This window comes from Bos javanicus, chromosome 20 (assembly GCF_032452875.1).
Source record: "Bos javanicus breed banteng chromosome 20, ARS-OSU_banteng_1.0, whole genome shotgun sequence".
NCBI lineage: Eukaryota > Metazoa > Chordata > Mammalia > Artiodactyla > Bovidae > Bos > Bos javanicus.
The window spans coordinates 29,759,317-29,903,495 of record NC_083887.1 but is presented as its reverse complement, the minus strand read 5'-3'; positions in this window follow the sequence as shown (position 1 = coordinate 29,903,495).

The window sequence follows — 144,179 nt, the reverse complement described above, 5'->3', positions numbered from 1 at the left end:
CATTGACAAGTGCTGGCCTTGAGAAACTGAAACTGTAGCTCCTTTCAAATGGGCCTAATGTCTCCAGCTGTATCCCAACCATCCAGCCATTCCTTCTCATGTAGGGCCCCGCATGCAGGAGGTACCCTTTCCATGCTATACCTGACAGAAATTCTTTAGAATAAATCGTTAATATGTCTGAAAGGCCAGTTTCACCTGGCAGAATTGGAGAAGAAACAGCAATTTTGAAATTGCTGCAAGTTACCTGCAACCTTTGATAAGCAAAGACCTCTATGATGTAAGTCATTATAGCATTTCTCTTTTTTAAGAATTCGTAAATTTAATGTTCATAGCAGTTGCATGTTAGTTTGAAAATGATCTCGAGCTAAATTCATACTGAATAAGATTCAGAAACTTTTCTTGATAACTAGAATAGATACACAGGAAGCTAGAAAGAAAAGGAAAGCATATGGTGAATAAACTTAATGCCAGGTACTACATTAACATTAAAGCAATCAATCTTCATCATTCATATTCATTTGAAACTCAATGACATTGTTTAGCTACTTATCATGCACTACCCAAGGGACATATAGATAAATATTTATAGCAACCTTTTATAGAAGCAGCCAGTAAGGTTTATGACTTTTTTTTTTTTATCAAATCATATCCTATTTTTATCCACTTAGGTAGAGAAAAGATGAGCTTTTGATTTAGTTTAGAAAATCAGATTTTCATATTGTTTTTCTTAGCTTCATTTTAATTTATACAATATAAGATTATTTTTGTTGTCAATGTGAAATATTTAATGATTATATGAAATTTGAAAACCACAAAGAAGTATGAGAAATAATCTTATATCTATCCATTTTTGTTGATAAAATATTTTTATTTCATGATTATCTTATCAAATTACTATAAATTTTTATATTATACAAATACAGTCTTTTGGTGTTATTTTGAAAGGCAATTGAATAGTAACAGTATTTTTACACTAAAGGAGAATTACTTAAGCATGAAATTTCCATAATATTAAGTTCACATTCATTTACAAGGAGAAAAAGAATCACAATTTTTTCAATTAGAAAAAACTTAAACATGATTATTTAAGATTAGCTTAAAGTGGGCGAAAATTGATTTAATGTTGGAATCGTTCACAAGTACGCAGATGATTACATCCTGACTTTCAATATATCTGCAAGATTTCCATATCTCACCACCTGGCTGTGATTCATAATTGTAAAAATAAAGGATCTGTGTATTTGGAAAATGCTAAAGAAAGTAAAAATATCTGTATAATTACCCTTTGGTAAAGTGTAATTGTTTCAACCTTTGGAACTAGGGTTTTAAATGTCATTTAAAGGAACAATATCAGAAAATTCTAGTAAGTCTCATGTTACCTGAGAATGTAAACAACATTTAAAATCAGTTTGACAATTGGATCTGAAAGTCTAGATTGAAATCTTACTTCTATCATTAACTAACTAAGTGACTAAGGACCAATCACTTTTTTTAAATAAAATATTTATTTTGACTTGTTTGAGTAGGGAGGGGTTGTCATTGCTAAATTAGGTTTAGTTCTTATTTTTAATAATCTACTTTTTAAACCATTCTCTCCTACTCCAGTCAGGTCTTGCTTTTTTCCTTCCTTTCTCTCTCTCTCTCTCTCTCTTTCATTTTGGCCCTGTCAGTTCTTGGTTGTGGCTCACAGAATCTTTGTTGCATCAGGCAGGCTCTTTCACTGCAGTGCACAAACTGTCTAGTTGTGGTGTGCAGGCTCAGGAGCTGCAGTGCACAGGTGCCAGAGCACGCAGGTTTCAGTAGCTGCAGCACTCAGGCTCTCTAGTTGTGGCACATGGCTCCAGAGCACAGGAGCTCAGTGGTTGCTTTGTGGGCATGTGGGATCTTAGTCCCTGACCAAAAATCAAACCTGTGTCCCATCCATTGCAAGGTAGATTCTTGGCTGCTGGACTGCCAGGGAAGTTCCCAATCAGTTTTTTCCTTGAATTTGGTGAATTCATCTAATAAATTGAAGGTACTGGACAAGAAGATCTTCAAAATTCCTCCTAACTCTAAAGTGTGATGAATCATTCCTTCTAAGCCTGTCACAGCAGATGTGACTTCCATTAACATTACTTTTTTGAATTTCTTTTTTAAAACTCCTGTTTCCAAATGACAAAATAGTAATATTCTTGAGAGCTTAGAGAATTTTGTAGGGTTTAGATTGTCCTTTCGGTAAGTTTCTTCAGTTTGGATATTTCTCTTTCATACATTTTTCCCCACAGCACTCTCTCCTGAGGGATAGTTCAGTCAGTTCAGTTGTTCAGTTGTGTTTGACTCTTTGCAACCCCATCAACTGCAGCACACCAGGCTTCCTTGTCCATCACCAACTCCCAGAGCTTGGTCAAACTCATGTCCATCAAGCCGGTGATGCCTGAGGGGTAGACTCATTAACTTTTAGACTAAAATAAAATGTAATGGTTACCAAGTTCAACCCACTATTCAGTGCTCGAATATCCTCTGAAACATGTGCACTAAATACTCATGCCCCTCTATGCCTGAAGGTTGAAGGGTTATTACCTCCCAAAGCTGCCATTTTCCCAGTTTGCACTGTACTGATTACTGTTGTTGCTCAGTTGCTAAGTTGTGTCCAACTCTTTGCAACCCCATGGACTGCAGAAACCATGTTTTCCTGTCCTTCACTATCTCCTGCAGTTTGCTCAAATTCTTTCCATTGAATCGATTATGCTATCTAGCCATCTCATCCTCTGCTGCCCTCTTCTTTGCCTTCAACCTTTCCCAGAATCAGGGTCTTTTCCAACAGGTCAGCTCTTCGCATTAGGTGGCCAAAGTGTTGAAGTTTCAGCTTCAGGGTCTTTTCCAACAGGTCAGCTCTTCGAATTAGGTGGCCAAAGTGTTGGAGTTTCAGCTTCAGCATCAGTCTTTCCAGTAAATATTTATGGTCGATTTCCTTTAGGATTGACCGGTTTGATCTCCTTGCAGTCCAAGGGACTCTCAAGAGTCTTCTCCAACACCACAATTCAAAAGCATCAATTCTTCTGTGATCAGCCTTTTTTATAGTTCAACTCTCACATCTGTACATGACTACTGGAAAAAACATGGTACTGATTACTAGACAATGTTTATTTTGAATTGAAATCACTTTTCTGCTAGTTTCTTCCCATTTATAATAACCTATCTCTTAAGTTATTTGGATAGCTTCTTCATTGCTTTTCATCATGTTCCAGTACATTATTAGCATCTTACTATGTTCTTTTAATCATAAACCTAATTGTTCAACAATAAGGGATTGATGAAATAAATTTTTCTCAACTTATATAAAAAGAATATTGCCTTATTACAGCTGCCATAGCAAATTAAGCTACATACTCAGTGGCTTAAAAATGACAAAAGTGTATTCTTTCACATTTCTGGAGGCCAGAGGTCCAAAATAAAGGTTTGGCAGACTAATACATCTTCTGAAAGCTTTAGGGGAGAATCTTTCCTTATTTTTTCAAGCTTCTGGTGGCTCCTGGCATTCCTTGCTTTGTGATAGCATTACTCCAGTTTCTGCTTTGTCTTCACACAGTCTACTTCTCTACGTCTGTGAACTTATTTGGAAAGTCACTACAGACCTAATCTGCTAAAAGGAGGTCAGACTGAGGTAGTGTTAGTCGCTCAGTTGTGTCCGACTCTTTGCAACCCCATGGACTGTAGCTCACCAGGCTCCTCTGTCCATGGAATTCTCCAGGCAAGAATACTGGAGTGGATTGCCATTTCCTTCTCCAGGAGATCTTCCCGACCCAGGGATTGAACCCAGGTATCCTGCATTGCAGGCAGATTCTTTACTCTCTGAGCCACCAGGAAAGACTGAGTTCTTAATCTGATATGACTAGTGTCCTTACAAGAAGAGAATATGTGGCAACAAAGGCACAAACCTCTGAGGTTTTGGAACAGGATTTCTGACTTTTAAAAGCCTCAACCAATAACAAAATTTTTGAATTTGAATTTTTATGCTGCTTTCATCATATGTACTATCTGTTTTCTTGACCCTTGAGATAACTTTTGCCTACAAATACTGTGGCTTTAAGCTAAAGTTTGCCTAAAGATAGAGTAAAATGTCTTAGAATTCCATAATCAAGATAGCAATTTTGGGGAGGACTGAGATTTTCCTAGCTTGAGCCCAATATAAACTGGAATTTTCCCTGATCTGAAATTTTAGTAACTTGATCAAGAAAACTAAATGTTTTATTTAGATTTAGATTTATTTAAACTTAGAAAACTAAATTTCACTAAGAGAAATCAGTGGTTTGTGATCTAATAGAATCAGTCTAATAGAATCTGTATTTGGAAAAGGCCCCCAAATTTCAGTAGAGGTAAGATTTAAAGACTAATCTCCCTTTCCCTGTTTCTCACAATCTATCATCTTTTCATTTTGTTAAAATTACAGTCACCACTGATAGTATCAATAGATCAACTAGCACATAATTTTCTAAAATTTCCAGAAAACCAAGGTAGAGAAATTTCAAAATGTACTTTTCCAAAGCTATCTTAGAGACAAAAAGGGAACCAGACAGAACAGTAGGTGGAGATAATGACTTAAAATGAAATAAAACTAGTTCAAGCAACATGGTAGACTAAGGCATCTACTACTTTATCCCTCTTATTACAGTTTCTTTATAAAGAAATGTACCACAGGAAGATGCACAGAAGTGTGACTGAGCTGAAAGGAAAGAAGGGAGGAAGGGAAGGTGGGAGAGAAGGAGGGAAGGAAGGATGGATCGCTAAGGGGGAACCAGTTAGTACAGTCAAAGCCAGAACAGTGAGCTCTGAGTGATGCTTCCACAACCTGGGTAATATCACACCTAGATGCAGGCTGTGGAGGTTGAGCATCTTTATGTTTGCTTGGGGAAGGAGACATGGCCCTGGCTGAAGGCTCTTGAGCTTAGAGCCTGGAAAACAGTCCCAACCGCCTTATGAAAGGGACTAGATGAAAGGCAATTCACAGAAAATCAAGCTAAAATATCCTTAGCTTCAGTATCAATGTGGGGAATGCAAATGAAAATGAGTTACTTTATTATTCTCTTTGTGTTGGAACAATATTAGAATGTGTAAATACCACATTATCACTTTGGTGGGGGGAAAGGGGAGCTTCTGTACACTGCAGGCAGGCATTTAAATTGCTGGAACCACTTTGGATGCTGCTTTGTAGTATTTTGTGCAGTGGAAGATGAACATGCCCTGAGACACACCAATTGCACTTCTAGATCAATACCTTGAATGTACTCTCCCCCAGGTGCACAAGAAGATGTATAAGAGCTTATGCCTTGTGGCACTGTTAGTAATAGAAGCAAAATGGAAAACTTCTGAATGTCTAGCAATAAGGAATAGATACATAAGTTGTAATATTTTCATATGAACATACTAGTGTTTAAATGAATGAACTTTAAATGTTTATTAACATGAATGAATCTGGAAAGCATAAAGGTGGGGAAAAAAACAAGCTGTTGAAAGATGCAGTCAGTATCATCCTACCTGTATAAGTTTTAAAAATCCAGAGACTATTATATTGGTATTGATATATAGGTGTTCAGTTCAGTTCAGTCACTCAGTCATGTCCGACTCTTTTCGACCCCATGAATTGCAGCACGCCAGGCCTCCCTGTCCATCACCAACTCCCGGAGTTCACTCAGACTCACATCCATCGAGTCAGTGATGCCATACAGCCATCTCATCCTCTGTCGTCCCCTTCTCCTCCTGCCCCCAATCCCTCCCAGCATCAGAGTCTTTTCCAATGAGTCAACTCTTCGCATCAGGTGGCCAAAATACTGGAGTTTCAGCTTTAGCATCATTCCTTCCAAAGAAATCCCAGGGCTGATCTCCTTCAGAATGGACTGGTTGGATCTCCTTGCAGTCCAAGGGACTCTCAAGAGTCTTCTCCAACACCACAGTTCAAAAGCATCAATTCTTCAGCACTCAGCTTTCTTCACAGTCCAACTCTCACATCCATACATGACCACAGGAAAAACCATAGCTTTGACTAATACATAGATGTAGTAAAATATAAAAATATGAAGTGGAAAATGTACACACATCTGGATATTACAGTATGATGAGGCAGGAAGTGGAATAGCACTGGAATCAGGTTGCAGTGATGTTTGGTGGTTATGTTTGGTTACTTTAGTTATATTTGCAACATTTTTTATTTCAGAAAAAGATCAGGAATAAGTGTGATAAAATAATATTATTTGTTAAGATTAAGTGATGGATATATCAGTTTTCATTCAGTATTTTCTAAGTTTTCTGATGAATACTTGAAGTATGCCTATGTTATATAATTTATGTAAATGTAATTTTTTTGTGCTGGTCTCAGTCATTTGGTAACCAGTGTTGTGGCCAGACCAGACTTTGTGGTTCTTATTGTGATTGCAAGATGCCCTCAGCAATAAACATCACCAAATTTGGGAGGGAAAAGGTTTATTACTTGATTATCCTGGAAATTCCATGGCACACTGTGGCCACACAGCAAGATTGCCGATAGAGAGAGTGCAAGAGAGAGAGCGAGACAGAGCACAGGGCTGGGACTGTGTTTTTTATTGGGATTGAAGGCAGGCTTTAGAGCTTCATGGGCTCATTTTTTATTGATGAATTTAAACATAAGTGACAATCTCAAGCACAGAAAGAGAAAAAAAGAAAAACAAAAAACAGCCCAAATAGTGGTGGTGATGGTGGTGGTGGCTCTATCTGTGGATGGCAATGTGTTTACTTGAGATAGCTTTCTTTGTAGTGGATGCCTCAGCAATAAAAGCTTAAGTCAGGCATTTGAAAACATTGAGGGATTATACTACGTTTATAAAAATAAATGGACTTCCCTGGTGGCTCAGATGATAAAGCGTCTGTCTACAATGCAGGGGACCTGGGTTTGATCTCTGGGTTGGGAAGATTCCCCTGGAGAAGGAAATGGCAATCCACTCCAGTACTATTGCCTGGAAAGTCGCATGGACGGAGGAGCCTGGTAGGCTACAGTCCATAGGGTCGCAAAGAGTCGGACATGACTTTAAATATAAATATATAACATGCATACAGCAAAAGTTCTGTGTATGTGTGTAAAAAACATAGGCAAAGGAAAGACAAGACAAACTTCTGGATAGTACAAGCATGGAGGATCCTAGGGATAAGAAGGTGGGAAGATTTGGGAGAATGGCATTGAAACATGTAAAATATCATGTATGAAACGAGTTGCCAGTCCAGGTTCGATGCACGATACTGGATGCTTGGGGCTAGTGCACTGGGATGACCCAGAGGGATGGTATGGGGAGGGAGGAGGGAGGAGGGTTCAGGATGGGGAACACATGTATACCTGTGGCGGATTCATTTTGATATTTGGCAAAACTAATACAATTATGTAAAGTTTAAAAATAAAATTAAATTAAAAAAAAAAAAGAAACTGGCTTAAATGTACAGATTTACTTGAAAATCCATATCCCCCACATGACAACTGAGTACAACTTTCTAGTTTTAAAGTTTAGGTGTGCCTCAGAGATATTGCAGGTTTGGCTCCAGACCATCACAATAAAGTGAATATCACAATAATGTGAATCATGTTAATTTCTTGGTTTCCCAGTGCATATAAAAGTTATGTTTATTTCCAATATTCTGGGAGGTGGGTCATAGAGGATCCTGCTGTGATTTATGTTGGAGAGTGTTTTGCCTATGTTCTCCTCTAGGAGTTTTATAGTTTCTGGTCTTATGTTTAGATCTTTAATCCATTTTGAGTTTATTTTTGTGTATGGTGTTAGAAAGTGTTCTAGTTTCATTCTTTTACAAGTGGTTGGCCAGTTTTCCCAGCACCGCTTGTTAAAGAGATTGTCTTTTCTCCATTGTATATTCTTGCCTCCTTTGTCAAAGATAAGGTATCCATAAGTCCGTGGATTTATCTCTGGGCTTTCTATTTTGTTCCATTGATCTATATTTCTGTCTTTGTGCCAGTACCATACTGTCTTGACTGTGGCTTTGTAGTAGAGCCTGAAGTCAGGCAGGTTGATTCCTCCAGTTCCATTCTTCTTTCTCAAGATTGCTTTGGCTATTCGAGGTTTTTTTGTATTTCCATACAAATTGTGAAATTATTTGTTCTAGCTCTGTGAAAAATACCATTGGTAGCTTGATAGGGATTGCATTGAATCTATAAATTGCTTTGGGTAGTATACTCATTTTCACTCTATTGATTCTTCCGATCCAGAAACATGATATGTTTCTCCATCTATTAGTGTCCTTTTTGATTTCTTTCACCAGTGTTTTATAGTTTTCTATATATAGGTCTTTAGTTTTTTTAGGTAGGTATATTCCTAAGTATTTTATTCTTTCTGTTGCAATGGTGAATGGAATTGTTTCCTTAATTTCTCTTTCTATTTTCTCATTATTAGGACTGCAAGGGATTTCTGTGTGTTGATTTTATGTCCTGCAACTTTACTATATTCATTGATTAGCTCTAGTAATTTTCTGGTGGAGTCTTTAGGGTGTTCTATGTAGAAGATCATGTCATCTGCAAACAGTGAGAGTTTTACTTCTTATTTTCCAATCTGGATTCCTTTTATTTCTTTTTCTGCTGTTATTGTTGTGGCCAAAACTTCCAAAACTATGTTGAATAGTAGTGGTGAAAGTGGGCACCCTTGTGTTGTTCCTGACTTTAGGGGAAATGCTTTCAATTTTTCACCATTGAGGATAATGTTTGCTGTGGGTTTGTCATATATAGCTTTTATTATGTTGAGTTATGTTCCTTCTATTCCTGCTTTCTGGAGAGTTTTTATCATAAACGGATGTTGAATTTTGTCAAAGGCTTTCTCTGCATCTATTGAGATAATCATATGGCTTTTATTTTTCAATTTGTTAATGCAGTGTATTACATTGATTGATTTGTGGGTATTGAAGAATCCTTGCATCCCTGGGATAAAGCCCACTTGGTCATGGTGTATGATTTTTTAATGTGTTGTTGGATTCTGACTGCTAGTATTTTGTTAAGGATTTTTGCGTCTATGTTCATCAGTGATATTGGCCTGTAGTTTTCTTTTTTGGTGGCATCTTTGCCATGTTTTGGTATTAGGGTGATGGTATTAGGCCTCATAGAATGAGTTTGGAAGTTTACCTTCCTCTGCAATTTTCTGGAAGAGTTTGAATAGGATAGGTGTTAGCTCCTCTCTAAATTTTTGGTAGAATTTAGCTGTGAAGCCATCTGGACCTCGGCTTTTGTTTGCTGGAAGATTTCTGATTGCAGTTTCAATTTCTTTGCTTGTGATGTGTCTGTTAAGATTTTATATTATTTTCTGGTTCAGTTTTGGAAAGTTGTACTTTTCTAAGAATTTGTCCATTTCTTCCAAATTGTCCATTTTATTGGCATATAATTGCTGATAGTAGTCTCTTATGATCCTTTGTATTTCTGTGTTGTCTGTTGTGATCTCTCCATTTTCATTTCAAATTTTATTGATTTGATTTTTCTACCTTTGTTCTTGATGAGTCTGGCTAATGGTTTGTCAATTTTATTTATCCTTTCAAAGAACCAGCTTTTGGCTTTGTTGATTTTTGCTATGGTCTCTTTTGTTTCTTTTGCATTTATTTCTGCCCTAATTTTTAAGATTTCTTTCCAAATGGGACCTAATTAAAATTAAAAGCTTCTGCACAACAAAGGAAACTATAAGCAAGGTGAAAAGACAGCCTTCAGAATGGGAGAAAATAATAGCAAATGAAGCAACTGACAAAGAACTAATCTCCAAAATATACAAGCAGCTCCTACAGCTCAATTCCAGAAAAATAAATGACCCAATCAAAAAATGGGCCAAAGAACTAAACAGACATTTCTCTAAAGAAGACATACAGATGGCTAACAAACACATGAAAAGATGCTCAACATCACTCATTATCAGAGAAATGGAAATCAAAACCACCATGAGGTACCATTCCACGCCAGTCAGAATGGCTGCGATCCAAAAGTCTACAAGCAATAAATGCTGGAGAGGGTATGGAGAAAAGGGAACCCTCTTACACTGTCGGTGGGAATCCAAACTAGTACAGCTACTATGGAAAACAATGTGGAGATTCCTTAAAACACTGGAAATAGAACTGCCTTATGACCCAGCAATCCCACTGCTGGGCATACACACTGAGGAAACCGGAAGGGAAAGAGACACGTGTACCCCAATGTTCATCGCAGCACTATTTATAGTAGCCAGGACATGGAAGCAACCTAGATGTCCATCAGCAGATGAATGGATAAGAAAGCTGTGGTACATATACATAATGGAGTATTACTCAGCCATTAAAAAGAATACATTTGAATCAGTTCTAGTGAAGTGGATGAAACTGGAGCCTATTATACAGAGTGAAGTAAGCCAGAAAGAAAAACACCAATACAGTATACTAATGCATATATATGGAATTTAGAAAGATGGTAATGATAACCCTGTATACGAGACAGCAAAAGAGACACAGATGTATAGAGCAGTCTTTTGGACTTTGTGGGAGAGGGAGAGGGTGGGATGATTTGGGAGAATGGCATTAAAACATGTAAAATATCATATATGAAATGAATCGCCAGTCCAGGTTCGATGCCTGATACAGGATGCTTGGGGCTGGTGCACTGGGATGACCCAGAGGGATGGCATGGGGAGGGAGATGGAAGGGGGGTTCAGGATGGGGAACACGTGTACACCCATGGCTGATTCATGTTGATGTATGGCAAAACCAATACAGTACTGTAAAGTAATTAGCCTCCAATAAAATAAATAAAATTTTATTAAAAATATATTAAAAAAAATTCAAATGAAAAAGAAAAAAGAAAAGTTAGTGATAGGGTGGATATATCTCTCTGTACTATCATTGTAATAAATCCATATATCTAAAACTGTTATAAAATGAGCAGATTATTTAATAAATAAATTTCTAAAAAAAAGTTACATTTACAGTATACTGTAGTCCATTAAATGTTATGTTAGACATAACAGCATTGTGTCCAAAAAAATAATGTGCATCCTTGGATAAAAATTACTTTTTTGTTTAAAAATGCTAACCATTATCTGAGTCTTCAGAAAGCTGTAATCTTTTTGTGATGGAGGGTCTTGTCTTGATATTGGTGACAGCTAACTGATCGGGGTGATGGTTACTGAAGGCTGAGGTGAGTGTTTCTAATTTCTTAAAGTAAGATAGTGAAGTTTGCCACATTGATTTGCTGATCTTCCTTTCACAAATGATTTCTATTTAGAATGCAAGGCTGTTTGATAGCATTTTTACCTATAGCAGAACTTCTTTCAAAATTGGAGATAGTCCTCTCAAGCCCTATTGCTGCTTTATCAACTAAGCTCATTCTTAATCTTTTTTTTTTTTTTTAATCATTTCAACAGTCTTCACAGCATCTTCACCAGGGATAGATTCCATCTCAGAGATCATTTTCTGGGGCTTCCCTAGTGGCTCAGTGGTAAAGAAACCATTTACCAATATAGGAGACGGGGGTTTGATTCCTAGTCCAGGTTGGGGAAGATCCCATGTGCCGCAGAACAACTAAGCCATTGCACCACAATACTTAGCCTGTGCTCTAGAGCCTAGGAATCACAACTACTGAATCCCTCAGGCCCTAGAGCCTGTGCTCTGCAACAAGAACAAGAGAAGCCACCGCACTGAGAACCCCGGGCACTGCAACTTGAGAGTAGCTCCCGCTCACCGCAGCTAGAGAAAAGCCTGCTCAGCAACGAAGACCCAGCACAGCCCCAAACAAGTAAATACAATTACAAAAAAGAAAGAAACCACTGTCTTTATTAATTTATTCAGAGGAAACTACATCTGTTAATGCTTTATCATCAGATTGTAGCAATCAGCTACATTTTCAGGTGCCACTTCAAGTCCTCTTGTTATTTCTACCACATCTGCAATTCTTCCCTCCATTGAAGTGTTGAACGCCACAAAGTCTTCCATGGGGATTAGAATTAGTCTTCTAAACTCCTGTTAATGTGATATTTTGAACATTTCCCATGAAAGTTCATAACGGCATTTAGAATGCTGAATCCTTTACAAAAAAATTTCAATTACTTTGCCCAGATTATCAGATGAATCACTATCAACAGCAACTATAGCTTTGTGAAATGTATTTAAGTAATGAGACTTGAAAGTTGAAATTACTCATTGATCCATTGCTTTCAGAATGGATGCTATATTAGCAAGCATAAAACATTAATCTTGTACATCTCCATCAGAGCTCTTGGGTGACCAGGTGCAATAATATTTTCTATGAGCAGTAGTATTTTGTAAAGAATCTTTTTCTCTAAGCAGTAAGTCTCAAGAGTGGGCTTAAAATATCCAGTAAGCCATGTTGTGAAAGGTCCTTCTACTGAAAACTATGGTTTTTCCAGTAGTCATGTGTGGATGTGAGAGTTGGACTATAATGCAAGCTGGGCACTGAAGAATTGATGCTTTTGAACTGTGGTGTTGGAGAAGACTCTTGAGAGTCCCTTGGACTGCAAGGAGTCCAACCAGTCCATCCTAAAGGAAATCAGGCCTGAATATTCATTGGAAGGACTCATGCTGAAGCTGAAACTCCAATGCTTCGGCCACCTGATGCAAAGAACTGACTCATTGGAAAAGACCCTGATGCTTGGAAAGATTGAATGCAGGAGGAGAAGGGGACGACAGAGGATGAGATGGTTGGATGGCATCACGGACTTGATGGACATGAATTTAAGCAAGCTCTGGGAGTTGGTGATGGACAGGGAAGCCTGGTGAGCTTGTCCATGGGGTCACAAAGAGTCGGACATGACTTAGTGACTGAACTGAACTGAAGTCGTGTTGTAAAAATGATCATTCAGGCTTTGTTCTTCCATTTCTACAGCACAGACTAGATTGAGCATAATTTTTAAGGGCCCTAGGATTTTGGGAATAGTAAATGAACACTGGCTTCAATGTAAAGTCACCAGCTGCATTATCCCCTAACAGGAGAGTCAGCCTGTCCTTTGAGGCTTTGAAACCGGACACTGGCTTCTCGTCTCTAGCTATGAAAATCCTAGATGGTATCTTCTTCCAATATAAGGCTGTTTTGTCTACAGTGAAACCATCTTGTTTAGTGTTGTTGTTCAATTGCTAAGTCTTGTCCATGTCTGACTCTTTTGTGGCAAGAATACTGGAGTGGATTTCCATTTCCTTCTCCAGGGGATCTTTCTGACCCAGGAACTGAATCCATGTCCCCTGCATTGACAGGCAGGTTCTTTACCACTGAGTCACCAGGGAAGCCCCTTGTTAGTGTAGCCATCTTCATTAATGATCTTAGCTAGATCATCTGGATATCTAGCTGCAGCTTCTACTGACACTTGCTACTTCACGTTGCAGCTTTATGTTATAGAGATGGCTTTATGTTATAGAGATGGCTTTATGTTATAGATGGCTTTATGTTATAGATGGCTTTATGTTATAGAGATGGCTTTATGTTATAGAGATTCAACCTCATGAATCAACCTTTGCTAGCTTCAGACTTTTCTTCTGAAGCTCTCTCACCTCTCTCGGCTTTCAGAATTGAAGAGAGTTAGGGCCTATCTGTGAATTAGCTTAGGCTTTGGCTTAGAGAAATGTTGTAGCTGGTTTGGGCTTTCCTTCAGACCATTACAACTTCCGTCATGTCAGCAATAAGGCTATTTTGCTTTCCTATCATTTGTGTATTTATTGGGTAGCACTTTTCATTACCTTCAAGAACTTTTACTTTGCATTCACACTTGACTAACTGTTTTGTACAAGACCTGCCTTGGCTTTCATCACATCTTCCTCACTAAGCTTAATAGTTTCTAACTTTTGATTTAAAGTGAGAGCTATTTGACTTTTCCTTTCACTTGCACAAATATAATCATCTTGAAAATTTTGAAATATTGCAAAGATTACCAAAATGTGATACAGAGACAGGAAGTGAGAAAACACTGTTGGAAAAGTTGCACCAATAGACTTGCTCAACACAGAATTGTCACAAATGTTAGATTTGTAAAAACAAACGAACAAAAACACTATCTATGAAGTGTAAAAAAGTCAAAACTTGATAAAATGATATATGCCTGTAATAGAAGACTGGGAAATTAAGAGATTTTACCCAACATCACATGTATATTGATGTAGAGCTGCATTTAGAATCCAACTATTCAAGTATTCTGAATCCTGTCCCATGTCTTCCTAAAATGCCATAATAGATAATTTGTGTGTCACTCATGATTTGTATTTTGGCTTCATAAGATAGATCATGTTGTGGGATGAATTTTATAGATTCTCCTTATGTTATATTCTTCTCATCCTGTCTCTAGTGAAAGGCATTTTGATGTACTAATAGTAAGAAGCCCACAATGACACTAAGATGATACCATTTATTTGATGTATGGCAGAAAGTGAAGAAGAACTAAAGAGCCTCTTGATGAAAGTGAAAGAGCAGAGTGAAAAAGTTGGCTTAAAGCTAAACATTCAGAAAATGAAGATCATGGCATCCAGTCCCATCACTTCATGGGAAATAGATGGGGAAACAGTGGAAACAGTGGCAGACTTTATTTTTGGGGGCTCAAAAATCACTGCAGATGGTGACTGCAGCCATGAAATTAAAAGACGCTTACTCCTTGGAAGGAAAGTTATGACCAACCTAGATAGCATATTCAAAAGCAGAGACATTACTTTGCCAACAAAGGTCCATCTAGTCAAGGCTATGGTTTTTCCTGTGGTCATGTATGGATGTGAGAGTTGGACAGTGAAGAAAGCTGAGCGCCAAAGAATTGATGCTTCTGAACTGTGATGTTGGAGAAGATTCCTGAGAGTCCCTTGGACTGCAAGGAGATCCAATCAGTCCATCCTAAAGGAGGTCAGTCCTAGGTATTCATTGGAAGGACTGATGTTGAAGCTGAAACTCCAATACTTTGGCCACCTGATGCAAAGAGCTGACTCATTTGAAAAGACCCTGATGCTGGGAAAGATTGAGGGCAGGAGGAGAAGTGGATGACAGAGGATTAGATGGTTGGATGGCATCACTGACTCAATGGACATGAGTGTGGGTAAACTCTGAGAGTTGGTGATCGACAGGAAGACCTGGTGTGCTGCGGTTCATGGAGTCACAAAGAGTCAGACATGACTGAATGAGATTGAACTGAACTGAGAATTATTCAGTTAACATCAAGCTTGAGACTCAAGTAATAAAGAGTCTTTAGGAATTTTTTTCAGTGTATAAGCCAATGACTTATTGAACTATTTCTGTTTGCCAAGCCAGGCTTAAAGTAGTGGTGCTGGTGTACTCCTGGCATACCAAAAAATCGGTTGTCTAAGAGTTCTGCTGGTGTGTGTATTAACTACCGGTCTTTTGGATTAAAAGATCAATGTATTGTTTCTTTTCAACTCTAACTAGCAGAAAAAAAGGAATTGTTCAATAATTATGTTAGATTCCAGATTGTCTTTATCTTTTCTTGACAATCAAAATAAAGACTTGTGACTACTGCTGCTAAGTCACTTCAGTTGTGTCCGACTCTGTGCGACCCCATAGATGGCAGCCCACCAGGCTCCCTGTCCCTGGGATTCTCCAGGCAAAACACTGGAGTGGGTTGCTATTTCCTTCTCCAATGCATGAAAGTGAAAAGTGAAAGTGAAGTTGCTCAGTCGTGTCCGACTCTTAGTGACCCCATGGACTGCAGCCTACTGGTCTCCTCCGTCCATGGGTTTTCCAGGCAAGAGTACTGGGGTGGGTTGCCATTGCCTTCTCCAAAAGACTTGTGACTAGATATCATTATTAGTGTTGTCAAATATTTGTTGAACTACATAGGTTTGGTGGAGAAGGGGTTATATTTTTAGCAAAGGAATTGTTTCCTTGGGGAAAAATACTGAACATGGAAGCATTAAAGCAAGTGACAAGGAATGGAGGTTATTTATTGTATTCATCTTCTTTGTCCTATATTTATAGTCACTAAACATTCCCTGGGGAGGGAGTATGGAGCTAGGTATCAGGAACCAGACTTTGCTGTTCTATTAAGTCCGCCTTCATCAGTTATTTGCCATATGTCATTTCTCCATCTGAAATGGGTTTTAATGCCAAATAATCTAAAGATACAGTGTGAGAAGGTATTTTTCTTATTATATAAAGTCATTTACAAGGCTTTAGTATTCATGTTTAACCATTTGAAAATGGCAAAACATTTGCAGCAGAGAGGCGTTGGACATGGGGCAAAGTAACAAAACATTTTATTTGGATCCAGCTTCAATGGGAGCTGGAATTAGCACTGTCCTTAAACAGTGAAGTCCTAGGGTTGCTTACATGGTGTCCTTTGGAGGTTATGAAGGCCCATTGCAGGAGTGGTTTGTTTCTGCTCCACAATGCCTGGGCTTCATCTGCTAACACTCAGCTACTGGGAGTGATTAAGCACCCAGGTGCTGGGGTCATCTGGACCATGATGTTCACTCACATGTCTGGCCACTGATGCCAGCTACTGGCTGGGACCTCAGCTGGGGCTAGTTGACCAGAGTACATACACTTGGCCTTTCTATGTGAGCTGGGTCTCCTCACAGCCTGGAGGTTTTAGCGTGGTTTCATGTTTTACATGATGGCTCAGGCTCCATAAAGGAATGTATAAAAATAACTAGTGGAGGCAACATGGCCCTTTCCGAACTGGTCTCAGAAGTCCCATAGCATCACTTCCTCTGTGACCAGGTATAAGATTCAAGAGAAGGAGACAGGGATCCCTCTTCCCATTGACAGAAATAAATAAATAAATATGATTCATATTTTATATATGACTTGAAGGCCACCAAAATCCAAAAAAGAGAGAACAAAAGGAAAGTGGTGAGAAACTCTGCCCTCTTTGCCCACATCAGGCTGCCTGTAGAAGCTACAGCTCTAATTAAGCTATGGCAATTTCTGGCTAGCCAAGTATTGCTTTAGAGATTCCTCTGAGTCTCCCACCCATCTTGTTTCAAGAAATCCTCCATACTAACATTAGATTAGTATAGACAATAAGGGCCCCTCACTTCAGCCACATTAAATGATCTCTGTTACCCACTAGGCCGGATTACCAAAAAAAAAAAAAAAAAAAGGCCACTTCCTTATGTCAGCCTACTTAAAGTATTCAGTGTAGATTACTTACTCATGAATGTATGAAAAGATTTTTCAGGTGTCAACACTATTTTCAGTACAATTTCAAGGAATCTCTTTCCTTAATAAGAAGCGCCTCAATATAAGATTGTCTTTCAGAAATACTACCTGTGTTTATACCTGCCCTGGAAGCTTGCTGGAACTTGGTTTCAAGATCCCAGACACAGATCCCATGTCCTCTGACTCATGAGGCAAGACATTTTGGGAAGGAGCTTTCAATCCCAGTCAAAAATTGTCTGTACAGGCTGTCTGTGCAGGTCTCACTGAGGCTTCCCAGGGGGCACTAACAGTAAAGAACCCACCTGCCAATGGAGAAGACTTAAGAGGCGCTGGATGCCATGATCTTAGTTTACTGAACGCTGAGTTTTAAGCCAACTTTTTCACTCTCCTCTTTCACTTTCATCAAGAGGCTTTTTAGTTCTTTGCTTTCTGTCATAAGAGTGATGTCATCTGCATATCTGAGGTTATTGATATTTTTCCCTGCAATCTTGATGCCAGCTTGTGTTTTATCCAGCCTGGCATTTGACATGATGTACTCTGCATATAAATTAAATAAGCAGGGTGACAATATATAGCCTTGACGTACTCCTTTCCCAATTTGGAACCAGTCTGTTGTTCTATGTCCAATTCTAACCGTTGCTTCTTGACCTGCATACAGATTTCTCAGGAGGCAGGTCAGGTGGTCTGATATTCCCATATCTTTCAGAATTTTCCACAGTTTTTAATGATCCACACAGTCAAAGGCTTTGGCATAGTGAATAAAGCAGATGTTTTTCTGGAACTCTCTTGCTTTTTTGATGATCCAACAGATGTTGGCAATTTGATCTCTGGTTCCTCTGCCTTTTCTGAATCTAGCTTGTACATTTAAATAGGAAGGGTCTATTTTTGACTGTGTCAGTTGGCTTATATATTCCTCCATCCCATCTCAACGTGGCTGTATAAAAGGAATCAACACTTGTATACTTAGAGCCCACAATTGACAGGCTGATTAGGAAACTGTATAGAGAAAATCTCTATGGACCAGGGTATGGAAATTTGAATTCCAAGCCCGTTTTGACTTTGCAACTAGTCTTGTGATCTTTATCAAATCAATGGCCCTTATTACTGAGCATTTCTTTTTGTATTTTTTCCTTTCTGCATTTACTTGGAGATTCCTTACCATTTACCTTCCTCTACCAATACATGAACCGTGAGCTTCCAGATGTTCAAGCTAGTTTTAGAAAAGGCAGAGGAACCAGAGATCAAATTGCCAACATCTGCTGGATCATCAAAAAAGTAAGAGCATTCAAGAAAAACATCTATTTCTACTTTATTGACTGTGCCAAAGCCTTTGACTGTGTGGATCACAATAAACTGTGGAAAATTCGGAAAGTGATGGGAATACCAGACCACCTGACCTGCCTCTTGAGAAACCTATATGCAGGTCAGGAAACAACAGTTAGAACTGGACATGGAACAACAGACTGGTTCCAAATAGGGAAAGGAGTACGTTAAGGCTGTATATTGTCACCCTACTTATTTAACTTCTATGCAGAGTACATCATGAGAAACGCTGGGCTGGAAGAAACACAAGCTGGAATCAAGACTGCAGGGAAAAATATCAATAACCTCAGATATGCAGATGACACCCCCTTATGGCAGAAAGTGAAGAGGAAATAAAAAGCCTCTTGATGAAAGTGAAAGATGAGAGTGAAAAAGTTGGCTTAAAGCTCAACATTCAGAAAACAAAGATCATGGCATCCAGTCCCATCACTTCATGGGAAATAGATGGGGAAACAGTGGAAACAGTGGCAGACTTTATTTTTGGGGGCTCAAAAATCACTGCAGATGGTGACTGCAGCCATGAAATTAAAAGATGCTTACTCCTTGGAAGGAAAGTTATGACCAACCTAGATAGCATATTCAAAAGCAGAGACATTACTTGGCCAACAAAGGTCCATCTAGTCAAGGCTATGGTTTTTCCAGTGGTCATGTATGGATGTGAGAGTTGGACTGTGAAGAAGGCTGAGCACCGAAGAATTGATGCTTTTGAACTGTGGTGTTGGAGAAGACTCTTGGGAGTCCCTTGGACTGCAAGGAGATCCAACCAGTCCATTCTGAAGGAGATCAGCCCTGGGATTTCTTTGGAAGGAATGATGCTAAAGCTGAAACTCCAGTACTTTGGCCACCTCATGCGACGAGTTGACTCATTGGAAAAGACTCTGATGCTGGGAGGGATTGAGGGCAGGAGGAGAAGGGGACGACAGAGGATGAGATGGCTGGATGGCATCACTGACTCGATGGACGTGAGTCTGAGTGAACTCCTGGAGTTGGTGATGGACAGGGAGGCCTGGCGTGCTGCAACTAATGGGGTTGCAAAGAGTCAGACATGACTGAGCCACTGAACTGAACTGAATTTTCTTTTCCTTATAAAACCGTGCTTCATTTGTTTTTAATTAATGATACTGACCTTACTGTCCTTTTTGTGTCAATGATGCAGATCCTCTTTGGGAGATGACCTCTTCTTGGTGAAAGATGCCCGTATATTCTAAGTGGCAATTTAGGTGATTTCTGTTTTGTCTGTCTGGCAGTGCTTACCAGAAAAAGCCTTTGGGGCCATTGTAGAAGGAAACATGTTAGCTATTTGGAATAGTTTCACTGATTGAAATCTGAATCTAAATAAAGAGATTGCAGCTGCCCAAGGGATATCCCAAATCCTATATAAATCTGACAGGAAAGAATCCTAAGAGAAACTTTTTTTTTTGAGCAAATGTGTGACCCAGATATGACATGATTCCCACTTTGGGTACATCTTTCCCCAAGGTTCCAGAGCTGAATCTAATTTTTTATTTTGGGTGGTAGATAAAGGAACCAAAAATCAAAGTCTGAAGTTGAAATCCTTAGAGTAAAGGAGTACAGAATAAGGTATAAAAAGGAACGGTGGGACTGAGCATGGAGGTGAATGTGGGGGTTGTGGTAAGCGGGTGAAATGTTGGCAAAAGTTAGAAGAAGTCTTTTAAAAAGCCTTTAAAGCAGAGTAAAAGCTTTCATTTCATGAGGTAGTGGGGAGATAAAGTGAAAGGCTTCCTTGACCAAATATACTCAGTATGACTTGCTGATTTATAGAAGAAAAGAGGAGTGTTTCCTAGTTTTAGGAAGGGATGTAGCAGAAGGAAACCATGACTCAGATAAAAGCTGGTCCTGGACTTTGACAGTGTCTTGGCTGGCAGGCTCCTTTCCTGTCCATCCTTGGAGGATTGTCACATGCTGGGTCTCTGCTCAAGAGCTTATTATATTGAGGTGACAGCACTGGGAAAAGAGCCAGCCACTGGCTGCTGTGGATGTGAGATTAAGAAAGAGACAGGATGAATAAAGGGCCAGAAAACACCATACAGGGGAAAAGAGCAAGACAGACCCTAAGGATGAGAGGGGCAAAGCCCTAGGACTAAAGAACTGCTCGGTTAACTTTGCTATAACCATGACTCCCATCATTGACTTTGTCAATGTAGAATGAAGCCCAATAGTATGACAGGATTCATGATAATAACGTATACATTTGATTGTTTATTTAACAAACACTTACTGGATATGAGTGTGGGAAGATGTGAGCTGATCATGGAGGAACTGAATATTAGTCAGACTCCACCTTCAGGGAGCTCTCAGGCTGGAGTCATAAGGAAAGGCCGTATTTCCTTGTATGGCCCATCTACCACAAATAATTTAATTAAAGACCGGTCTCATCATTTCAGGCTCAACTTTTTCTCCAGACTTTTTCATTTGGGTGGAAGATAGTTCTTTGTGTCCAAAAAACAGTTTCACAAACGTTTACAGCTGGTAGGAGCGGAGTGGTTGTAAACATGTATTAGTAAGAGGTAGTATGCCAGAAAATAGCCCTTCAAAAATACCCACTCCTAATCCTTTGAACCTATGAATGTTCCTTTACTTGGAAAAAAGACTTTTTGCCGAAATCTTGATTTGAGTCCAATGAAATGGATTTTGACCTCCTGGCCTCCAAAACTGTGACAGAATAGATTTCTGTTATTTTAAGCCAGGAAGTTTGTGATTATTTGTTACAGCAGTCACGGGAAATTAATACAGTGGGAAACTAATAGAACCTATAAAGCCGTGAATATAATCTTGCTGCTCTTTGCTTTATTCATTTATTTTGGCTGCACTGAGTCTTTGTTGTGGCATAGGAGCTCCTAGGTGAGATGCTTGGGCTTTCCCTAGTCGAGGTTCGGGCTCTCTAGTTGTGGCATGAAGGCTTAGTTACCCTGCTGCATGCGGGATCTTAGTTAACTGATTAGGGTCAAACCCACATCCCCTGAGTTGGACAGTGGATTCTTACCCATGGGACCACCAGGGAAGTCCCTGCTCTTCATTTATTTAATGACTGCCATATTCCTCCGAGTGATGTTTGAGAATATCTATTTATACTATACATCAGAACATTATTCTTCTCTCCTGTTTTCATCCCTCCTCCATCCCTTTCTTCTCCCCTCACCTTATCCCTCTTTCTCATACACATATATTCATGTGAAGAAATAAAAATGAGGCAGTATTAGTGCAGAGTACTAAAATGCCTCGATGATTCATCTAAATCAAGTATTTATTTATATTAGAAAGAGTTCCAAAATCCTGCTTCAAAGCATATGCTTATTCAAGAACTTGGGGTTGGAAACAAAGTGTTGAAAACTGTAGCAAAATGGTACTTGATTGTATTTACAATAACTTTGCCATGATTTCTGTTTTTGAATTTTAACATTAGTCAAACTTAGAGGCAGATCCTAACAAGTAACAAAGCATGATAAGTGATGAGAATCCATTAGCAACATTCCTGGCTTGGAGCATTGTTTGGACTGCAGGCACATATAACAATTGTGTTATATACCAATGGCTACTCTATTCAAAAATAAATATGTTCTTAAAAGACACCATTTAAATTGTTGTCCAAGAATCCAAAAGTAAAAACTACCATGTTTATTGCTGTAGCAATAACATTGTAAGTGGTCAGTTGCACAATCATTTAGCACTTCCAGAAATGTTCAGCAGGAATTCTACATAGATTATCAGAACAGATGTTAGCTTCTGCATTATTAATGCAAATTAACAATGCCATTTGAATCTCTTAAGATTCTGTATGGCCACTCAAATAATCTTTTATCAACTGATTTGTTTAATGCCAGAAACAATGTTAGTGACCAGTTCAATTTGTGACACGCCCAAGTTGAGTAGTGAATCCTTGATATTGGATAGCATATCCACTTAGAGTCAAGGAAAAGGGAAGAAAAATATCTTAATATCTAGTTACTTAAGATCAGATCAGTCACTCAGTCATGTCCGACTCTTTGCGACCCCATGAATCGCACCATGCCAGGCCTCCCTGTCCATCACCAACTCCCGGAGTTCACTCAGACTCATGTCCATCGAGTCAGTGATGCCATCCAGCCATCTTATCCTCTGTCGTCCCCTTCTCCTTTTGCCCCCAGTCCCTCCCACCATCAGAGTCTTTTCCAATGAGTCAACTCTTCTCATGAGGTGGCCAAAGTACTGGAGTTTCAGCTTTAGCCTCATTCCTTCCAAAGAAATCCCAGGGCTGATCTCCTTCAGAATGGACTGGTTGGATCTCCTTGCAATCCAAGGGACTCTCAAGAGTCTTCTCCAACACCACAGTTCAAAAGTATCAATTCTTCAGCACTCAGCCATCTTCACAGTCCAACTCTCACATCCATACATGACCACAGGAAAAACCATAGCCTTGACTAGACGGACCTTTGTTGGCAAAATAATGTCTCTGCTTTTGAATATGCTATCTAGGTTGGTCATAACTTTCCTTCCAAGGAGTAAGCGTCTTTTAATTTCATGGCTGCAGTCACCATCTGTAGTGATTTTGGAGCCCAGAAAAATAAAGTCTGCCACTGTTTCCACTGTTTCCCCATCTATTTCCCATGAAGTGATGGGACCGGATGCCATGATCTTCGTTTTCTAAATGTTGAGCTTTAAGCCAACTTTTTCACTCTCTCTTTCACTTTCATCAAGAGGCTTTTTAGTTCCTCTTCACTTTCTGTGATAAGGCTGGTATCATCTGCATATCTGAGGTTATTGATATTTCTCCCAGCAATCTTGATTCCAGCTTGTGTTTCTTCCAGTCCAGCGTTTCTCATGATATATTCTGCATATAAGTTAAATAAACAGGGTGACAATATACAGCCTTGATGAACTCCTTTTCCTATTTGGAACCAGTCTGTTGTTCCGTGTCCAGTTCTAACTGTTGCTTCCTGACCTGTATACAAATTTCTCAAGAGGCAGATCAGGTGGTCTGGTATTCCCATCTCTTTCAGAATTTCCCACAGTTTATTGTGATCCACACAGTCAAAGGCTTTGGCATAGTCAATAAAGCAGAAATAGATGTTTTTCTGGAACTCTCTTGCTTTTTCCATGATCCAGCAGATGTTGGCAATTTGATCTCTGGTTCCTCTGCCTTTTCTAAAACTAGCTTGAACATCAGGAAGTTCATGGTTCACATATTGCTGAAGCCTGGCTTGGAGAATTTTGAGCATTACTTTACTAGCGTGTGAGATGAGTGCAATTGTGCAGTAGTTTGAGCATTCTTTGGCATTGCCTTTCTTTGGGGTTGGAATGAAAATTGACCTTTTCCAGTCCTGTGGCCACTGCTGAGTTTTCCAAATTGGCTGGCATATTGAGTGGGCAGCACTTTCACAGCATCATCTTTCAGGATTTGGAATAGCTCAACTGGAATTCCATCACCTCCACTAGCTTTGTTCGTAGTGATGCTTTCTAAGGCCCACTTGACTTCACATTCCAGGATGTCTGGCTCTAGGTCAGTGATCACACCATCGTGATTATCTGGGTCATGATCTTTTTTGTACAGTTCTTCTGTGTATTCTTGCCATCTCTTCTTAATATCTTCTGCTTCTGTTAGGTCCATATCATTTCTGTCCTTTATCGAGCCCATCTTTGCATGAAATGTTCCTTTGGTATCTCTGATTTTCTTGAAGAGATCCCTAGTCTTTCCCATTCTGTTGTTTTCCTCTATTTCTTTGCATTGATCGCTGAAGAAGGCTTTCTTATCTCTTCTTGCTATTCTTTGGAACTCTGCATTCAGATGTTTATATCTCCTTTTCTCCTTTGCTCTTTGCTTCTCTTCTTTTCACAGCTATTTGTAAGGCCTCCCCAGACAGCCATTTTGCTTTTTTGCATTTCTTTTCCATGGGGATGCTCTTGATCCCTGTCTCCTGTACAATGTCATGAACCTCATTCCATAGTTCATCAGGCACTCTATCTATCAGATCTAGGCCCTTAAATCTATTTCTCACTTCCGCTATATAATCATAAGGGATTTGATTTAGTTCATACCTGAATGGTCTAGTGGTTTTCCCTACTTTCTTCTATTTAAGTCTGAATTTGGCAATAAGGAGTTCATGGTCTGAGCCACAGTCATCTCCTGGTCTTGTTTTTGCTGACTGTATAGAACTTCTCCATCTTTGGCTGCAAAGAATATAATCAATCTGATTTTGGTGTTGACCATCTGGTGATGTCCATGTATAGAGTCTTCTCTTGTGTTGTTGGAAGAGGGTGTTTGTTATGACCAGTGCATTTTCTTGGCAAAACTCTACTCGTCTTTGCCCTGTCTAGTTACTTGGACAACTAAAATAAAGCCAAGATTCAGGTTCTAAAAAGAGCACCCTATCATTGTCATTGTAACTACAGATTAAATGCTAGAGTTAAGATTTTGGAGTTATCTAGTTCCAGAGAAATGTGGGATGTGACTAAAATCAGTACAGTCAAATAATAGATGTAAAAATGTATTAATTTCCTTCATGTCTGTAGTTATTGTTCAGTCCCTAAGTTGTGTCCAACTGTTTGAGACCCCATGGACTGCAGCACATAAGGCTTCCCTATTCTTCACTATCTCCCAGAGTTTACTCAAACACATGTCCATTGAGTTGGTGATGTCATCTAACCATCTCATCCTCTGCCATCCTTTTCTCCTTTGCCTTCCGTCTTTCCCAGCATTGGGGTCTTTTCCAGTGAGTCAGCTCTTCACATCAGATGGCCAAAGTATTGGAGCTTCAGCTTCAGCCTCCGTCCTTCCAATGAATATTCAGAGTTTGATTGGTCTGATCTCCTTTCAGTCCAAGGGACTCTCAGCAATCTTCTCCAGCACCACAGTTCAAAAGCATCAGTTCTTTGGTACGCAGCCTTCTTTATGGTCCAACTCTTGCATCCATATGTGACTACTGGAACTATCTCCTGAATCACTGATGAAACTTTCCACAGGGAATTCTGCTGTTTTATTCTGAGGGTATTGCACAATCACATATGAGTTTTCATATAATCCCCATATTTTACAAAATAATTCCTGTATTAAACTACCATCAGTTGCCCAATTCAGCTGTGCGTCTTTTTCTTCCTAGACCCTGATTAATTCATGCTTAGGATGTGCAGCAGATGTGGAACAAAGGCTTTCTGTTATTTTCATGCATTTATGTGAGGCTTTTCTTTATGATGCAGTTTGTATTTTAATTCCAGGATGTATTGCCCCCAAACACAAACATTTTCTTATTATTGCCATTTAATTTTTCAAATTAGTGATTTAACATTAATATGACTGTATCTTCCCCAGTGGCTCAGATGGTTAAGAAATTGCCTGCAATACAGAAGATCCCTGGGTCAGTAAGATCCCCTGGAGAAGGAAATGGCAACCCACTCCAGTGTTCTAGCCTGGAGAATTCCATGGATAGAGGGTCCTCGTGGGCTACAGTCCATGGGGTTGCAAAGAGTTGGACACGACTGAGCGACCAACACTTTCACTTTCACATACCATCTATAAATTCCATCTGGATTTTATCTAATGCAAAGAAATGTCTTTTTTCTTCCTGGGTCAGGATTTGATCCTAAAATACATGTTGCATTTTGTATTAAGTGCTATCATTCTCCTTCAGTCTGAAATAATCCCACACTTTCCTTGTCTCCTTTTCCCTTGATAGTCATAAGAAGTATAGGCTTTTTGTCATGAAGATCACTGTCAACCAGAGTCTGATTGATATTTTCCTGTGAATCTCAATGCAAAAATATTTTCCTGCGTTCTTTGTAGGAATAAAAAAGAAACAAAGAAAAGAAAGAAAAAAAAGTGCTGCATTCTCATTCTGTGTACTACATCAGTTCAGTTCAGTTCAGTCGCTCAGTCGTGTCTGACTCTTTGCGACCCCATGAATCTCAGCACGCCAGGCCTCCCTGTCCATCACCAACTCCCGGAGTTCACTCAGACTCACGTCCATCGAGTCAGTGATGCCATCCAGTCATCTCATCCTCTGTCGTCCCCTTCTCCTCCTGCCCCCAATCCCTCCCAGCATCAGAGTCTTTTCCAATGAGTCAGCTCTTCGCATGAGGTGGCCAAAGTACTGGAGTTTCAGCTTTAGCATCATTCCTTCCAAAGAAATCCCAGGGCTGATCTCCTTCAGACACAAGGCAACCATAATTTCAGGTGATTTCCACCATTGGTCACTTGGGCAACTTGGTGTTCACAAAGTTTCTCCAACCTAGAGTCATCATTTTCCTTCTAAATTTGAACCATGTTTTGTGGTAAGGTACAGCTTCCCTGGTGGCTTAACAGTAAGGAGACAGTTTCAGTCCCTGGATTGGCAAGATCCCCTAGAGAAGGAAATGGCAACCCTCTCCAGTATTCTTGCCTGGGAAATCCCATGCACAGAGGAAACTTGTGGGCTGCAATCCATGGGGTACAAAGAGTTGGACATGACTGAGCATGCACTCATGCACATTCTGATATTACCTCTAAACACTTTCCATATCAAATCTTGTTGTGTTAGTCTCTCAGTCATGTCTGACTCTTTGCGACCCCATGGACTGTAGACCACCAGGCTCCTCTGTCCATGGAATTCTCCAGGCAGTACTGGAGGAGGCAGCCATTTCCTTCTCCAGTGGGTCTTCCCAACCCAGGGATCTAAGCCGGGTCTCCTGCATTGCAGGCAGATTCTTTATTATGTTAGCCACCAGGGAAGCCCTATATCAAATATTACCCATCTTAGAATATATTGATACCTTCCATTGTTGTCATCTACCACTATACTGGTTGTCAAATACTGATTACCCATTTGTACTATTCCTTCTTTACTTATTAAAAACATTTAAAAAGCCTTTACTTATTTATCAGCATGGAATAATAGAATCCTAGACATGTTTTTTTCTATTTATCTATCTATCATCTGTCTATCATCTATCTATATCAATGTGGAATCATAGGTTACTATTGTATCCAATAGGTTGTAATTCTATGCCCTCTTTTATATTAATGCTCAAATGACAGAAGTTTTGGTCTGTGATCATTTCCTTATTTTACAGCTTAATTTGTGTCCAGGCTTATTTTCTTCTTCCCCTGTTTCTCCCTTGAGCCAGCATGTCCCCAGGAAGCCTGAGTTCCTTTTAGTGTGTGTGTGTGAAAGTTGCTCAGTCGTGTCCAACTCTTTGCGACCCCATGGACTATATGGTCCATGGAATTCTCCAGGCTAGAATACTGAAGTAGGTAGCCTTTCCCTTCTCCAGGGGATCTTTCCCACCCAGGGATCAAACCCAGGTCTCCCACATTGCAGGCGGATTCTTTCCCAGCTGAACCACAAGGGAAGCCCTTTTAGTAGAGAGTGATATTTGGGAGCCAAGAAATGTAGTCTCAGAGTGCTTAGTCCTTCTGGAATTTTATTGCTTCTGAACTTCTCTCATGGACAATTAGGGAATGTGTGTGTATATACAGAGAGAGATAAGTAGATAACTTTATGACTATTTCTAAATCTATCTCTATATATATTCTTAAAAGTCTGTGTTCATATAGATGCTTTCAATTCTAATTCAACCTCTTAGGGTTTTTACCTTAAAAAGTCTTATAAAGATAAATTTTTAAAGGGTAAAAGTGTTGGCCAATATGGAGAGGCAGGAAGATCTTAAACTCACTTCCTCCCTCAGGCACACCAAAGTTGCAACTATTTACAGAGAAACTATCATGTGAGAATGACCTGGAGATTAGGGGAAAAAATGTTCCAAGACTGTAGATATAAAGAAGGAACCACAGTGAGGTGGGTAGGAGAGACAGAGATGCAGTAAAGACCTACATCCCTGGGAAGGCGACCTATAGAAGGCAGGATAGTCACCACTGCAGAGGTTCTCCCCAAGGAGCATGGGATCTGAGCTCCCCAGCCAGGGGGTCCTGCACTGAGAAGATGAGCCTGTAGAATATCTGGCTTTGAAGGCCAGCAGGGTTTGCAAACAGAGTGGGAGGGCTGTAGGAAACAAAGATCCCACTCTTAAAGGGTGCACACAAAATCTCACATACTCTGAGGCCCAGCGCAGAGGCAGTGATTTGAAAGGAGCCCAGGTCAGACTCACTTGCTGATATTAGAAAGCCGCCCAGGGAGTCAGGAAGCAACTGGAACTTCCCCTGAGGACACAGACATTGGCAACAGAAATCTGGGGGAGCTTGTTCTACAGCGAGGACACTGATGCTGACAAGCACCATTTGGGAGTCTTTCCTCTACCTGTTAGTATTTGGGACTTACCCTCCTGCAACTGGTCTACACCTGTCCTGGGACACCCCAAGCCAAGCAGCCAGCCACATTTGGACCCAGCCCCACCCATCAGTCACAAGCAACAGTCTTGGGGCTTCGTGGGCCATGCATCCAGCTGAACCAGATCACAGCCCCTTCCACCAGTGGGTGGCAGCCTCTACAGGAGACAGGGCCTGGTAGCCAACTGGGCTGTGGGCTAGCCCCACCATAATAGTGGTCTCACCGTAACAGAGTGGACCCAAGGAGTCAACATAAGGGACTCCTAGAGAATAGAGTTCTGATCCGAGTGGAGTGCACTGCTGGGCCCTTAGGGAATCTTCTATATCAGATCTCTTCTCCAAGATGAGGAAATGTAACCACGTATGAAATACACAGAAATTAAAACATGGAATTAGACAAAATGAAGCAATAGAGGAATATGTTCCAAAAGAAGGAACAAGATAAACCCCAGAAGGAGAACTAGGCAAAGTGGTCTATAGTTTTTGTTTCTACATTTGAATTAAAAAAAAAAAAAATGAAACAGTGCATCAGTATGGGATCATGGAGTTTTCTGTTACTGAGATATGCTTTTAGATAGTCATGCATGCAAGGATATACCTTACTTTTAATCAGTGATAATCTATGTTAAGAAGTCAGTTATTTGGAGAGCCATTCAAACTTTGTGTCTCCCCAGAGTTTTGAGACTACACCATCACTGAATTTGTCAACAAAGTTGAAAATCTTGCTGTACTAAGCTTCTGGTACCTGGTAAGTATGTTTCACATTTTCCAAATGTGAACAGGAAACTAAAGTTTGTGAACCACTGTTTCAGCAAATCTTCATATATATATAAAAATATATATAAAATCTAGATTTAAACAAGACAAATTGGAGGTAACAACTTTAAGATATTGCAAACACTTCTCATGTTCTTCACATGGTCAATGGCCATGTGTACCTAAAATATTCTCAGGTTTTTCTTCAGCAGGGATTTTGCTTCTGATTACCACCTGGATGTCTCAAATATGCCCAGACTCAAGAAACTGAACTTTTCAGTGGTCCCAAATCCTTGGATTGGCACTGTTTACACAGCCTCCCATGTAGAAAGCTGGAAGTCATTTTTTACATCCACACTTCCTTTCCCATATCCCATCAGTTACCAAGAGTTGAAAATTCCTTCTCACCATTCATTTCTTCCCCAGCTTTGCCACATTTCAGATCCTTATCACTCCTCATTTGGACAATTCCAAGGATCTTCAAAAATTCCTTGCCTCCAGTCTCGTTGTTCTCTACTCGGTCTTCACAATGCAATCAGAACTATACAAATATTTTCCCCCAGGATGAATGAAATCCATGCTTCATGGCAAGGCATGTAAGACCCCTTGTCACCTTTCTTGCCTAAGTCCTGTTACTTTTATTTTTTAATGTTTGACAATACTGAACAAGTTGCCTTTCACTAAATGCACTGAATTGGTCCTGAGCTCCTTGTCCTCATGTTCGTCTGTTTCTTTTCACCTGCATAGAAAATTGGTTCATGACATAGCTCCAGATTCACCTTTATACGTGAACCATTCCCTGGCACCTCCACACAGACTGAGGCTCACTTCCACAAACACTCCCATTATATTCCCATTAAATTGCATTTATTCCTGGGTTCCTTGGGTGTATGGATTGTGTCCTTTGTTCACTGTACACTTCGTGTCACTAGTACACTGCCCTGTGCCTGGTACATAATAATTCTCAGTAAATATCTGGCTAATAAATGAATGCATCTCCTTGATTAGAACCCTTGAAAACAGCAATTGAAATATAATTTGCTATGCAACAAAATTTGACTTACAAATTTTGGAGTTACAAATATGTTGAATCTTCTACTGAATTCACTCATAATCAATCAGAATATTTTAAGAATATAACTATGTGACTTGAATATGTTGACCTTTTGGGGAAAATATAGTTTGTGGCTATGGTGGATTATCACCTAAGTGCAGTAAATTATAGACACCAACACATTTATTATCTCTACCATCTACTCTGTGTCTTTTCCTCTCTACAATCAGCAGAATGCTTTGTATATCATATTTGTTCTCTTTTGCAAGACACTGGGTGTGGGAGCTCTGGTGTGCAGTTTGCCAAGGCAAAAAGGAAAATCACTACTGAAGTAAAATGTAGGTGGTGTTGGTTCTTACCTTTGGGGAAAAAGTATTGTTACATAATTGGTCCCAAACTTTGAAGACATTTTCTATCTGAAGATTTTTCTTCCATGTTATTGTGACTAAAGTTGGTACAAGGCTTCTAGTACCATACTTATTCATTAATTCATTCATTCAGTGAATGTTTACTGAGCACCTAGTACTTGCCAGATATTGTCCTAGAGGATGGTGTTACAAAAATGATTAAGACAGAATATCTATCTTCATAGAGATTTCAGTCTAGTAAGACAAGCCACTGAAGAAACAATTACAATAATAAATATTATAGTAGGTAACCTGAATAAGGGCTTCCCGAGTGGTGCTAGTGTTCCTGCCAATGCAGGAGATGTAAGAGCCTCAGGTTTGATCCCTGGGTCAGGAAGATCCCTTGGAGTAGAAAATGGCAACCTGCACTAGTGTTCTTGCCCAGAAAATTCCACTGACGGAAGATCCTGATGGACTACAGTCCACGGGACTACAAAGAGTCGGACACAACTGAGCACACACACACACACACACACACACACACACACAGCCCAAGCATCTGCCTACAATGTGGGAGACCCAGGTTTGATCCCTGGGTCAGGAAGATCCCCTGGAGAAGGAAATGGCAACCCACTCCAGTACTCTTGCCTGGGAAATCCCATGGACAGAGGAGCCTGGTAGGCTACAGTCCATGGGGTCACCAAGAGTCAGACACGACTTTGCTCTTCTTTTCACTATGTGGCCTATTTCAACAGAATGGTGTTCTCCAGGGTATGACATGCATGAGAAATTCAATCTAAAAATTGAAAATTAAATTATTTTGTATGCATTCTTGAAAAATGCTGAGTGGTTTTCCCATGAAGTACAGCAAAATAGCCCCAAAATCTGCATTCCCAGTCATTCCCCACAGCTGATAAACACCTAAGGCTGCTCCCCTCGATTTTCTCTTTACCCTTTCCTCAACTTTTGGTTTATTTGCTCTTTCCCTGCTTCCTCTTTTGTTGTCTGTCCCTCAATATATCACTGTAAAGATTCACAGCCCTCTTGGTCTTCTCTATTTCTTTCTCCGTTTCCTCCTTCATTTCAAATCTATTCTTTTCTTCTAAGAATAGACTTTGCCTACCTTAATGTAGGGGCTTCCCAGGTGGCTCAGCAGTAAAGAATCTGCCTGCCAATGCAGGAGCTGCAGGAGACATGGATTTGATCCCAGCATCAGAAAGATCCCTGGAGCAGGAAATGGAAACCCACTCCAGTATTCTTGCCTGGTAAATCCTATGGACAAAGGAGCCTGGTGGGCTGCAATTCAGAGAGTTACAGAAGAATTAAACATGACTTAGTGATTAAACAACCAAGTGCTTGATAAACAGTCATTGACCTTCCTCAGGGTCAATCTGGAGGCTGGGGTAAGGTGAGCAGTCTAGGAGAGGGTTTCCCATGAAGAAAGTATTTGAGAATTATGACTTAGAAGTGGGGTAAGATGGCAGCAGATGGAGAAAGGAAGGAAGGATGACCTTAGGTAGAAGAATTAAATGATAAAATGAGAAAAGGATTGAAATATATGTTGTGTTTGCAGAAAATCCAGTAGCTCGATATTGTTGGGGCATAAGAGTTTAGAAAAATGAAAAATAAAGACTAGAGATATATTTTAAGAATGTGATGAATTCTCTAAATGCCACTGCCAGGAGTTTGGAATGTATCCTGGAAGCAATGAAGAGTTAAATCTAGCTAATTGTGGGAAGCCTTCTACAACTTTTTAAGTTGAAATAAATTCTTCTTCCCACTGGAGAGATAAAAATAAATGAGTGAATAACTAAATGAATCACTTCCAGAACTATTTTTTTGATGTAAAAGGAGACATTATTGTTTTTGTGTTTCTATTCGGTCCACACCTGGGAGGGGCCTCTGGAATGAGGAAGGTTGTGGGCTTGGAAGGTTCCTTGTCATGCTTGGGGATGAGCAAGTCCATTCTGCAGCCCACAGGCCACAGCAATTTGATCAGGTGGTTGCCCAGAAGTAGTGTACACCTTCCAGGGCCACATCTTCATGGTGGAAAGAGAAACCCAGAGAGGTAGGCGTGAGATACCCACATTTGCAGGTGGACCAAAAAGTTGATGGTGGTCTTCACTTTGGAAGAATATTTCTGGCAGATATGGCAGTTCCTGGTTGGCAATGAAGAGCTAACCACAAAAAATAGTGTTAGCTGATCTTGGAAGCTAAGTTCCTGCAGGGAAGAGGTCCTGGAGGGTGTTGGAAGAACACCTGGAGAGAGGTTGTTGAAAGGTGGTCTGAGTTCCTGGGTCCATTTACCTAAACAATGGTGAAGTGAGCTGGTGCTAATGGGCCTTATATGCCTTTGCAAATAAGGTTAAGTATGACTTTAAACGGAGAAGGCGATGGCACCCCAGTCCAGTACTCTTGCCTGGAAAATCCCATGGACGGAGGGGCCTGGTGGGCTGCAGTCCATGGGGTCGCTAGGAGTTGGACACGACTGAGCGACTTCACTTTCACTTTTCACTTTCATGCATTGGAGAAGGAAATGGCAACCCACCCCAGTGTTCTTGCCTGGAGAATCCCAGGGACGGCGGAGCCTGGTGGGCTGCCGTCTATGGGGTCGCACAGAGTTGGACACGACTGAAGCGACTTAGCAGCAGCAGCAGCAGCAGCATGACTTTAAAATTATGGTTCAACTTAGTCAAGAGAAGAAGGAATAAATATATAAGAATATGATGGTACATATTCTACTGGAGAATTCTCTCCCAGTTGTCAGGGTCATTGGCTAAGCATATAGTGGGATAAGTGTTCAAACATCTGAGACTTTTATTGACAGTATGATCATCAACATGTTTTGTTTAATTACTTGGAAAGACCTTTTGTTTCCAGGACTGAATTCAGAGGCAAAATAAACTACCTTAGGACCAGAGATACTCTAGTAATACCAAAGGTTTTTTTTTTTTTTAATTCATATATTGTATCTAGGTTTTCCAGGCATTTTATGGATAATTATTGCAATTTTAGAAAAGAGGAAACTGAATCTAAGATGGTTAAATTATTTGTTTAATTTAAGGCCACATATTTAGGGAGGGAGACCCTAGGATGCAAACCTAGTTGTTTCCAGTTCTAAGGTTACTGATTTTTCTTAATCCTTAAAATGAATCCCAGATGTATTTTAATAAAACATATAAAAGCAGCTTTTTGAGAAGGACACAAAATTAGGTCCATTGAAAAGACAGAAAAATGATGTGTACACTATGTAAATATACAAATTCTTTTCTTCATCTATATCGATAAATGAATCAAGAGCATGTAGGAGATAAAGCAATCTACAATGTTTTAAGTTCAGCCAGTGTGAGCAGAGATTAATAAAGCTGGAGAAATTATTATTTTACCATGAAATATTCTTCACCTCTATTTGTCTTTGGAGATATAGCACAGGAAATTTGCCTGAGGAGCAATTTTGAGAAACAAAAATTCAGACAAATTTTAAGGAGGTCAGAGCAATGCTAGGGAAGAAAAACGCCCAAGGAAATGTTAATAGAATGAATGTACTTAATCTGTGAATGGTTATTTAAATGGAAACTTTCTTTTGCTTTGAAGGTTTAACTAAGTTTTAAAAACCTATCTTGAATATTCATATGATGAGGCATGTGTCTTTCATTTCCCCTACCAGATTTTGTTAGTTCAGTCTCTTCCAAATCCTTAGTAATATCATTCCCTGTTTCACTTCTCCCCTTCTCCCTAAACAGGGATGTTTAAAGTGCTATGCATGCAAGAAATACTAAGTATGTGTGATTAATCTAAATATCTGACTTAGCTTGGTGTTCCTGACAGCAACTGTATGTGCCATGAAATGTGTGAGAGAAGAAGAAATAAAATTCCAGGTAATAACTAGATTTTCTAATTAGGCACTGAGTAATCGATAAACGTCTGTAATTAAATGTATTTACTTATAAATATTCAGTTAATTGGTTATAAATTTATACATCCAGAATTGTTAAACACAGCTGAAACCAAGTTTTCTATTATCTAGTCTTTTTCATTTAGGAAGCTTAATCTTTCTTCCTTCCTTCCTCACCCCACCCTTCAATTTCCTTCTTAACAAAATCTTAGCTACGTGTAAGACGGAGATGACAATAGCACGTAACTTTTGGTGGTGGTGTAAGAATTAAAGGAAACAATCCCTACAAGGTGCCTGGAGAAGGGAACGGCAACCCACTCCAGTGTTCTTGCCTGGAGAACCCCTTGGACAGAAGAGCCTGGTGGGCTGGAGTCTGTGGGGTTGCAAAGAATCGGGCACGATTAAGAAACTGAACGCTCATACAAGGTGCTTAGCATGTTCCCAAGCGATGTCAGTTTATTTTGTGATAAGTTATTTGTTTATACTGAACTCTTATGTTTACCAGGCACTAACCTAAGTGCCTCACATGAGTTATATCGTTTTATCCTATTCTTACTTGGAAGATAGGGTCCAAGGTCACAGAGCTGGTAAATAGTAATGGCAATATTTGGCCCTGGTTAGTCTTTTTCCAGTTTCCCCATCTTTAACCATGGTGCTTCTCAGTCTGGATACCTTTGGCTTGCCTTTTTTTATTCAATGTATAGTAAATGCAGTGCTGTGTTTTTCAGTAGGATTTTCAGATATAGCAAAAGTTTAGATCCTTTGAGTTCCTTGAGTGAAGGCCTTCTGCAATAAATCAGCAATGAGAGATTTCAGATTGAGATCACTGAGGGCTTCAAATTTAAATAAAAATCATGTTTACACTTATGCTATCAATAATAAAACTCTGTCAGGTATCAATAAATGCAATTTGAATATTCTGAAAGTAAATGTTAAACATTTATTATTGAACAGTATGGAAGTCAAATACTCTTTCCCTTTCATGGCTGCAGCAAGGACTCTTGATCTGATGGAAAATTTAAAAAAATTAGAAGTGTTTTGAATAAAATAATCAGAATCCCTCCGATTTTATTAATATGTTCCTGTTGTTTAGTTGCTAAGTTGTGTCTGACTCTTTTGCAACCCCATGGACTACAGCCTGGCCAGGCTTCTCTGACCATGGGATTTTCCAGGCAAGAATACTGAGTGGACTGCCATTCTCTACTGCAGAGGATCCTCTCCTGCATTGGTGGGCGGATTCTTTACCACTGAGCTACCCAGGATTTGAGCTTCCCAGGTGGTGTTAGTGGTAAAGAATCTGCCTGCCAAACCCTAGGGAAGATCCCCTGGAGTAGGAAATGGCAACCCACTCAAGTATTCTTGCCTGGAAAATCTCATGGACAGAAGAGCCTAGCAGTTTACAGTCCATGGGACTGCAAAGAGTCAGATATGACTGTGACTTAACATACACAAAGCTCTTACATGAATGGTAGATAATTTAAAAATTGTTATACTGATAACAATTTAGGGGTTAATATTGGATTTGTATATTTTTCCCTTTAATGTTTGTAGATTTATGCTTTATTAATTTTGACAACATACCTGGCAATGTTATTGTTTTTATTGAAGTAGTGTTCAAAATGTTTAATTCTCATTGCTAACATTAAATCTGCATACCAACATTTACTGTTTTGGGATGTGTATTTAAGTCAATAATTATAAAGCACCCATAGGAAAACCAGAGAAACATGAAGTGGTTCATACTTTAAGTAGCGTAGCTGTGGCCCAGGAAAGTCTGTGCCTTAAGAAACAGTTGTCTCATTTAGAGGACTACCTTAAGGACTGCATATGTATCTATTGAAACATGTATGGATAACATACATCGTGACTCCCGAATCCAGCCCTGAACCTCTCAGTTGACCCAATGTCTAGCACATAGATGGATCTTGATATATGTTGAATGGGTAAGTTCTGACTGATTCATGCAAACACTAGAAACGTGATTTTGTGTGTGTACTGAAGAGAATGGGGTGGTTTTTAGATGGGGTATACTAAATCATTCCTGCATTAACAAGTAGAGGAAAGTTTATAAAACTAAGGTTTAAAAGGCAAAGGCTTTGAAAGTAAAAGGTTATTCAAACTTCAGAATCGAAACTTGGGTGTGAATAGTAAGTTTGTGCAATATTCAGTTCAGTTCTGTTCAGTTCGGTAGCTCAGTTGTGTCTGACTCTTGAGACTCCATAGACTGCAGCACACCAGGCTTCCCTGTCCATCACCAACTTCCAGAGCTCACTCAAACTCATGTCCATCAAGCTGGTGATGCCATCCTACCATCTCATCCTCTGTCATCCCCTTCTCCTCCCACCTTCAATCTTTCCCAGCATCAGGGTCTTTTCTAATGAGTCAGTTCTTCACATCAGGTGGCCAAAGTATTGGAGTTTCAGCTTCAGCATCAGTCCTTCCAATGAATATTCAGGACTGATTTCCTTTAGGATTGACCAATTGGATCTCCTTGCAGTCCAAGGGACTCTCAAGAGTCTTCTCCAATACCACAGTTCAAAAGCATCAATTCTTTGGCATTCAGCTTATAGTCCAATTCTCACATCCATACATGATTATTGGAAAAACCATAGCTTTGACTAGACAGACTTTTGTTGGCAAAGTAATGTCTCTGCTTTTTAATATGCTATCTAGGTTGGTCATAGCTTTTCTTCTAAGGAGTAAGTGTCTTTTAATTTCATGGCTGCAGTCACCATCTGTAGTGATCTTGGAGCCCAGAAAAATAAAAGTCTCTCACAGTTTCCATTGTTTCCCCATCTATTTGCCATGAAGTGATGGGACCAGATGCCATGATCTTAGTTTTCTGAATGTTGAGCTTTAAGCCAACTTTTTTACTCTCCTCTTTCACTTTCATCAAGAGGCTCTTTAGTTCTTCTTTGCTTTCTGCCATAAGGGTGGTGTCATCTGCATAGCTGAGGTTATTAATATTTCTCCCAGCAATCTTGCTTCTAGCTTGTGCTTCATCCTGCTCAGCATTAAATAAGCAAGGTGACAATATACAGCCTTGAAGTACTCCTTTCCCAGTTTGGAACCAATCTGTTTTTCCATGTCCAATCCTAACTGTTGCTTCTTGACCTGCATACAGATTTCTCAGGAGGCAGGTGAGGTGGTCTGGTATTCCCATCTCTTTAAGAATTTTCCACAGTTTGTTATGATCCACACAGTCAAAGGCTTTGGTGTAGTCAATAAAGCAGAAATAGATGTTTTTCTGGAACTCTCTTGCTTTTTCGTGCAATGTAGCTATCTTTTACTGTCCTCTTTTTGTATACTTTATTTTATAGACGTTGACTATTATCTCAGGCTATGTCTTGGATAAATATGAATTAGAGGGAAAGAAAAAAAATAAGTAAACAATGTTCAGGTATAGTTTCAAAACAGATTAGAATTAGAAAATATGTTATATAAAGACACATATTCTCTCTGAAGGCTTTTCATATCTAGCACTTTTGCTGTTTCTATAGAGATCATCTCGCATCAGGAGAGAGGGCATTTTAAACTATGTAGACAATTCCACCTAGTTATGAATAGATTGTGTTCTAGAAGTTCATTTGAAAGTTAATTTTTTAGAAGTTATAACCTATTTTCCTGTGGAAGCAATGTGCAAAATAGGGCTTAGATTCCCAAGATGCCAGAAGGTGTCATGTCTTGTCCAAGCAATTTAATGTAAAAGCAAGTGCTCTGGGGTAAGAGAGAGCTGGGTTCAAATTCCCCTCTCTAAGTGCTAATTTCCTTCTCTCTAAAATGGTGCTCATTTTACCGTTCACTTCGTTGAGTCTCAGTGGATTAAGTGATATAGTAGACTGTTAGGTGCAGTGCCTGCTTCCTAGCATAATTTTCTCAAGAAGGGAGCCATTGTTTATCCCATTATAATAGAGTCCATGAAAATCCATGCTCTCACTCTATTTATACTGTCTTTATTGTATCCCAATTATTTTGGAGCCCCAGACATTGTTAGTATTTAAAAATTATCCATGTAATTCTGCTCTGCGTCATCAGGACAAACTTTCATAATTTCTCCATACTCTTTTCTCAGCTGGAAATGAATTCATACTTCCTCAAGAGAGGCTTTTCCCTCACTGCAGCTAGAGTGAATGAAGGAAAACTCAAATGTCAAAAGAGCTAAATGCTAAGCAGAACTGGTTATGGAATCACAAGTGGCCAGTGAGGCTGACTGCTTCTGTGGAGCCTGTGGGGCAAGTGGCTTAGTGTTTTGGATTAGGATAGGACTCTTTTAGGACTCTTTCGTTAGATGGTTGTTGTTTAGTTTCTAAGTTGTGTCCTACTCTTTGTGACCCCATGGACTGTAGTATGCCAGGCTCCTCTATCCTCGACTATCTCCCATGCAAAGAGTACAAGCATGAGCTTTCTCAGACTCATGTCCACTGAGTCAGTGATGCTGATCTAACCATCTCATCCTGATGCAGGGATCTAACCTGTGTCTCCAGTGTTGGCATGTGGATCCTTCACCACTAAACCTAGATTGTGAGAGCACTAATTAGGGATCTCCCAAAGTAAATCAGAAGGGACTGAAGTAGTACAGAAATCCAGCTGGTGTGTATTAGTCGCTCAGTCATGTCCAACTCTTTGCAACCCCATGGACTGCAGCCTGCCAGGTTTCTCTGTCCATGAAATTCTCCAGGCAAGAATGCTAGAGTAGGTAGCCATTCCCTTCTCCAGGGGCTCTTCCTGAGCCAGAGATCAAAGCCAGGTCTCCTGCATTGCAGGCAGATTCTTTTCTGCTTGAGTCACATATAAACTTGACAATGAGTCATATAAAAGCAGGCACATTGTCTGGTTCATGGCTAGAATCTCACCATCTAACACAGGGTTAGTCAGTCGTAACTGACTTGGTTATTTGTTTAGAAAAGAGAGATAGAAGAAAGAAGGAGGGTATGCAAGCTTAGTTGTTAGAGGTTCAAAATCTGTGTTAAAATATACTCACTAAAATAAAACAGCATTAGATGTGTAGTTTCCTATGCAGTAAAACAGCCTGCTGCTTTTAAATTTTTAATTAAAAATTTGAATTTTTGTTCTCATTCACCAGCTGCCAATTAAGAAGTAATTCCAGATTTCATTTCAAAGCATCCATAGGAATCCATATCCCTCATGTGATGATTTAGAATAGAGGAGGGTGGTGGTGGTGAGACAAAAGCCTTTAGTAGATATTAAAAACTATGAAGATTTAATTATGGGACTTTTAAGTTGCACATACTTGGTAAAAATATTGCCCTTATACATTTAAGAGCTCAGATATATGTACTTACAGAATGAGACGACTCCTTTGGGACGAGAGGATCAGATACACATTAGCAGACTGAATTAAAACATTTTTTATTTTTTTATTTCACAAGATTATATCAAAAATTCTGACTTTTCTAAAGAAAGAATTTTACATTTTTGGTAAATTTCAGGGTTTTTTGTTGTCTGATTTTTTTTTTTTTTTTCCCCTTAAAAGGATAACAGTTACCAAAGGCTTTGAAACACTGGTATCCAGTATGTTCAGAAGATACTAGTTTCTGGCTTTATTCCCACTCTTCCATTCAGCACATGGCTTTCCCAAGGGGACTGTTCTACTTTATAATTATGCTGTTGTGGGCAACCACTTCAGCCAGGTGCAGTGGAAATTTTTATTCCTTTCATGAATGCTAACCCAGCCACCCTCTGATGCACGAGGTTGTGTGTGTTTCTATAAGTGCTGATTTGCATGTACACCTTCAGATTTTGTCCTTGATCTTCGTGTCTTTTATTTCTATTAATGCTCTTTGGCTTATTTCCTGTCTTCCTATGGTTTTTATTACTTTCTCCATTTGTACCAAGGATGCCCCATTTAAACTTCTAACCTATATCTCTGACCAGAATATTCAGATATATATATATATATATATATATATATATATATATATATATATATATAAAACTGGAAGGACTGATGTTGAAGCTGAAACTCCAATCCTTTGGCCACCTGATGCAAAGAGCTGACTCATTTGAAAAGACCCTGGTGCTAGGAAAGATTGAATACAGGAGGAGAAGGGGATGACAGAGGACTAGATGGTTGGATGGCATCACCGACTGGATGGACATGAGTTTGGGTAAACTCTGGGAGTTGGTGATGGACAGGCAGGCCTGGCGTGCTGTGGTCCATGGGGTCTCAAAGAGTCAGACACAACTGAGTGACTGAACTGAACTGAACTGAAATGCTTCCTAAATATCTCAACTTCTGGATCCAATAGACAGCTGTCATAGTGGGGTTTTATAAAAATATATATTTGGTCTTTGACACCATTCCATCACTTCATGGCAGATAGATGGGGAAACAGTGGAAACAGTGTCAGACTTTATTTTTTGGGGCTCCAAAATCACTGTAGATGGTGACTGCAGCCATGAAATTAAAAGACGCTTACTCCTTGGAAGGAAAGTTATGACCAACCTAGATAGCATATTGAAAAGCAGAGATATTGCTTTGCCAACAAAGGTCTGTCTAGTCAAGGCTATGGTATTTCCAGCGGTCATGTATGGATGTGAGAGTTGGACTGTGAAGAAAGCTGAATGCCGAAGAATTGATGCTTTTGAACTGTGGTGTTGGAGAAGACTCTTGAGAGTCCCTTGGACTGCAAGGAGATCCAACCAGTCCATCCTAAAGGAGATCAGTCCTGGGTGTTCATTGGAAGGACTGATGCTGAAGCTGAAACTCCAGTACTTTGGCCACCTCATGCGAAGAGTTGACTCATTGGAAAAGACTCTGATGCTGGGAGGGATTAGGGGCAGGAGGAGAAGGGGACGACAGAGGATGAGATTGCTGGATGGCATCACCGACTTGATGGACATGAGTTTGAGTGAACTCCGGGAGTTGGTGATGGACAAGGGAGGCCTGGCATGATGAGAGCAAAGTGTAGGGGAATGAGTACAGAGCTTCCACACCCTCCCCAGTTTTCCACAGGTTCACCAATCTGGAAACTCTCTGAAGCTGCTCCTTTTGGATTTTGGGTTGAGAGCAAAGAGGTGTATTTTGTTATGTTATGAGATGACTTTTGAAAAGCCCCTAGGTAAGTAACCTAAGACTGAGAGCTGGTTGCTGGTGGAGGGAACCACGAGATATGAGGGTTTCAACTTTCAGTACTCTCCCCAATCCCCACCCAGGCCCCACCTCTGGGGAAGGGAGAGGGGCTGGAGATTAAGCCCAATCACTAACAGCCAATGATTTAATTAGCATGCGTAAGAAATGAAGCCTCCAGAAAAATCCAAAAGGAGCAGCTTCAGAGGGTTTCCAAATTGGTGAACCTGTGGAAAACTGGGGAAAGTGTGGAAGCTCTGTATCCATTCCCCTACACTAAACTATGAACTCTTCCATCTGGCTGTTCATCTGTGTCCTTTAGAGTACCCTTTATAATGACACGACTGAGCGACTTCACTTTCACTTTTCACTTTCATGCATTGGAGAAGGAAATGGCAACCTACTCCAGTGTTCTTGCCTGGAGAATCCCAGGGACAGGGGAGCCTGGAGGGCTTTATAATGCACTAGTGGTCTATTAAGTCAATGCTTCTCTGAGTTCTGTAAGCTGCTGTAGTAAATTAGTAGAATTGCAGGAGGTAGGTGTTGGAACCTCTGACCTACAGCCTGAAGCACAAGTGACAACCTGGATTTGGGATTGGTTCTGAGTGGCGGGGGCGGGGGCGGGGGCGGGGGTGGGATTAAGCTCTTAACCTGCAGGATTTGATGGTTAACTCTGCACAGAAAGTATTAGAACTGAGTTAAATTTGTGAAACTTCCTCTCAGTGTCCATGGAGAACCAAGTTAATTGTTTGGTGGTGTGGAAAAAAAAAACAACTATTGAACAGTTCAAACTAAATATGTTACAATCTTAGCATATAATATTTTCTTTCCTTCTTATATATTTCCACAACAAATGGCCCTTTTACTATATCCTTATTTCAGAGAACGTCACTTTTATTTATGTAGCTACCTAAGACTGTAATCTAAGATCAGAACTCAAAATCTTCCTCATTTCTTGTAGACAATTAACTTACCCTCCTTAACATCTTTGGGATCAGTTACTTCAGAGCCTCATAATTTTTTCCTTGCGTTGATGTGAGAGCCTCCAAAGTATTTAGCCTGCCTTCAGTCCAGCTCTTTTCTAGTCCATTTTCATACTTCACCCATCCACAGTGATATTTTTAAAACTCAAAGCTTGAATTTTAGATTTTTCTAACATTCTTCTGGTTCTGTAAATTCCATGAATTTACTACATCTGATTCAGCTTTGCATCTCTACTGCTTAAGTGAATGCTATATATAGGATATTTACTAATTCATTCTCTAATTCATCCCTTCACTTTCCATCTAGCACCTTCTGTGATCCAGGGACTGGTACATGTACTAGGTATACAAATGTAAACAAGATAGCTAAAGTCTCTGTTCTGTGAAAAAACAATACTGTGATATGATAGAAAATAAACAGAAGTGGATATCTTACATAGAATTATCAGAGAAGGCTTCTCTATGGGGCCTTGGAATTTGTAAGGGTGAGAAGGATTCAGTCTTGAGAAACAAAAAGGGGACTGAGTATCTGGAGCAGGGTAGGCTAAAGGGAAATTGCAGTGAGGTAGAATTGCCCAGTTAGGAAAGCGCCAGAAGGCAGAAGTGGTCAGTACACTTTCCTTCACTAGTCTGAGTGAATATAAAGAAGTAGCGGAGAAACTTCTGTATTTTTTGACTTAGCCAGATAACAGACACTGGAAGAACTGCTTTCCAGCCTTTCCATGCTATTGCCTTTACATTTCCATTGGCTACTGAAACCTACAAGGAGAGTAACATTGACATAGATATACGACCATGTATAAAATAGCTAGTGGGAGTTGCTGTATAATACAGGGGGCTCAGCTCAGTGCTCTGTGACAACCAGGAGGGGTGGCATGAGGGTCGGTGGGAAGGAGGCTCAAGAGGGAGGGGATACATATACGTATATATATTTTATATATATATGAAAAATGAAATGAAAGTGTGAAAGTGAAAGTCGCTTAGTTGTGTCTGACTCTTTGCAACCCTATGGACTATAGAGTCCATGGAATTCTCCAGGCCAGAATACTGGAGTGGGTAGCCGTTCCCTTCTCCAGGAGATCTTCCCAGCCCAGGGATCAAGCCCAGGTCCCCTGAACTGCAGGCGGATTCTTTACCAGCTGAACCACAAGGGGACCCAATATATATATATATATATACACTTATAGCCAATTCACATTGTTCTACAGCACAGACCAACACACATTGTAAAGCAGTTATCTTCCAATTTTAAAAGTTATCTTTCAATTAAAAAAAATCCTATGGTAAGCCATAATGGAAAAGAATATTTAAAAAATGTGTGTGTATATATATATATATTATATTATATATATAATATATATATGTATAACTGAATCACTTTGCTGTGTGATAGGAACTAACAACCTTATAAATCAACTATACCTCAATAAAAATAAACAAGCAAGAAAAATAAAAGTTGTCAGTGGGGATTAGTGAGCTCTGTTGGCCTTTAAACTGTTGACTGAGAGCATTTGAGTGCCAGCAAGGAATAAGCCAGCAAGTCCCTGTGATATTTAAAATGGATCCATTTCATGACATATTTTCCCCAAGTCTTTTAAAATCCTTCAGCTAAGTCTGAGAAGCACGACTCCAGAGTGAATTAGCATCAAGAAAAAGAAATTATTCCTTTGTTTTGATTGATGCTAAAGGGCCTGCTTTCACATTAGAGCAAGATGTCCTCTGATTTTTTTAAAGCGTTGTCAAATTCAAATATGCTTTTTATTATATACATAAATGTCCAAAAGGGTCCTAAAATTCAAATAGTTTAGTTTACTAACTGCATCTTCAACTTTTTATATACAGAAGCAAGGCAGTTCTATATAGATGAAGAAAGTCAGGATAATGAGGATAGAATTGCAAATTGTTATGTCACAGAGAAAACTGTTGGTTTCATTTGGATCAGTATTCATTGGCTCAGTCGGTAAGTTGTGTCCAACTCTTTGTGACCCCCTGGACTATAGCCTGCCAGGCTCCTCTGTCCATGGAATTTTCCAGGCAAGAATACTGGAGTGGGTTGCAATTTCCTTCTTCAGAGAATCTTCCCAACCAAGGATCAAACCCATATCTCCTGCAGCTTCTGCATTGGAGGCAGATTCTTTGCCACTGAGCCACTTGGGAAGACAATAATTCAAAAAACCAGTACCATGCTGAATGTTACACTTAACTGAATTTGGTTAGCTGTTTATGGTGCTGGATGGAGTTTGGAGGTGGGTGGTAATGGGGTCCTATTTGTTGTCATAAAATATTAGGGGCTTTGGAGACAAACAAATCTCTCTTTTTGCCTCTGACCTAAAACATACACTCTTCTGAGCTTTAAATGTGGGAGCCAATTTCCTTTAATGCAGTATAAGCCAGACTTGCCAGGTGATAAATCAGGCAATCCTATCATTTTACATTCCTCAGTCCCTACTGAGACTGCTGACTTTCTAAGGGAGGGGCTGGGAAACATGTATTTAATGCCTCTAATGATCAGGAAAATTTGAGACTCACAGGCCTCATGTGACTAATTAGACTTTTTTTTATTAGTCCCTAAAATTTCCAAGTTTCACCAGTTTGAGAAACGCTGATTTGAAAAGTTAAAGGCTGATACTTTTAAAATTTCTCACATGGTAACTGTCACTGAAAAAGTGGTTTACCTTTGGCTCCAAGCGTTAGTTGCTCAGTCGTGTCCAACTCTTTGCAACCCCATGGCCTGTAGCCACTAGGCTCCTCTGTCCATGGGATTTCCCAGGCAAGAACACTGGAGTGGGTTGCCATTTCCTTCTCCAGGGGATCTTTCTGACCCAGGGATCAAACCTGTGTCCCCACATTGCAGGCAGATTCTTTACCGCCTGAGCCACCAGGAAAGTTTAACTTTAATTCTGTCCAAATTAGTTTTAAGGCTTACCTTTAAATTAAAAAGTAAAATTTGAAAATTCTTAGAGAACTCGTAAACCCCTGAGACATTGTGGGACAATCCTTAGTTGGAGAGACTCAATTTGACTATGCTAACCATGCCAGTGGGTTTATTGTAACCTCATTACTTCCTAAGTTTTCCTTATCCCACCCTAAAGGTGTCTCAATCTCCCACCCTAAAGGCATCCACGTTGTCATAATGGACAAAGATTTCACATTTGGGAATACCGAATATGTGCCAGTTAGTAAGATGTTTAGGTCCAGCTCTCTGTGTGTTACTTCATTATTTCAAAAAAGAAAAAAAACTTTTCCAATTTTATTGTCTGTATTTCTCTTTTAAGATAAGAGGCAAACCATCTGAAAATAAGGTATATCCAGAATGTGTGTGTTTGATAAGACAACTTCTGGAACCCATCTCACAGTTAGAAATCTATGAGGTCAATCTCCTTTAATAACTATACTCAAAAAGAAAAATGATTATTTACGTCTAAAATGAAGATTCCTAGACTGTGAGTTCTGAACCATCAAAGCAAGCCTAATGATACAGATTAGCTAATTACTCTGATCCAAAGCTTGTTAAAATATTTTCAAGGGTTTTTGAAATATTTCCTTGCAGTCTTCAATTTTACTATACATGCTTTTCATATCCTGCCTAGCAACCACAGCTTCAGAAGGAAGCACAACATTCAGTTCAGTTCAGTTCAGTTGCTCATTTGTGTCCGACTCTTTGTGATCCCAGGGACTGCAGCACGCCAGGCCTCCCTGTCCATCACCAACTCTCAGAGTTTACCCAAACTCATGTCCATTGAGTCAGTGATGCCATCCAACCATCTCATCCTTTGATCATCCCCTTCTCCTCCTGCCTTTAATCTTTCCCAGCATCAGGGTCTTTTCAAATGAGTCAGCCCTTAGCATCAGGTGGCCAAAGTATTGGAGTTTCAGCTACAACATCAGTCCTTCCAATGAATATTCATGAATAATTTCCTTAAGGATGGACTGGTTGGATCTCCTTGCAGTTCAAGGGACTCTCAAGAGTCTTCTCTAACATCAGAGTTCAAAAGCATCAATTCTTCTTCGGTGTTCAGTTTTCTTTGTAGTCCAACTCTCACAACCATACATGACTACTGGAAAAACCATAGCCTTGACTAGAAGGACCTTTGTTGGCAAAGTAATGTTGCTTTTTAATATGCTGTCTAGGTTGGTAATAACTTTCCTTCCAAGCAGTAAGCATCTTTTAATTTCATGGCTGCGGTCACCATCTGCAGTGATTTTGGAGCCCAAAATATATTTCTTCACAATCAGTATGGAAATCTTTTAGGAAGTTCTTAAGGAACCCCTGTTACTCAGAGCAGTCTTAGTTACTCAGATAAGGGAAGTATTAACAGTGTGAGTTACTCAGAGTGAATCAGGAAAGACTGAGTAACAGTCTGAGTTACTCAGACAAGGGAAGTTGAGGAATCCATCTGCTGTGCTGTGCTAAGCTGCTTCAGTCGTGTCTAACTCTTTGCGATCCTAAGGACTATACTGCCAGGTTCCTCGGCCAGGCAAGAACAGTGGAGTGGGTTGCCAGTCCTTGCTTCAGGAATCTTCTGACAACCCAGGGATTGAACCTGCGTCCCTTATGTCTCCTGCACTAGCACGCAGGTTCTTCACCGTTAGTGCTACCTGGGAAGCCCACATTTCTTATAGTTTAAATCTATCAGATACCTAGCTTTCTCTCCAATGTTCCTTTCTGCTCCCCCACCCTGACTCATATCCCAACACACACACACACATAAAACAGTGTTTTCCTTTGGAGTGAATTGGTGTTTTTCTGACTAAGTATGTATATATTTCTGAGACTGCATTTGACCAGAAAATTTAGGACATCGAGGAGAGGAAAGAAAATGAGACTTTAGGTCATTATAAGAAATGAAAGTACATACAAATTAGTATTATCCCCAGACATAGTTGTGATAAATAATATTTTGTTTTCAGATGTCATAAAGAATATCAATAGATAAATTGTAATAAGCCACATACTAAGTATTTTATAGCATACCTCTTATCCTAGGCCTATGTCTTTAAATAAATCAAACAAATATAGATTAATACTTAAATAACTCTAGGTTTTCAAATAAAAATAAGATATAATTCCTCCTTTTTTGGTAATCTTTATCACAGAATAGGGTGCTTCCCAGGTGGTGTTAGTGGTAAAGAACCCGCCTGCCAATGCAGGAGAGAGAAGAGATGTGGGTTCCATCCCTGGGTCATGAAAGTCACTAGAAGGAAAGCATGGCAACCCACTCCAGTATTCTTGCCTGGGGAACTCAAAGGACAGAGGAGCCTGAGGGGCTACAGTCCATAGAGTTGAAAAGATTCAGACATGACTGCCACGACACGAATGCACGCACACATCACAAAATTGGCCAAGATGTGCCACATTCAGTTCATGGGAAATATGCTTTATTCTGAAATGCTTCTCTAGCTTTGTCATATGAAATAACCCTGATTTGTACTGAATTTGTCTAGGACTTTGAAATAGGCCATTAACTGAGTCAACTATTTGGAAAATTCACTCTAATCTTTGTTATCCCAGAAAATCTTTGTATCCTGTTTAGAATTGGTATATGGTCTGTCAGTTGTTTTACTATTGATATTGCTTTTTTAAAACTTGTAAGTTATGGTCATGAATATCAGAAATGGCTAAAATAGATTAAAAATAGCAGGAAATTATACTATATTATTTCTGAGCTGTTTAAATTAAGAGCTCATGTGATATTAGGGATCAAATGATCTACCAGAAGAAGACTAAAAGACATAATTTAAAGGGTAATCTCTCAGTGATTATTAAAGAAAGGATAAATTTTAGAAAGCAATAACTATCTATTTAATGTTTTTATTTTTTAGTATAAGTGAAATTTAACAAATACAGCTAAGCACAGTTCTATAATACTTATTCCCTATGTGATCCATTAAATATATAAATGATCCCTTGTTTAGTCCTTGCTTAGCTAAACCTGTTATATTTCTATCTAGCAATATTGAAAATTACTTTTTTCACAAACATTTCTTCTTGAAATTCTTTCAAATTTGGTAGTTTGTCACTTTGGGAAAAAAATGACTTTCAAAGTAACAATTCATGCTGCTGCTAAGTCACTTCAGTCGTGTCCGACTCTGTGCAACCCCAGAGACGGCAGCCCACCAGGCTCCCCCATCCCTGGGATTCTCCAGGCAAGAACACTGGAGTGGGTTGCCATTTCCTTCTCCAATGCATGAAAGTGAAAAGTCAAAGTGAAGTCACTCAGTCGTGTCTGACTCTTAGCGACCTCATGGACTGCAGCCCACCAGGCTCCTCCATCCATGGGATTTTCCAGGCTGCACATTGCAATTCACTATGTTGCATTTAAATACAAAATGACAGGACTTCCAAGTTTTACTTTTTATTATGTTAGCTTAAATTACTGGTGAAAAATTCAAAATCATAGGTTACTTTCAAACAAATGAACTTTGATTTTTAAATTTGCTTCCCTATTTTGTGAGGTTCTTTCTCAGATCAGAAAATGTCACTATTATAAAGCAGTAAAGCTCTTCTGGGAGATCCAGCTGAAAGAAAGAAGAAAAAAAACTAGATTCTCATTTCAATGGGGATTTAATGGGGCTTCCCAGGTGGCACAGTGGTAAAGAGTCCCCCTGCTGGTGCAGGAGATCCAGGAGACAGGAGTTCAATGCCTGGGTCTGGAAGATCCCCTGGAGAAGGAAATGGCAACCCATTCCAGTATTCTTGCTTGGAAAAACCCATGAACAGAGGAGCCAGGCAGGTTAGAGTTTGTGGGATTGCAAAGAGTTGGACATGACTGAGTGACTGAGTACACATTTGAAAAATGTCCTTTCTTATTAGAGAAAATTTAGAAAATACAAAAAGGAGAAATAAGAGAAAAAATCCCACTTTAAATGTTATTATTCAAAGTAGTTCTTTTAACCTTTAGCATATTTTCTTCTAAAGTTTTATCTAGGTTCACCTTTAGGGATTTTCTTTTCTTTTTTTTTTTTAATTTTATTTTATTTTTAAACTTTACATAATTGTATTAGTTTTGCCAAATATCAAAATGAATCCACCACGGGTATACATGTGTTCCCCATCCTGAACCCTCCTCCCTCCCCATACCATCCCTCTGGGTCGTCCCAGTGCACTAGCCCCAAGCATCCAGTATTGTGCATCGAACCTGGACTGGCAACTCGTTTCATACATGATATTATACATGTTTCAATGCCATTCTCCCAAATCTTCCCACCCTCTCCCTCTGCAACAGAGTCCATAAGACTGTTCTATACATCAGCTGTCTCGTACACAGGGTTATTGTTAGCATCTTTCTAAATTCCATATATATGCGTTAGTATACTGTATTGGTGTTTTTCTTTCTGGCTTACTTCACTCTGTATAATAGGCTCCAGTTTCATCCACCTCATTAGGGATTTTCATAGTTGTATATAGGCAATATCAAATTTTATTTAGTTTTCTTTTTACCAGTACACATCATATTTCTCTATATTATTATAAATTTCTCAGAGATACAGTTTTGAACATCTGCAGAATATATCATTGGTTTTATATCCCATAATTCATTCCATGATTTCTCTATGGATACACAGTTAAAGAACCTCTAGTCTTTCATTGATTTTTATACAGCTTTGTATTTCTATCATTGACGTGTTGCATTTCTCCATGATTCAATGTATTCTTAGGAAAATAAACCCTATCAATAAATTTGTAAACAAATTTTTCTCAGATGAAGCTCAGTGGCATTTTCCAGAGATGGTAATGGAAATTGACAACAATTCTTATAGCTGAAGGTAGAGCTCTATGGTTTAGAGAAGTTAAATTAGATATTACTGATTTAGTACTTTTAAAAGTGAGTGAAGTTGCTCAGTCGTGTCCGACTCTTAGCGGCCCCATGGACTGCAGCCTACCAGGCTCCCCTGTCCATGGGATTTTCCAGGCAAGAGCACTGGAGTGGGGTGCCATTGCCTAAAGTGGACATTTATTGGGAATTCTCTTGAGGTCCATGATTAGGACTCCACACATTCACTGCCATGGGCCTGGGTTCTATCCCTGGTCAGGGTACTAAGATTACAATATTTATTAATTCCTGCATGCTCAGTTGCTCCAGTCATGTCCAACTCTTTGCAACCCCATTGACTGTATCTCACTCCTTTCTCCATGGGATTTTCCAGGCAAGAATACTGGAGTGGGTTGCCATGCCCTCCTCCAGGAGATCTTCCCAACTCATGGGTGGAAACTGTGTCCCTTACATTTCTAGCATTGGCAGGGGGTTCTTTAGCACTGGTGCTTCCTGGGAAGTCCATTCATCAATACCCAATTTAAAAAATCATTATCTGGAAAATTATGTATAAAGCAATGTAACTTTAACTAAATGGCAAAAATTACATAAAACAATAAATTTCCTAACTTAAAAGTGTATGTGATTATATTTTTGCTAAATGTATGAGACTGAATATTGTCATTTGAGGAGTAAACTCCAGCAAAAAGCATAGTGGAAACCAATTCATTCCCTCACTGGCTCTGTAATCTGTCCACAAAATGACCAGTCCTGGACAGGATGTCAATGACTGATGAACTGCATTTCCTTTTGTGTCTGGGGCACTGAATGCAAGCAAGGTTACACTGTTATTTGTTGAAATAATAGCTTGAAACAGAGAAAGTGCTATTGATCCTTTCATCAATAAATCACGAGTAAACAATGCAAGCTCCCTGAGCTGCTTGGGGAAAATTATGACATCTCATTTCCCGTTTGCTTCCTCAAGTAGAGCAGGATCATTCACTAAATATGCAAAAGGGAAGTTTCAATTCCAAGTTGACTTCTAACATCTTTTTCAGAGAAAATTCTCTGAGTTTACTTCTAATAACAGTCTTTAATGTAACTCTTCCTTTTCATTTCTTCTCTTGTTTCTCTTCTTTCTCTTCCATCCCCTATTCCTTCTCCTTTCCAGCCTCATTCTCTTCTTATTCTTTATTGAACACTGCTTCTGGGCAGAGGGGGAGAATACAGGAGACATTTCTGAAAATAAAAACCAGTTTTTTAAAAAGACACTAAGAATAAAAAGTATCTCCTTTGCTGTTTTCCCTGGTAATGCAGATTGAATAACTTCTGGACATTTGTCAGAACTGGGTCTCAGGGGTTATTGGGTTTGCTTAGGTCTGGCAAGTAGACAGCACTACCACAGCAGCTGAACAATGATCCAGGACAGATTTTAACAGAAGCCAGCGAGGGGTAGGTGACATGCAGGTTGTAGAGGAGGACAGGCCTCCTGAGTAAATACAGCAGGCAATTCAGGCAGCAGTACTGAGTGCTCGTCAAGGTCTAAAGATGCCACACATGACAGATTATTGGTTTTGACATGCTACAAGGCACAGAGGAAGGGAATTTAAGAGTAAGTAGAGGGAGACAGGAGAAGGCAATGGCACCCCACTCCAGTACTCTTGCCTGGAAAATCCCATGGGCAGAGGAGCCTGGTGGGCTGCAGTCCATGGGGTTGTGAAGAGTCAGACACGACTGAGCAACTTTACTTTCACTTTTCACTTTCATGCACTGGAGAAGGAAATGGCAACCCACTCCGGTGTTCTTGCCTGGAGAATCCCAGGGATGGGGGAGCCTGGTGGGCTGCCATCTATGGGGTCACACAGAGTGGGACACGACTGAAGTGACTTAGCAGCAGCAGCAGTAGCAGCAGCAGAGGGAGACAACTCACCGGAACTGCAGTGCAGCCAGAAGACTCCTGCACATGGGGAAATAGAGCAAGGCAAATCCAAGTCTAGAAGGAAAACCTTAGAGAAATATATACTTATCAATGTATTTATTGCCCAATATTGTTATGCAAATTGTGCTATAATTGCATAACGTTCTGATGCTTATTTAGAATTTTTAGCAGATTTTAAATTGATTGGGTCCTCAATTTGATTAAAATGAAAATCTAATTTGGTATAAAAGTGTGCACACTGACTTAGCAAAATATTTTAATATAAATGTCATAAGCAAGCCAGACTTCCCTGGTCGGGTCAGTGGTAAAGAACTCACTTGCCAAGCAGGAGATGTGGGTTTGATATGGTGGTTGGGAAGATCCACTAGAGAAAGGAATGGCAACCTGCTCCAGTATTCTTGCCTGGGAAAATCCAGGGACAGGAGAGTCTGGTGGGCTATTGTCCATGGGGGTTGCAAAAGAGTCAGACATGATTTCATGACCAGAACAACAAACAACAACAAACAAACCACAATACAGGTTATGTATGTATCCCTCTGTACACAAGTAATTAAAAAATAAATTAGAAAGTTAGCAAGCTTTAGATAGATTCTTCTGTATCAATACAGCATTGGCAAATTTCGACATGTGATTATATCTGCAAACAGAAATAAACATTATAGAGGGATTATTAATAAATTAAGTGCAGTTAATGCATCTTTTGCTTATATAAGAACGAATTGTGGAAGGGGAAAAACTTGCACTAAAATTTTATTTTTGTATCAGTCTTATGTATAACTGTAGACAAATTATGTTCCCAACATGGGTTGTTTTGGTGAAAAGATCTGCCAACCAACCAAGCACCAGCCTATCAGAATCAAGGCCATGGTAACTTTCATCGCAATGAGTTGTGTCTTAAAGAATACTGACATTGGCAATTGCTAACACAGGTTTGGATGATAATGAAAACTCTTGGTTATTTTGGCAACATATTCAAATACTGATTATGAGGAAGAATCTAAGCATGCTTGAGGGGAACTGGGGCTAGTTTTTAGATAGCTAAAAGGGGCTGGATGTTTCTCACCATTAGAATTTACCTTCATCCTTTATTTTCTAGAACAGAAACGACACTATCAATGAAATGTTATGGAGACTTTGGACTGTAGATTTTATTAGAACAGCACCTAGTTTGTAATAAGAATTTTACCCTGCAAGCTATTCTTTCTTCCCTTTATACATCTTCAAAATAGAAGTAGTTTCCTCTTAGTGTTCAAAAGTTAGTATTTCCTTTTGGAGAAAAAAAAAGAAGCCAGTATCTGCAGAGAAGAGCAGTATTATTTGTCTGAAGAGTTTTTGTTTTATTTATAGGTTGAGCAAAGAAAAGACCAAGCTAGAGTTTTTCTTTTGGTAATTTATAAGTAAATACAAGTCATTTTTTAATAATACAGCTAAATATTGAAAATGTTTCAGACAAGCTTGAAAAGATTATTATTTATTGGATATAGGATTCTCGATTAATATCTTTATTATTTAGTATATTGTGTTCCTTAAATCCTCTTTGTTATGAGTAATTGACTCAATCTAGCTACATATGAAAGAAATAGATTTAAATCTCCAATTATATCAATATTTGTGAATTTTTATCAATATCTTGTTTCCATAATTTACATATTTTAAGACAACATGATTATATGCTTATATGTAAGTGATTATTATTTTTTCCTATGTTCTTTTATTATTTCATTATATGAATTTCTTTTATTAATAATTTTTGCTTATAATTCCATTTTTATTCAGTTAGTTACTACTGTTGATTGATTATTATACTCTTGGAGATTGTTTGTCAGTCTTTACTGTGAGACTTCCCACATCATTTTTAAGGAATATATTAGAGCAAGCATCAAGCTAGACTTTGTGTTTACTGATTTTTTTTTAACTTACGCATTTTATGTTTTTACTTTGTTCTTTATTTTCTGGAATTACTATTATGTGTATGCTGGACTCTTCCAAGCAATAATCTTTAACCTGGCTTTAAAATTTTCTATTTTGTTATCTTTGTAGTCTACATTTTGAATGAATTTTTCTATATCATCTTTAAATTTACCAATTTTCTCTTTATAATACTTCAAACTGATGTTGACCTTATTTTAAGTTTCCAGTTTCAATGAATTTATTTTAGCATTTCTTAGAATTTTTGTTTTGTTCTTTAAACTTACCCATTCTTGCATAATTTCCTCATGTTGGTTTCATAATTTCTTGATTGTTTTAATGAGTACTATCTCTTCCTTGTGCTTGGTAAAGATGTTAAACATAAGTATTAGTATTTTAAAAAGTATTTTCAGATTGTCTTGTTTTCATTTTATCTAGAATAAATGCTATCAGCTATGTTTTTAAGGTTGTAGACTATCTGCCTATTCATTATTCACAGACTTATATCGAGTGAAAGATTTTATTCTACCTCACCTGCTTTTCAGTTCAATTCAGTTCAGTCCCTCAGTCATGTGCAACTCTTTGTGACCCCATGAATTGCAGCATGCCAGGCCTCCCTGTCCATCACCAACTCCCGGAGTTCACTCAAACACACATCCATCGAGTCAGTGATGCCATCTTTTGTCCCCTTCTCCTCCTGCCCCCAATCCCTCCCAGCATCAAAGTCTTTTCCAATGAGTCAACTCTTCGCATGAGGTGGCCAAAGTACTGGAGTTTCAGCTTTAGCATCAGTCCTTCCAGTGAACACCCAGGACTGATCTCCTTTAGGGTGGACTGGTTGGATCTCCTTGCAGTCCAAGGGACTCTCAAGAGTCTTCTCCAACACCACAGTTCACAAGCATCAATTCTTCGGCGCTCAGCTTTCTTCACAGTCCAACTCTTACATCCATACATTACCACAGGAAAAACCATAGCCTTGACTAGATGGACCTTTGTTGGCAAAGTAACGTCTCTGCTTTTGAATATGCTATCTAGGTTGGTCATAACTTTCCTTCCAAGGAGTAAGCGTCTTTTAATTTCATGGCTGCAATCACCATCTGCAGTGATTTTGGAACCCCCCAAAATAAAGTCTGACACTGTTTCCACTGTTTCCCCATCTATTTCCCATGAAGTGATGGGACCAGATGCCATGATCTTCATTTTCTGAATGTTGAGCTTTAAGCCAACTTTTTCACTCTCCACTTTCGCTTTCATCAAGAGGCTTTTTAGTTCCTCTTCACTTTCTGCCATAAGAGGGGTGTCATCTGAATATCTGAGGTTATTGATATTTCTCCTGGCAATCTTGATTCCAGCTTGTGCTCCTTCCAGCCCAGCGTTTCTCATGATGTACTCTGCATGGAAGTTAAATAAGCAGGGTGACAATATGCAGCCTTGACATACTCCTTTTCCTATTTGGAACCAGTCTGTTGTTCCGTGTCCAGTTCTAACTGTTGCTTCCTGACCTGCATACAGGTTTCTCAAGAGGCAGGTCAGGTGGTCTGGTATTCCCATCTCTTGAAGAATTTTCCACAGTTGATTGTGATCCACACAGTCAAAGGCTTTGGCATAGTCAATAAAATAGAAATAGATGTTTTTCTGGACCTGCTTTTACCCCTTCTTAATGACAGTGCTGCAATTTTTTTCCCATCCAAACTCACCAAACTCTCCAACCTGAACTAGTCTTGTATTTGTGACATAGGGCCTCTGTTCCTCAGAGATTCAAGAGAACTGGAATGTCTAGTCACTAAGCTAGATGATAATATAGCCCATAACCTGACCTCTAGGCTGCTTGCTTCGATTTTCCTTGTTTAAAATAAGCTTTGCTGCTACCGCTAAGTTGCTTCAGTTGTGTCCGACTCTGTGCGACCCCATAGACGGCAGCCCACCAGGCTCCCCCGTCCCTGGGATTCTCCAGGCAAGAACACTGGAGTGGGTTGCCATTTCCATCTCCAATGCATGAAAATGAAAAGTGAAAGTGAAGTTGCTCAGTCGTGTCCGACTCTTCGCAACCCCATGGACTGTAGCCTACCAGGCTCCTCTGTCCATGGGATTTTCCAGGCAAGAGTACTGAAGCGGGGTGGCATTGCCTTCTCCAAGCTAAGCTTTAACCTCGGGCAAAGCTTGGTCACAGATTGAGACAATTGGCTAAATCTTGAGTAGGATGAAGCTTACTTAATTGCCTAAGCCAAAGTGGATCACTTCAAGTTTTTCATACTTCCTGAGTTGGGAATTCCCAGCTGGCCCTGACTTCTCACAGACTCTCACTTCGCTGGCTTATGGTTGTGTTTTGACTCCATATCTATGCTGCAGAGATGGTTGTCTTGTTTCAGATCTCAACTGTTTCTTTTAATTTTCTTTAAAAAAAATTGGTATCTTTCATTGTTATACTTTAGAAGAAACAGATCTCAAAACATAGAGCTACAACACTATATTATCTATACCTGCATTTTACAATATGGTAGCCATCAACCACAAGTGGCATTTTAAATTAAAATCAGTTAAAATCAAATAAAACAAAAAATTCAGTATCTCAGTCATATTAGCCACATTTCAAGTTCTCAATAATCCCATGGTGAGTATTGGCTACTATTTGGATAATGCAGATGTACACTATCTCCATGACCATGGACATTATCTTGGGTGCTTTCTCTTCAGTATGAAGCTAAATATTGAAAAGAGGACAAAAAGGGCTTCAGATGTTTAACCTGTTATGAGGTTGTTGGAAGCCATGAAGCTTACTAAATTATTTCAACAAGACATATGGAGACTATGCAGTAACAAGGATTCTGAGACCTGTGCTTTGTTTTCAACATGTCTATCACTATAAACAAAGCTAGTGGGTGTGATGGAATTCCAGTTGAGCTATTTCAAATCCTGAAAGATGATGCTGTGAAAGTGCTGCACTCAATATGCCAGCAAATTTGGAAAACTCAGCAGTGGCCACAGGACTGGAAAACGTCAGTTTTCATTCCAATCCCAAAGAAAGGCAATGCCAAAGAATGCTCAAACTACCGCACAATTGCACTCATCTCACATGCTAGTAAAGTAATGCTCAAAATTCTCCAAGCCAGGCTTCAGCAATATGTGAACCGTGAACTTCCAGATGTTCAAGCTGGTTTTAGAAAAGGCAGAGGAACCAGAGATCAAATTGCCAACATCCACGGGATCATGGAAAAAGCGAGAGAGTTCCAGAAAAACATCTATTTCTGCTTTATTGACTATGCCAAAGCCTTTGACTGTGTGGATCACAATCAACTGTGGGAAATTCTTCAAGAGATGGGAATACCAGACCACCTGACCTGCCTCTTGAGAAATCTGTATGCAGGTCAGGAAACAACAGTTAGAACTGGACATGGAACAACAGACTGGTTCCAAATAGGAAAAGGAGTACGTCAAGGCTGTATATTGTCACCCTGCTTATTTAACTTCCATGCAGAGTACATCTTGAGAAACGCTGGACTGGAAGAAACACAAGCTGGAATCAAGATTGCCGGGAGAAATATCAATAACCTAAGATATGCAGATGACACCCCTCTTATGGCAGAAAGTGAAGAGGAACTAAAAAGCCTCTTGATGAAAGTGAAAGAGGAGAGTGAAAAAGTTGGCTTAAAGCTCAACATTCAGAAAATGAAGATCATGGCATCCAGTCCCATCACTTCATGGGAAATAGATGGGGAAACAGTGTCAGACTTTATTTTTGGGGGCTCCAAAATCACTGCAGATGGTGACTGCAGCCATGAAATTAAAAGATGCTTACTCCTTGGAAGGAAAGTTATGACCAACCTAGATAGCATATTCAAAAGCAGAGACATTATTTTGCCAACAAAGGTCCGTCTAGTCAAGGCTATGGTTTTTCCTGTGGTCATGTATGGATGTGAGAATTGGACTGTGAAGATGGCTTAGCGCCGAAGAATTGATGCTTTTGAACTGTGGTGTTGGAGAAGACTCTTGAGAGTCCCTTGGACTGCAAGGAGATCCAACCAGTCCATTCTGAAGGACATCAGCCCTTTGGATTTCTTTGGAAGGAATGATGCTAAAGCTGAAACTCCAATACTTTGGCCACCTCATGCGAAGAGTTGACTCTTTGGAAAAGACTCTGATGCTGGGAGGGATTGGGGGCAGGAGGAGAAGGGGACGACAGAGGATGAGATGGCTGGATGGCATCACTGACTTGATGGATGTGAGTCTGAGTGAACTCCGGGAGTTGGTGATGGACAGGGAGGCCTGGCGTGCTGCAATTCATGGGGTCACAAAGAGTCAGACATGAGTGAGCTACTGAACTGAACTGAATAGTAGCCTACTATGAATTTTTCTCTGAAGTATAATCTTATGATTTTGGAACCTGAAGACCTGGGTGCAAGTTCCAGCCCTGCCCCTTGTTAAGAATGTGATCTGTGATTATATACCCAACTTCTCTGAACTTCCATTTTCTCATTGAAAATTAAGATTATAGTTATTTTGCCAACTCTATGAGATTTTTCTAGTATGTTTTTTAAAAGGGTATTTCAGAATTAGTTAGGGTGATTTTTTTCTATATTTAAAATGTTACATTTCTTTAAATCTTGCTTTTTATTGTTTTTTTTTTCAAATAGCATCTTGTTTATTTTGGTTTTATTCATGTATTAGAAATATCCATGTCTAATTACTTTAATAGAGACAATTTTGAGTACTGAGAAAATTATAATAACTTCCTCCCCAAATAGGTACTCATATGGATAACATGATTATTTGGATTAAAGGGTGCTAATGATAGCATTCTACTGAAGAATCTTACCATTTTAGGCCTAGTGAATGACACATGTATATTTCTAAAACATAGTCTAATAAATTTCAATCTGTAGTGTTACAGCAAACAATTTTAGCACCTATTATACAATGTGAATTGTTTTTATTAGATATAATCAGGCAAATCATGATGCTGAGAGCTGAAACCATAAATAAAATTTGACTCTAATGCTCGTATTAGTCTGCAAAGTGTAATCTTTATATATATGTACAGCTATATGTACAGCTTAGTCAAATATTTTTTTTTGGTAGGAAGTGAAAATCACTCAATCGTGTCCAACTCTTTGCGACCCTAGGGACTGTAGCCTGCCAGGCTCCTCTGTCCATGGAATTCTCCAAGCCAGAATACTGGAGTGGGTAGCTGTTCCCTTCTCCAGAGGATCTTCCCAACCCAGGGATCAAACCAAGGTCTCCCACCTTGCAGGCGGATTCTTTACCATCTGAGCTATCAGAGAAGAACCCTCCTCTCTGCCCTTTTCTGGGGTAGGACATATTAACAGAAGCAGTTTTTATTAAGACCCTTAAATTTTGAAACAACATATTTTCAACATTGATATCTATATAATAATTGTTAAATTTCTGTATTCATTTCTGAATCATTTCACTTGTGGGAAAGGTAATCTCTGTACAATAAAATGGCAATCTTGAGGGGATATATGTAGTTAAATAATAACAATTTTTTAACTCTTCTATTTCTTCTACTTAAAAAAAATCTGTCTGGTCTTATAATTATTTGGTCTAAATTAAATAATATTTATTTCTCATATATGAAATTGAGCCATGCATATTCTAAGATTTATCATTTGTAGCCTATTTTAACCCTCACCGAAACTCCTCAAGGTAAGGTGTTTATGACAAATAAGGGGACTGAAATGCAGAAAGTTTACTGTTCTGAAACTGGGTTTTCAATACAAGCTGTTTTCTGTATCTCTTGTCTTCCCTGTAGTGAAGCAAAAGACAGAATCTTAATCATAATGTTGGTTATATTGTTCTTACCCCAGATGAAGGTTTTTAAAGTTTACATTTATTGAATTTTTTATTAGTCCTTTCAGAAGCCTATTTTTTATTCCTTATTAATGTGGCACCAAACAGTTATCTTTTGGAAACAGCATATGGACAGGAAATCTTTCCCAGAAGGCCTAAGTATTCTCTGTTGGAAGTAACCAGAGGCCTTTTCTGGACTATGACACCTTTTCTCTATGATCTCATTTTATAATCCTACTTTCACCTGTGTTCTATAATTTTTCATTCACTAATGATATCTGTATTATCAAATTATTATTATGAAGCTACCATGTAAGATTTAGCTTGACAGAGGATTTCTATGTAAATAATAGTGAAATAAAGAAAAAAAACACAAATTAAACATAGATATCTATAGTAAAATGTTGCAATATAAGGGAAACACTGTAGGCAGAGATAGCAAACATAATCTTTTTATTTCATTCACTGGAAACTAGTAAATCAGTAAAACCTTAAGAAATTTAGTTTTCTATAAAAGTGATTTTACAAGAAGTTTCCCATGCTACTGACAATGTGTGAGGCAAACCTGAAAATTCATTTTGAATGTATGACCCAAGTTGTTCCTTTGAAAATGGGGCCTCTACATGGGAGATTTATGCAGTTGTAATGTGAGACTGAAATGAATTTTGAAAGGTTATTTATTTCTATTCCTTTTTCTTCTCATTTTGGCTGGATCATTCCCAGTGGATGAAGTTTTGAATCTATCAGAAAAGAAAGCTCATGGCCTTTCACTAACTGTAGTAATCTTTTTTCTTGCTCTGTGCTCTATTTTAAATTTATATCAGCCTACTGGAGACAGCTTATAGAAAGTTTATAAGAACAGTAAGGAAACTCAAAATTATATCAAATGAGAACCCGAGGAATTTTTATTAATAGCTAACTAGGAGGAACAACTTCTTAAGCATTTAAAGAAGTGAAACAAAGAAGACACTTGTCTTCTAAAAGTTATCTATGTTAATGGATAAAAATTTCAGGAAGACAGATTTCAGTGATATATTGAAAATAATTTGATAGCAATCACTAATTTTCCATATTTGAAGGTGATATTGTAGAAGGAATTAAAGCACTCAGGAGGTTTTGGGATATGGGTCCCAAATCACAGACAACATATTTGAACCTCAGGGAGTTTAATTTGTATGACCAAATAATTATGTTAGAGATGTAACTGAAAACTAGGCCCATTTCAAGCCCAATGGGTATGGCATTGCACTCAATGTCTGATGCTCAGAATTTTAGTCAACCATTTTCATGGTTGCAAAGGAGACATCCCTTCATTTTTGCAAAGGAGACAGCTGAGTCCCAGACTGAGGTGAGAATTTGCCTAAATTTGCTGTTGTTTAGTCACTAGGTTGTGTATGATTCTTTTGCAACCCCACAGACTGTAGCCCACCAGGCTCCTCTGTCCATGGAATTTTCTAGGCAAGAATACAGCAGTGGGTTGCCATTTCCATCTCCAGGGGATCTTCCCAACCCATGGATCAAACTCACGTCCCCTGCATTGGCAGGCAGATTCTTTACCACTGAGAAGCCCTTTGCCTAAGTTTACATGCAAACAAAGTTTATAATCATGTATGATACATATCAATGACAAGCTATAAATTTGAATTTGTTTGTGAGGGTGGTTGAATTATAGATGGAAAATTCTCAAATATTGAAACAAGAAGACCTCCAGAAGTCATGTGTCCATGTAAAGCTCCCTTCAATAGCTTGCTTGACGCATGGTTATTCAGCTGGAGTTTAAAAACTCCACGTTGTAAATGGTCCTTTTCATGTTTGGCAGAGCATTGTTATATTGAACTGGAAAACTGCCTTCACTTTCAGTCCAGTTTCTGTACTCACCAAACACTGAAGAAGAAATTTGCCTTTCCTTTTTCTGCTAGATTTTCAAGCTTGAAGCTGTCTCAGTTGATAGGCTGTCTTCACTGTGATTAATTGTTTTGGTTTTTGCTGTTCTTAGTGTTTTTGTTTACTCATTATACAGTTGAAAAAGTTAAGATTCAAGTAATAGAACAAAGTACATTCCTTGGCAAACTTTGGTGGTTTTTGAATTATACCTGTGCAAAAGAGAATTTAAGTATCAGAAAGGGGCACCAAGGGAAATTTACGTTCATGAATCATGAAGCAAGAGGTGAACAATGCTTCCTTTTTACCACCAGAGGTCTTCAAAGGACCTGTAATAGCTGCCTCTCCACCAACTGAGAAGGAAAATTCTCTAATAATGAAGCTGACAGTTCCTTTGCAAGTAATTTATTGAAGAATTTAAGTAATTATTAGTTCTCTTTAGCTTTAAGTCTAAACATTTCCTCTAAAGGCTAAGAAAACAAAAACTAATCACCAAACTCTCAAATACAGAACAATTTTTATAATGTATTATTTTTATTTTAGTTTGATTTATTGCCTAATCATCTCAGTTCCTGTTTTTGGAAACTTCTGATGCTAATTGCAATAATAAAAGCAATATTAAATGATTGTCAGTATTACATAAAAGTGAAAACCCACTATTATTTATATATATTTATGAACATCTTATACATTATAAATATGTAAAATACCCTAATTTTGCTTTTCAATTTAAAGGTTCAGCAACAATGCGAGTTAATTTCTCTGACATACTAAACCATTGGAAAGCTAAGCTAGGCAAAGATTTTTGTATCAGCTAAAAAAAACAGCTTCCTGTTTGGATTTTAAAAGAAAATGACTTTAGATAAACTAATAAATCCTGTAATATGCATAGTAATTTGAGTAACAGTTGTGTAATTTCATTGGCACTTTGTAATTCTTATGGTGATTTTTATTTAATTCAATATTTATTGAGAGCCTGTTACATGCCTGCCATTTTACTAGTGATGGCATAGATAAAAATTACAACCATACATGATCCTGTTCTCAAGAAATTTACAGCTTAGTTCAGGAAAATAGTCAACGAATTACAATTTAACTTTAAAAATGCCCCTTTAAAAGATAATCAGAAGGGCATTGGGAACCAAAGGGTGGGCACCTAACTAGGTAAGAATCAAAAGATTTCAACAGAAAGCAGATACCACAACTAGGTGAAAAGCTAATGGCAGTCAAGTGGCCAAAGGCAGAGGGAAGAGGAGCAGTGCTTCGTGAGAGAGAAAACACAAGCAAAGCAATGAGAAGACAGAAAAGAATAACATGTTAGGGAGTGATGAAAGTGGAGGGAGAAATATGCCTGAATCTGTAATACAGGCTAACATTTTGCTTCCACACATTAAATCAATCAAGAAATATATACCTGATTATTTTGAGGGTAAAGAAAGGGCTAAGGTGAAAATATTCTTAATTCTTGCTTGTAATGTGAATTAACTATATACAAATAAATACAGGCCCTCTAATCAGTGTCCAAACAAAATTTAAAGCATAAACTCACAAAGTGAGTTTTGAAAGCACTTAAAAGATCTGAAAGCCCTTACAAGTTGTTTTTCTTTTTATGTTGTGGCCCCCAACCACCTGACTTTAATTATATTTATGATCATAACAGTACTGCCCCAAAGGGACTTACACAATTCAAGTTTATTATGTTCATAGACATTGGTTCAGTTCAGTTCAGTCACTCACTCATGTCCGACTATTTGCGACCCCATGTATTGCAGCACGCCAGGCCTCCCTGTCCATCACCAACTCCCTGAGTTCACTGAGACTCACGTCCATCAAGTCAGTGATGCCATCTAGCCATCTCATCCTCTGTCGTCCCCTCCTCCTCCTGCCCCCAATCCCTCCCAGCATCAGGGTCTTTTCCAATGAGTCAACTCTTCACATGAGGTGGCCAAAGTATTGGAGTTTCAGCTTTAGCATCATTTCTTCCAAAGAACACCCAGGTCTGATCTCCTTCAGATGGACTGGTTGGATCTCCTTGTAGTCCAAAGGACTCTCAAGAGTCTTCTCCAACACCACAGTTCAAAAGCATCAGTTCTTCAGTGTTCAGCTTTCTTCACAGTCCAACTCTCACATCCATACATGACTACTGGAAAAACCATAGCCTTGACTAGATGGACCTTTGTTGGCAAAGTAATGTCTCTGCTTTTGAATATGCTATCTAGGTTGGTCATAACTTTCCTTCCAAGGAGTAAGTGTCTTTTAATTTCATGGCTGCAATCACCATCTGCAGTGATTTTAGAGCCCCCAAAAATAAAGTCTAACACTGTTTTCACTGTTTTCCCATCTATTTGCCATGAAGTGATGAGACCAGAGGCCATGATCTTAGTTTTCTGAATGTTGAGCTTTAAGCCAACTTTTTCACTCTCATCTTTCACTTTCATCAAGAGGCTTTTTAGTTCCTCTTCACTTTCTGCCATAAGGGTGGTGTCATCTGCATATCTGAGGTTATTGATATTTCTCCCTGCAATCTTGATTCCAGCCTGTGCTTCTTCCAGCCCAGCGTTTCTCATGATGTACTCTGCATAGAAGTTAAATAAGCAGGGTGACAATATACAGCCTTGACGTACTCCTTTTCCTATTTGGAACCAGTCTGTTGTTCCATGTCCAGTTCTAACTGTTGCTTCCTGACCTGCATATAGGTTTCTCAAGAGGCAGGTCAGGTGGTCTGGTATTCCCATCTCTTGAAGAAATTTCCACAGTTTATTGTGATCCACACAGTCAAGGCTTTTTGGCATAGTCAATAGAGCAGGAATAGATGCTTTTCTGGAACTCTCTTGCTTTTTCCATGATCCAGCGGATATTGGCAATTTGATCTCTGGTTCCTCTGCCTTTTCTAAAACCAGCTTGAACATTGGAAATCCACAATTCACGTATTGCTGCAGCCTGGCATGACTTTACTAGAAGAAGCTATAGTGTAACAAAAAGACTCATTTCCTTTATAGTAGTTATCTCTTTGCATATCTATTAATGATTCTTCCAAAACTATGAAAGGCAAGGCTCTTACCTTTTCACCACGATGTAACCTTACTTGGTGAGTGTATTTGGGCTGAATAAGTCAATGAAGGAAGAGCTGTAGGGAGATAAATATGGGCTTCCCCAATGGCTCAGCAGCAAAGAATTTGCCTTCAATGCAGGAGGCACAGGAGACGTGGGTTCAGTCCTTGGGTTGGGAAGATCCTCTGGAGAAGGAAATGGCAACCCACTCCAGTATTCTTGCTGGAAGATTCCATGGACAGGGTAGCCTCTCAGGCTACAGTCCACAGGGTGGCAAAGAGTCAGACTCGACTAAGCACACATGTAACAACAGGGAGATAAGTGGACACTGAAATGATCACATAAATGATGGAACTCCTTGGATCAAATTTTAAAAACTTGAGAACAGGTTCATTTCAAATCAAGATGTTTCAATATAATCTAAGTATCATTAGTTTACTATTATGTTTTAATTTTTAAATACCAAAGAAATATGTTTCTCGTATTTTTCCAAGGTAGTCTGATATGGCATTTGAATACAAATCTTCACTAGAATTTATTTAAGCCCTATGGTTTCACCTTTGTGCTCTCACATTTTCAAAGTGTGATATGTTTTGTTCTTTGTTACTAGATTAAGCACCTGTTGAACAGAGAGTAACAGATATATCCGGTAGGCTCTTAAGTCTTATTTATGCATGACACAGGAAACAGAGGAAAAGATCCATTTTACCCCAATATGCTTCAGTTGATGAAAGTGCATAAGTATAGGTTTTACACATTTGAGCTCACCTGTCAGTGACTCTTTACAAGGAAGCCACTCTACTCTTTTGTTCCTTGAGGAATAGCAATGCCTGAGTGTGTGGAAAAAACATCCCACAGAGATGTGAAAGATGTCTGTGAAGCTAACTTTCACTTCTGGACTTCCTTGTAGTGACCTGTTTTCTTTTACAGTTCAGTTTAGTTCAGTTGCTCAGTCGTATCTGACTCTTTGTGATGCCATGGACTGCAGCATGCCAGGCTTCCCTGTCCATCACCAACTCCTGGAGCTTACTCATACATTTTTATAAGCTAAAGACAAAATTGATAAGATATTAAATTAAAAAATTATGAGCATAAAGAATATAAATATCATTATAAATATCAGTCTATCAAATAACTTGTTTTTAAGCTTTTTAACTCTGACACTGTTTACTACTCAGGAAATGAAGTTTCTAATTAGAACAGAGTACTACCTGTGAAAATTGATATACTTCATCTATTTTAGGACAGAGAAATTCTACCAAGGTCAATTAAGATAATTTTCCCTTCTTAAGCTCTAACATCGTTATTTGTATCATTTGTACTGCAGTTCCCAGTAATTAAAACAGCAGGTTACAGATGGGTTATTTCGGCATGGGCACACTCATTTTCTTGCCCTCAGGTTAGATGGACATTGTAGGCACCGCCTATTGTCCCTGGGTAAGACTCCCTCAGATTGTCCTTGGACAAGAAAATCAGCCTAAATAGATCTTTTTCATTTGCTTCATAAATCTTTCAAACAAACTGTATTTGTGACTGCCAGCTGAAGTGTTCTGAACAGGAGAAACAATTCAATAATTGTATGCTTTTGATGTCAACTTGACATAAAGTTAAAAAGAAAGAGATTCAGTTATTTAAGAGAAGATTTTTTAAAATTTTCTTTGAAGTGCATATTTATCTATAAACCTTTTTTTTTTTTTTATGTTGAGAAAGAAGTCATGTCCTTCCAAACATTCTCTAATTAATGTACTCCATAGCGATACCTGTCTAAAGAGTAGTAGTTAGGAAAAATTTAGGGAAGAAAGATGAAAGATGAGAAAGTTTCAAAGCAATATGCTCATATGGTTTTGGAATAGGAAGGCAGAGTATCAACTGCCTGTTTACTCTCTTATTTAAGATTGTGTGGAAAGAATTTAATATGTAATACTTATGTTTCTTAGATGAGTCAATGCTTCTGCTCCTTTCCATAATCAAAAAACATCCCCCCCCCACCGCCTCCTGCTAAGCCATTAAGTGGAAAAAAAATAGGATTTTCCAATGCATCATGGAAAATTCTATCTTAAATCTTATGGGTTCTATGTGTTAAATATATAGTTTAAATTATATGTCAGTCTGTTTGAGTCATCACAATACATGGCACTGGCCCACATTCCTTTAAACAGTTTTCTTTGTTGAAAAATTCCTAAAGTTAAATTAATCAACTGCTTTGATTTTAGATGTTAATTTCCTTCATAATTTATGGGCCTTCACATAGCTTCTGCTCTCCTATTTACCTGCATTGCTTGGCACTTCACCTCCTCACCATCTGTCAAAATCCTATTCATTGTTTCAGATCAAGTTCAAGCCGAGTCACATTTGTCAAGATTGCTTTGATCACACTGTCTGATCTCTCCTTCCTCTGGTATTTCATAGCATTTATTACCATTTCCACTCATAGTCTTTCTCTCAAACTGTCTTGAATCACCCTTATCATTAGTAAATGTCTTATTTGTCCTATTGCACAATAAGCTCTTAGGCCAGTGACTGGGACTTATGCTTTTGTGCTTCTTCTTAGGGTCCCTTGAATATACTAGTTACTCAAAAATGACTGAAAAGACATTCTTATACAGGATATGATATTTTAGATAGTCACCTTTTAAAATTAAGATTACACATACATATTTCTCTTTAACAATAATTCCAATAAAGAAGAGTTGGCTAAAATCATGCCCACATGTGGAACAAGAATAATCTCTTCCAAATTATGATTGATTGCTCATGAATTAAATACTCTGCTGAATACAATTTTATGCAACATCAAATCTAAGAGCAATTCTGTCTTTGTCTATGATTTTTATGGAAACATGCTAGGGCCTTTTTAGTCCAAAGCCCTGGTGTTTAGTTTGTTGCTATTGTTTAGTTGTGAAGTCATGTCTGAGGAGCCAGGATGGAAAGGCAGGAGCATCTGATTTCAAAGTCAATGCTTTTTCTGTCCTGGGTTGCCTTTTACAAGAATGTGTTACCAACATTTAGAAATCTTACTTATAAAAATCCCCCCACTGGCTATCTATTTTACATATGGTTATATATATGTTTCAATGTTACTTCTCAGTTGTCCCTCCCTCTCCTTCCCTCACTCAATTTTTGCAATCCCATGGACTATAGCCTGCCAAGCTCCTCTGACCATGGGATTTTCTAGTCAAAAATACTGGAGTGGGTTGCCGCTTCCTTCTCCAGGGGATCTTCCTGACCCTGGGATTGAACTTGTGTCTCCTGCATTGGTAGGCAGATTCTTTACGACTGAGCCACCCGGGAAGCCCAGTGTTTAGTTTGTATATATAGAAGAGATGTTTGCATCTAGAAAAGATTGATATATATATGGCTCAGCCTCAGAGAATTAAAATCAATGTAGTAATAAGTACCTGGATGTTGTATGATACTGTTTTGAGTCATAAAAGGGAGGACAGAAAAAAAATCATTTTAGTTTGGTTCTAAACTTATCAGTGTTTTGAAATTTCAATTTCGTGAATTATTTTTGAAGAACTCAAGTTAGGTCTCCTCTAAAAGTTACCATAATTTAGAGTGGAGTCTAATACAGCATGATGGAAAACAAGGTATGTAGATATCATTACAAAGTAAAAAGCATTAGCACGTGTTGAGTCCACCCTTCTTCCAGGTGTTCGGATAATTAACTTCACAAGGCGGTTCAACATTTTTATCCTTTTGCTGCCTATCTAGAAACTGAGGCATAAGAAGTAGATGTAGTGTTTGCCCAAGGCTATGCAACTGAGAAGTCACAGAGCCAGGATGGAAAGGCAGGAGCATCTGATTTCAAAGTCAATGCTTTTTCTGTCCTGGGTTGCCTTTTACAAGAATGTGTTACCAACATTTAGAAATCTTACTTATAAAAATCCCCCCACTGGCTATCTATTTTACATATGGTTATATGTATGTTTCAATGTTACTTCTCAGTTGTCCCTCCCTCTCCTTCCCTCGCTCAAACCCAGTGCTCTGTGACAAACTTGAGGGGTGGGATGGGGTGGGAGGTGGGAGGGAGGTTCAAGAGGAGGGGGCCATATGCATACGTATGGCTGATTCATGTCAGATGCATGGCAGAAAACAGCACGATATTATAAAGCAATTACCCTCCAATTAAAAATAAGTGAAAGTCACTTAGTCATGCCCAACTCTTTGCCACTTCATGGATTATACAAGTCCATGGAATTCTCCAGGCCAGAACACTGGAGTGGGTAGCCTTTCCCTTCTCTAGGGGATCTTCCCGACCCAGGGATCGAACCCAGGTCTCCTGCATTGCAGGCAGATTCTTTACCAGCTGAGTCACCAGGGAAGTCCCCAATTTAAAAAATAAATAAATTTTAGAAATCCCCCCAAAAAGAGAGCTTAGAGATACATAGAAATTCATAGCTGGAATAAATATATATTCTCTACATATTCATGATTAGATGAAAGGGAAATTAGCAAATATATGTCAATTATCTTCAATAAACTTTCTACATGAAGCCTTTGGAAAAAGCAGGATCTGTTATTTAACAGAAATTGTTGACTTTTAAAAGAATATGGCATTTCCTGCTCATATTCAATGTGTTCTCCATCTGACCTCTAAATCTTTGCCTGTTGTATTTTCGCTTAACTTGCCTTTCTCCTTTTTAGAAAAACAATTTCCCTCTAATGGATTTTCTTTTAGGGTTGAAACTCAGTTCAATAGGAATCAGACTCTCAGAGCTGCAAGAGACCTTAAGGCAAAACTGAACCTCAACCATCATTTTACTGATGAGTAAAAAGCTGACAGTGAAGTGAAATGATTTATCTAGTCTACTGGAGAGATCCAGGTTTCCTGATTCTCAGCTCAGTGGAATTCTGTGAAACACTACATCTTAATGAGATGCTCAGAGATCAAGCCATTTTGAAGTTGATCAACACTTTTTTTTTTCTTGTAATTTATTGACCAGATTGATCTAGAGCCATCATTACTAATTCATTCTTTGGAATGCTATTTTTAATATAAAGGCCATGGAAAATTGAAAGATGGCAAATAATGTAGGAGCATAGATACTATACTTTAACATAGGCTTTAGCTTGTCGTTCCAGCCTCACCTTCCCTTGGCTTATTCTAAAATTTGTCATGCACTTCATGCCTCCATGGTTTAGCCCCCTGTGCTCCTACATCTTAAATTCTCTTCCAAATCTTGACTGTCTGGAAAAATCCCACTTATTCTCCATTTCTCATTTCTTAGCTTTAGCCACACCTTCTCTTGACCTTGGAAGAATTAATTTTCTACTTCTCTGTGCTACTATTCCTATTTGTGCTTTTATTACAGTGTTTATCCTTATTTTGTTGCCATTTTTCCCTCACTTATCTTTCCATCCTCAGACTAGAAGTTCCTTGAGTGCAAGATTTTGTTCTAATCTTCTTACTATCCCCATGATAACTAAATGCTATACACAAAGTAGTGGCTTCAAATACATTGCTCTTGAACAAATTACTTGCAAATCATGGTCTTTCAAAGACAATGCCCTAAAAGAAAAAAATAAAGTTTAAAAATTAAGGCTATAAGTGGGATCACTTGATCTGATAATTATCACAAAATTTGCTGTCATTCTTACATGTTGAATTTTGTCTAGTCACAAGGTTTGAAACTAATGCTTTATCTTCAATGGTCTGGGTTTTAGATTCCTTTTTTAGTAAAAGAGATTTATATGTTCCCAATTTCTTGCCTGGTTATCATTATTGGTAATGACGTTAATTGAACCTTCTGTTGACTCAAGAATAAGCTTCTGATTGCTCCTTCTATCTTAATATACAAAATTAAGTCAATGACAAGTATAAGTTACTGGCCTTTGAATTCAGTTCAGTTCAGTTGCTCAGTCCTGTCTGACTCTTTCTGACCCCATGGACTGCAGAATGCCAGGCTTCCCTTGTCCATCACCAACTTCTGGAGCTTCCTGAAACTCATGTCCACTGAGTCGGTGATGCCCTCCAACCATCTCATCCTCTGTAATCCCCTTCCCCTCCTGTCTTCAATCTTTCCCAGCATCAGGGTCTTTTCCAGTGAGCCAGTTCTTTGCATCAGGTGGGCCAAGTATTGGAGTTTCAGCTTCAGCATCAGTCCTTCCAATGAATAGTCAGGACTTATTTCCTTTAGGATGGACTGGTTGGATCTCCTTGCAGTCCAAGGGACTCTCAAGACTCTTTTCCAACACCACAAGTCAAAAGCATCAACTCTTTGGCACTCAGCTTTCTTTATATTCCAACTCTCACAGTTATAGATGACTACTGGAAAACCATAGCTTTGATTGGATGGACCTTTATAAGTGATATACTGACCTTTATATCACTTCAGTTCTTGGTAGATTTGAGATTTATTATAGTACTACACACATACATAGAACAGATCTATTATAAACAAAATGTAACTGCTTATATTTACAGAATGAATTTATACACATGATTTACATAAAGCTTTACCAATAAGATTTACCATAAAGATTTACCAATAAGAATGAAAGAGAGCTAAGCTTCAGTTGTAGGATATTAATTCAATGGATTATATTTGTTTATTAGCACAAACTATATATTCTTACAACCTTAAGCAGGATTAATAGACATGGGGTTCCTGAAGATGGTATGTTCTAGTCCATGTAGAGTTACATAATGAACAGCTGTTGATGATTAATCACAATTTTTAATGGCTAGTGAGCTTATTCTGTACTCCTGAAAAAGCAAAAATGCATTTTTTTTCAGTCTGTGATCTGAGTAAACAAATTTTGAAAAAATGTGATGCTGACTTGTTGGTTTCCAATTCATTAACAGGGAGCTTTTGCTTTCCCAATGATTGAGATAAATGAAACATCTTGTAAGTATACTTATATTGGGTGTGGTAGGCTTCATTTATATAACAAATTATAGTTGCATAATCTATGACTGCAGCAATGTATAAATGAGCTGCTTCCTTAGAGATTCTCAAATTGTGGAAGAGGCAGATGCTAAAGTGTCCCAGAATTCAGGATTCTTTAAATGGAATTTCTAATGGATTTGCTACTTTTCTTTGCCATTTCTGCAAGCACAAACATGATTTAGCATTTCAATAGCCATAGTGAAAACTAGACTATCAAAGAATGAACTTAGATTTAACTTAACTCTCCTTATCTTCACCCAACTTCACTGCCAGAACCCAAGTTGTTATATATTTGTGCATGACATATAGCTAAGTTAGAGGTATCTTACTTAAATGTTCTGATTAATATGCTAATATTAATACTATATTTCTTTCCTGTTTTTTTTTTTTAAATAATGAAGCATTTCTCTGACAAATCATCTGTTTTATTCAGGGCAAATGCATACACTATGTTAATGAAATGCTACTACAAAATGCATCGTCTTCTTTTCCAGTTAACCCAGTTATAGTTACAGTCTTTTAGTAGAAATTTTATCCTCTGTTTTGAGAAAAATGTTTATAAGTGCCTGAAACAGTTTCCTGCTGAACCTGTTAACTAAAAATGTATTTCTGAATGTCCTCAGCTTGCTTGTTGTTTCCTAAGTTTCAAAGATTGTAGTACTTAAGTCATTCAGTTCTTTCTTTCTAGCTATTTCTAGTCACTGTGAAATTTTTTCATGCAGAACATGAGATGTTACTGACACATCACAAGAGTCAAGGGACACTAGTGCCATAGGATGGCACTAGGATTCCTTAGGAATAGACCCCGAGTTTCTGAAATTTGTGTGCAGAGGACTGCTTTAGGCAATAACTAGGAAAAATGATTGAAGATATGTCGAACAGGGTAAGAAGGTGAGGTATGATGCGATTGCAATAGTGGCCTTGGACCATCTTACAGGAAGTGCTCCTCTTGAGATGACTCTTCAGAGTTTTATGTTCAAGGCAAGGAACCAGGTTTTTATGTTCTGTATCCATCACCCATTTAATGCAGGCCACCCTTGGGGTGGGGGTAACTTTGGGCCAACCTATTTTCTTTGGCTTAAGCTGATTCCTGGAGAAAGACTAATCAGATAGCTCTTGACCACCAACATTCCTAACAATAGATAAAACGAGTGTTTCAGTCCCAAGGAGGAGCTCTGTGAAGCGCACTACAGTATCCATGATAATGAAATGCCTAACTGTTGGTACCACATTTGTACTGCTAGTTGTAAGTGATGATTAGCTTCAGTGTTGGATGGAACATTAAAGCCATTTAAGTAAACTCTGGGTTGTTAACATCCAAATTATTCTATAGCATAGCTATATTTAGATAACTTTAGAAATGCCAGCTTCTAATTTCCTACTGAGACCCTAGGGAAGTTATAGTCAAGATTATCTCTAGCTTTAAAGGGAATAATCTGTACAAAATCTCCTATGTTAGACAAAGAATAAAAACATCTCTACACGTGAAGCTTTGAACATCCCTTTGTTTATTTTATCCTTTGAATGAATACAGAGTTGTTTTGGTTTCAGGGTATTTTAACCAAAATGACATTGAAAATTTTCACACTTTTGCTTCATTCCTAATAAGCTTGCAACTATTAGATGTGAGTATTTAAAAATACTTTTATTAATTTGGGTTAAAAATTATAAGCAAAAAAATTACTCTGACTACTAAATAAAATAATATGGCTTAAAAAAAGATCCATTTTGAAGCTATGTTTAAAGTGAAGAGGATGATAGTTGCTGAATGATGTAAATTTTGGTCTTTATTGGCACAATTATTACAATTATTACCATGTGTGTGTGTGTTAGTCATTTAGTTCTGTCCGACTCTTTGTGACCCCATGGACTATAGCCTGCAAGATTCCTCTGTCCATGAGATTCTCCAGGCAAGAATACTGGAGTGGATTGCCATTTCCTTCTCCAGGGGATCTTCCTGACCCAGGGATCGAACCCAGGTCTCTTGCATTGCAGGCAGATTCTTTACCATCTGAGCTATAGGGAAGTCCTCTAATTATTACCATGGCAAAAATAAATCCAGATGTGTGGTGAGTATAAAAGAGTGGAAAAGTGGCATAATTGAATCAAGAACATAAAAATTTGACTGTTGAATGAACAGGTCAATTTGTATTTAACACTAATGGATCAACTAGTATTTGGAATGAGTGTTGGTGACAGATGGTAAAGTTACACAGTCCTATTGCAGTCAATTAACAAGTAATTGACAGATGTACTCATGGTGCTGAGCAATTATTTGAATAAAAATGTTTAGGATTGTTTCCTAATCTTCAAGGTTTACCAAGTGTAATTACAGTTAATTCTTTGTATCAATTGCACTACATAAATTAGCATATTCACTAATTCAGAATGCCAGTATTGTTTTAACTATGTAATTAACTCATTCTCATGGTTTGTTTGATTAATGGAATAATCCATCTTATCTTGGTCTTTATTAATATTGTTTCTTTGTCCATCAAAATGATGATCCCCAACAAAAAGCATACTTGTATAAAGTAAACATCAATATTATATACTAAAAGCTCTAGCTCAATAAAACATTGGATAAAGAGAAATAGTAAAATAATCATTCTCATCTTAAAGTTTTATCAATGGACACTTTCCTCATAGAATTTTGTATTATACTAACTTGTTTAGGTTAACTTATTCTTTAAGCTTAGGATATAAAATTTTACCTGCTCTATGTTGTCCTAGAGAAAAATGGTTCCTAGACCATATATTATAGCACTATTCTCAGGTTAGGAATCATGTAATGAGATATAGATACATTCTTGTGGGAAAAAATGGATGACTGATAAAGTATTTTAAACCTACATGAGAAAATTTTTTTTTAATTTAGTTGAAAAAACATTGGGATAAGTCCCCCTTCTTCCACCCACAAAATACATAGAAAGGTTGAATAAAATATCAGAGCATTAAAAATAAAAGTTAAACTCAAAGGTACCAAGTGGCAAAAATGTTGAGAGTGCTCAGAGCTGAAGAAGTGAGTTTTGTAGACAACTGTTCCAGCCCACGGGGATATATGAAGCATGTATTCTTAAGAGATAGTTGGTATTTAAATGTCAATGAGCATTGATCTTTCAGGGCCACAGGTCTGACAAGTTTGAATTCTAAAAAGGAGAAATGTACAGAAAAGTAAAAGACAAAAATTTTAGAGACTATGTGTACCTACACATAAGTAAATAAAAACCTTATGTGAGTTAAACAATACAACTGCAGAAAATACTAGTAAAATACAACAGATTCAATGAAATTACTCAAAAGAAAGGAATTATACTATATTATCCATCATTTGTCAAATTCAAACTCAGAAAAGAGAAAATTGAAAGGAGACACTATTCCAAGAAATGTTAGTAACATTCTAAGAAATGTTAATGTTTCAGATTCCAGAGAAATGCAGCTTTTCAGATTGAAAGAAAATATATCAAGTCCCTCCAACTAGACATAGTGCTCTGAAACTATAATGTATCAAAGATAAAAAAGATGTGAAGAACCTAGAGAGAAATGACAGATTATTTATAAAGAGACAGAATTAGATGGATTTCATATTTCTCATTAGGTAAAATAGATATATGAGAACAATAAAATATTTTCTAATTGCTGGGGAGACATAGACATTCATAAACAACAAAAAAAAAACAAAAATAAAATGGTGCCCATGGATCCTCTGTGAAAGACATACTAAGGAATATGCTTTAGCAAGAAGAAAATTGAATTCATAAGAAAAGTTTGAAAGGCAAGAAAACATTGTGACCAAAGCAACTGAACCAGTGAACTTAAAAATATTAAAATACTAATATCACTAACAGTAACTGCTTTTGGAGGGTTTAAAAGGTAAATACTTAAAAACTTAAACACTGAATAGTAATTTAAGTGAGTAAAAAGGAGCAGCTAAAAGGAATATAATTTTTACACATATTTGAAAAAAGATAGTGATATTTATTACCTTTAGATTTTATTAGGAAGAAGTAAAGTTAAATGTGTATCAGAAAAATTTTAAGTAAGATGGAACCACTGCAACAATTGAAATAGAATGTTTCTTAACAAGAAAGAAAATTTCCAAGTCAATGGAAAATAGGAAAGAAAAAACACAAGATACAAAGAAAAACATAGTAAATTAAGAAACTCACAATAAGATGTAGAAATAAATCCAAATATATTTTATGTTGAGGTGCATTCCTTAAACACTAATTTGTTGATAGTTTTTATCATGAAAGGATATTGAATTTTTAACTTGTCTCTTCTTTATCTACTGACATAATCAACATTATTTTTATCCTTTATTCTCTTAATGTGACATATCACATTTATCTATTTGCAAATGTTGAATCATTTTTGCAATCCAGGGATACGTCCCACTTGATCATAGTATATGATCCTTTTAATGTGCTATTGAATTCAGTTTGCTAGTATGTTGTTGAGGATTTTTGCATCTATGTTCATCAGGAATACTGACTTTTTTTTTCTTTTTTGTAGTGTTATTGTCTATATGCTGACCTCATAAAATGAGTTTGGAAATGTTTCCTCTTCATCTATTTTTTGAAAGAGTTTGAAAAGAACTGGTACATATTATTTAAATGTTTGATAGAATTCAGTGAAGCCATCTAGTTCTGGGCTTTTCTTTGTCTCTGTTTGCAGAGACAGGTGACGTGATCCTGTATGTAGAAGATCCTGAAGACTCCACAAAAAAACCTGTTATAACTAATAAACAAATTCAGTAAAGTTGCAGGATACAAATCAACATACAAAAATCAGTTGTGCTTCTATACACTGGCAGCAAACTAGCTGAAAAAAAAAAGGTACAGAAATAATTCCTTTACAATAGCATCAAAAAGAAGAAAATACTTAGGAATAAATGTAATCAAGGAGATAAAAGACCTGTTACTGAAAACTGTAAAACATGGATAAAAAAAATGAAAAAGGCATACATATATTAATAGAAACATATCCAATCTACATTGATTAAAAGAATTAGTATTATTAAAATCTCCATACTACACAAACTTTTCCGCATATTCAATGCAATCCCTGTTAAAACTCCAATGGCATTTTTCACAGAAAAAGAAAAAAAAAATCCTAAATTTGTATGGAATTGCAAAAGACCCCAGATATACAAAGCAATCTTGAGTAAGAAGAACAAGGCTGGAGGCATCATATTTCCTGATTTCAAATCATATTACAAACTACAATAAGCAAAACAGTATGGTACTAGCATAAAAACTGATACGTAGCTAATGGGAAAGAAAGAAAGCCCACAACATATCTTTAAATAATCTTTCACAAAGTTGCCAACAATAGACAATGAGGAAGGATAATCTCTTCAATAAATAGTATTGAAAAAACTAGATAGCCACATACAAAAGATGTGGGGTGATTATAAAATATACCTAAATGATATAGTTACATCTTATATTTATTTAATATTGTTGTGTTTGGAGAGCAGTGTCCTATGTCACTGTGTTATTTACTAAACATCTGTTACCTGCCAGGTGTTATGATGATTTCTGGAGATAGTAAGAATATGTGTCACTTCCTATTTTAAACAGCTTCATCTACTCAGTGGTACAGACAAACAAAAAATTCTACAGATTGGAAGAAAAGGAGAACTAAGAAAGTGATTTGAAATATAGAGAATTTCAGAGATCTTTGAAAGAACAGTTTGAGTTATGTTGAGAGGAGATGAATAACAGTGGTTTTAAGCCAAGTAACAAATGATTGCAGACATAAAAAGGAAATTTCCATATCTCAGTTTTATAAAGTGGGTTCAGTATTAGGAAATTTAATCTATTTCATGGGAAAAGAAGATAAAATATATTAGTGCCTACAAAAACCTTCAAATACCTTACCAATATGTTTCAGGAAGTAACAGCAAATACTTGTGTGTGTGTGTGTGTGTGTGTGTGTGTGTGTATGTGTGCTCAGTAGCTCAGTCGTGTCTGAGTCTTTGCAACTCCATGGACTGTAGCCTGCCCGGCTCCTCTGTCCACGGAACCATGGGATTTTCCAGGCAAGAATACTGGAGCAAGTTGCCATTTCCTCCTCCAGAGGATCTTCCCAACCTAGGGATGGAAGCTGCATCTCTTGTGTCTCCTGCCTTGGCAGGCAGATTCTTTACCACTAGCGCCCCCATATGTGATGACATATTAAAATTTTTCTTATTAAAATTAAAAACACAGCAAGCATTCTAATGGCCACAGTGATTTTTCAATATTATTTTGGTGATTCTAGGTAATGGAAAAAGACCCAATGCAATAAATGTAGTTTAAAAAAAATAAAGTTTTGTATTCAGATGATATAATCGCATACCTAAGAAAATCAAGAAATTCAGCCATTGATCTATTTGAATGGAAAAGAAAATTTATTAAGATGGCTGGCAACAAGAAATCAAAAGCTTTCCTTTTATACTAGAGTAACAGGATGTTAACTTGGAGGCTTTGACTGAACTCCAAGTTACAATGTGCTATGAGTCAGACTGACAGGCTGCAATTTCAAAGAAAGTGCCTGGGAACCTGTTGGATGAGTCATCTTTAACAAGGATCTAAAAGGATCAGGTTGCTGGAGATTCAGCAGGATTTGATGAGAACTGGCTTGAAAAAAATCTATGCTCTCTTCATATCTCCCACTGCAGGCAGGGAGGAAAATAACTGATCCTCTTTCTAAAATATAGGGAGAAGGCTTCACGAGGCAGAGGAGAGGGATGGTGAACAGAGTGAATATGAGAGGGGCTCCTGAGTTGTTGGAAGCGGTCTATTTTTGTAATCTAGGCAGTTTTTACACTAGTATGTGCACTATGTGAAAAGTCATTGATCTTTACACTAATGACATATGTCCTTTTAATGTGTCAGATCAGATCAGATCAGATCAGTCGCTCAGTTGTGTCCGACTCTTTGCGACCCCATGAATCACAGCACACCAGGCCTCCTTGTCCATCACCAACTCCTGGAGTTCGCTGAGACTTACGTCCATTGAGTCAGTGATGCCATCCAGCCATCTCATCCTCTGTCGTCCCCTTCTCCTCCTGCCCCCAATCCCTCCCAGCATCAGAGTCTTTTCCAATGAGTCAACTCTTCGCATGAGGTGGCCAAAGTACTGGAGTTTCAGCTTTAGTATCATTCCTTCCAAAGAAATCCCAGGGCCGATCTCCTTCAGGATGGACTGGTTGGATCTCCTTGCAGTCCAAGGGACTCTCAAGAGTCTTCTCCAACACCACAGTTCAAAAGCATCAATTCTTCGGCGCTCAGCCTTCTTCACAGTCCAACTCTCACATCCATACATGACCACAGGAAAAACCATAGCCTTTACTATTTTTACATAAAAATATGTATTTCTTTAGCTTGTTGCAGTTTGACACTATAGAAGCTGTGCAGCTAATCGGGCCTTTCCACGTCCCCCAGTCTTAAAATGATTAGAAATCTTGGAAACAAAAGTAATGTGTCTTCTCTGAGATTAACTGGAGATGATCTTATATTATTGAAGCTTGCAGGACTGCTATCATAATTTTTTTTCCTAACTATTTTCTTTAACTTTTGTAGAATTAAAGCAGAGATACCAAATTGAACACAAAGACTCAGATACGTCTGAATGATTGGTGAGATGAGTGTGCAAGTTTAATAGCATTCCAAGATGATAAAATCCTTGTCGACACTGAGGCCACATTGCACTGTGCCTGGCTCAGGATTTTCTCAATAAGTATTTGTTGAATAGTTAGGTTAACGGGAAGATGGATGGGTGGGTGAATAACAGACAGGCGGAGAGCTTATGATGAATGACAGAGCCAGAATAGAGCTGACTAAGAAACCGTTTCTGGATTATCAGCGGGCGGATCACTGTAATTCTCAGAAGATCTACACCTGGTTTTTGTTTCCTGTCCTGACTGATTGCAGTGACTTCATGTCCAAGTACAGAGGCCATCAGTAACACTGTGAAAGTGGTTTCATTAAGCCTTAGTAAGACTTGAAACACAAGTAAACATGCTTGGAAACACATTACAACCAAGCATGGTGAAATTCTGAGCCTTGTCCCTGTAGCCGCAAGTTTATCCCTGACCACTTGTAATACATCTCCTGGTATTAGCAACAGTAATTGAAGAACATTTGTCATGTGGCTACAACCGACATTGACAGGTTTTGGAGATAACAACCAATATCATTTGAATTTTTCTGCTAATATGATTTAGTTACAGAGCCAGGACCAGTGCAAGGTGCTACAAGAACTTGAATGTAATTACCTCCTTAGCTTTTGTACCCTTGGTACATTTCTTGTTTCACCCTAGTTTAAGCCTTGTTTGATAACCATTTGCTGATGATAACTAGAGAATACCAGGTTAATTACCAAAGAAATTTCACTGTCTTCCATATCCACTGATGAAGATTCTTAACAAGCAAATATGCAAAATAGCAAAGCTAAAAATACTGGCCTCGGGTCATTGCTTTTAGTGGAAAATGATAAATGTATATTCTACATCTTAGATAAATATCAGTTACTGCAATTTTTACTCAGTTGACTTCTTCTCACATTGATTGAAGTCCTTGCCTAGGAGTAACTAGACAGGCAAAAGAGAAAGCATAATCATCGCACTTGGGAGCCTAACCCTGATTTATTGTAGGGTATATTATCTCCCTTAACAATAGTAATACGTATGCAATGACCAGTCTCCAGTCTATTATTTCATATTGTGGCTAAGCAGGACATTTTTTTTTAAGTTTAAAGCCATATAAAAATTAAGAAAGCTTTCAAATGATATATAATGTATACCATGCTGACCTGCAAACTTGTATGCTCTGGAACACCACTCACAAAACTGTAGTTTTATTTCTACAGAAAATGACGTCAAAAAGCTAGGCCCAATTTTGGTGAATGTAGGCTGGTGTGGGACCCAATTTTAAAAATAGAAATGTCCTGACTAATCTGTTATGTTGGCAACAGATCTAAAGACTCTAGACTGGTACCTTTGAAGATCTGAGAAAATGAAGACAAGCAAAGACAGATTCGCCTTCACCGTTGTGGTTAAGATAAATCCTTCATTCAGTTAGCACAGCAAAGAAATTTCATTTAGATTTTAACTTTTTGATATATAATTCACAAAGAGAATTTGTCTCACTTCTAAAATAACTTTTCAAGCATCAAACAACAGAATAAATATTTTTTTAACACTAGAAAAACATGTGAGATTTTTCTGACAATGCCCTAGGTTCAGGAAAAGGAAAAGGAAAAACAAACTTTGTTTTCTAGAGTTTTCCTAACAAAAATTTTGCATTTATCTCTGGAAACAAATTCTCCTGGGTAATTTTGCCAACCATATGTTGTCAGAAACTTAACATTTTTTTAAGATTATATTGTGTACTTCTATTTATTTCATTAATCTCAAATGGAGGTTAGTCATATACAGTTTTTAAATTGTTGATGAATTGACCAATCTATTATAAGAACTTATATCCTGGATGAAAGGAAGACAATTGTCCATCATATCCCCAGTGATCTGACCTGCAGATGGAGACCTGGATGTTCAGAAGCAAGCCAAAAAACTTGTCATATGGTGGCCCATATGCAGCGTTCATACCATGCACTGAGAAGGGGCGTTCACATAGTCTGAGCAAGTTCAAGGTGACTTCTGTAGGAGGAAAGATCCGACTCTTGAGAGAGAAGAAGAAGTGAGGAGGACAAAAGAGGGAGAGAGAAGGAGAAAGGGGGAAGGCAGGAAGGTATGAGAAAAGACAAATCTAAATGAATTGTTGGGCTCAGATTTGAGTGAACACAGTGGAGTGCTAGAATTGGCTGGTAGCAGCCCAGAGCAGACTGTGGCCATCTCTTCCCAACTCTGTGCTCAGTAATATCATATAAGTTGCTTCAAACAGATCATAGCAGAAGTGTTACACTGCAAAAATAAGTAAATGCATGCAGGAGACCCAGATTCGATCCCTGGGTTAGGAAGATACCCTGGAGAAGGAAATGGCAACCCCTTCCAGTATTCTTGCCTGGAAAATCTCACGGATGAAGGAGCCTGGCTGGCTACAGTCTATGGGGTCGCAAGAGTTGGACACAACCGCCACCACACCACAAATTGGGGCATCATCTGTAGTTCTCCTCCCACCAGCCCTAGGAGCTAAACATTTACAAGCTTACTCTGGTTGACCTGTAAACTCTCAATGGCCACTGTGATAAAGAAAAGCAATGTAACAAAATGAGTTAGGATGAAGGGATGAGGGAGGAGAGGAGAGAAATAAGAGGGTCATGAAAATAATTTAATAACCTAGGTGATCATGCCTACCAGAAAAGAACCCAGAGTTATTGAGCTGATTGGGAAAAAAAATACTTGCTGTTTCTCTGGATTACAGAAACTTGTCCGTTTTTAGGGTGTTAAAGAAGATTTGGAGGTAAAACATAATAATTAAAATGTGATATAAACTGGGAACAAAAGGAGATAAATACAGGGATTTTTCATGAAAATTTAAAGAAGATTACGAGTAAAAAAGCTTTTTAAACTCTTGATTTAAATCAGTTTAGTATAGTCTAACCAATACTGCTTGTAATAGCTAACTTCTTCAAGGTTCCTAGAATGTGCCAGAATGTCCAGACTGTCCTAGAATAGGTTAGTGACTTTGTATACATTATCTAATCTAATATTCAAGGAAATTAAATAAGTACTATTATTATCCTCATTGTACAAATAAACTAGCTGGAATTTGTGCTGTGCTTAGTCACTCAGTCCTGTCTTACTCTTTGCGACCATGTGGACTGTGGCCTGCCAGGCTCCTCTGTCCATGGGATTCTCCAGGCAAGAATACTGGAGTGGGTTGCCGTGCCCTCCTCCCAGGGATCTTCCTAACCCAGGGATCAAATTCAGGTCTCTTGCATTGCAGGCTGATTCTTTACCATCTGAGCCACCAGGGAAGCCGGATAAAATTTAGATATGTGACAACACTTGCCCAAGGACTGCCCCAGACTCAGCATTAGCATATTTTGCTATGCCGCTCCAGGAGTTGCAAAATCTATTTGAAATGCAAAATTTTGGATTAAATTATGTAATGGAGTATTGATTCTCAAGTAAGACAAAGTACCAGTGAGATTAATTTTTCTGTTTTTATAACTGTGGTCTAAATTGGTATCAGTTTTACAGTACCCCTAACATAGAATATACACTTCTCATACATATCCAGTGCTGTTGTTGCTCAGTCCCTGAGTCGTGTTCCACTCTTTGCAGCCCCCTTGAATGCAGCACGCCAGGCTTCCTTCACTATTTCTTTGAGTTTGCTCAACTCATGTCAGTTGACTTGATGATGCCATCCAACCATCTCATCCTCTGCCACTCCTTTCTCCTTTTTCCTTCAGTCTTTCCCAGCATCAGAATCTTTTCCAGTGAGTCAGCTCATTGCATCAGATGCCCAGAGTATTGGAGCTTTGGCTTCAGCATCAGTCCTTCCAATGAATCTTGGAAAGAACAAATCTTTCCAAGAAATCTTCAGGTTTGATTTTCTTTAGGATTGCCTGGTCTGATCTCCTGGCTGTCCAAGGGACTTTCAGAAGTCTTCTCCAGCACTACAGTTTGAAGCATCAATTCTTCAGTTCTTAGCATTCTTTATCGTCCAACTCTCACATCCATACATGACTACTGGAAAACCATAGCTTTGACTATATGGACCTTTGTTGGGAAAGTGCTGTCGTTGCTTTTTAATATGCTGACTACGTTTGTCATAGCTTCCTTCCAAGAAGCAAGCATCTTCTAACTTCATGGCTGCAGTTACTATCCTCAGTGATTTTGGAGCCCAAGAAAAGAAAATCAGTCTCCCACTTTTTCCCCATCTATTTGCCATGAAGTGATGGGACCAGTGCCATGATCTTCATTTTTTGAATGTAGAGTTTTAAGCCAGCTTTTCACTCTCCTTTTTCATGCTCATCAAGAGGCTTTTTAATTTCTCACTTTTTGCCATTAAAGTGGTATCATCTGCTTATCTAAGGTTGTTGATATTTCTCCCAGCAATTTAGATTCCAGCTTGTGACTTATCCAGCCTGGCATTTCACATGATGTACTCTTCATATAAGTTAAATAAACAGAATGACCATTTATAGCCTTGTCTTACTCCTTTCCCAATTTTGAACCAGTCAGTTGTTCCGTGTAAGCTTCTAACTGATGCTTCTTGACTCACATACAGGTTTCTCAGAAGACAGGTAAGGTGGTCTGGTTTCCCATCTCTTTAAGAATTTTCCACAGTTTGTTATGATCCACATAGTCAAAGGCTTTAGTGAAATCAATGAAACAGAAATAGATATTTTTCTGAAATTCCTTTGCTTTCTCTGTGACGCAACAAATGTTGGCAATTTAATCTCTGGTTTCTCTGCCTTTTAAAAATTCAGCTTGTATGTACATCTGGAATATCCTGGTACAGGTACTGCTGAAACCCAGACTGAAGGATTTTGAGCACAACCTTACTAGCATGGGAAATGAGCACAATTATCCAGTAGGTTCAACGGTTTTTGGCACTGCCCTTCTTTGGAATTGGAATGAAAACTGACCTTTTCCAGTCCTATGGCCACTGATGAGTTTTCCAAATTTGCTGGCATATTGAATGCAGCACTTTCACAGCATATTCTTTTAGGATTTGAAATAGCTCAGCTGGAATTCCATCACCTAGCTTTATTTTTGGTAATGCTTCCTAAGACCCATTTCACACTCAAGGATGTCTGGCACTAGGTGGGTGACCACACCATCATGGTTATCTGGGTCCTTAAGATCTTTTCTGTATAGTTCTTTTGTATATTCTTGCCACCTCTTAATATCTTCTGCTTCTGTTAGGTCCTTACCATTTCTGTTCTCTATCATGCCATCCTTACATGAAATGTTTCCTTGACAGCTCTAATTTTCTTGAAGAGATCTCTAGTCTTTCCCATTTTGTTGTTTTCCTCTATTTCTTTGCATTGTTCACTGAAGAAGGCCTTCTTTACTTTCCTTGCTATTTTTTGGAACTCTGCATTCAGTTGGGTATATCTTTCCCTTTCTCCCTTGCTTTTTGATTCTCTTCTTTCCTCAGCTATTTGTAAAGCTCCTCAGACAACTGTTTTGCCTTCTTATATTTCTTTCTCTTGGAAATGGTTTTGACCACTGCCTCCTGTACAATCTTAGGAACCTCTGTCCATAGTTCTTCAGGCACTCTGTCTCCAAGATCTAATCCCTTGAATCTATTTGTCTCCTCCACTGTATCCACATATCCATATACATGATATATAAAACATTATTTTATTGTTGCAAAAATATGAAAAAGCCTGATTCACTGTATAATGTCTATCTAGAACTTCAACAAGCTAAATAAATACTTTTTAAAAGTAAATATTTAAATTACAGTACACATAAAAGTGAATAGATCATACATGTAAAGCTCAATGAATTTTCATATAGTATATATATATATACAAGTGTAAAAACTGCTTTGTTAAAGAAACAGACCATTTCCAATAACTCAGGAGACAAACCTCTTTGGTCAACCCTCACCCCCCCCACACACACACTACTACTACCCTGACTTTTATCACCAAAGATTAGTTTTGCTTATTTTTTGAATTTAAAGAAATGGAATAATAATGCATAAAAATTGTATTTGACTTTTTGTTTGTTCAATGTTGTATTTGTGAGGTCCACTCATGCTATTGTGTGTCACTGTATATCATTCTCATTGCTGCAAGACATTTCAATATTTATTAACTTATTTGACTACTAATAGTCATTTGAATTGAGAAATATTAAAGTGTGTTTCTTCCCTTACTCTTCCATCTTAAGTTAAATCTTTTTAGCTGTGGGCAAAAGCTTTGAGAGTTGGAAGGATTTCTTAAAAGAATTTGCTGGCAAATACACTAATATAAGTTAACCTTCACCTTTGTTCAACTTTACCTTTATGGAAGTCATCTTATTTACTAAATTCCTAAATTTAAACATTCCCAAAGCACTTCAGAGACAAAGTTTCTTATTACCTATTTGACTCAAGAGACCACAAAACCTTAGTAAATTTACACGTGACCCAAAATTTCCCACATGCAATCGATGTGAATGGAAAGATCTCTAGTAATCCTGCGAGCAGCTTTGAGTCTAAAAGTTGGACTAAGAGTATAAACACTCTGACAAAAACCTTGTTCTACAAAAGCTCTTTAAGACAGTATTTCACTTTCTTTACACATACTATAACCACTTTCTCAGAGGCAATGCTCAGCAAAAGTCTGAAGATTTGAATTGATTTGGTTATTTCAACAAAGGAAAATGGACAGTATTATACATAGAGAACTCACTAAATCAACTAATGACTAAAACATTTCCAGTCCTGTGGAAAATAAACAATATTCAGCATACAAATATCCCTTTTCCTATTATTCTAAAACTAGTACTTCTTTTAAAACAATTTTTTTTTTTTTGTATTGGGGTATAGCCAATTATTCAATATTTTGGTCACTTGATGCAAACAGCCGACTCATTGGAAAAGTCCCTATGCTGGAAAGGATTGAGCGCAGAAGTAGAAGACGGTGTCAGAGGATGAGATGGCTGGATGGCATCACTGATGCAATGGACATGAACTTGGTCAAACTTTGGGAGATGGTGAGGGACAGGGAGGCCTGGCATGCTGCAGTCCGTTGGGTCTCAAAGAGTCAGACACAACAACAACATAGCCGATTAACAGTGTTGTGACAGTTTCAGGTGAACAGTGAAGGCACTCAGTCATACATATACATGTATCCCTTCTTCCCCAAACTCCCCTCCTATCCAGGCTGCCACATAACATTGATCAAAATTCCCTGTGCTATACAGTAGGCACTTGTTGGTTATCTATTTTAAATATAGCAGTGTGTACATGTCCATCACAAACTCTCTAACTATCCCTTCCTGCTATCCATCTCCCAGGCAACCATAAGTTCATTCTCTAAGTCTGTGAGTCTTAAAACCAGTACTTCTCAATTTCTTTAATATAGTGGAAGCTTTGAACCTCCTCAGAACAGTTCTTGATGAACCTGTTTTTTCCCAGATGAGTTTAGTGCGCCCACTTAGGAGTCTATGAGGTTTCTGTGGACACCATATTAAGAAATTCTCTTCTAAATGTTTGACATGAAACATTTGTTGTGTTACTACATGCCAGGCAAAATACTACTGTACATACTGTAGCATGAATTCCCAATGGGTTAATATCACCCTCAAGGGGACAAAAATTTGTCCTTAAGAGTTAAAAAAAAAATCTTACTATATTTTATGTGTAATGTATAGATATAGATACAGTACATTAACTGATTTACAATATATCTGTGGTATTAAACTTTTATGGGGTAGAGACAAATAGAAAAAGAAAAAAAGGTATAAAATATCTCGTTGGGGGTCAATGGAACTGCATTGGAAATAGGAAGGGCTAAGAAATAAATACTGGGTAAGAGAGGTTTGACTTTAAGCATTTCAAGTAAACATTGCAAGTCACCTCAGTTTCAATTAAGCATCTTTTAAATATCTCTGAATATGTTATTTTAATCAAGGCAAAATGTGTTGTTAAGAATATTCAAATTTTGAAGGCCTAACCATCGGTGTCTCCCACAGTAAGCAATAAAATAATCATTTGCCCTTCAAAGCTAAAGTTTTAGTAATTTTTCATGTATTTTAAAAATCTCTGAAGATAATTTTACATAATGTATCAGCTCTAACACATTATAGATGTAATTATTTCTAATTTTTAATGATATATCTTGCAAAATTACAAATTATACATAATTGTTTAGCTTTGTACTTAGTGATATGATTTAGAAAGAAATTATTATTATTGTTCTCCCAAATAAGAAATATCATCATTTAGCACAATTCTAAGTAAGCTTATACTTCTAAAGCTTATATTAAAACTGAAATCTTGGAACCCATTTTTAAAGCAATAAGTGAATTATCTTACAGAAAGAATGAACTAATTGCTCTGTTCCTATAGATCATTTCTGGTGGGTGATTATTTTCTAGGTGTGAAAAGTATGTAATTTACTACTCAGGGGCATATTTCATTGGGTGTTTTCTTGTCTTTTATGGTCTTCACCTACTCTTTTATTACAATTACAGGGAGTTTTACCATCTACTAAGAGGTAAAACTCAGATATCAAAAAAAACCCAAAAAACAATTATAACCTTGGCATTTAAAAAATGAATTTTAGATGTCATCCAGAATATAAATATATCAGCTCTCTTTTCTCTTATTTATATGATGCAGGAAATGCCCTTATTAAGCAATAACTTTGGCAAAAAAAAAAAAGCAAAAGCAAAACCCACCAAAGCAACAGAAACAAAATTGAGAGCAACTTCTTGTGTATTACTATCAATAGTTTTTCATAGTGTGGATCAACTTCCTCAACGACTTGTATAATTTTGTTATGCACAGGTAGACCTGTCCCTAGGCATATGAGACTAAAGATCTTATTAAGCTTGGTAGACTGTCCTTGGGCAACTTTGATAAATACATTTGTTTCATTGATTTTTAGTTGGAAAGCTAGAAATAACATGGAGAAATTGTAATAATAATTCCTGCTTCAAAATTTTCAAGCATTTTATATTTGGCTGGGTGTTATGGGCTGACATATGCCCTGCCTCCAGTTCATTTGTTGAAGTCCTAACCCCCATAACTTGAGAGTGTGACAACATCTGAAGACAGAGTTTTTAAGGTGGTAATTAAGTTAATGGGAGGTTAGTAGAATTGGGCTCTAACCCAAAGGGACTGAGTGTTTTGGGAGAAGAGGAAATTAGGACATAGATGCATACAGGGGGAAAATGATCTACAAGTCAAGTCAAGGAGAGAGACCTGCAAAGGAACCAACCCTGCTGATATGTGGATTTCAGATTTCCAGTCTCCAAAACTGGGAAAAAACAAATTTCCAGTATTTAAGTTACACAGTCTGTGACACTTACTATGGTGCCCGAGAAAACTAATATGCTGGGTTGACATTTATAAAAAGTTCTTTATGGATTTTTGATATAATATACAGTTGACCCTTGGATAACAGGAGTATTAGAGATAATAGAATATTAGAGATACCCACCATCCTTGAAATGGAAAATTTGTGTATTGGTATAACTTATAATCACCTTCCATATGCATAGTTCTCCCATGTCCGTGGATGCAGCCGACTGTAGTAGTTTGTGTGTTATACTGTAGGATGTATTCGGTGAAAAAAAGTCTGTGTATAAGTGGACCTGTACAGTTCAAACTCATGTTGTTCAATGATCAGCTGTATTAATTTCTGTGCTTTGCTTTATTTTCCACCCACTTCCATCTCTTTGTCATGTAATTGACTCAGCTAGAATGTTTGGGTAGAATTGGGTAGAATAGGTAGAATTCTACTGAGGGATAAAGGCTCTTTCTTTTAAGAAGAGAGCGCTAAGATTATAGAGTTAGGAATATACAGACTTCATCCTACCTACATCTTACTCTGTGCCATTTACTTAGACATTTTTTTTACTTTGAAATGGTTAAATATGCTTCTTTCTGTTGCCACAATGAGGATAGAGTGATAGGACTAAATATTCTTTAAAACTGAGATAATACACATAAAGCATCTAGCAAAGGGCCTGGATGGAAAAATGATAATAAATAACGGTGCTCTTTCCATCTTTATTCTCTGCTCTCTTAAACACCATACAGAATAGGAAATAATTACTTACATTTGAATAAATATATCACTCTAATTATGATATCAGTAGTGATAAATCATTTGTTTATTTAAAATTAATTTTGTCTAGTAGATACAGGGATTCTTATCCAGGAATTTATTTTTTACATGTAATTTTTATAGAAGCCATCAAATGATACTGTAGACAATGTAGAAACATATACCATGACCGATTGAATAATTGTTTTCAGCAAAAATAACTACTCTGAGGGATCTTTGTTGACATACAGGTTTTTACCGAGATGTATCTTCACAGTTTAGTCATAACTTTTTTGAAATACATATTAGTTCTATATGCTATGCTTAGTTGCTCAGTCATGTCCAGCTCATTGCGGCCACATGACTCTAGCCACCAGGCTCCTCTGTCCATGGGGATTCTGCAGACAAGAATACTGGAGTGGCTTGCCATGCCCTCCCCCAAGGATCTTTCCAACCCGGGGATCAAACCCAGGTCTCCTGCATTGCAGGCAGATTCTTAACTGTCTGAGCCACCAGGGAAGCAGAAATTAGTTCTAGGCAGTTCTAATTACAACAGTCTTTGATCATTGTACAGTTTCTTTCTATAACAAGGAAATCTTCACTTATATTTTTATTTCTATGGACAAAGGAGAATATTTTGAAGGCCACTTTGAAACATGTATCTCCATTTCTTCAAAATCAATGTCTAAAATTATCAAATGTTTTAGAAGTGTTCAGCTTGTTACAGAAGATTTCTTCATTATTAACCCACAGATACTCTGCTATTGATGTTCATGGTAACATACTCATCAAATGGAATCTGAATTTTCTCTGGAAAAAACAAAGCTATTCATTGCTGGAACATTCCTTTACCTAAAGGAGGGATTTGTGTATATCATAATATGTAGATTTTATTATTTTGGTCAGATATATTTCTGATACCTGGAATGCAATATGGTTTTAAAAAATGTTTCTAGTCTTTTCATTCTAGATCAGTTCATTTCACTAACCTTCCCATAAATCTGGCACTATTATCATCCTGTTCACTTTCCAGTTAAACACACAGAAAGGTTAAGGACTCTTATTACTGTAATCTTTTATTCAAATCTCATTGCCATATCCTACTGCTGCTTTTTGGTATCATCTATTGACTGAGTTCTTTCTGCTCAATTTTAAAAGATTTGTGCATATAAGTTAGAGACTGAACAGCAGCAACATACTTACAGGGCCTTTCAGTGTTCAGTCATCCCATTTCCAACATTAATCCAATCTTCAATCAGCACATGGATGCTGATTGATGACATGAAACAGTCACAAGCTAGAGAGATGCATGAGAATTTCTAATGATGAAAATAATCATCCTCATTATATGAATTTTACTAAGTTCTTCAAATTTCATAATCATGGACTCAGAATTGAAGATAAACATCACTTTATACTATAAAACTGTATATTTGGCAAAGACATTTATAAACCTTAATATGGATGGAAGTTAATGTATTAAGTGAGATAAAGGAAAAGAATAGATAATTCTAGTATGGCAAAAATTTACAGCTATCTGTTAGAGGAAATCAGTTGGTGATGTGTATCTTATACAATCACAAAACTGTTGCAATGGAATCTATAGAGGTGACACAGAAACTTCAACAATCTATTCATCTTTTGAAAGTCTGTTCTACCTGAACAGAACAACTGACAAAGTCTTGCCTGGTCTTATGGACCTTTTCCTGCCCTGGAGGGTTAAGGAAGTGATTATAGGAACTATCATTTTGGGCCCAATTTTGATCAGCAAGGAGAATTTTGTTCATAAAGTGCCAGTGACAAGAGACTGGAAAAACTGGCCATGTCATTTTTAAAAATTTGGAGTATCTCAGGAGGGACATTCATTAAATGGGTACTCTAGACTTTAAGAAGAAAGACTTCAAAAACTTCAGATATGAAAAACGTAGAAGCTCAGAAAGGTAGCAAAAAGTGCTAATGACAAGACTCTATCAATGCAAATCTCAAATTATTTTAATGAGGAAGGAAAGAAGTCTGATAGGGGAAGAAAATGGCATAACGATGCAGAGAACTTTATTATATCTACATATCATAAAAAGACATGCACAGAAAACGGAGAGGAAGACAGATAACCAAAAGGAAGACAAATAACTCTAAATATAGGACTGTAGCATGGATTGGCAAGAATAGTGCAGGAAGGTCAACATCCATAATGAGCTGAAGTTTGCAAAATTTGCTACCAACCACTGAATTTGGCCTCAGATGGAAATGAGTAGGGCTATTTTGGGTGAAAAGTCAAGGCTGTTCTGGTTGATATATTTTCCCTCTTGCTCTCTTGCACTTTGCTCTTTCTATATTAAATAAATACATTATCTAATGTTAAAAAAAATTTCCTTTAATTTCTAGTATTTTCCCTAAGCCTTTCTCACTTTAATATATGGGATCTATAGTTTAAAAAATAATTTTCCAGTCTACCAGTTCAGGAAATAGAAGGTCTCAAAGCCAAGATGTCAAGCTGAATGTGTTAGGAGTCCACAGGAAGAAAGCAGATAGTAAGAGACTTCAGGATACACATCTTCAGATGAAGGGCAAAGGTGGTACTCACAAGAGGATATTTTTCAGCCTTCTCAAGATGTTTCTGTAACAAACTGTGATAGAATTATCATTGATATATTCAAAGAGAGAGAAAACTGGGGGCAGTAATGAAAGATGAGCCTTGTTCGGCTTGACTCTTTCAAAGATGGTCTGTAATGTCTGACTTTTTGCAACCTCATGGACTGTAGCCCACCAGGCTCCTCTGTTTGTGGAATCTTCCAGGGAAGAATACTGGAGTATATAGCTATTCCCATCTTCAGGGGATTTTCCCAGCCCAGGGATCAAAGCCAGGTCCCCTGCAATGCAGGAGAATTCTTTACCATCTGAGCCACCAGGGAAACCCTAAAGATGGTCTGGAATTCTCCAACCAGTTCTCCAACCTCTTCTGGTATGCAAGAGTCAAAGCCGGATCTGACTAGATTCCTGAGGGACCCCAGGAATGCCAAAGATTAATGGAAGATACTATGTGTCAGAAATACAGCAGAAGGCAGAATTTAAAATTTATATTGCAATTAGAGAATAAGGAAAATACCAAATGATTTAAGAAAAGTTGAAATTGTTGACTGTTAGGTAGTCATTAGATTTTTTTATCAAGGAAATAATTTTCAGGACCATTATAGAAGAAAATAAAAGTGGACAGGAGAATAATTAAATATAAAGTATTTAAAAAGCAAATAATAGAATAGATCATACTCTTGCTTAAAAAACTTCATAGTATCTCACTGCACTTAGGGTAATAGTCTCCATGACTGTCTCCCTCATCAAATTCTCCTTTATTTGCCCCTTTTTTCTCTTAACTATTTTCCCCCAATGGTGACGTATTGCATAATTATATCACAATATTACAACCAGATCAACAACAGTTCTTTCACAGACATCTTACTGTGACTTACAAGTCTTAGGTGAGCTGACTGGTTCTTACATATTCCATTACATGACCACAGCAATCTCTTTTATTCCTGTATCAGTTTTCTATTGTTGTATATAAATTACCACAAAGTTAGTAGCTGAAAGCCACACATTAAATATCCTGGTTTTTGTGAGTAAAGAATCTGAGCATAGCTTAAGTGAAGTCTTAACAAAGCTACTTAATGATGTGAAAGACAGCTCTTCATCTTTGACATACAATATCACCTAAGCAAGGGGATGATGAGCCTTTGCTATATTTTTTTGATACATTCTTTTATGAAAGGATGAGATCTGTACTGGCTGTGATTCCAGGGTGCTGAGATTTGGGGAGCCATCTTAGAATTCTGCACACTATACCTCTTAACTTCCCCATCACTCATTCTGCTCCAGCCACTTGGATTTACTTTCCTTCTACTTCAGTCTCCCTCTATCTTTTTAAAAATTTTTATTTATTTATTTTGTGGCCATGCTCTGATGCACAGCTTCCATTGTGGCTCAGCTGGTAAAGAATCTGTCTGTAATGTGGGAGACCTGGGTTCGATCCCTGGGTTGGGAAGGTCCCCTGGAGAAGGGAAATGCTACCCACTCCAGTACTCTGGCCTGGAGAATTCCATGGACTGTATAGTCCATGGGGTTGCAAAGATTCGGACATAACTGAGTGACTTTCACCTTCTCTTCACTGTGAAGCATGTAGGATCTCAGTTTCCCAACCAGGGATCAAATCTGTGCTCCCTGCAGTGGAAGCACAGGACCTTAACTGCTGGATCACCAGGGAAGTCCTTTTCTATCTCTTCTTAAAGGTAACTATAGAAAAAATGCCCTCCTCCGGGATCATCCTATTTAAAAGAACATTTCCATTTATATCCCCCATACTCCTACATCTACCATCTTGCTTTATCTATAGCACTTCACACTGTTTGGCTTAATGTGTACCTGTTTGTTATCTGTTTACCTTCACTAAAGTGAAAATTTCATGAGGGAGGGATTTGGTCTCTCACTCTCTCTTTATCTTTAGCACTTAGAGTGGTGCCTTGAATAAAACTGGCACAGAAGTATTTGTTGAATGAATAAATAGTTTATTTGGGAAATATGGCCAGTTTGGCAACATAGCAGAAGTAGTTAAGTACGTGGATTTTTTAAATGAAAAAATTTTGTTTGAAAGAACAAGAGTTCAAATCCCTGTTCTCTGATTTAATGTGTTTTTGTGCAGATAATTTTACCTCTTCATGCCTCAATTTTCTCAGCTATATAATGACTTAAATAATAGTATCTCTTTGCCCAGGACATTGAGAATATTTATTAAAATGTCTTATAAATAGGGAATTTTCTACAATATCAACAAACGTAATTTCCAGTTTATTCAGAGCCAGTTCATTAGATGATTGCCAACTCTTATCTCTATTTCATATTTTATGAGTATGTCTATTTCAATATATTCTTTCTTCATAGTAAATTTCCTTATGACTTAGTACATAAAAATAACTATTTTATTATCTCTGATTCTGTGGGCCAGAAATTTAGCCAGAGTTCCGTGAGGATGGGTCCTCTATTTCACATGGTGTTAGCTAGGGCAGCCCTACTGAAGGTTGATGATGGCCTCTATCACTTTTCCAGAACCTTATGTTGGGTGGTGTCATCTGAGATCGCTGAACCTCAGGTGTCAACCTGAGTCTTCAGACTCAGTTACATTCACAAGCATACTCAGTTGTATCCTACTCTGGAAACCCATGGACTATAGCTCATCAGACTCCTCTGTCCATGGAATTTTCCAGCCAAGAATACTGGAGTGGGTTGCTATTTCCTACTCCAGGGGATCTTCCTGACCCAGGGATGGAAGCCAGGTTTCCTGCAATGGCAGGTGGATTCTTTACCACTGAGCTACCTGGGAAGTCCCTCAGTTACATAGGGTGTCTTTTTCCCTTGTGTGACATGGAGTCTCATCCATGAAGGCTATCCAACTTAAACAAATCGCTGGCTTCTCAGACAATTGATAGAAGCTGACCACTTTCGATACTGAGGCACAGAACCGGCGTTGAACCATTTCCTCTGCCCGCTGTTGGTCAAAGTCAGTAACAAATCAGTCAAGATTGAAAGGAAGGAAACAGACTGTGGAACAAATGACAGGAGTGCACAGAGAAGGAATTATTGGCAGTCATTTAGCAAATGATCTAGCACAAAAACTTGAGAAAATGTTTCTTTTTGAAAACTTATAGCAGAAGTTAGAATGTGGATAAGGTAGTTACAATTGTATTTGTCAAGCTACTTTGTTGTATGCAACCTAAAATGGAAAGAGATTAACAAACTCACACACACACTTACAAGAAGTATGGAGAGTTAGACACGTTAGACTGAAGAAAAATACAGAAAGTCTAGACCACTCAGTGAAGCAATAATTAAAGAGAAAGACAGCTAGTGCAAAGTGCTGGAGTGTGCCAAGGAGATGAGCAAATTATGAGTTAAAACTCATGGTTGAGAGCAATTTTATGATACCTTACAAAATGAATCTGTGTGCTTAGATTATGAAGAAAATATCTCCATATTGGAAATAAGAATGTGATTTTAAAAACATAAATTGACTATCCTATACTTAATTTACATAAAATGTAGATTGCTCAGTATTTGTTTTTCTAGCTCTGATGCAGAAATAAAAATAATATATATATACTTCTTGGTGAAGGAATTAAATTTTTCCAGTTGTAAAAATCATAAAACTAGATAATCTACAAAAATAAATATTATTAAAGAGCAAAATCACTAGGGATGCCAGATGAATTCAATTCAACCTGAAATTATAACACCATTGTATGTGGTTTGTAAGGACAGATACAGATTAAAAATAAGAGGCTTAATACTCCCTATTGAAATTAAGGAAAGAGATCCTCTTCACTTTTTTAAAAGGATTCCATTTAGAAAATTTCTATGTTTCTCCTCTGTCTCTTTGCTGCTGCTGCTGCTGCTGCTAGGTCACTTCAGTCGTGTCTGACTCTGTGCGACCCATAGACGGCAGCCCACCAGGCTCCCCTGTCCCTGGGATTCTCCAGGCAAGAACACTGGAGTGGGTTGCCATTTCCTTCTCCAATGCATGAAAGTGAAAAGTGAAAGTGAAGTCACTCAGTCGTGTCTGACTCTTAGTGACTCCATGGACTGCAGCCTACCAGGCTCCTCTGTCCATGGGATTTCCCGGGCAAAAGTACTGGAGTGGGGTGCCATTGCCTTCTCCGCTGTCTCTTTGACATATATATAAATCTTTTTTAAAACTACATGAGCCTGTCTCCACTTTTATGACTCAAGAGTGTCTTTCTCCAGGACCAGGGCATCATTTCTTTGAAAATACATAAAATGGTGCCCCATCTCCTAGGTTTTGTGAAAGGGTGGGGTCTTACTTTATTGGGTGCCTTCCCACGTGTCATAAAGATAAGAGAAGTTTACTTTTCTTTGGCTAAAGACAGTTAGCTAACACAGTCACCCTAATTACCAGGTGAATTTAGGACAAATGCATGACAAATGGTTTTGTCAAGTCCTGTTACACGAGGACTAGTTATTATTTATTTTGAGAACATGCATGTAACAGATTATATCTGTTTGATTATACACAAGGGTGAGACTTCTTTCTGTGTTCCTATCTCTGAGCAGCTTGCTGGCCTATTATTTATTCAGAACAAAGTTTTCTTTTTCTTCTACCTTTGTGGACAGATTTTCTGAGTTTAGAGGAGATTAGGGTTTAATTATATTTCCTTGACAAGACATAGTTCACGAAAAACACAAATTGATTATAAAAAGAACACAATGCACTAGAATAGTTTTAAATTGCATTCAATGAATGAGAAATGTGATATACTTAATCCCATGGCAACTAGAACCACAGAGTGGAGAGGCAGCTTTAGGGAACAGAAGTGGACCTGGGGAATACAGAATTCTGCTCTGAGTTTTACTACTTTGGTGTTTGTAGTTAACCTAATGAGGACTCCGTTCTCTCATCTGTAAAACAGAGTTGAATTGGACTGACGGCCTGTTGGAAATAATCCATCTTCACATGCATTTTATGTGTTATGCATTTTGCCTAGGTTATTTTCAAAATAGAGAGACTGTACATAAAAACTGAACTTTTGGATAAGAAGAAGAAGGAAGAAGAGGGGAAAGAGGAAAGGGAGAAAGAAGAGGGAGAGAAAGAATGATGCCTTTGCTATTGTTGTTCAGTTGCTAAATTGTGTCCGACCCTTTTGCAACCTCATGGATGATATCCCGCCAGGCTCCTCTGTCCCTGGAATTCCCAGGCAAGAATATTGGAATGGGTTGTCATTTCCTTTTCCAGGGGATCTTCCTAACACAGGGATCCATGAATCCATGTCTCCTGCTTGACAGGTGGATTCTTCACCACTGAGTCACCAGGGATGCCTGATTTTGCGATGTTGTTGTTCTGTCACTAAGTCATATCCAACTCCGTGCAACCCCATTGACTGCAGCATGCCAGGCTTCCCGGTCCTACACTGTCTCCTGGAGTTTCCTCAAACTCATGTCCATTGAGTTGATGATGCCATCCAACCATCTCATCCCTTGTCGCCCCCTTCTCCTCTCATCCTCAATCTTTCTTAGCCATCAGGGTCTTTTCCAATACGTCAGATCTTTGCCTCAGGTAGCCAAATTATTGGAGCTTCAGCATCAGTCCTTCCAATGAATATTCAGTACTGATTTCCTTTAGTATTGATTGGTTCAATCTCCTTGCTCTCCAAAGGACTCTCAGGAGTCTTCTCCAGCACCAGAATTTGAAAGCATCAATTCTTCAGTGCCCAGTCTTTTATATGGTCCAACTCTTACATCTGTACATGACTACTGGAAAAACCATAGCTTTGACTTACAGACCTTTGTTGGGAAAATGATATCTCTGCTATTTAATATGCTATCTAGGTTTCTCACAGCTTTTCTTCCAAGGACCAAGTGTCTTTTAATTTCATGGTTGCAGTCACCATCTGCAGTGATTTTGGAGCCCAAGAAAATCAAGTCTGTCACTGTTTCCATTGTTTTCCCACCTATTTGCCATGAAGTAATGGAACTAGATGCCATGGTCTTAGTTTTTTGAATGTTGAGTTTTAAGCCAGCTTTTTCTCTCTCCTCTTTAACCTTCTTCAAAAGGCTCTTTAGTTTCTCTTCACTTTCTGCCATTAGGGTGGTGTCATCTGCATATCTGAGGCTATTGATATTTCTCCCGGCAGTCTTGATTCTAGCTTGTGCTTCATCTAGCCTGGCATTTCTCATGATTTACTCTGCATAGAAGTTAAGTAAGCAGGGTGACAATATACAACCTTGATGTACTTCTTTCCAAAATTTGAGCCAGTCCATTGTTTCATATCCAGTTGTAACTGTTGCTCCCTGACCTGCTATACTGGGCTCATAATAACATTATCTGGGCTAAGAAGTGACTGAATCCTTGATCTGGACACATGCTCTTGAGTGGCCCACAATCCTCATCATTCCTTGCTGTATAATTGTTGGTTTGTTCATCTGCTTACATTTCCCATATATATGTATGCAAGGTATAAGTCATTGAACAACCACTTGAAGTAGTTGTGTATGATAAGAGCAAGAACAGAGGGACTATCCAAATGGTACTTCAATGCTATTTTAGTAGGAAAGTAGCAGTAACATGTATATGTACATGGGCAAGGTAAGCAGTGGGAGTGTCAAGGGAGTTTGTAATTTCCTTGGTTCTGTCTCATCACAACAAAAATTTGAAGCAATGGACCAGTGTTACAGCTCCATATTACAGCTCCATTTTATTTAGAAAGTAAAGGAAAATACATCCTCGATGAGTGAGGGCATGCTGACCCAAAAGACGTGAAGAGAAGAGAGGCCCCCAGCCCGTTGGCTCCTCTTTTTATAAGTTTTTTTTCTCCTCCCCCTGGGCCTGCCGTATGTAAATTGGGCTAGCCAGGAGTGCTGTTTGTTTTACCCGAGGTCCTCACTCTGGTCCTCCGATCTTCCTTTGTTCTATTTTCATGGGCTTTTCCCTTCTTTATCTTTCAGCCACTGCCATTTTGGACTTCTTTTTCCTATTCTAACTACCTAACAGGAGGTTTCCAAGCTGTGCTCCAGCAGGGGATCAATCTCTGGGTCTTCCCAAGTACTCATTGGTGACATAATCCAGGCAGGTCTTTACCACTTGAGCCTTAACTGGCCAGACTAGTTCCAACACAGAACAAAGCACACAGAACAAACAGAAGTTAAAGACTGATTCAAAATCTTCAGTTCAGTTCAGTTCAGTCGCTCAGTCACGTCCAACTCTTTGCGACCCCATGAATCGCAGCACGCCAGGCCTCCCTGTCCATCACCAACTCCCGGAGTTCACCCAGACTCACCTCCATCGAGTCAGTGATGCCATCCAGCCATCTCACCCTCTGTCGTCCCCTTCTCCTCCTGCCCCTAATCCCTCCCAGCATCAGAGTCTTTTCCATGAGTCAACTCTGCACATGAGGTGGCCAAAGTACTGGAGTTTCAGCTTTAGCATCATTCCTTCCAAAGAGATCCCAGGGCTGATCTGCTTCAGAATGGACTGGTTGGATCTCCTTGCAGTCCAAGGGACTCTCAAGAGTCTTCTCCAACACCACAGTTCAAAAGCATCAATTCTTCGGGGCTCAGTTTTCTTCAAAGTCCAACTCTCAAATCCATACATGACCACTGGAAAAACCATAGCCTTGACTAGATGGACCTTTGTTGGCAAAGTAATGTCTCTGCTTTTGAATATGCTATCTAGGTTGGTCATAACTTTCCTTCCAAGGAGTAAGTGTCTTTTAATTTCATGGCTGCAATCACCATCTGCAGTGATTTTGGAGCCCAGAAAAATAAAGTCTGACACTGTTTCCACTGTTTCCCCATCTGTTTCCCATCAAGTGATGGGACCAGACGCCATGATCTTCGTTTTCTGAATGTTGAGCTTTAAGCCAACTTTTTCACTCTCCACTTTCACTTTCATCAAGAGGCTTTTGAGTTCCTCTTCACTTTCTGCCATAAGGGTGGTGTCATCTGCATATCTGAGGTGATTGATATTTCTCCCAGCAATCTTGATTCCAGCTTGTGTTTCTTCCAGTCCAGCATTTCTCAATATGTACTCTGCATATAAGTTAAATAAGCAGGGTGACAATATACAGCCTTGACATACTCCTTTTCCTATTTGGAACCAGTCTGTTGTTCCATGTCCAGTTCTAACTGTTGCTTCCTGACCTGCACACAAATTTCTCAAGAGGCAGATCAGGTGGTCTGGTATCCCCATCTCTTTCAGAATTTTCCACAGTTTATTGTGATCCACACAGTCAAAGGCTTTGGCATAGTCAATAAAGCAGAAATAGATGTTTTTCTGGAACTCTCTTGCTTTTTCCATGATCCAGCAGATGTTGGCAATTTGATCTCTGGTTCCTCTGCCTTTTCTAAAACCAGCTTGAACATCTGGAATTTCACAGTTCATGTATTGCTGAGGCCTGGCTTGGAGAATTTTGAGCATTGCTTTACTAGCGTGTGACATGAGTGCCATTGTGCAGTAGTTTGAGCATTCTTTGGCATTGCCTTTCTTTGGGATTGGAATGAAAACTGACCTTTTCCAGTCCTGTGGCTGCTGCTGAGTTTTCCAAATTTGCTGGCATATTGAGTGCAACACTTTCACAGCATCATCTTTCAGGATTTGAGATAGCTCAACTGGAATTCCATCACCTCCACTAGCTTTGTTCGTAGTGATGCTTTCTAAGGCCCACTTGACTTCACATTCCAGGATATCTGGCTCTACGTAAGTGATCACACCTAGTGGTGAATTCTAAAATGCCACCAAAGCTCTTTGATAAAGGATATCTTTATTGTGTATGATGTGCTCGTTCTTTTAGTCATGTCTAATTCTTTGTGACCCTGTGGACTGTAACCCTCCAGGCTCCTTTGTCCATGGGGATTCTCTAGGCAATAATACAAGGGTGGGGTGCCAAGCCCTACTCCAGTATATCTTCCCAACCCAAGGATTGAACTCAGGTCTCCTGCATTGCAGGTGGATTCTTTACTGTCTGAGCCACCAGGGAAGCCCAAGAATACTGGAGTGGGTAGCCTCTCCCTTCTCCAGTGGAACTTCCCAACCCAGGAATCAAAGTGGGGTCTTTTGTATTGCAGGAAAATTCTTCACCAGCTGAGCTGCCAGGGAAGCTTTATTAACTAGATGATAATTTTTAATCTTGATTGTGTATATAAATATACACACACATATATATATACATATATATATATATATTTAATATAGATTTGAAACACCTATTCCTTTTAAACAGCTTATTCACTTTAAAAAAAGAAAAAACAAAACAATTTCCCTTTTTGGTCAAACCTTCTAAATGTACTTAGTTCCTAAGATAGGCAAATGAACACTACATCAAGACATGTTATTTCTTCTTCAGCATTTCAATGGACATTAATTATCTGTCTAGTTTACCAAACTGTGGCAGATCTGTAGGCTTATATTTTGTAGCGTGGATAAACATCTTCTGAGGCACAGATAGTAGGGTATATAAACTATCTATGGTACATGGTTTCCCTTGTGGCTCAGCTGGTTAAGAATCTGCCTACAGAGGGAGATCTGGGTTCGATTCCTGGGTTGGAAAGATCCCCTGGAAAGGGGAATGGTTACCCACTCCACAATTCTGGCCTGGAGAATTCCATGGGGTCACAAAGAGTTGGACAGGACTGAGCAACTTTCACTACTTCCATGGTATATGGTATAGTATATAAACTATAAATATATCATGACTTTTAAAAATCAGAAAATAGTCACATTTCAATGAAAAATAACTTAGAATGTCCTCTTGACTTAAACTACTATTGAACAAAGACATAATTAGTCTCCAAATGACTTACAATTAGATTTTCTTTCAAAGAATGATAAATGAAGCTTAACAAGTATAAGCTTCTCATTTTTAAAAGGCTTCCTTCATCAAAGGAGCCAATACTGTTAATAATAGGAAATGTCAAAAATGTCCAGGTCTGCTAAAAATAAATCTGTCTAAAGTGAAAAAAAGCTCAAAGAAAGGTACAATAATCTCTTTCATTTTTAGATTGTGATGTGTTTTGGAGGACTAATTGCTTATATATTGAATATCCTGTCCAGGCAAATTAAAATAGAAGTGAAATTATCATGCTTGGAAATTGCCTGTGTCACACATTCAACCATTCAGATTTCAGCATAATGACCTCAGCAACTCTTGCTAAATTCATCACCCTCAAATTCTTTATACATATTCCATTTGCAGTCTTTTACCCTGAATAGCTGGCTGAAAATCATGTTTAGCCTTGAACTGTTGGCAGCCACCCAGCTAATCTTCAACACGAAATGAAAGGGGTGGAGTCTGAGCATACAGTGTGCCAGCCTCAAACCCATTCCTTGTCATTGGTCCATGTTCCATGACTATTACCTTATCATTTTAAATGATTTAATTTTAAAATTATTTTTCATAGCTTGAAGAAATTTGTGTGGGTGATATTTAGACCTTAGGGAGTTAGCTTCTTCTTTAAAGAAATGTTAAGTAGTCAAGAAGTTTAGAACATATCTAATTGCTATATATATTAATCTCAATCTAAGAGATAGTGGTGTATAGGATGATATTTAAACATTTTAGAACAGAGAATGCAATTTATTGTGGAATTCAAGTCAGGCCTTTAAATATGGTGTGGAAATGCCTAGACTCTTCTTTCACTACCAGAACTATCCAACACAGGTAATAAATAAAATAAAGCCATGTATATGGCATGAGCATCTAGGTATTTAAAATAGATCTTAGTTTACAATGTTGGAAATTTTTCTGTGTTTCATTGACTTAACAGGGCTTCCCAGGTGGCTCAATGGTAAAGAATCTGCCTGCTGATGTAGGAGTTGTGGCTTTGATCCCTGAGTTGGGAAGATCCCCTGGAGAAGGAAATGGCAACCCACTCCAGTATTCTTGCCTGGGAAATCCCATGGACAGAGGAACCTAGCGGGCTACAGTCCAAGGGATTGCAAAGAGTCAGACATGACTGAGCACACACACACACTGACTTAAGACTACTTTGATTTGAAAAATAACCACAACTTGGAGAATGGGAAAATAGCAGATAAGGATAGGTAGAAAATAGCTATTGTGCTATAATTTTTTTATGACCATTTAAACTTGGATTTTATGGCTCGCTAAAATTGAGTTCAAAGCCTATTGTGTGCATTTTAGGAACAGACAATTCTTCATCACCTACTGAAAAGTTTTTAGTGTCTAAAGACTGAATGCTAAATAGAGGATCATATTTCATTAGCTATTTCTATGGAGAATAAACATTGATTACTAACAAACCATTGATTTGAATCCTGATTGCTTTTTATTTTCAATTTTTAATTTATATCTTCCTTGCAAAACTCAGAGACCCATGATCTAAGATTTTCTGTAGAGATATCTTACAAAGGTAACAACCTCACCCTGTACTACTCGAGACTTTCATCACCCCCAGTGAAAAATCAGTTGTTTATTGCCATGAAATAATGCTGCCACTTAAATTTGTATTTACTTGAAGAATTGAAAAAGTAGGTCAGAAATTAAAGAAACCAACAAAAATGATTAAATCTAGAGACTATTTTACATTTCAAAAGCAATTAGTATTCAAATGCTTCCTTCAGGCAATCTGTTTCCAAGTGTCAAGGGATCTTTGCTATGACCCTCCCTCTTCCTGCACCCCAGGCCATTTTAGAGCGGTGTGCTTAATTGATCTTATTCTGTTTATACTGTTACTTCACAAAGTTGCTATTCTGGTGACTCTGGATTTTCTTAGAATTGTTATTATAGGCTTCATGGATTTCAGGAACTATAATGCTTTAATAAGACAATGGTTTGATAAACTCCAAAGTTGTTGGGTAATACCAGTTTTCAATAATTTCCTAGGCACACACAGTGGTTTATTTTTAATGAAGAATAAACTGGTATACAGCCAAGTGTAAAATATTGAAAATAGTCATTTCCAAACTCTATCAGAGAAGGTTAAAAGGTCACAAGACTTCTTACAACATTAACATTTGACATTTGAATTATTTTTCAGCTTAGCAGGCTGAAGAGTACTCAAGAATCTTCAGATAAACTAAAACAACTAAAAACATGAAAAAATTTTTTTCAGTCAAATCAAGCCAAGCTACTTAGATTGTACTGGTGTACAGTGGTATCACCATAGAAAAGGGAACTCTTAATGATCACTTTGACCATTTGAACAAAATCATAGTCCTATTCTTCAGAAATGAAAAAAACTTTAAGAATTGATATTTCTTTATAAATTAAAATTAAACATGATATTTAGAGAAAAAGAAACTTTTAGAGTCTACATTAATGGGTTAATAACCACCCTTTTAACCCACTTAAAAGGGTGCCTGCATATAGTGTTCAATGAAAGTTAACATCTTCATTGTAATCATCAGCCCTTGTTGTAAGTGGTCAGTAGCTGATAGCAAGCAAGACATAGATTCACGCTTCAAAGGCCACTGACTATATCTCTCTCCAGGCTTCTCCTCTCTCAAGAAAGTAAAGAATGGGTGTTGGGACCAGAAAAACTCCTTCAATTTGAACTATGTTTCTACTACTTATTGGCAATGTAAACTTGGGCATTTTTTTTTTTTTTTAAGTTTGGTAAATCAATTTCTATTCTATAAAACCAGGCCAATAATTTCTACATCACAAGTTAGGCCAACTATGTAGTCTCTGACACATAGTAAGAACTTCTTTCATGTATGCTATTGTTTCTTCTGCTCTCTGAAACAAGTATTCAGCTAAAATGTTTTTCTGTGCACCCCCTGCATAAGAGGACAATGCTCATGGTACCACATAGCCATTCTACACTTTGTCCTTGGAACAGAACCTCTGAATTGGTCACATTATTTCCCCAGATATGCTTCATTTCCCAGATATCTTTGCAGCTAAGTCAGGTCATATGAATTCTCATAGATATGAGAGTGGAAATAGAATGGTCAACTTCCTAAAAGTGTGCTAAACAGGTAGCTTGACCTGGTCTTTCTCTTTCCTAATTTTTGCTGACTAGAATGTAGAAGTAGTGAGTGGAACAACAGCAGCCATTTTGAGTCATGAAGAGGGCCACACTCTAGGAATGGATCATAAGGAGCTAGGAAAATCTTGTGCGTCTCTAATGAAGTTAGTTAGTGTTAGTCACTCAGTCGTATCCAACTCTTCGTGAGTTTATGAACTGTAGTAGCCCGCCAGGCTCCTCAGTCCCTGGGATTCTCCAGGCAAGAATACTGAAGTGAGTAGCCAGTACCTACTCCAGATCTTTCCGACCCAGGGATTGAACCCAGGTCTTCTGTATTGCAAGCAGATTCTGTACCTCCTGAGCCACTGCTGCTGCTGCTGCTAAATTGCTTCAGTTGTGTCCGACTCTGTGTGACCCTGTAGATGGCAGCCCACCAGGCTCTCCCGTCCCTGGGATTCTCCAGGCAAGAACACTGGAGTGGGTTGCCATTTCCTTCTCCAATGCATGAAAGCATTGGAGAAAAATAAAGTGAAGTCGCTCAGTCGTGTCCGACTCTTAGCGACCCTGTAGACTGCAGCCTACCAGGCTCTTCTGTCCATGGGATTTTCCAGGCAAGAGTACTAGAGTGGGGTGCCATTGCCTTCTCTGGCCTGAGCCACTAGGGAAGCCCTAATGTAAAGGAAGTCTCTAATGAAACATTGCTCAAGGTATGTTGTCTGATCCCAGAGCTTATTGTTGTTGTTCAGTCGCTGTCATGCCCAACTCTTTTTCAACCCCATGGATTGTAGCACACCAGGCTTCCCCATCCCTCACTATCACTTGGAGTTTGCCCAAATTCATGTTTATTGAATTGGTGATGCCATCAAACAATCTCATCCTCTGCTGCCCTCTTCTCCTTTTGCCTTTTTTCTCCTCTTAAGCCAAGAACACAGATTGTCAAATTCCAGGATAAAAATTTTATGCATTTTAGTCACTATTAATTTCAGTTTCCTATCATAAGTAGCAAAAGTTAATCCTAAATAACTCTACCCCAAAATATATTGAGTTAAATTCACCCAATCCAGTCCATTTTAGTTCGGTGATTCCTAGAATGGCAACATTCACTCTTGCCATCTCCTGTTTGACCACTTCCAATTTGCCTTGATTCATGGACCTAACTCTTGACAGCATTAAACCTTGCTTCCATTACCAGTCACATCCACAACTGGGTGTTGTTATTGCTTTGGCTCCATCTTTTCATTCTTTCTGGAGTTATTTCTCCACTGATATCCAGTAGCATATTGGGCACCTACCAACCTGGGGAGTTCATCTTTCAGTGTCCTATCTTTTTGCCTTTTCATACTGTTCATGGGGTTCTAAAGGCAAGAATACTGAAGTGGTTTGCCATTCCCTTCTCCAGTGGTCCACATTCTGCCAGACCTCTCCACGGTGACCTGTCCATTTTGGGTGGCCCCACACAGCATGACTTAGTTTCATTGAGTTAGACGAGGCTGTGGTCCATGTGATCAAGTTGGCTAGTTTTCTGTGATTATGGTTTCAGTCTGTCTGCCTTCTGATGCCCTCTCTCAGTGCTTACCATCTTACATGGGTTTTTTCTTACCTTGGAGGTGGGGTATCTCCTCTTGGCTGCTGCTCCTGACCTTGGACCGGGGGTATCTCCTCTCTGCCGCTGCTCCTGACATTGGACGTGGGTTATCTCCTTTCAGCCATTCCTGCACCGTGGAGAGCTGACTGTGGCTCAGACCATGAACTCCTTATTGCCAAATTCAGACTTAAATTGAAGAAAGTGGGGAAAACCTCTAGACCATTCAGTTATGACCTAAATCAAATCCCTTATGATTATACAGTGGGAGTGAGAAATAGATTTAAGGGACTAAATCTGATAGAGTGCCTGATGAACTATGGACCAAGGTTCGTGGCATTGTACAGGAGACAGGGATCAAGATCATCCCCAAGGGAAAAAAAAATGCAAAAAAGCAAAGTGGCCTTACAAATAGCTGTGAAAACAAGAGAAGTGAAAAGCATGGGAGAAAAGAAAAAATATACCCATTTGAATGCAGAGTTCCAAAGAATAGCCAGGAGAGGTAAGAAGGCCTTCCTCAGCGATCAATGCAAAGAAATAGAGGAAAACAATAGAATGGGAAAGACTAGAGATATCTTCAAGAAAATTAGAGATACCAAGGGAACATTTCATGCAAAGATGGGCTCGATAAAGGACAGAAATGGTATGGACCTAACAGAAGCAGAAGATATTAAGAAGAGGTGGCAAGAATACACAGAAGAACTATACAAAAAAGATCTTATGACCCAGAAAATCACGATGATGTGATCAGTCACCTAGAGACAGACATCCAGGAATGTGAAGTCAATAGGGCCTTAGAAAGCATCATTATGAACAAAGCTAGTGGAGATGATGGAGTTCCAGTTGAGCTATTTCAAATCCTGAAAGATGACCTGTGAAAGTGCTGCACTCAATATGCCAGCAAATTTGAAAAACTCAGCAGTGGCCATGGGACGGGAAAAGGTCAGTTTTCATTTCAATCCCAAAGAAAGGCAATGCCAAAAATGCTCAAACTACTGAACAATTGCACTCATCTCACATGCTAGTAAAGTAATACTCAAAATTCTCCAAGCCAGGCTTCAGCAATACATGAACCGTGAACTTCCTGATGTTCAAGCTGGTTTTAGAAAAGGCAGAGGAACCAGAGATCAAATTGCCAACATCCACTGGATCATCAAACAAGCAAGAGAGTTCCAGAAAAACATCTATTTCTGCTTTATTGACTATGCCAAAGCCTTTGACTGTGTGGATCACAATCAACTGTGGAAAATTCTGAAAGAGATGGGAATACCAGACCACCTGACCTTCCTCTCGAGAAACCTGTATGCAGGTCAGGAAGCAACAGTTAGAACTGGACATGGAACAACAGACTAGTTCCAAATTGGAAAAGGAGTATGTCAAGGCTGTATATTGTCACCCTCCTTATTTATATGTAGAGTACATCATGAAAAACGCTGGACTGGAAGAAGCACAAGCTGGAATCAAGATTGCTGGCAGAAATGTCAATAACCTCAGATATGCAGATGACACCACCCCTATGGCAGAAAGCGAAGAAGAACTAAAGAGCCTGTTGTTGAAAGTCAAAGAGGAGAGTGAGACAGTTGGCTTAAAACTCAACATTCAGAAAACTAAGATCAGGGTATCTGGTCCCATCACTTCATGGCAAATAGATGGGGAAACAGTGCAAACAATGGCTGACTTTATTTTTCTGTGCCCCAAAATCACTGCAGATGGTGATTGCAGTCATGAAATTAAAACACTCTTACTCCTTGGCAGGAGAGTTATGACCAAACTAGACAGTGTATTAAAAAGCAGAGACATTAATTTGCCAACAAAGGTCCTTCTAGTAAGGCTATGGTTTTTCCAGTGGTCATGTATGGAGGAGAAAGTTGGACCACAAAGAAAGCTGAGAGCTGAAGAATTCATGCTTTTGAACTGTGGTGTTGGAGAAGACTCTTGAGAGTCCTTACGACTGCAAGGAGGTCCAAGCAGTCCATTCTAAAGGAATCAGTCCTGGGTGTTCTTTGGAAGGACTGGTGTTGAAGCTGAAATTCCAATACTTTGGCCACCTCATGTGAAGAGCTGACTCATTTGAAAAGACCCTGATGCTGGGAAAGATTGAAGGCAGGAGGAGAAGGGGACGACAGAGGATGAGATGGTTGGATGGTATCACCGACTCAGTGGACATGGATTTGGGTAGACTCTGGGAGTTGGAGATGGTCAGGGAGACTTGGAGTGCTGCGATTCATGGGGTTGCATAGAGTCAGACATGACTGAGCAACTGAAATGAATTGATGAAAATATTTGGGGAGTATCATAAATTGAAATATTATTCATATGTTCTTGTAGTTTATTAACTTTTGATAGCCCTTTTGCTGGACTATCTTTTTAGACAAGGTTCTGAAAAATACTGAAATTACATTTGCAGCATAGGAAAAGATTCTGTATGAGCCAGAGAATTTGATATAGCTCGGGGTTAAAAATAATGACATTTAAAGACACTGATCTACTCTCTTTAACTAAAATTTAGGTTTCATACAGTGGGACTGAAAAAAATGCTTGGTATCTGACCATTTGTTCTGGCTGCTTTGAGAACACTCAAAACTTAGAGGCTTGAAACCACCATTTCACTATGTGCCAGAGTTCTGGAGTCAAGAATTGAACAGGATGCAGAACGAAGTGTTAGTTTCTACATTGTGGTATCTGTGCCTTAAATGAGAAGAGCTGAAAATTGGGGTGAATCAAGAGTGAGGGGCTAGAGTTAACTGGTGTTCACTTCTTACAGATATATCTGCTGCTGTCCTATAAGGACTTGAAGACTAGTATTGCCAATTGGTGTCACTTATACAAGGCTTCTTCATGTGTCTTGTTTTCCTCATGTCATAGTGACATAAGGCTCCAAATACAACTATTTCAGTATAAAGTTGCATCATGCTTTATTACCCACCTCCACTTATGCTGGACTGTATTCAAGGAAGTAGATCCATCCCTGCTGAGATACAAGGGGAAGGGCCATACACTCTACCTCCTGATGAAAAGGATATTAAGGAATTTGGAGGAAGGGATGCGTTAAAATAGCCACACCTTTGTAATTAGAATGAGAAGTAAGCAGCTCCAGTTTTTGACCAATGACACAGTAAAGGACAGAGCAAGGCAGTAATGTGACTTGAATTAGTAGGCAAATTCCTCACTGTTGCTGTGGTCCTTACAGCCCAACTAATGATTAAAATGCAGGGAACCCAGAGATCTGAATAATTCTGACCTAGCAAGATGATTATTCTGTATAGTTTGTGCTGACAGCTGAAATTTTAATGAAATTTATGAGGAACTAGCATCTCGGTAACTAGCCACTAGTTAAGCAATGGGGAGCTGCTTCCACTCACTTTTATCATTATCTGGTTAATTTCCTTGCATTGCTTAGGTCCCTGTTCAACCAAAACCTTGTGTTTGAGTCTCCATCCTCACCAGTTTTCATAATATGTGGTCTAGTATCTTAACCTGATTTTGATGAACAAGAACCACTTGTACTTAGAAATATAAAAGCTTGTTAATGGTGGCATTATTAATATTTCAAGTTCAATAACTTTTCTAATTATAACCAGACAGAAATAAATGTCAAGGCATTCTTGCTTAATGAGTGACAAATAATTTCTTATATTAAGAATTTGTAAAGTGAGAGATTACTATCAGAAAAAAATTTAGTTTAACTGTTAATAATCTGTATCTCAATTTACTGGTGGTACAGCAAAGGAAAATTCTACCTAAGTTGGGCAGCTTTAGTGAGAATGAAAAATACAAGTGTGAACAGCTCCTGGCACACAGCAGTCACTTAGTGAATGCTGGCTTCCTCTTCCCCCTCTAGCCTCCCATAGCTTCTGTCATCCACCAGGGCAGTTTCTCATTTTCTAAAGTGAGTCTGCAACTGGGAAATTCAATCTCTGATTCACTGAAAAGGAAATTACAACATGACTCAAGATCACTATTGTTCCAAAAGCTCTACCTTTCTAAAAGTTAACAAAAGAGCTGATAGTTATATTTCTAAGTCATCTTTTATCATCGAAAAATATGTTATTCTAGGGTACTATCATTTTCAGTGAGAAATAAGGAGGTTTTGGCCTAGAGAGTTTCAAACTTGAAAAAAAAAACAAATTTACATTTCTTATAGTAATTTTAATAATTAAGTTGTCATTTGTAGCCATAATTGTAGGCTCTTAAATCTAACCCTCTCTGAGCAAAAAGAGCTGGCTGTTTATAACTAGCTTTTGCCCAGGAGCATTGGCCTTATCTCTCTGCTCATATAAATCAGTCACTGGTGTTTCAGACACATTTTATCATTATTATCATATAGCTTTATGACATAGCACAAAGATGTTCCAATGGAGTAGCTGTGTGGCTAGAGTATTCCTTAGTCTAGAGCAGTTACAATCTATAATGGATGGAATAGGGGAGATTGGTCCCTACTCAATGGATTTCATTATATCAGATCAGATCAGTCACTCAGTCGTGTCCGACTCTTTGCGACCCTATGAATCCCAGCATGCCAGGCCTCCCTGTCCATCACCAACTCCTGGAGTTCACTCAGACTCACATCCATCGAGTCAGTGATGCCATCCAGCCATCTCATCCTCTGTCGTCCCCTTTTACTCCTGCCCCCAATCCCTCCCAGTATCAGAGTCTTTTCCAATGAGTCAACTCTTCACATGAGGTGGCCAAAGTACTGGAATTTCAGCTTTAGCATCATTCCTTCCAAAGAAATCCCAGGGCCGATCTCCTTCAGGATGGACTGGTTGGATCTCCTTGCAGTCCAAGGGACTCTCAAGAGTCTTCTCCAACACCACAGTTCCAAAGCATCAATTCTTCAGTGCTCAGCCTTCTTCACAGTCCAACTCTCACATCCATACATGACCACAGGAAAAACCATAGCCTTGACTAGCTGCCTTATGCAAACTTGTGTTTTAGAGAACATCAATTTTAAACCAAGATATCAAGAAGCTCTTGGCTACAACTGTTAGAATACCTGAGTGATTATAAAAACAAAAATATTTATGTTACTAAATAAAAAGTAAGAAGTAGAAAGTTCTAGGATTGGGCCAGCAATGTAAAGTTTTCAGAAAGAACTCTGGCTGTTTCCAGCTTCTGTTCTGCCATTCTCAGCATGTTGGTGATTCCTTCTCTAGCTATACCAGGCATTACAATCTTATAAAGCATTGTCCAAAAACAGAGAGGGAGGAGATCATCTTTTTGACTTTTGTCAGTGAGATAGTTTTCCCAGAATCCCCGTATAGGCTTCTTTCGTTTCATTGGCCAGAACCAGGTTACATGGCCTCACTGACTGCAAAGGAGGGTGGAGGTGGAGTATCTGGCACTGTCACTGTTTGGCATTGAAGGCAGATCCTGCTAAGGAATAAGACTGGAAAAGGAATGACTACAGGACACATAAGCAAGAACTTCTGTCATCCCTGATAACTGTTAGTTTTTATAAAGTTACAACTGAGGGCATTTAAATTTTAGAGAAATAGTTAAATAAAAATATAAAATAATGATACAAGTGGCTGGCATTTGTTGAGGGCTGACTATGTGCCAAGGTTTCCCAGGAGCCGCTAGCAGTAAAGAACCTGCCTGCCAATACAGGAGATATAAGAGACGTGGATTCAATCCTTGGGTCAGGAAGTTCCTCTGGAGTAGGAAATGGCAACCAACTCCAGTATTCTTGCCTGAAGATACCCATGGACTGAGGAACCTGGTGGGCTACAGTCCATAGAGTCGCAAACAGTCGGGCACAACTGATGTGACTGAACACAGCACATACTGTGTGCCAAGCAGGGTGCCGAATGATTTGCGTTATCATCTCATTTAAAAATCAGCCTATGAGGGTAGTATTTTTACATCTTTTTCTTTATAAATGAGGAAACTAAGATTTAGAGAGATATAGTAACTTTCCCAAGGGCATGCAGCTGTTGAGATTAGGGGCACTATTTGAAGGCACCACCCTGAAATTTATGTTCCTCATCAAATCCAAAAGATAATTCTTGGATTCCTATTATGTTCTAACCATGTCTTACTAAATAGACCAAGGGTCTTAGCAACAATCAAGGCAATTTGTTTTTCTTTTCACAAAAATCATAGACTTTCCCAAGTGGCTCAAGTGATAAAGAATCTGCTTGCCAGTGCAGAAGACTCAGGAGACACAGCTTCGATCTCTGGGTTGGGGAGCTCCCCTGGAGTAGGAAATAGCAATTTGTTCCATTATTCTTATCTAGAGAACTCCATGGACAGAGGAGCCTGGAAGGTTGCAGCCCATAGGGTGACAAAAAGAGTTGGACACAACTGAGGGATTGGGCACACAAAGGAGTAAATGCTATGGTGATTATATATGTGAATATTATCAAAGGGGATAAAGTGTTTAGAGGTTGCAATAAAGAGATTTAACCTATTTTACAGAGAAGGCAATGGCACCCCACTCCAGTACTCTTGCTTGGAAAGTCCCATGGATGGAGAAGCCTGGTAGGCTGCAGTCCATGGGGTCGCTAAGGGTCAGACACAACTGAGCGACTTCACTTTCACTTTTCACTTTTATGCATTGGAGAAGGAAATGGCAACCCACTCCAGTGTTCTTGCCTGGAGAATCCCAGGGATGGGGGAACCTGGTGGGCTGCTGTCTATGGGGTCACACAGAGTTGGATACGACTGAAGTGACTTAGCAGCAGCAGCAACAACAACAAAAACCTATTTTAAAATGTGAGAGAAGGCATCTTTGAAAAAGTCATCAGTATCAATCTGGTTTCTCCAGAAATACAGAACCAGTTGTGTGTGTTTGTGTGTGTGTGTGTATGTGTATGTGTGCATGTGTATGTGTGTGTAGAGAGAGGGAGATTTTAAGAAATTGCTTGTTCATTTGTGGGGGTTTGCAAGTTTGAAATCTGCAGGATAGACTTGGAGTTCCCACAAAGTTGATATTATAGTCTAAAATTTGAAGTCTGTTTTGAGTTAGAATTTCTTTTTCAGAGGATCTCAGTCTTCTAACGCCTTCAACTGATTGGATGAGGCCCACTCACATTACAGAGGGTAATCTGTTTTATTCAAAGTTTACTTATTTAAACATCACAACTAAAAAGAAAATATCTTTACAGCAACATCTCCACTGGTGTTTGCTTGAATAACGGCACCGTGGCTGTGGTAAATTGACAGAAGTAACCATCACGTTATCTTCAGTCTCAGATTCCAAGAATGAATAGAAACTTTCCAAGTAAAGAGCTGGGGAAAAAGAATTCTAAGAGAGAACTGATTGCAGAAAAGCATGAGTCATGATAGAGTCTGGTGCATTTAAGGAAATAAGAGAAATTCATTATGATCGTATCATATAAACAAGAGTAGAGATGGCTTGAAAAAAGACTGGAGATAAGGCAAGGATCTATATTAAGTAAAACCTTGAAGAGGACATGCAAAAGTTTTTCAGCACTTATATCTTGGTATTTTAGTGCATTTTGAGTTTTATTTTTTAAGGTATAATCCAAAAGCTACAATTTGTAATATCCCTTGTATTAATAATTATTGGTATAGATATATCACATTCAGCCAATGAAATATAAAACTTGATTTGAAAAGTAAGCCAGAGGGGAAAATTGCCTGGGTACTAGACATCCATTTTATTCATCTGAGTGGTTGAAATGGTAGCCAGGTTTTGGGTGTGGTGGTAGGTTCCTAGTTGAATTATATGGATTTGAGGGGAATTTATAAGATGAAATCAGAAAGACTTGAAGATTTAACTGAGCATAGGAGATGAGAATGAGGAAAGAATTAACTTCCCATTTTTCAATACTATCTATAATTTATTTTCCTAAATTTTATTTATATTCTAGCCACAGAATCTCCTTTATATATTTATGGTAAATCAGATCAGATCAGATCAGTCGCTCAGTCGTGTCCGACTCTTTGCGACCCCATGAATCGCAGCACGCCAGGCCTCCCTGTCCATCACCAACTCCCGGAGTTCACCCAGACTCACCTCCATCGAGTCAGTGATGCCATCCAGCCATCTCATCCTCTGTCGTCCCCTTCTCCTCATGCCCCCAATCCCTCGCAGCATCAGAGTCTTTTCCAATGAGTCAACTCTTCGCATGAGGTGGCCAAAGTACTGGAGTTTCAGCTTTAGCATCATTCCCTCCAAAGAAATCCCAGGGCTGATCTCCTTCAGAATGGACTGGTTGGATCTCCTTGCAGTCCAAGGGACTCTCAAGAGTCTTCTCCAAAACCACAGTTCAAAAGCATCAATTCTTCAGCACTCAGCCTTCTTCACAGTCCAACTTTCACATCCATACATGACCACAGGAAAAACCATAGCCTTGACTGGATGAACCTTTGTTGGCAAAGTAATGTCTCTACTTTTGAATATGCTATCTAGGTTGGTCATAACTTTCCTTCCAAGGAGTAAATGTCTTTTAATTTCATGGCTGCAGTCACCATCTGCAGTGATTTTTGGAGCCCAGAAAAATAAAGTCTGACACTGTTTCCACTGTTTCCCCATCTATTTCCCATGAAGTGATGGGACCGGATGCCATGATCTTCGTTTTCTGAATGTTGAGCTTTAAGCCAACTCTTTCACTCTCCACTTTCACTTTCATCAAGAGGCTTTTTAGTTCCTCTTCACTTTCTGCCATAAGGGTGGTGTCGTCTGCATATCTGAGGTTATTGATATTTCTGCCAGCAATCTTGATTCCAGCTTGTGCTTCTTCCAGCCCAGCATTTCTCATGATGTACTCTGCATAGAAGTTAAATAAGCAGGGTGACAATATAGAGCCTTGATGAACTCCTTTTCCTATTTGGAACCAGTCTGTTGTTCCATGTCCAGTTCTAACTGTTGCTTCCTGACCTGCATACAGATTTCTCAAGAAGCAGGTCAGGTGGTCTGGTATTCCCATCTCCTTCAGAATTTTCTACAGTTTATTGTGATCCACACAGTCAAAGGCTTTGGCATAGTCAATAAAATAGAAATAGATGTTTTTCTGGAACTCTCTTGTTTTTTCCATGATCCAGTGGATGTTGGCAATTTGATCTCTGGTTCCTCTGCCTTTTCTAAAACTAGCTTGAACATCAGGAAGTTCACGGTTCACATATTGCTGAAGCCTGGCTTGGAGAATTTTGAGCATTACTTTACTAGTGTGTGAGATGAGTGCAATTGTGTGGTAGTTTGAGCATTCTTTGGCGTTGCCTTTCTTTGGGATTGGAATGAAAACTGACCTTTTCCAGTCCTGTGGCCACTGCTGAGTTTTCCAAATTTGCTGGCATATTGAGTGCAGCACTTTCACAGCATCATCTTTCAGGATTTGGAATAGCTCAACTGGAATTCCATCACCTCCACTAGCTTTGTTCGTAGTGATGCTTTCTAAGGCCCACTTGACTTCACATTCCAGGATGGCTCTAGGTCAGTGATCACACCATCGTGTTTATCTGGGTCGTGAAAGTCTTTTTTGTACAGTTCTTCTGTGTGTTTTTGCCATCTCTTCTTAATATCTTCTGCTTCTGTTAGGTCCATACTATTTCTGTCCTTTATCGAGCCCATCTTTGCATGAAATGTTCCTTTGGTATCTCTAATTTTCTTGAAGACATCTCTAGTCTTTCCCATTCTGTTATTTTCCTCTATTTCTTTGCATTGATCGCTGAAGAAGGCTTTCTTATCTCTTCTTGCTATTCTTTGGAACTCTGCATTCAGATATCTTTCCTTTTCTCCTTTGCTTTTCGCTTCTCTTCTTTTCACAGCTATTTGTAAGGCCTCCCCAGAAAGCCATTTTGCTTTTTTGCATTTCTTTTCCATGGGGCTGGTCTTGATCCCTGTCTCCTGTACAGTGTCACGAACCTCATTCCATAGTTCATCAGGCACTCTATCTATCAGATCTAGGCCCTTAAATGTATTTCTCACTTCTACTGTATAATCATAAGGGATTTGATTTAGGTCATACCTGAATGGTATAGTGGTTTTCCCTACTTTCTTCAATTTCAGTCTGAATTTGGCAATAAGGAGTTCATGGTCTGAGCCACAGTCAGCTCCTGGTCTTGTTTTTGCTGACTGTATAGAACTTCTTCATCTTTGGCTGCAAAGAATATAATCAATCTGATTTCGGTGTTGACCATCTGGTGATGTCCATGTGTAGAGTCTTCTCTTGTTTTGATGGAAGAGGGTGTTTGTTATGACCAGTGCATTTTCTTGGCAAAACTCTGTTAGTCTTTGCCCTGCTTCATTCCGTATTCCAAGGCCAAATTTACCTGTTACTCCAGGTGTTTCTTGACTTCTTACTTTTGCATTCCAGTCCCCTATAATGAAAAGGACATCTTTTTTGGGTGTTAGTTCTAAAAAAAAAAAAAAATGATTTATGTTTAATATACATCACTATTCACCTCTTAAAAATAAATTATTTGCTCTTTTATCTAAACTGCTTTTGAGATAACATCATTGCATTATTTTTCATAAAGCCTTATGCAACACAGTCTTTTATAAATTAGTGATAGAAAAAGACTTACCTATTATTATTATTTTTTAAAACAAAATGTTTAAGTGATTCACCATACTTAATATTTGATTTTACTAACAAGGAACTTTAAAATCATATTTTGCAGTTACTTGCAACAACTTTTAATGTAAATTTTCTTGGACAAGTTTTTCCCTTATGGTTTGATATATTTCTTTTGTTTTTACTTTAACAAAAGACTTTAGACTTTTTTTTTTTTTTTGGTATAATTGAGGCGGGGGATATGATAGAATTAAGTGTGGAATGTGCCAAAGTTGAAGACAAGCTTTTCTGGCATTTTTCGGTCTCCAAAATTATTCTTTAGCATAAGGAATTGCATCTTGTTACTCCAGTCCTTACAAAGGGCACATGTTCACAATAATTTTGAGCTCAAAGTACTGATTGAGGAAGCTACCATAGCCTGAAATAACTTCAATCAATGTTTGTTTGAGGTGCTTAAAAAGTTGGCCAGAAGATTTATAGCACAGGAGTCAAAGAAATATAAGTTTACTCTGCAGGTTTTGACCTCACTGTTGGAAGTTTTGGAGGAAATGGTAAACAAAAGTTTTTAAAGCTTATGGATGAATGAAAAACAGAGTATCATAGACTCTGATTTCCAGGATCACTGAAAAACAAAAACATTTAATTCAGTTATGTGTCTTAGCTCAACACCTGGTCCAAAGCGCAGAGGGGCTAACTCGTGCATTGGTCTCTTGTCTCTTTCCTCTAAGATGTATTTTAATAAAGAAAAATTCTGTGTTCACAAGAATCAAGCCTACATTTCATGTGTACAGTTTTCTACATTTTCTTCATGGGTTTTTCTTGAACATTTTTTACCACTTTAGATTGTGGACTATTTTGTCATTCAAATTTATTCAACATGAGATAATCCATATACTAAAAAATAAGTGATCTATAATGAAGAAATTAGTAAATTCTCATTAAATTTCTCAAGTCCCTTTATTGTATTATAACCTTTTAATTGCCTTAAGAAAGTATGTGTAAGCATGACTAGTATATTCCAGTAAAATATTCTAGTAAATAGGTTTGAAAATATAGCTTTTGAGTTATATACACAAATGGCATAATTAGAGTATAATTTAAAGCAATTTGTTCACATTTTTTGAGTTTTTAATTGAAATTTTTATCAAGATACTCAGAGATTCATACGCAATTTTAAGAAATAATATATATAGGTACCTTCTACCCTTTAAGTCAAAGGTAATATCTGACAAAACTATAATACAAAATCGCAACCTGGTATTGACATTGAATACAATCACATACTTTATGCCATTTTCTCAGTTTTGATTATATTTGTTTGCATGTATTTATTTAATTCTATCAAATTTTATCACATGTGTAGGTTTGTACATTCATAATCACAGTCAAAACATATAATTGTTCGCATAACCAGGATCCTTTATGCTGCCTTTTAATAATCATACTCACTACCTCTGACCTTCTCCCATCCCCAACCCTGGCAACTCACTCATCTCTCATTTCTAAAAATTTATCATTTTGAAAGCATTCTATAAATAGAAGCACAGAGTATGTTACCTTTTGGGATTGTTTTTTTCATTCAGTATAGTTCTCTGGTGAGGCACAGGTTGTTGTGTGTAGCAATAGTTCATTCATTTTCATTATATGGCAGTGTTCTTGATGGGCTTCCCAGGTGCCACTAGTGGTAAAGAACCCTCCTGCCAATGCAGGAGACATAGATACGAGTTTGATCCCTGCGTCCAGAAGATCCCCTGGAAGAGGAAATAGCAACCCTCCCCAGTATTCCTGACTGGAATACTGGAAGCCTGCTGGGCTATAGTCCATAGTGTTGCAGAGTTGGCTACAACTACAGCGACTTAGCAAGCATGCACACAGGCAGTATTCTTGATATGGATATGGTGGTGGTGGTGATGGTTTGGTTACCAAGTCATGTCTGACTCTTGTGACCCCATGGACTATAGCCCGCCAGGTTCCTCTGTCCATGGGATTCTCCAGGCAAAAATATTGGAGTGCGTTGCCATTTCCTTCTTCATGATATGGATATACCATAGTTTAACCCTTTACCCATTGAATGATACCTGAATTAGTTCTAGTTTTTCAGCTCTTAAAACTATGTATGTTTTTGTGTGAATGTAAGTTTTCATTTTGGGGGGATAAATGCTAAAGAAAGTAAGTGCTGGTAAATTTGATAGCTTTATACTTAGATTTTTAAATAAATGCCAAATTTTTGTCAAGAGTAAATGTATAATTTTAATATCTACTAGCAGGATATGGGTTATCTAGTTTTCCCATATCCATGTCAGCATTTGGTGTTCTTACTATTATTTTTGAACTTTCAGATCTGTATTTTTTTTGAACTTCCAGATCTGACTATCTGTTGATAACTCATCAGATCAGATAAGTCACTCAGTCGTGTCCGACTCTTTGCGACCCCATGAATCGCAGCACGCCAGGCCTCCCTGTCCATCACCAACTCCCGGAGTTCACCCAGACTCACCTCCATCGAGTCAGTGATGCCATCCAGCCATCTCACCCTCTGTCGTCCCCTTCTCCTCCTGCCCCCAATCCCTCCCAGCATCAGGGTCTTTTCCAATGAATCAACTCTTCGCATGAGGTGGCCAAAGTATTGGAGTTTCAGCTTTAGTATCATTCCTTCCAAAGAAATCCCAGGGCTGATCTCCTTCAGAATGGACTGGTTGGATCTCCTTGCAGTCCAAGGGACTCTCAAGAGTCTTCTCCAACACCACAGTTCAAAAGCATCAATTCTTCGGCGCTCAGCCTTCTTCACAGTCCAATTCTCACATCCATACATGACCACAGGAAAAACCATAGCCTTGACTGGATGAACCTTTGTTGGCAAAGTAATGTCTCTACTTTTGAATATGCTATCTAGGTTGGTCATAACTTTCCTTCCAAGGAGTAAGCGTCTTTTAATTTCAGGGCTGCAGTCACCATCTGAAGTGATTTTGGAGCCCAGAAAAATAAAGTCTGACACTGTTTCCACTGTTTCCCTATCTATTTCCCATGAAGTGATGGGACCGGATGCCATGATCTTCGTTTTCTGAATGTTGAGCTTTAAGCCAACTTTTTCACTCTCCACTTTCACTTTCATCAAGAGGCTTTTTAGTTCCTCTTCACTTACTGCCATAAGGGTGGTGTCATCTGCATATCCAAGGTTATTGATATTTCTCGCAGCAATCTTGATTCCAGCTTGCATTTCTTCCAGTCCAGCGTTTCTCATGATGTGCTCTGCATAGAAGTTAAATAAGCAGGGTGACAATATACAGCCTTGATGAACTCCTTTTCCTATTTGGAACCAGTCTGTTGTTCCATGTCCAGTTCTAACTGTTGCTTCCTGACCTGCATACAAATTTCTCAAGAGGCAGGTCAGGTGGTCTGGTATTCCCATCTCTTGAAGAATTTTCCACAATTTATTGTGATCCACACAGTCAAAGGCTTTGGCATAGTCAATAAAGCAGAAATAGATGTTTTTCTGGAACTCTCTTGTTTTTTCCATCATCCAGCAGATGTTGGCAATTTGATCTCTGGTTCCTCTGCCTTTTCTAAAACCAGCTTGAACATCAGGAAGTTCATGGTTCACATATTGCTGAAGCCTGGCTTGGAGAATTCTGAGCGTTACTTTACTAGCATGTGAGATGAGTGCAATTGTGCAGTAGTTTGAGTATTCTTTGGCATTGCCTTTCTTTGGGATTGGAATGAAAACTGACCTTTTCCAGTCCTGTGGCCACTGCTGAGTTTTCCAAATTGGCTGGCATATTGAGTGCAGCACTTTCACAGCATCATCTTTCAGGATTTGGAATAGCTCAACTAGAATTCCATCACCTCCACTATAGTAGCTCTAATTTGCATTACTCTGATGAATAATAATGCAGAGATCTTTTAATGTGCTTATTTTCCATGTGTTTAACCTCTTTGGTGAAATGTTTTGGTGAAAATTTGCCAATTTTATAACAGTATTTTAAAAACTATTGAGTTTTAAGATATATGTGTGTGTTAGTACAAGCTGGAATCAAGATTGCCTGGAGAAATATCAATAACCTCATACATGCAGATAACACCACCCTTATGGCAGAAAGTGAAGAGGAACTACAAAGCCTCTTGATGAAAGTGAAAAAGGAGAGTGAAAAAGTTGGCTTAAACCTCCACACTCAGAAAACTAAGATCATGGCATCTGGTCCCACCACTTCATAGGAAATAGATGGAGAAACAGTGGAAACAGTGTCAGACTTTATTTTTGGGGGCTCCAAAATCACTGCAGATGGTGACTGCAGCCATGAAATTAAAAGATGCTCCATGGACGTGAGTCTGAGTGAACTCCAGGAGTTGGTGATGGACAGGGAGGCCTGGCGTGCTGCAATTCATGGGGTTGCAAAGAGTCGGACATGACTGAGTGACTGAACTGAACTGAACTGAACTCCTTGGAGAAAAGTTATGACCAACCTAGATAGCATATTGAAAAGCAGAGACATTACTTTGCCAACAAAGGTCCGTCTAGTCAAGGCTATGGTTTTTCCAGTGGTCATGTATGGATGTGAGAGTTGAACTGTGAAGAAAGCTGAGCGCTGAAGAATTGATGCTTTTGAACTGTGGTGTTGGAGAAGACTCTTGAGAGTCCCTTGGACTGCAAGGAGATCCAACCAGTCCATCCTAAAGGAGATCAGTCCTGGGTGTTCATTGGAAGGACTGATGCTGAAGCTGAAATCAATACTTTGGCCACCTCATGCAAAGAGTTGACTTATTGCAAAAGACCCTGATGCTAGGAGGGATTGGGTGCAGGAGGAGAAGGGGACGACAGAGGATGAGATGGCTGGATGACATCACCAACTCAATGGATGTGAGTTTGAGTGAACTCTGGGAGTTGGTGATGGACAGGGAGGCCCAGCGTGCTGCAGTTCATGGGGTCGCAAAGAGTCAGACACGACTGAGCAACTGAACTGAACTGAACTAAACTAAACTGAACTGAACTGTGTGTTAGTAGCTCAGTCATGTTTGACTGTTTGTGACGCCATGGACTTTAGCCCACCAGGCTCCTCTGTCCATGAGATTCTCCAGGCAAGAGTATGGAGTGGGTTGCCATTTCCTTCTCCAGGATATCTTCCCAACCTAGGGATCCAACCCAGGGGTTGAACCCAGGTCTCCTGCACTGCAGGCTGATTCTTTACCCTTTGTGCCAATATATATAAAAGCCCTATATATACAAAGTTTTATATATATATATACCATATAAAATTTTATACATAGAACCAGACATAGAACAATGCAAATTGGGAAAAGAGTACATCAAGTTTGTATATTGTCACTCTGCTTATTTAGTTTATATGCAGAGTACATTATGCAAAATGCCAGGCTGGATGAAGCTCAAGCTATCAAGACTGTTGGGAGAAATATCAACAACCTCAGATACAGAGATGATACCACTCTAGCAGTAGAAAGTGAAGAGGCACAAAAAGACTGTTGAGTGTGAAAGAGGAGAGTGAAAAAGCTGGCTTGATACTTAACATTCAAAAAACTAAGATCTTGGTATCCAGTTCCCTCACTTCATGGCAAATAGATGGGGAAAAAGTGGAAATAGTGGCAGATTTTCTTTTCTTGGGATCTAAAATCACTGTAGATGGTGACTGAAAACATGAAATTAAAAGACACTTACTCCTCAGAAGAAAAATTATGACAATCCTAGAAAGTGTATTAAAAAGAAGGGACATCATTTTGCTGACAAAATTCCATATAGTCAAAGCTATGGTTTCTCCAGTAGCCATGTGCAGCTATGAGAGTTGGGTCATAAAGAAGGTTGAGCACTAAAGAATTGATGCTTTTGAATTGTGGTGCTGGAGAAGACTCTTGAGAGTCCCTTGGACAGCAAGGAGATCAAACCAGTCCACCCTAAAGGAAATCAACACTGAATATTAATCAGAAACACTGATGCTGAAGCTAAAACTCCAATACTTTGGCCACTTGTTGTGAACAGCTAACTCATTGGAAAAGACCCTCATGCTGGGAAAGATTGAAGGCAAGAGGAGAAGGGGGTGACAGAAGATAGGTGATCAGAGGGCATCACCAACTCAATGGACATGAGTTTAAGCAAACTCCAGGAGAGAGTGAACAGGGAAGCCTGGTGTGTTGCAGTTCATGTGGTCACAAAGAGTCAGACATGACTTAGTGACTGAACAATAACAAATGTTTATACATATATATCCTATGTTTTTCCCCAGAGATAATTCTTTATTGGTTATTAAGTTTTCAAATATTTTCTCTTACTCTGTAGTGTATGTTTTTATTCATTTAATATAATTTTTTGCAGATTAAAGTTTTTAATTTAATGAGGCATAATTTCTCTTTTATGGGTGGCTCAGACGGTAAAGCATCTGTCTACAGTGCAGGAGACCTGGGTTCGATCCCTGGATCGGGAAGTTCCCTGGAGAAGGAAAAGGCAAACCACTCCAGTACTCTTGCCTAGAAAATCCCATGGACAGAAGAGCCTGGTGTTCACGGGGTCGCAAAGAGTCGGACACGACTGAGCGACTTCACTCACTTAAGAACTCCTTGCTTTATTCTATATCCCAAAGATGTCTTCCAATGTTTTATTTTTAGAAGTTTTATAATTTTATAAGTCTACGATCTATTTTGCATAAGATGTGAGGTTTAGTTTGAGGGTCATAATCTTGCTGATATAGGTTTAGTTCCTCTGACACCATTTATTGAAAACACTATCTTTCCTCCATAAAATTGCTTTTATGCCTCAGTCAATAATCAGTTGAACATATTTGTGTGGGTCTGACTTCTCTATACTGTTTCGTTGATCTATGTGTCCAACTGTCAACCAACGCCACACTATCTTGATTACTGTAACTAATAGTAAGACTTAATATTGATTAGGTGATTATCCCCACTTACTCTTCTGTGTTAAGATTTTTTCTACCTATTATAGGGCCTGCATCTTTCCATATAAATTTTAGAATCAGCTTGTTGATGTCCAAAAAACCTTGCCAGTCAAGGAAGCCATCTTTTTTCTCCATGGATCCAAGGTGCCTCTTCACTGTATTAACTTCTAACTAATTTGGAAGTTCAAATGTAAGATTTTGGAAAAGCTAAATCAGATGAAAAAGACATCTAGCACTGACAAGATAAGTGAATAGTCTACATGTATAGAAGTGCCATAATTTCTCTTTTTGTATTATAAGATAGTATATTTGAAATAAAATACTTTCTCTGTAATGAAAAGTTTTGGGAAACATTAAGAAGTATACTCTTCATGTTGGTGTACAGACAGTTCTGTAGTTTAAAAGTACTGTGCTTTAGGATAATTAAAACGAGAATTAGTTATTACTTTTGTAGTGAAACTCCTATTTCTAGTTACTAATAGTAGAGAATTTGAAAATTTTGAGTGTTAGATTAACTAATGAGTAGCAAAGACTATATCTTAATAAGACATCATGTATCTCATTATTGATGCTTTAAACAATTGAAGAGAAACAGAAAAATCTTGGTAAATAAGCAAGATAAAGATTTTAAAATGAAACCTTATGTTGAGTTATGATCAGTTAGAACCCATATAGATCATCTTGGGTTATAATAAATTAGAACTCAATATTTTTTTAACCCATTTGTTGAGAATCTTGTTTTGTGTGGCCTGGAAAGGTAAATACCTCATTTCCTTGTCATTAGTGTTCTAGATATAAATCATTTCTGCCTATTAAGTGCACTCTGTGAGATTTAGAAGATAGAAATGAGACAAACATCATCTTACTTCTACTGCTGGCTGTTTCCTGCTGCAACCAATGAGGTGGAGAAATGCTTGTTTTGCTTTGTTTTTATTTTCTGTAGTAGAATTCCATGTCTAGTCAACAACTTTGGTGTTGAGGAGTTAACAACAGTGGTGCAGCAGGTTGTCAATCCTGACTTCTTGATCGTCAATGTGCTATTGAAAAGTGTGTTCCTGAACCTAAACTTCCTTTGGCATCCTTTAGATTTCTAACTCTTCTGGAGTGTGGTGGAGGTACTAGCTACTCTGGTAGTCTGTTCTGTAGCCTTCATGGTACAGGTCTCAATAAGATCCCCTTGCTCCAGCTCTTCAAATATTCCATAGGTGCCAATTTTCTGTATTAAAACTCTTTATATTCAAAATACCTAGAGAGTTTCTGTTTACCAAATAGAATTCAACAGATACCTACTTTCTGCAGAAACATCATAAAAGTAAGCACCAGTTAGTTCAGCTCAGTTCAGGTCAGTCGTTCAGTCGTGTCTGACTCTTTGTGACCCCATGAATTGCAGTACGCCAGGCCTCCCTGTCCATCACCAACTCCAGGAGTTCACCCAAACTCTTGTCCATCAAGTCAGTGATGCCATCTAGCCATCTCATCCTCTGTCGTCCCCTTCTCCTCCTGCCCCCAATCCCTCCCAGCATCAGAGTCTTTTCCAATGAGTCAACTCTTTGCATGAGGTGGCCAAAGTACTGGAGTTTCAGCTTTAGCATCAGTCCTTCCAAAAAAAACCCAGGACTGATCTCCTTTAGGATGGACTGGTTGGGTCTCCTTGCAGTCCAAGGGACTCTCAAGAGTCTTCTCCAACACCATACTTCAAAAGCATCAATTCTTTGGCGTTCAGCTTTCTTCACAGTCCAACTTTCACATCCATACATGACCACTGGAAAAACCATAGCCTTGACTAGACGGACCTTTGTTGGCAAAGTAATGTCTCTGCTTTTGAATATGCTATCTAGGTTGATCATAATTTTCCTTCCAAGGAGTAAGTGTCTTTTAATTTCATGACTGCAATCACCATCTGCAGTGATTTTGGAGCCCCCCAAAATAAAGTCTGCCACTGTTTCTACTGTTTCCCCATCTATTTCCTATGAAGTGATGGGACCAGATACCATGATCTTAGTTTTCTGAGTGTTGAGGTTTAAGCCAACTTTTTCACTCTCCTCTTTCCCTTTCATCAAGAGGCTTTTTAGTTCTTCTTCACTTTCTGCCATAAGAGTGGTATCATCTGCATATCTGAGGTTATTGATATTTCTCCCAGCAATCTTGATTCCAGCTTGCGCTTCTTCCAGCCCAGCGTTTCTCATGATGTACTCTGCACATAAGTTAAATAAGCAGGATTACCAGTTAACATGCAGAAAATCAAGAAAAGTTTTAATAATGACTTTTAAAAGAAATAGTGAACAGGCTTCTCAATACTGTTCTTACTGATACTTTTGCAATTCTAATTGGACACATCACCCACCAGCAACATTTGCTAGAAGCAGCTCCAATATGCTTTTTCTTGAGTCAGATGTTTCTGAAGTTTAAGAAAATGACAGTAAGAAAAGCACCTTGTGTTTTTATCCTGTCTAAACTACCTTCAGTGAGAGACAAATAGTTGGTTTTAAGATTATGTAGCATTTAAAAATCCAACTCAGTAGATCTACCTTCTAAACAACAGCATAAAGAACTCTGCATATCTATTCCCCAGCAAAACAACCACAGTGGTTTGTGTCCCTTCAGAATTCATATGGGGAAGTTTAATCCCCAATGTGACAGTATTTGGAAGGGGGGTCTCTGGGAGGTGATCAGGTCATTAGGGTGAAACACTCATTAATAGGATTAGTGCCCTTATGTAAGAGACATGGAAGCTTCCTTGCCTCTTCCTCTGCCTGAGGACACAGAGATACACAATCAATCTATGGATCAGGAAAGTGAAAGTGAAGTCGTTCAGTTGTGTCCGACTCTTTGCGACCCCATGGACCCCATGTAGGCTACCAGGACCCTCTGTCTGTGGGATTCTCCAGGCAAGAGTACTGGAGTGGGTTGCCATTTCCTTCTCCAGGCGATCTTCCCAAACCAGGAATTGAACCCGGGTCTCCAGCATTGCAGACAGACGCTTTACCGTTTGAGCCACCAGGGAAGCTCAGGAAGTCGGCCTTTACTGACAGTATCCTCTGGCTCCTTGATCATGGACTTTCCAGGCTCTTGAACAGTTAGAATTAAATGTTTATGGAGATGTCAAGTCTATTTTTCTTATAGTAGCCCAAATGTATTAAGACAAACAATTAATTTGTATTTCTCTTAGAATATCATTCATGAGAATCAGGTTTTGTTTCAGTGAAATGAATTAATGGTACATGAGTAGCATGACTATTACTCTAGAAATATGTTATTAATCTCTAAGGTTTCTTTTTCCCAGTATAAATTTCTGGTGGTTTTAGCTGTAAAATGCCTAGTAAAGTATTTGTGGTTTTATTTATTATTTAAAATGATTAAAGAAGGCAATGTAGGTGATACAAATACAGAGAATTTACAGAGCCAGAAAAGCTGTATAAATTTCAATTTGCTGAGTAGCTCCCAGGAGGAGCAGTTCCAGGTTGAGTCTATAAATTTATTTCAATGTTCTCATAGTCATGTTACTTTCTACAAATTATTTTTTCCTAGCAGTTTTATATCTTCAGTTTCCTAGTCATTCAGATACAAAAATTAGAATTTATCCTGGACTCATTCATGTCTGTCCTTTCATATCAAGCTAACCACTAAAATATACTGACAATTTCTTTTAAATTAATCTCTTCCTTTTTGTTGTCACTACCATGTTCTAGTTTCAGATAGTTATTATTACCTCCTGTAATAATATAATATAATAACATTATTATTATTCAGATAGTTATTATTACATTCTGTACTACAGCAATAAATATCTGTATGTCTCTCTATTTTCTATCCTACTTCTCCTAACAATTCTACACACTACTGCCAGATAAATTTTTTTACAAATTCATTTTTAGTCACGTTTTTTCCCCCAAATATACAATGACTGCTGGTTGGCTATTGAATTTATTTAAAAATTGCTGGCCTGTTAGGCAAAAACTTTCTTAGTGCAGTCAAACCTGCCATTTCAGTGCAAAAAAGATGAACAGTTCTCTGACAATGAATTAATGCATTCTTTCACATATATTAATGTCTCTTATAGGGAAAAAAGCAATGAAATCATTGCTTTATAAGCATGGGTGTGGAACAGTGTGTTGAATCTGAGTGGACAGCTCCATTTACCACATGACAAAAAACCAGGCTGTATTTTTGAAGTAAAGTAGAACATTGCATTAGCAAATTATGATGCAGGTCTCTTTGGGTCATAAAAATAGGAGAGAAGGATTTTTATTTTTGTAATAAAACTGATTACTAGAATTCAGCTGTGAAGCCGTCTGGACCGGGGCTTTTGTTTGCTGGAAGATTTCTGATTACAGTTTCAATTTCCATGCTTGTGATGGGTCTGTTAAGATTTTCTATTTCTTCCTGGTCCAGTTTTGGAAAGTTGTACTTTTCTAAGAATTTGTCCATTTCTTCCACGTTGTCCATTTTATTGGCATATAATTGTTGATAGTAGTCTCTTATGATCCTTTGTATTTCTGTGTTGTCTGTTGTGATCTCTCCATTTTTGTTTCTAATTTTATTGATTTGATTTTTCTCCCTTTGTTTCTTGATGAGTCTGGCTAATGGTTTGTCAATTTTATTTATCCTTTCAAAGAACCAGCTTTTGGTTTTGTTGATTTTTTCTATGGTCTCTTTTGTTTCTTTTGCATTTATTTCTGCTCTAATTTTTAAGATTTCTTTCCTTCTACTAACCCTAGGGTTCTTCATTTCTTCCTTTTCTAGTTGCTTTAGGTGTAGAGTTAGGTTATTTATTTGACTTTTTTCTTGTTTTTTGAGGTGTGCCTGTATTGCTATGAACTTTCCCCTTAGGACTGCTTTTACCGTGTCCCACAGGTTTTGGGTTGTTGTGTCTTCATTTTCATTCGTTTCTATGCAAATTTTGATTTCTTTCTTGATTTCTTCTGTGATTTGTTGGTTATTCAGCAGTGTGTTGTTCAGCCTCCATATGTTGGAATTTTTAATCGTTTTTCTCCTGTAATTGAGATCTAATCTTACTGCATTGTGGTCAGAAAAGATGCTTGGAATGATTTCTATTTTTTTGAATTTACCAAGGCAAGCTTTATGGCCCAGGATGTGATCTATCCTGGAGAAGGTTCCATGTGCGCTTGAGAAAAAGGTGAAATTCATTGTTCTACCAAAAATTTAGAGAAGAGCTAACACCTATCCTGCTCAAACTCTTCCAGAAAATTGCAGAGGAAGGTAAACTTCCAAACTCATTCTATGAGGCCACCATCACCCTAATACCAAAACCTGACAAAGATCCCACAAAAAAAGAAAACTACAGGCCAATATCACTGATGAACATAGATGCAAAAATCCTTAACAAAATTCTAGCAATCAGAATCCAACAACACATTAAAAAGATCATACACCATGACCAAGTGGGCTTTATCCCAAGGATGCAAGGATTCTTCAATATCTGCAAATCAATCAATGTAATACACCACATTAACAAATTGAAAAATAAAAACCATATGATTATCTCAATAGATGCAGAGAAAGCCTTTGACAAAATTCAACATCCATTTATGATAAAAACTCTCCAGAAAGCAGGAATAGAAGGAACATACCTCAACATAATAAAAGCTATATATGACAAACCCACAGCAAACATTATCCTCAATGGTGAAAAATTGAAAGCATTCCCTCTAAAGTCAGGAACAAGACAAGAGTGCCCACTTTCACCATTACTATTCAACATAGTTTTGGAAGTTTTGGCCACAGCAATCAGAGCAGAAAAAGAAATAAAAGGAATCCAAATTGGAAAAGAAGAAGTAAAACTCTCACTGTTTGCAGATGACATAATCCTCTACATAGAAAACCCTAAAGACTCCACTAGAAAATTACTAGAACTAATCAATGACTATAGTAAAGTTGCAGGATATAAAATCAACACACAGAAACACCTTGCATTCCTATACACTAATAATGAGAAAACAGAAAGAGAAATTAAGGAAACAATTCCATTCACCATTGCAACGGAAAGAATAAAATACTTAGGAATATATCTACCTAAAGAAACTAAAGACCTATATATAGAAAACTATAAAACACTGGTGAAAGAAATCAAAGAGGACACTAATAGATGGAGAAATATACCATGTTCATGGATTGGAAGAATCAATATAGTGAAAATGAGTATACTACCCAAAGCAATTTATAGATTCAATGCAATCCCTATCAAGCTACCAACAGTATTCTTCACAGAGCTAGAACAAATAATTTCACAATTTGTATGGAAATACAAAAAACCTCGAATAGCCAAAGCGATCTTGAGAAAGAAGAATGGAACTGGAGGAATCAACCTACCTGACTTCAGGCTCTACTACAAAGCCACAGTTATCAAGACAGTATGGTACTGGCACAAAGACAGAAATATAGATCAATGGAACAAAATAGAAAGCCCAGAGATAAATCCACGCACATATGGACACCTTATCTTTGACAAAGGAGGCAAGAATATACAATGGATTAAAGACAATCTCTTTAACAAGTGGTGCTGGGAAAACTGGTCAACCACTTGTAAAAGAATGAAACTAGAACACTTTCTAACACCATACACAAAAATAAACTCAAAATGGATTAAAGATCTAAACGTAAGACCAGAAACTATAAAACTCCTAGAGGAGAACATAGGCAAAACACTCTCTGACATACATCACAGCAGGATCCTCTATGACCCACCTCCCAGAATATTGGAAATAAAAGCAAAAATAAACAAATGGGACCTAATTAACCTTAAAAGCTTCTGCACATCAAAGGAAACTATTAGCAAGGTGAAAAGACAGCCTTCAGAATGGGAGAAAATAATAGCAAATGAAGCAACTGACAAACAACTAATCTCAAAAATATACAAGCAACTCCTCCAGCTCAACTCCAGAAAAATAAATGACCCAATCAAAAAATGGGCCAAAGATCTAAATAGACATTTCTCCAAAGAAGACATACAGAGGGCTAACAAACACATGAAAAGATGCTCAACATCATTCATTATCAGAGAAATGCAAATCAAAACCACTATGAGGTACCATTTCACACCAGTCAGAATGGCTGCGATCCAAAAGTCTATAAGCAATAAATGCTGGAGAGGGTGTGGAGAAAAGGGAACCCTCTTACACTGTTGGTGGGAATGCAAACTAGTACAGCCACTATGGAGAACAATGTGGAGATTCCTTAAAAAACTGGAAATAGAACTGCCTTATGATCCAGCAATCCCACTGCTGGGCATACACACTGAGGAAACCAGAAGGGAAAGAGACACGTGTACCCCAATGTTCATCACAGCACTGTTTATAATAGCCAGGACATGGAAGCAACCTAGATGTCCATCAGCAGATGAATGGATAAGAAAGCTGTGGTACATATACACAATGGAGTATTACTCAGCCATTAAAAAGAAAACATTTGCATCAGTTCTAATGAGGTGGATGAAACTGGAGCCTATTACACAGAGTGAAGTAAGCCAGAAGGAAAAACACCAATACAGTATACTAACGCATATATATGGAATTTAGAAAGATGGTAACAATAACCTTGTGTACGAGACAGCAAAAGAGACACTGATGTATAGAACAGTCTTATGGACTCTATGGGAGAGGGAGAGGGTGGGAAGATTTGGGAGAATGGCATTGAAACATGTAAAATATCATGTATGAAACGAGATGCCAGTCCAGCTTCGATGCACGATACTGGATGCTTGGGGCTAGTGCACTGGGACAACCCAGAGGGATGGTATGGGGAGGGAGGAGGGAGGAGGGTTCAGGATGGGGAACACATGTATACCTGTGGCGGATTCGTTTTGATATTTGGCAAAAGTAATACAATTATGTAAAGTTTAAAAATAAAATAAAATTAAAAAAAAATAAAAAACTGATTACTAGGACCCAGTATTCCCTGAGGCAGGAAATGGCAACTCATTCAATACTGGAAAATCCCATGGACAGAGAAAACTGGTGGGCTACAGTCCACAGGGTCACAAAGAGTTGGACACAATTGAGCATGCATACATGTAGGAAAGTAAAAGTGAAAGGCACTCAGTCTTGTCTGACTCTTTGCAACCCCACAGACTATACAGTCTATGGAATTCTCCAGGCCAGGATACTGGAGTGGGTAGCCTTTCTTTCCTCCAGGAGATCTTCCCAACCCAGGGATCAAACCCACAGGTCTCCCTCATTGCAGGCAGATTCTTTACCAGTGGAGCCACAAGGGAAGCCCAAGAATACTGGGGTGGGTAGCCTATCCCTTCTCCAGTGGATCTTCTTGTATTAATTCCCTATCGCTGCTGAAAAATTACTACTACAAACTTTATGTCTTAAAACAATGCAGACTTGTTATTTTATAGCTTTAGAGGTCAGAAGTCTGAAATAGGTACCTTTGAACTAAAATCAAGGTGTCTTCAGAGCTACATTCCTTCCCGAGGCTCTAGGGGTGAATCTGTTTCCTTGCCTTTTCCAGCTCCTACAAACTGCCTGTATTCTTTGCCTCCTGGCCCCTTTCCACCTTCAAAGCCAGCGATGGCTGGTCAGCTCTTTCATGTCTTATCAGTTTGACAATGACTCTTCTGCTTCCCTCATCCATATTTAATGACTCTTATGGCTGCATTGGAAGAAAAGCTATGACAAACCTAGGCAACATATTAAAAAGCAAAGACATCACTTTGCCGACAAAGTTCTGTATAGTCAAAGCTATGGTTTTTCCAGCAGTCATGTATTATGGATGTGAGCTGGACTATTAAGAAGGCCGAGTGCCAGAGAATTGATGCTTTTGAATTGTGGTGCTGGAGAAGACTCTTGAGAGTCCTGTGGACAGCAAGGAGATCAAACTAGTGAACCCTAAAGGAAATCAACTCTGAATATTCATTGGAAGGACTGATGCTGAAGCTGAAGCTCCAATACTTTGGCTACCTGATGCAAAGAGGCCAACTCATTGGAAAAGACCCTGATGCTGGGAAAGATTGAGGGCAGGAATAGAAGGGGGAGCTAGAGATTGAGATGGTTAGATAGCATCACTGATTCAATGGACATGAGTTTGAGCAAATTGTGAGAGATACTGAAGGACAGGAAGGCCTGGCATGCTGCAATCCATGGGGTCGCAAAGATTCAGACCTGATTTAGTGACTGAACAACAGCAACAGTGGCTGCATTGGGACATCTGCACAACCCATTCAGTTAATATCTTTATCTTTAGTCCAATTTATTAGTAAGCTTGTATTCATCTGCTTTCTTAATTTTCCTTTGCCTGATGATAAAATATTTTCATAGGTCCCAGAGATTAGGACATGGACATCTTTGGGATGCCATTATTCTATCTACCACAGGACTATTCAATATTGGTAAACTCTAGAACTTTGTCCAGGGTTTCTTTAAAGTATCCCAATCAGCTTGGCTAGTCTAGGCCTCTTCCTGAATCCTTTTGTCCTTTCCCAACCTTTAGAAAATTCATTGCATTCAGAGAATTCTGAGTTTTCTACTTGAGGAAGGATTTTTTTTTAACTTATTTTATTGAAGTATAGTTGACTTAAAATGTGTTAATTTCTACTGATAGCAAAGTGATTCAGTTATATATACACCTGTGCATTCTTTTTCATGTCCCTTTCCATCATGATTTATCACAGGATAATGAATATAGTTCCTTGTGCTATACAGTGCTAAGTGGCTTCAGTTGTGTCTGACTCTTTGTGACCCTATGGACTGTTGCCCACAAGGCTCCTCTCTCTTTGAGATTCTCCAGACAAGAATACTGGAATGTGTTGCCATGCCCTCCTCCTCCAGGGGATCTTCCCGACCCAGGGATGGAACCTGTGTCTCTTATGCCTGCCGTATTGGCAGGTGGGTTGTTTACTACTAATGCCACCTTTGACCTTGTTTATCTGTTCTATATATGATAGCTTGCATCTGCTAATCCCAAACTCCCAATCCATCCCTGTACCGGGGACCCTCCCCTTAGCAACCACAAGTCTGTGAGTCTGTTTCTGTTTTGTGGTTATGTTAATTTATGTCATATTTTAGCTTCCACATATAAGTGATATCACATATGGTAAGGATTTTTTGACTTCCTTTCCTTTTCCTCCTGTCAAGCCAAATGGGGAATTGCCCCAAAAGAATCAATAGAATCAAGAGAAGAAGGTAAGATTGGCAACTCATTTCATGGATGGACATCTTTGTATGCAGCAGACTTGACATTTTGTCATCTGGGAAGATTGAGCTAGGGCAAGACTAGAATTAAAGGGAGATAAGAAAGTAGAACAATAAGCTGCAATCAAACGTGGGGATATCAGCAATGTATTAAGGATGAAGGTCAAGTTGGCAATGCAAAAATTGGAAAGTTGTACCACCTAACTTCCCTGCCCTTCCCTTCCCCCCCATACAAGTGTTCCATGAGGGAGTCCCTGCCAGCACTGACTCTCAATGGTACAGTCAGTAGAAGGCAGCCAGAGAAGACTCCAAAGGCAGATAAGAACAGCAGTAGCCCGATTAAGTAAAAAGTCTTTGCCCCTTTGCTCTAAACACTAATTCTGAACTTTAAAATTCTGGAGGAAATGAACCCAGAAAAGGGAAGGAAAGGGATATGGGAGAGCTGACCATTCCTTTTCCACCTTTCTTACCCCATCACAGGCACTGAGAGGGGTAAGGATCTAAGCAATAAATTGCATGTGAATTTGCTGTTTTAAATTAGATTTGAATGGGTTGGAATTTAAAATCTGAAACTGGCAGAGAATTATAGAATTTACTCAATAAATCACTAAAAGACAATGAAGAAAGATTTAGTGGCAAACCTTTGAAGGTCATAATGGAAGAAAAATAAAATGATTTCTTGTCTATATCCTTTCAGTTTAATACTGATCCATATACTGGTTACAGATATAATGATGTAATTTTCTTCTTTAATTATCTTTATTAAGGATACATACATGTATTATCTCAGGCGTATCATAATTTGCAATTGATAAACTCTCTGGCTTCCTTTATTAAATATGGGAACTTTTTAGAAAAAAATAACTTGGGATTAACTTGAAATACTCCATTTATTGTTGCTGTTTAGTTGCCAAGTCATGTCCAATTCATTTGTGACACTATAGACTGTAGCCCACCAGGCTCCTCTGTCCATGGGATTTCCCAGGCAAGAGTACTGGAGTAGGTTGTCATTTCCTTCTCCCAACCTTCCCGACTCAGGCATCAAACCTGGGTCTCCTGTGTTTCCTGCACTAGTGTGCATTCTAAGTCACTTTCATGGTGTCTGACTCTGTGAGACCCTGTGGACTGTAGCCCACTAGGCTCTTCTGTCCATGGGGTTCTCCAAGCAAGAATACTGGATTGGGTTGCCATGCCCTCCTCCAGGGGATCTTCTTAACCCAGGGATCAAACTTGCATCTCTGATTCTCCTACATTGGCAAGCAGGCCGATTGTTTACTACTGTAAGAAAGAAAGAAAGAAAGAAAGTGAAGTCACTCAGTTGTGTCTGACTCTTTCTGACCCCATGGACAGTAGCCTACCAGGCTCCTCAGTCCGTGGAATTTCCAGACAAGAGTACTTTAGTGATGAACCACTGAGATACTCCATAATCTTACCTATTAGTTACCTTTCAGATGGTGAAGACACATTCTGTGTTTGAGAAGGTGATATTTTCTGATTTTGCTTGGTGATATGTGATTGGACTCTCATGCCTCTAGGTTGTGTAACCCTGTGAGTTACTTATAATCTCCTTTTACACCTGAGGAAACAGAGGCAGAGAGAGCTTGTGTAATTTGTCCAATGTCTCAGAGTTAGGAAGTGCTGGGTCCAGATTTTACATGTGAATTCTGTCTCCATAGCTGGCTGCAGATACCAGGCACCCAGCCTAGCAAAACAAAATAGTTGTTCATGAGTATTTGCTGAACTGAATTGACTGCTAGAGTTTATCATGATTATCACCAACTTTGCAACCTAAACCAATTCTCAGTGTTTCATGAAATAGGGCATGATCAATTGTTCTCTAGAAGGAGTAGTGATTCGTACTGTTAAATTGCCTAATTTTCCAATTGTCAATTGTTAAATTGCCTAATACGTTTTCTCAGTGGTATTTTGTTTTCCTTAAAGAAATAAACACTTAAACTCTTTCATCTCGATTAAAGCTCCTCACTCAGCAATGCTATGCATGGCTTATGGTTGTTGTTAAATCATCTTTAAGTTTTTAAAAGACAAATTGCTTTATTCATGGCAATTTTATTGTGCTACTAAGCTTTAATTGGAGAATAAGGCTTTTTCTCTCTCAACTTTGATGTCTTTGGTAACCCTGAAGTCAAATATTTGTGTTAACAAGAATTAAAGAATGGTGTACATCCTTTAGCAGAAAAGCTTGTACTACAATTAAAAAATGAGGCTGTTAATTCTACTTATGGCTAAATATTTGCTTGCTGCAAAATCTCTATAAGTAGGTGGATTTCAGAGCAAAATCTTTTTTTTTTTTAAAGAAAAAAATGTACATATACATACAAACACACATAAAATACTTTCCAGTTAGAAAGTAGATCATGCTTAACACCCAAATCTTCAAAAAACATGTGGAGAAATGAAGCCAATTTACCACAATTCCACAATCTAATGATAACCATTACTATTTTGATGTATATCTTAACAGATATTTGTTTTATACTTGTGTCTCATTACAAAAAAATAGACTCAGTATAGCATTCAATAAATGCATTTTTTAAAGAACTTCTCTCATAAATATTTCATTAAGGACTTTCTACATTCATAAATACACTTTCATAACATAGATTTATCAGATGTACAGGAACCTAACGACAGCAACATTGTGTGTTAAAGGAACAGTCTTGATACTAAAGATATATTTTGACACATCTAAAAATTGTTTATGTCTTCAGCTTTCAAGAATTGAACACTGTGCAAAGTAGTCATTTTAACTCACATTACTTGTGATAAATTGAAAATTACAATGGATCCTGAATACTAAATAGAGTATGCATTCTAAATATTAAACCAGGGCAAATGCATCCATTTATAATTTTTATATATATCTGAGTCTACCAAATAAACATACTGCTAGTTCCACTCAGTCCTATAAGATTTGGCCATTGTGAAGAATTTTTCATGAATAGTACGAAACAACTGAGGTCATCTATCAACATTCTGAAATAGAATCTGAACGGAGCATTTGCTTATTTAAAAATGACACTGGCAAAAGTTCTGGATGTGAGTCAGAAGAGATCATAGATAGTTAGAGTATGTGTGAAATGAAGAAATTCTCAGAAGCCATTCAGAAAGTGCCAATCTTGGATGCTTTTGTGGCTGTTAAATTTTCAAGATCAAAGGACATTATATTTTTCTGCACTTGCAATTGAATATATATCTGTTTCCCCCTTTATGTTAGAAGGTGATAAATGATTTTAAAAAATAAAAATGTTAATAAAAATTTGCAAAAGAGTCAGCCTGAAATGATCTTGACTCCATTTTGGATTTTTTCTAACACAAATAATGTGCACATTTGACTTTACTTTTTTCATTATAACTGTAAATTTTGAGATGCCCTTTTGTTCATATTCCTTGAGCAAAACAAAATCAAATTGTATTAAAAAAAACTTTATAATTTGAAAATTAAAGCAAGACTGTATACCTTTGCTGAGTATATTTTCAGAGGTCAGAATTTTCAGATTTTCATATTTGCAAAGACAAAATTTTAAACATAAAAAGTTCCCTGGAGACATGAGTACTTTTATACACTATGGTTTAGTTGTTTTGCTTGTTTTTGATATTACTGTGGATTTTGGATGCTTATTAGTGATCTGATGTACTCTGATTTTTCTTGGAATTTGATGGATTTTGGAAGTTAACTTTCTTTAATCTAATCAAAACAGGACATTTGCAAAAGGTCAGTTTTAAGAGAGAAAAAACAACTCATAAACTGAAGGATTGTTTTATTCTTTCATAAAACACCATTGGCTTTCAATAAGCCATGAAAAATATTGATACTTCTACTCTAGTCTTTAGAGACACTGTCATGAAAATAAAGATAATAATGATGAGGAGGAGTTTAAGAAAAAAGTGAAAGAGTGGGAGAAGGGAAGAGGATGGTGGCTGCAAACCATCAAAACACATTCCCAAAGAAGTATGAAATCATCACATTTTATTTCTCGGAAGCATGTTAACAACAAACAAATACAAAACAAAAGACAGCTGTTTTTCTTAGACATTTTGTTTATTATCTTACCTGAAAATTAATAAGAATATCATTTGTAAGTACTTTGTAAACTTCAAAGTAATTTACAAGGGTAAGATGTTCTTATTTTCATCACTGTTATTGGTATCTTTATGATTATACTTGCTCAGTTGCTCAATTGTATTGGACTCTTTGAAACCCTATGGACTCTAGTCCACCAGGCTTCTTTGTCCATGGGATTTTCCTGGCAAGAATGCTTGAGTGGTTGCCATTTCCTCCTTCAGGGGACCTTCCTGACCCAGGGATCAAGCCCATGTCTTCCATGTCTCCTGAACTGCAAGCTGATTCTTTTCTGCTGAGCCACCAGGGAAGCCGCATGCAGACCATATAAAAGTAACAATTTTCTGATCAATTATATTGCATAGAGTCTTGTGTTATCAGGTCAAGTATGGTAATGCAAATTGAATTAAAATTTTATAAATAGAAATTCAGTTTCTCAATCACAGTCGTCCTATTTCAAATGTTCCATAGTCATTTACAGATACAGGACACTTCCATCATCACAGAAGGGGCTTCCTAGGTGGCTCTAGTGGTAAAGAACCCACCTGCCAATGCAGGAGACATAAGGAGACGCGAATTTGATCCCTGGGTCAGAAAGACTCCAGTTTTCTTGCCTGGAGAATCCCTTGGACAGAGAAGCCTGGTGGGCTACAGTCCACAGGGTCCCAAAGAGTCAGACACGACTGAAGCCACTTAGCATATGTATATGCATCATCAGAAAAAGGACCAGTGGATGAGACTGATATAATAAGCAGCATGACCAGTGGCAGCAACAACATATGGGAGCCTTTCAGAAAGGCGGAATCCTGGATCACCCTGTAACTACTGAGGAAGAATCTACATTTCAATAAGACTCTTTGGTGACCCAGGCATACTAAATTTGAGCAAAACTGTAGGTTGTCAAACAAGGTAACCTAGTGTGTTTCTAAAATAATTCAATTCACTTTGTAGTTTTAGTAGCTCTGTGGCATATGAAAAAATGTAATTTTCCTTATATACTGAAATTTTGTCTATTTTTCCCCACCTCAAAATTTTTATTATTCAGAAAGAATCACTCTAATACCTACAAAGAAGAGCTGATAAAAAAACATAATTGAACTAAAATAATATCTCTTTAAACATGCATTTAGTCCAGCTAGCTGATGATTCAATTTATATCATTTTTGGTCTGCATTCCATATAAGATGATAAAGGAAGACATAAAAGTCTATAATTTTGGAATTCCATTGGGTTTTGTGTATGTGTAAGGTCTTCATTTTTAAAAATGCTATTTTCCCTTATTTTGTTTTGGCTTAATTTTTTTATTCTTCAAGATTATAATGTCATGTTTGAAGAAGTATTTATAACCTACTCTCTCAAGAAAAGATTTACCTGACTACAAATAAGTTTATGATAGCACAAAAAGAAATATCCTGAACATCTCTGTTTCTGATTAACACTGGTCAATTTACTTTTTTAATTTAGGTTTTAAACTTCCCTTCTTTAACCTTGCATTGGTAATTATTTGATCACAGATGCCGTAACACGTTGGGCTTCCCCACATTGGTGGCTCAGTGGTAAAGAATCCACCGGCCAATGCAGAACACATAAGAGATGCGGGTTCGTTCCCTGGGTCTGGAAGGCCCCCTGGAGAAGGAAATGGCGACCTACTCCAATATTCTTGCTTGGGAAATCCCATGGACAGAGGAGCCCAGTCCATGGGGTCACAAAAGAGTCAGCCATGACTTAGAGACTCAAAACAACAGTGACACACTTACTCTAAATGCACAAACATACACACACACATACTTATCTACATTCAACTATTTTGCAATGTTTTAAATGGATCATTGGATATTCAATAATACCCAGGCCATAAAAAAAAAAAAACACCTCAACTTTATGGTTCAAATAGGACAGTAGAAATAGAATCCAATGAAACTCCAAATTTTGGTTGTATGACAGGTGAAAAAAAGAAAAAAAGCAACCAGGAAAATGTTCACAATTTTTCCTTTCTCCATCTCAGTTCATTTCAGTTCACTTTCTCAGTCATGTCCCACTCTTTGTGACCTCATGGACTGAAGCATGCCAGAGTTCCCTGTCCATCACCAACTCCCAGAGCTTGCTCAAACTCATGGCCATTGAGTTAGTGATGCCATCCAACCATCTCATCCTCTGTCATTCCCTTTTCCTCCTGCCTTCAATCTTTCCCAGCATCAGGGTCTTTTCTAATGAGTCAGTTCTTCGCATCAAGTGGCCAAGTATTGGAACTTCAGCTTTAGCATCAGTCCTCCCAATGAATATTCAGGACTGATCTCCTTTAGGATTGACTGGTTGGATCTCCTTGCAGTCCAAGGGACTCTCAAGAGTCTTCTCCAATACCACAGTTCAAAAGTATCAATTCTTCAGTGCTCAGCTTTCTTTATAGTCCAACTCTCACATCCATATATGACTACTGGAAAAACCATAGCTTTGATTAGATGGACCTTTGTCAGCAAAGGACCTCTGTCTCTGCTTTTTAATATGCTGTCTAGGTTTGTCATAGCTTTTCTCCATCTTCTATGTGCATGTAAATAATTATTTGCAACTGATTTTACCTCCTTTACCACATTCTGAGGAAGGAGAATTGATCTTCATGATTCTTCAATGTTCAGGAAGACAGATGGCTAAAGAGGTAGAAAGCATTGGATTCAATTTGAGAATGTGATTTTCCAGGGCTTCTAAATTGAAATTACATATTGAGAGCTTGAGATGTTGGAGAAGGCAATGGCACCCCACTCCAGTACTCTTGCCTGAAAAATCCCATGGACAGAGGAGCCTGGAAGGCTGCGGTCCATGGAGTCACTAAGAGTTGGACACGACTGAGCGACTTCACTTTCACTTTTCACTTTCATGCATTGGAGAGGGAAATGGCAACCCACTCCAGTGTTCTTGCCTAGAGAATCCCAGGGACGGGAGAGCCTGGTGGGCTGCCATCTCTGGGGTCACACAGAGTCGGACACGACTGAAGCGACTTAGCAGCAGCAGCAGCAGCCTGAGATGTGGAAAGGAATTTTGCTGTTTCAATTGTAAGAGGTTTCCAACCAACTCCTGCTGAATATGAGGAATTTAGCAGTGAATAGAGAGACTTTTGAAAGGGTTAGTGTGGGGTTTCAGTAGGGTGTGGAGGACTCTACAAAATAAAAATTTTTCAATTTACTTATGGCACTGAATTGTGCTTCTTAAATTTGACTATAAAGAGACTGATTCATATTAGGTCCTTGAATATTAGCATTATATGCATGCATTTGAAATGTGAAATGATTGATTAACTTGCTATATCTTACCTTGGCATTAATTAGGCTGAGCTTAATTAAAACCCAAGATTTTAAGTTGACTTTATGAAAATTAACTATTAAATTTTCAGGGTCTTTGATGTAACAAAATTAATCACATCACCTGACCAGTCAAGAGTGACTAATTATAGTTGCCCTTGATCTGTAAGAATCATGCTTCACTTTTTTTCATTCTATTTTTTGTAGTCTCAAAGTTATTTTATATTAGAGCATATATTATATTTATAATGGTTTAATTGCTAAGTCATGTACTACTCTTGCAACCCCATCCGCCAGACTCCTCTGTCCATGGGATTCTCCAGGCAAGAATACTGGAGATATTGCCATTTCCTTCTCCAGATATTTATAAGAGGAAAATAAATTTTCTCTCAGGAACTGGATTTCTATTTTCTTCTTAATGGTATTCTCTAATCCCCAGATTTATTTTAAATCCAATTTTTTTAATATTTATAATCCAACTAATATTTATATTTATTTCTTGTTTATAATCTAAGTAAGTAATTAAAATAGCATATCAATTTACCATTGATACTTTTTCTAGCATTTTTCTGTTTTACCATTTTTATACTCAAATGCCATGTTCGGGAATTTTCCATGGACATGGTTTCTATGGGGCAATCCTTAGGAAAGTTTCTTTCTGAATTAGAGGAGATCGAAAGATTCAACTAGAGATGTCTCCATTTATCTTGTATTCTAGCTATTTCTTCCCTGCCTAGGACGTTTTATACCCATTGAACAAAGTAACTGAGCATTTGAAGCAAAAAACAAGCAAACAAACAAACCCTTTCTGATTGTTAAATTGATTGAGACTCCTGGAACTTATGAGAATCAAACTCCCATGTAAGTCACTTGGTAGTTTCCTGGGTGCCTTTCCCATTCGTAGTAGGATGACTCAGCAATAAGAGGCAAAGCTGTTTGATAAATCAGACTGCTTGAGTATGTTTAAGAAATGTTTTCCAAAAAATACAAAAGTGCATAAAATTGGGGTTCCAGTTGGTCATACTCAGTGTGAGTCATCACCCTCTCTCCCCTCCTCATAGAGAACACACAGAGACCCATCACAAACTTAGTCAGTGACCCTACATGGGACAAAATCTTGGATGACTCTGTTTGGGAGTCATTAAGATCAGAGGGGTTGTGGGCTGAAAGCAAGGGCATAATGAAGCCCTTGTGATACTTTGGATTTCACCAGAAACTTGAAATATTCTTGATGTATAAGGTATTTACTTACTGCCATAATGCCTAGTTTCTACTACACAACAGTAGCCTTATTATTAAACAGCTTTGAATTTATTTTCTATGGCTTAGTAAGTTACCACAGCATGTAAAGGAGAAAAAGTAACACAAGCAGGCAAACTCCAACACACCACGTTTTTCTTATACGCTAAACCTCAGCGTAATAGAGTGTACAGGCTTACCAAAGGGACTCACTAAGTGATTTTATAAAAAGATACTCACCCATCCCCAAATTGCAGAACACTGCTGAGAAGCCCTTTCTGAACTGCTTCTTAAACCCACAGAAGCATTCATTTTTAAGTCTATTTGCTTAACGTGTGACTGTACAGATTTCTGGAGGAAAAATTCATACACAATTTTGCTTGTAAATGATGTGGGCCAGAACACATTGATCATTATAAATAACTTTGTGTTTACAGTTGATTCTTAATTGTGTTGCATTTCATAAAAAAGAACTGAATAAAAGCAAATTAATGTTCAGGCTGGAGGTAAAATGACTTAAATGAATCTAAGCTTTACAAGGGTGTTTGGTTCCAAAAGGCATTGTGAAAGTGGCCGGAAGCATGTCATTTTGGTTCAACTAAAAATAACAGATGGAACTTTTGTTTTTAGCATTTTAGTTGAATATAGAGATATTCAGAAGTGTTTTACTCACTAAGTTTAAACAGTTGTTAACTTCTATAAAATTTAATAATATCAGTTACAACTAATAGTTCTGACTTGGCAATGTCTGTCACAGATGTCTCTTCTTCATTTCTAGTACTGCTACCAAATCCAGTCTCTTAAAAATCATGCAGTCTAAGAAGGTTGGTGAGCCTGATTCCATTTGTTCATCTGCAATGGGAAGCATGGTCAACCCTGTCAGGTTTTATCCCCTATGTATTTGTTGTTGCTGTTATTGAGTCTCCAAGTTATGTCTGACTCTTTGCAACCCCATTGAATATAGCATGCCAGGCTCCCCTGTCCTTCACTATCTTCCAGAGTTTGCTCAAACTCATGTCCATTGAATTGGTGATGCTATCTAACCATCTCATCCTCTGGTGACCCTTCTCCTTCTGCCCTCAAATTTTCCCAGCATTAGGATCTTTTCCAACTAATCAGCTCTTCCCATCAGGTGGCCAAAGTATTGGAGCCTCAGCATCAGTCTTTCCAATGAGTATTCAGAGTTGACTTATTTGACTGGTTTGATCTCCTTTCTGTCAAAGGGACTCTCAGAGTTTTCTCCA